Source organism: Scyliorhinus torazame, chromosome 21, assembly GCF_047496885.1.
Source record: "Scyliorhinus torazame isolate Kashiwa2021f chromosome 21, sScyTor2.1, whole genome shotgun sequence".
Lineage (NCBI taxonomy): Eukaryota > Metazoa > Chordata > Chondrichthyes > Carcharhiniformes > Scyliorhinidae > Scyliorhinus > Scyliorhinus torazame.
In genome coordinates this window covers 21453374-21597552 of record NC_092727.1, presented here as the reverse complement: position 1 = coordinate 21597552, position 144179 = coordinate 21453374, and the positions used below count along the sequence as shown (strand labels likewise).

Genomic DNA, 144179 nt, shown 5'->3' with positions numbered 1-144179 from the left:
ATCGATTGTCCCTTTGTTTTAGGAAATGGCCCAAGACATTCGTATTAGCATATCATTGCGTACACCTTGCTCTGCACTGGCTCTTGGAAAGAGCACCCTACCCAAGGTCCACTCCTCCACCCTAGCCCCATAACCCAGTAACCCCACCCAACACTAAGGGCAATTTTGGACACTAAGGGCAATTTATCATGGCCAATCCACCTAACCTGCACATCTTTGGACTGTGGGAGGAAACCGGAGCACCCGGAGGAAACCCACGCACACACAGGGAGGATGTGCAGACTCCACACAGACAGTGACCCAAGCCAGAATCGAACCTGGGACCCTGGAGCTGTGAAGCAATTGTGCTATCCACAATGCTACCGTGCTCCCCTCTATCATCACACCTGCTCCCCCTTCTCCCTCCGCCCCTCCTCCTCCCTCCTCCTCTCCCCCATGCACTTTATTTCCCCCTCCCAGCTCTTCATTCCCCCTCCCCTCTTTATCTTCCGCCCCGCTTTTTATTACCCACTCCCCGCTCTTTTTTATCTTCCTCCCTGTTCTTTATAGCCCCTCCCCGTTCTTTATTACCCCCTCCCTGCTCTTTATTACCCCTATTCCCCTCTCCAGCTTTATCCCCCTCCACTCTTTATTACCCCCTTCCCCGCTATTTATTACCCCTTCCTACTTTTATTACTCCCTTCCTGCTCTTTATCCCCCCTCCTCTTTATCCCTTTTTCTCCTCCCCCTCTTTATCCCCTTTTCCCCCTCTTTATCCCTTTCCCCCCTCCCCACTATTCATTTGCCCCTCCCCTCTCTTTATTCCTTTACTCCCCCTCTTTATTCCTCCTCCCCTCTTTATTCCCCATTTTATTCTCCCCTCTCTTGATCCACCCCCTCGTTATCCCCTTTACCTGCGCTGCCTATCCACCTCCCCTCTTTCCCCTTCTCACACTCAAGTCAATCAAAGTGAATCATCACTAACGCCTTACGAATTCTACCTGCCTGAATTAAAGGCACAAGCTATTGCTTCTACTTGAGCTAAGGACACAGACTGCATTGAAATCACATGCCCATTACTCATCCATGGATCAAAATGGTAATAGCAGAAATTAAAGAAGGGAATTAAGTGAATAAACAGGAAAGGCCCTCACAGTAGTTTGTCTTCAGGCCTCTGTAGTTCTAGGAAAACAGCACCCAGAGGCTTTCTGGAGAGAGCCAGCTCTTACAATTGCCTTCTAGAAAGAGTAAGTTGGATATCTTCACCAGGCTGCCAGAATTGAAACTGAAACCTTGGACTTTGAAAAGCATTTCAGTGGGATCAGATTCAATAACCACCTATTACCAGGCAGACCAGTCTGTTGGGCTAATCCATTGGCCACCATCAAACCGAGTCCCAACCCATCTCTCTGCCACTAATGCTGGCCAGTCTGCAGATTCTGTTTAAACCAGCACAACCTTCCAGATTATTCCTGCTTGAATACAGTCTACTTGCCTTAAAAGCTGCATGTCCATTAATCATCCACGGATCAAAAATGTAATGACAAAATTAAAAGAATGGCTAAATAAGGGAATGAACAGGAAGGACGCTTACAATGGCAACGACAGTCAGAATAGACTTGCCACCCTTTCCTCACATGGTATATATTGTTGTTCCCGTTGAAATTTGGTATTCTTGTGAATGATGATGCAAGATGGGAAACTTCAACAGCATGTCTCTTTTCAGTAAGAGTTCTGTACTACCCGGCGACTATTAATATTCATTATTCCTAGACTACTCATTGAAATAACTTTTATTTTCAAAAGGCCGTAGAAAAGGTTATACACACGATCAGAACACAGGAGTAAAAACAAAAAATGCTGGGACACCCACCAGGTCAAGGAGCATCTGTGGAGGGAGAAACGGAGTTAACAATACAGGTCAAGGATCTTTCATCAGATGTGTTTCCAGCATAGTGCTCTACTTTTCAACTGGAGCACAGGAGTGGAGTATGAACATGGATAAAGTTTTGGTTAACAGACTGGAAGCAAAGTGTGAGGCTAGCTGGGGCACTTTCAAGTTGGCAGGCTATGCCGAGTGGAGTTCTGCAAGGATCACTGTTGGGCCTCAGCTATTTATCATCTATGTTAATGACTTAGGTGACAAGGCAGAGAGTAATGTATCGACACTTGTTCACAATACAAAGCAAATGTAAACTGTGAGGAGAACACAATGAGGCTGCAAAGAGATGTAAGCAGGTTAAATGAGTGGGCAACAAGGCAACAGATAAGAGTATCATATAGCAGTGTCAGGTTAGAGTATCATATAGAAGTGTCAGGTTATTCAGCTTGCTAGTATGAAAAGCAGAATATTTTTTTTAAATGGCATTCAACATAAGAACAAGGAGCAGGAGAACTATGGCCCCTCAAGCTTGCTCCACCATTCAATGAGATCATGGCTGATCTTTTGTGGACTCAGCTCCACTTTCCGGCCTGAACATCATAACCCTTAATCCCTTTATTCTTCAAAAAACTATTTATCTTTATCTTAAAAACATTTAATGAAGGAGCCTCTACTGCTTCACTGGGCAAGGAATTCTATCGATTCACAACCCTTTGGGTGAAGAAGTTCCTCCTAAACTCAGTCCTAAATCTACTTCCCCTTATTTTGAGGCTATGCCCCCTAGTTCTGCTTTCACCCGCCAGTGGAAACAACCTGCCCACATCTATCCTATCTATTGCCTTCATAATTTTATGTTTCTATAAGATTCCCCCCTCATCTTTCTAAATTCCAACGAGTACAGTCCCAGTCTACTCAACCTCTCCTCATAATCCAACCCCTTCAACTCTGGGATTAACCTAGTGAATCTCCTCTACACACCCTCCAGTGCCAGTATGTTCTTTCTCAAGTAAGGAGACCAAAACTGAACACAATACTCCAGGTGTGGCCTCACTAATACCTTATACAATTGCAGCATAAACTCCCTAGTCTTAAACTCCTTCCCTCTAGCAATGAAGGACAAAATTCCATTTGCCTTCTTAATCACCTGTTGCACCTGTAAACCAACGTTTTGCGACTCATGCACTAGTGCACCCAGGTCTCTCTGCACAGCAGCATGTTTTAATATTTTATCATTTAAATAATAATCCTTTTTGCTGTTATTCCTACCAAAATGGGTAACTTCACATTTGTCAACATTGTACTCCATCTGCCAGACCCTAGCCCATTCACTTAACCTATCCAAATCCCTCTGCAGACTTCCAGTATTCTCTGCACTTTTTGCTTTACCGCTCATCTTATTGTAGTCTGCAAACTTGGACACATTACCCTTGGTCCCCAACCCCAAATCATCTATGTAAATTGTGAACAATTGTGGGCCCAACGCTGATCCCTGAGGGACACCACTAGCTACTGATTGCCAACCAGAGAAACACCCATTAATCCCCTTTGCTTTCTATTAACCAATCGTCTATCCATGCTACTACTTTCCCCTTAACCCCATTATGAATGTTAATGTTCAGAGGAAAATGTAGCAAGTACTTAGGTAGGCAAATGAAACGTTGACCTTTATTGCAAGGGGATTGGAGGATACGAAGGACATTTTGCTACATTTGTACAAGGCTTTGAAATGAAATGAAAATCTCACAAGTAGGCTTCAATGAAGTTAGTGAAAAGCCCCTAGTCGCCACATTCCGGCGCCTGTTCGGGGAGGCTGGTACGGGAATCGAACCGTGCTGCTGGCCTGCCTTGGTCGGCTTTAAAAGCCAGCGATTTAGCAGAGTGTGCTAAACCAGCCCACACTGGTGAAAACACAACTGGACTATTTTGTCCAGCTTTGGTCTCCATATCTACGGAGGATGGCAAAGGTTCGCTAGTTTGGTTCCTGGTATGAGATGGTGGTCTTGTGATGAGAGGCTGAGTAAGTTGGGCCTCTAGTCCTTGCATCTAGTGTTGGCATTAGAGACTAATATCTGTATTCCACACATTTATATGGGTAATGGTAGACCTGATAAATAAAACTTTTAAATCAAAATCAACGAAGAATGGGCTGACTGTTTCCTTTGGCAGCTTGTTTCACTGTCGGATTGTCCTTGGGAAGAAAGATTGAGTCTTGGAAACAAATGGTCTTTGTTTGCTAATTTGTCATCATCAGAGGTCACCGGGTACTTGTTTCTGTCAATTCCCACCAGTCCATTTCATATTTTTGAAAACTGTTGTCAGTCTATTTTCATCCCTCCTTTGCTGTAATGACTTCCATTCCAAATCTTTGATCAAGGATGTGACACTGGTGTATTTCCCATACTGAATCATGCAGAATGTCTTTATATCTCTCACTGCATAGAGGAACCCACACACAACTTGGATGAACAAACGTTTGGGAAACTAGAACTGATCTTTTTGTTGCAGTACCAAAGATTCCTCCTCAGAAATCCAAGAACTCTGTTTGCTTTGAATGTTTTCCACTGAATATGGAATCCCTACTGAAGATTATTTTTAACCCAAAGTATGGTTGGTTTCTACATTTTTCATTACAGGACTTAAATCTATCCGTTGGTGGCTCCTTGTTAAATGTACATGATGTAGCATTTTTGGGGGATTGAATGCTGTCACCCACTGGTTTGGCATTTAGAAGAACGAGAAGTGATCTCATTGCAGCAGGCAAGATTCTGCAGTAACTCACCAAGGTTCCTTAGGCAGCTCCTTCCAAACCCATGATCACTACCATCTAGGACAAGAGCAAAAGAACCCAACCACCTAGAAGTTCCCCTCCAAATCATTCACCACTCAACTTGGAAATAGATCACCATTCCTTCAGTCATTGGATCCAAATCCATCCCCGACAGCACTATGGGTGTCCCTGTACTTTAGGGACAGCAGCGGTTCAAGGCAGCAGCTTACCACCATCTTTTGAAGGACAACTAGGGATGGGCAATAATTACTGGACTAGCCCATGCCACCCAGATCGCATAAATACATTTAAAAAGGCAAGATTCTGAGGCGCTAGGACTGTGGAGACAAGAAGTTGTTTCGCCCAGCTCGGGAATCCAGAACATTTGATGCACAACAGAGATGAAACATTTCTTTAAATATTTGGAATTCTCCACAGGGAGTTAGATACTCCATCAGTAAATATAAGAAAATTGAGTTGAAGCCAAAGATCAGCCATGATTGTATTAAATGGCAGTGAACGGGAACGCTTGATGGGCCACAAGGCAATTCAGCCCCGAACATGGCTGATCTCATCTCAGCCTCATCTCCTTTCCTGCCTGGTCTCCATAACCCTTCAACCCCAATTAAAAATTTACTCAATGTCCTGGCAGCCACTGCATTCTGGGGTCGTGAATTCCACAGATCCACGACCCTGCGAGAGAAGAAATTTCTTCTCCTGTTTTAAATGTTACCACTATGACCCCGTTGCCCCACAAGAAACACTGTTGTCAATATCTTTTATCATCTTATATTCCTCAATTAGATCTCCTCTCAGACTCATTTGGCACTCCTGTCACAGCTACCATTTGAAACAGCTCCTGAGCTCCATTTGACACTTTTCTAGCAACCTGGCTAAGATCAAGATTCTAGCAACCTGGCTAAGATCAAGAATGAGTTAACTATGGTATCATCTTGCAATGGTATCATCTTGCAATACACTAATTCAAAGTGCATCATCAGGATAGTGTAATCTTGATTAAACAGACTTCTAACTGTAAGCTACAGTCCTCCTGCCCATTATCCAAGCACTTGCAGTCAACAATATGAATGACAACTTGTATACAACTGTTGAGAATCCATAGAATCCCGACAGTGCAAAAGAAAGGCCATTTGGCCCACTGAGTTTGCACCGACACTTTGAAAAGAGCACACTACCTAGGTCCACTTCCCCTCAAGACCTATCTTCATAGGCCCACCTCACCACCTGCTCATCTTCGGTCTGTGGGAGGTACTGGAGCACCTGGAGGAAATCCACGCAGATACGGGGAGAATATGCATGCAGACAGTCACCCAAGACCGTAATTGAATCCAGGTCCCTGGTGCTGTGGGGCAGCAGTGCTAACCACTGTACTACATATGATGGGACACTCATGAACTGAGACTTGTGATAAATAAATACCTAGCTGTTCTTCCACGATTATGTGGCAGAAAATTACAAAGCAACAAACCGATAACTCAAAACTCAAAACCAAACATATGGTGTTACAAATTGATAATGTGCCCTAAGTGTGTTACATAAACTTCAGTTTACTTATATAACCAAATCAATTATTCACTGTTAGATTATTAAATTTATGCTTTCTTGACTTCTACATAACTTTTCATTGAGCATCCAGTTAAGACTTTTAGTTTTGGCATGCTCGGTGAAGAAAAGTTGAAGGAAGTTTCTAAAACTAAGCAGAAGTGAAAAGATCCTGTTTACTTTTAGGAAAGCAGTGTTACGTGTTTTATCAGATGACCTTCATTTAGTTCATGTTATTTGTACCAGAAGTCCTGAAACTGTAACTTTTGGAAATTGGCAATGATATGTATGCAGATATACAGAAATGTACATGAAATAGTGCAAAGATTTGCTCTCTAACCATCATTAGCACCGTCAATCAGTTCGAAATTGAAAGGGTAGAAAGATGAGTGATATGGAATTATGGTCAAAGGCACATGAAATACTGGCCGTGCCTTTTGTGATTTAGCCTTGAAATAAATTGTTGCAACGAGTCCACAAAGTATCAGAAGCAGCTGTTGTGCTTCCTCATCTCAAACAATCTGGTCAAAATCAGGAAGTCAGTGACTGAAAATCAAGTGCTGTTTATTTCCCTCCCCGCGCAGACCTCTGCTCAACTGTAAATCCACATCCTGGCATTCGGTTTTGCGAGGAGAGCAACAGGAGGCATTTAAAAATCAACAGTGCATACCTGACCGCATTAACTGGTGATCGATTGGCCAGGTGAAGCAGGATATGGTGATCTTGGGAGCCAGTATGCCCAACTTTATCCCAGCCTCATCTCAATATCAGCATATTTGTATGTTGAGAAATGAGTACTTACTGACCTCAAGGACACCCTCAAAAGGAAAAGACCATAAAAGACATGCAGAATTAGACCACTCAGCCCAACAGGTCTGCTCCGCCATTCAATCATGGCTGATATTTTTCTCCTCCCCTTTCCCAAAAGCTCATTCTTTATGAATCAAACCCTTTTCCATGTCTTAAAGACACAGATTTGGACTCCACAGCCTTCTGCGGCAATGAGTTCTAGATTCACTATCCTTTGGCTGAAGAAATTCCTCATCTGTTGTAAAGGATTGTCTCTTTAGTCTGAGATTCTGCCCTCAAGTTTTTCCTACAAGTGGAAACATTCTCTCCACGTACACTATCCCAACCTCGCACTATCCTGTTGAAGTTTCAATACGATCCCCCCCAATCCTTCTAAACTCCCAACGAGTGCAGACCCAGAGTCCAAAACATTTCCTCATACGGCAAGCTCTTCATTCTTGTGAACTTCCTCTGGATCAAGGCCAGCACATCCTTCCTCAGATACAGGGCCCACAACTGCTGACAATACTCCAAATGGGGTCGGACCAGAGCCGATACACCCTCAGAGCATTTCTGCTCGTCCTCTAGCCAGGAATGCCAACATTGCAGACTTGAACAGGTACGTTGAAGAGAATCTTTAACAAGGACTCCCAAGTCCCTTTTCAGAAATTAGTCTATGCCTCCTTCTAAGTGCATAACCTCACTTTTCCACATATGTATTCCATCTGCCACCACCTTTGCCCACTCTCCTAGCCGCTCCCCAAGTCCTTCTGCAGCCCCGCTTCCTCAATAGTACCTGTCCCTCTACAGGTAGTCTCTCCCAAGTCCTTCTGTAGCCCCCCCCCCCACTTCCTCAATAGTAACTGTCCCTCTGCATATCTTTGCATCATCTGCAAACTGAGCAAGTGCCTTCAGTTCCTTCTTCCGAATCGTTGATATGTTGTGAAAAGTTATGGTCCCACACCAACCAGAGGCACACTAGTCACCGACTGCCATACTGAAAAGACCCCTCTTTGCCTTCTGCCAGTCAGCCAATCCTCTATCTATGCCAGGATCTTACCCTGAACACCATGGACTCGTCTCTTCTGCAGCACCTTGTCAAAGGCCTTCTGGAAATCTAAGTAAATCACTTGCCAATGCCTGAAGTCAGGCTAACCAGCCTATGATTTCCCATCTTCTGCCTCCCTCACTTCTGCAAGCAGCAATGTTACATTAGCTACTTTCCAGTCCTCTGGGACTCTCCCTGCCTCCAGTGATTCCTGAAAAAGATCACCACCAACGCCCCCACAATCTCCTTCAGAACCCTGGGGTGGTTTACCACCGGGCTAAATCGCTGGCTTTGAAAGCAGACCAAGGCAGGCCAGCAGCACGGTTCAATTCCCATACCAGCCTCCCCGAACAGGCGCCGGAATGTGGCGACTAGGGGCTTTTCACAGTAACTTCATTGAAGCCTACTCGCGACAATAAGCGATTTTAATTTCATTTCATATTTATCCACTTTCCCCAGAACCTTCTCCTTAGTAATAAGTATCTTTATCAATCTGTCACAAGTAGGCTTACATTAACACAGCAATGAAGTCTGTGAAAGCCCCGAGTCGCCACATTCCGGCACCTGTCGAGTATGTCCAACTCACCCAACAGCACGTCTTGTGGGAGCAAACCGACAGACACGGAGAACAGACTCCGCACAGGCAGTGATCCAAACCGGGAATCGAACCTGGGACCCTGGTACTGTGAAGGAAAGTACTAATCACGGTGCGATTGTTCCACCCACACACCTGTGCCCCAATTCTCTGGCATCCCACCAGGAAAACTGATGCAAAGTAACTATTCAGTTCCACTGCCATTACTTCTCCAGGCTAATTTTCCCAATGGTCCAATGTCTACTTTTGTGCCTCTTACTGTAAATATTGAAAAAAAACTTCCCAGCTCATCAGCCTCGTCCTCCCCTTAGCACGTTTTCTACTCTGGATGAGTCTGAAGTGCCTCCAATATAACACCCAAAAACTCCTGCCATTGCTGCGCTAGTCTTTCTTGCTAGGCTCCTTTCCAAACTCTGGCCAGCTCCTCCCTCATTTAATTGTAATAGTTACATCCGATTCCAGCTCCACCCTCATAATTGCAGAGTAAATTTTATCACATTGTGAACACTGCTCCATCCCCTAATGAAGCCTGCCTCATCACACATCACCAAATCCAGAATTGCCTGGTCCCTAGTAGGCCATCAAGCTGCAACTTAGGCATTCCACAAATTCCTTGGGATGCACTAGTATCCAATTTTCCCAGTCCACCTACATAATGAAGTCCCCCATGACTATTGCCTTTTCTAGCTTCGGCTTTATTTCTGCCCCACATCCTGACTGCTAATAGGGACCTGAACATCAGTTGTTTTACAGTTGCAATTCCTCAACTCTTAATCCCATCACTCACTATAGATTTAACTCTTTACAGACAATGCAAACCCCACCCCCTCTGCCTGTCCTTTCGATACGACACATATCCTTGAATATTTAGATCCCAGCCCGGATTCCCTTGCAACCATGTCTTGCTGATGCCCACAACAGCAATTTCAATGTACGCAACAAGCTCATCTACCTTGTTCCGTACTAGGCGCATTAGGTCCAACACCCTCAGTCCTCCATGGACCACCTCCCTCGTCATACTGGACCCCTTTTTTGCTCTGCTGCCACCTGTTGGTCTGGAAACTTTACTAACCTTCCCCAAGCCCTTGGCTCCTTTCAAGGCTTCATCATACTTGCACTTCTACCTGCTCCTTGAACTTCGATTTCCTAATTCTCCATACAACTGGAAGAAGCTGAACCGGTTTCAATAGCAAGAGCCAGATGAAACGTCGACAGTGAAAAGAAAGCATGCACCCCACCTAGCTGCTCCTCCAACCACTTTCTGTCCCACCTGTGGCAGACTGCAGGTCATGCATTGGACTCCTCAGTTACCCAAGACTGCCTGGCAACTTTAAAAAAAATTTTTTTTATAAAGAAAGTAATCAATTCGCACAAAAACTGGTAATTCAGTCAGTTGTTCTTTTCTAATTTCAAAATGAGCCCCATGCTCATTTTGTCTCAACTATTTGTTGAGCAGGTTCGGTTTTCACTGTTCTATTGGTGACGTTCTCCTGAATTCCCCATGTATTTGTTAGCGAAATGTTATCTCCATATCATAATACTTAACTATTCCCAAATACCCGCAATAATTATGCAATGGGGTAGCATAGTGCTAATGCCCAGACTAGTGGGGTGCCAGGCTCAAGTCCAACACCACTTGGAAGGGCACAGAATGTACACGGCTTGGGGTTTGGTAGCATCAGTAGACCAAGCTCTAGAACATAGCTGCTAGACTGGTTGGTAAATATACTGCTAGACATGCATAAGAACTAGGAGCAGGAGTAGGCCATCTGGCCCCTCGAGCCTGCTCCACCATTCAATGAGATCATGGCTGATCTTTTGTGGACTCAGCTCCACTTTCCGGCCCGAACACCATAACCCGGAATCCCTTTATTCTTCAAAAAACTATCTTTACTTTTATCATGCTCTCATTAATCTACCATTCAGATTTGCCAGTGACAGCAACCACTGCACACAGTCCTTGTAGACAGTCCCATCTTCACATTGAGGGCACTCACCATTGTGTTGTGGATTATAGATTTCAAACATATCGAGCAACTATACACCGTGAGGCAGTGGGCCATCAGCAGCATGGTATACAACTACAAGATGCACTTCAGGAACTCACCAAGGTTCGAGGCAACACCTTCCAAACTCATGACTTACCATCTAGCAGGACTAGAGCAGCATACAAATGGGAACACCAATCGCCTGGAAGTTCCATTCCAAGTCACTCACCATCCAGACTTGGAAATATAGCACTGTTCCCGGTCCAAAATCTTGGAACTCTCCTCTGAACAGCAGTGTACGTATATAGACTGCAGCGGTTAAAGGCAACAGCGCACACACCACCCTAAAGGACACGAAAGCAGACTTGCATGCAAATATAGCAAGACCTGGGCAATATCCAGGCTTGGGTTGAAATTTCATTCACACCACACGAGTGGCAGGCAATGACCATCTCCAATAAAGGATACGAATTGCCCCTTGACATTACCATCACTGAATCCCCCCCACTGACCACAAACTGACCTGTCCTTATGAACACTGGCTACAAAAGCAGGTCAGATGTCAGGAATTGTGACTACTCAAAGCCTGTCCACCACTTACAAGTCAGGAGTGTAATGGAATACTCTCCACTTGCCTGGATGAATGCAGCTCCAACATCATCTGCAAGATGCACTGCAGGAACCCACCAAGGCTCCTTCGGGCAGCATCTTTTAAACCCACTACCACTTCAAGGATAAGCGTATCAGATATATGGGACCACAACATCCTGGCTTGGTCAACAAATGCTGGCGTAGCTCACATCGCATGCAAAAAGGGTCACCATCATTACTACCACTGGTCATAAAGACTAATCCAGAAATACCTTGGGGTAAAAAAAAATCTGCCTGGTCTATTTTTGAAAGAGGGGGTAGAAAAGAGCACACAGGGATAAACTTTGATAACTGCTATTTGCATCTTTAAAAAGGTCAGCTTCCACAAGAAAAAAGCAAACAAAGAAAGTTCTGGTCAAAAGGTTTTATTAAGACTGACAAGTATCTTGATGTTAATGTGCATCCAAAACTTTGGCACTTAAATTAAAATCAGTTCCTGGAGTCTATATTTTTTAAGTGCACTTATTAGCCAATCCTAGTCAAACACAAATGACCAAATAGAAATGCTGTTTACTTTTAATCAACCTCCTCAATTGTTGGACCAGAAGATGCACCTGCACCAGAAGGAGCACCGCCAGCACCAGGAAAGCCACCTGGAGGACCACCAGCACCTTGATATAGCTTGGTGATAATAGGATTGCAGATTTTCTCCAGCTCCTTCTGTTGGTGTTCATACTCATCCTTTTCAGCAGTCTAAGAAAGAAAAAAAAAAATACATACAATCAATACACTTGATTTGACAAGTCTCAACATTACTCTCAGAAAGGGACGCTCAGACATCCAAGGAAGATTTGCCATCATAACCCCTGACCAGGGCTCCAGTGGAAACTACGAATGGTAATAAGTCTACTTCATCACAGCGTAAAAGATTGCTCATTCTGAAATAATTTTGCCCTTGAATTTACCTGGTTCTTATCCAGCCAGCTGATAACTTCATTGCATTTGTCCAAAATCTTTTGCTTATCATCATCTCCAACTTTTCCTTTCAGCTTCTCGTCCTCAATTGTGGCCTTCATGTTAAAAGCATAAGATTCCAAAGCATTTTTGGCAGAAACTTTTTCCCGTTGTTGGTCATCTTCAGATTTGTACTTTTCAGCTTCTTGGACCATACGTTCAATATCTTCTTTGCTCAAGCGACCTAATTAACAAAAAGGCTACTATTAGTATAGCTCACAACAAGGTCTATAATTTCTACATAAAGTTAGGTAAAATCGCTCAGACATCCAAGGAAGGTGTTTTAGCCAACATGGATCTCCAGGACCTCTGGTGGAAACTACGAATGGTTTTTGGCATCTTTCATCACAGCGAGTGCAACTATAAATGGTGCATGCAGTGTGTGCAGAAATGTAATCACCTTTGTCATTTGTGATGGTGATCTTGTTTTCCTTTCCAGTGCTCTTATCCACTGCAGACACATTCAAGATACCATTGGCATCAATATCAAATGTCACCTCAATTTGAGGCACACCCCGTGGAGCAGGTGGAATTCCAGTCAGTTCAAACTTGCCCAGCAAGTTGTTATCCTTAGTCATGGCTCTTTCACCCTCGTACACCTAAATCAATACAAGGTATACACATTATAAACAAAAGCACACTTTAAATTAAAATCAACTTGGATCTTGCCAAGTACACACATTGTATTCTTAAAATAAAGTTCAATATTGTAAGTTATGGAATAAAAATAGTTTGCAAAAGTAGAACCATGCAGCAAGGCCTTACCTGAATCAGCACACCAGGCTGGTTATCAGAGTAGGTAGTAAAGGTCTGTGTCTGCTTTGTTGGAATTGTGGTGTTACGTTTGATTAACGTAGTCATTACACCGCCAGCAGTCTCAATACCGAGTGATAAAGGAGTAACATCCAACAACAGCAAGTCTTGCACAGCCTCAGATTTGTCACCAGCCAAGATGGCAGCCTGCACAGCTGAAAATACATATTACATTGCTTAGATCACAAGAACATTTGTTTCATGATTGGAACAAGTACAGGTAAACAACTTGCGATAAACCAGCCATAAGAGTACTGGAAACAGGACAAAAACAATTTAACGGAATTAAATTACCTGCACCATATGCAACAGCCTCATCAGGGTTGATGCTCTTGTTCAGCTCTTTGCCATTGAAGAAATCTTGCAGCAACTTCTGGATTTTGGGAATGCGGGTGGATCCACCAACCAGTACAATGTCATGGATTTGAGCCTTGTCAATCTTGGCATCTCGCAAGGATTTCTCAACAGGATCCAGTGTGCCTCGGAAAAGGTCAGCATTGAGCTCTTCAAATCGTGCCCTGGTGATGGAGGTGTAGAAATCAACACCCTCGTACAGAGAGTCGATTTCAATGCTAGCTTGCGTACTCGATGACAGGGTACGCTTGGCACGTTCACATGCGGTGCGGAGACGGCGAACAGCTCTCTTGTTGTCAGTAATATCTTTCTTGTATTTCCGTTTGAATTCAGCAATAAAATGGTTGACCATGCGGCTGTCAAAGTCCTCACCACCAAGATGGGTGTCACCAGCAGTAGACTTGACTTCAAATATACCATCCTCAATGGTCAAGATGGAGACATCAAAGGTGCCGCCACCCAGATCAAAAATCAGTACATTTCTTTCAGCACCAACCTGCAGCAAATAGCAACAGCAGTCAGGGCAACTCAGAAGCTACTTGTAATTGAATTGAAGACAATCATGACAGAACTGTGCAAAGCTTTATTCGCAGAAAAAAATCATACTGCTGCAAACTAAATTTGGTTTCACTGCTGTGCAAATAGTTGATCTTGCACTAGGAACCTTGAGACAGCAAATTCTAGAAGTACAAAAAACACAGCTGCTAGTGAAAGCGCATGAAACAAAGTCAAGGCATTTCGGGATCCAGTAATGATTCCTGACACATGCATCTGATCACACGGATGGGATTTTGACACCACAGGTGGAAAAACAAAGATATAGAAAACTAACAAACATGGAAATTGCACATTTACAGTGGATAGTTAATTCAATTGGTCAACTGCATACCTTCTTGTCCAAACCATAAGCAATGGCAGCTGCAGTTGGTTCGTTGATTATACGCAGCACATTGAGGCCAGAAATTGTGCCAGCATCCTTTGTAGCTTGTCGTTGAGAATCATTGAAGTAAGCTGGTACTGTGACGACTGCATTTGTAATAGTCTAGACAGTACAGAGAAAACAGCAATTAGCATCAACCTTTTCACATCGTAAAGCATTCAAATTAAGTAAAAATTCCACCATACCTTCCCAAGATAGGCTTCAGCAATCTCCTTCATTTTAGTCAACACCATGGACGACACTTCTTCTGGATAAAAGGATTTTTTTTCAGCTTTGTATTCAACTTCAACTTTGGGGCGGCCACTGTCATTGATGACACAGAATGGCCAGTGCTTCATGTCAGACTGAACGACAGAATCTTCAAACCTGCGGCCAATAAGGCGTTTGGCATCTGAAATGTAAAAAAAAAAATTCAAAACACTAAGTTGAAAGACAGTAGCATTGTGGATAGCACAATTGCTTCACAGCTCCAGGGTCCCAGGTTAGATTCCAGCTTGGGTCACTGTCTGTGCAGAGTCTGCACATCCTCCCAGCGAGAGCTTGGGTTTCCTCCGAGTGCTCCGGTTTCCTCCCACAGTCCAAAGATGTGCAGGTTAGGTGGATTGGCCATGCTAAATTGCCCTTAGTGTCCAAAATTGCCCTTGGTGTTGGGTGGGGTTACTGGGTTATGGGGAGGGGGTGGAGATGTTGACCTTGGGTAAGGTGCTCTTCCAAGAGCCGGTGCAGGCTCGATGGGCCGAATGGCCTCCTTCTGCACTGTAAATTCTATGATACAATGAACCCCCCCCTGTCAACTGTCATTTGCAAGCTATTCCAAGGTCTCTTCCTCAGGATTGCATCAATAAATTGGAATTATTAACTAGAAAACTCAACACACCTAGTTATTTAATTTCCATGAACAATAAACTCAACACTTCCTAAATGGGTTCAAAGACCAGCTTCTCAAATAAAGCTCCCCTTTGTTTCACATATCCCCTCCATGAAGCTAGTATAAAAAGGCAAGTAACAAACAGATTGCAAATAGGCAAAAAAACAAGAGCTTAGACTCACCAAAGACAGTGTTGGTTGGGTTCATTGCCACCTGGTTCTTGGCTGCATCACCAATGAGCCTTTCTGTATCAGTGAAGGCAACATAGCTTGGAGTGGTTCGGTTGCCTTGGTCATTGGCAATGATTTCAACTTTTCCATGCTGGAAGACACCTACACAGGAGTAGGTGGTCCCTAGATCGATACCAATTGCCGGCCCCTTGGACATTTTGTCTGAAATAGATTTACAGAGTTATTACGTACAAGTCCCTACTAACAATCAACCGACACTCCACATACCGGAGTACTATTTATTTGTTAACGGTAAACTGTATTTTATCTTCGCACCACATTCACCAAGTCACCCAGGTGAGCACACAAGTGACTTGAGTCACCCAAAATGTTTCACAACACGAGTTGATTTTTAAAATCATTGACAGCCACCCACCCAATTAGCACACAAGTGAGTGAGTCACCCAAAAATGCGGCTTTTAGAACGAGTCGATTTTTAAATCATTGCTCATGTTGCAACATGACTTAAACAGCCAACACCTCGCATGGCGTCACCCAGTTAAGCACGATAAAGACACAGAAATTTGTCTTTTACAACAGCTGATGGGTGACGATCTTAAGCCAACATTTGCAAGTTTTTTCCCGTCACCTTGCACTGCTAACTATGCACCGGGGGGGGGGGGGGGGGGGGGGGCAGAAAGAGCAAAACATATATCGCTAATGGTAGGAAATGCAAATAAAATAAACGGCCGGCACACTCAAAAAGATGGACGATCCTTCACCAGAAGCTCAGCACGACAAAAAAAAAAAAATCCAATTGATTTGCAGTAGAAGCAACTTCAATTGGACCCCATTGGAAACTGAAGCAGCATCCCCCTTCTCTTCTCCCCCCCCCCCCCCCAAAGCACATGCCTGGACACCACGTGGTCTGAGCAGAGGGCGTCGCATCCGGGAGAGCGCAGCCCCGGGGTGGGGGAGGAGTCAGCTCCCGGCGGCTCGCCCGGGAGGCGGAAGGCCTCGAACCTTACAGAAACATCTTAATCTTTCTCAGTCTCTCTGCGCCTTCCTTCCCTTATTTCTTTTTGGAAAATAAAAAATATCACCCGATACGAGACGGAGCCGTCGTTTCTTTTGTTAAAACGGGGCAGGTGAACGGTTTTCGAGACCGATCAGCGGAAGGGGTGTGGGAAAGAGTTAAATGTGTAACGATCGCACTAACTCTTCACCCGGAATAAACCAACTTTTCAGAAGCTAAAACGCAGAGGGAGAGGAAAGAAAGCGCCGAGCGGGCCAGGCAGGGGGAAGAAATCGACGTCCCGGGTTGAAGCCAGGCCTAATATTCGCCTCAGGTCAAATGGAAAGTAGGCGACCGGGTGTTGGTTCCGAGTAAAATTATTTTTAAAAATAATCTCAGTATAATTACCTGTTGTTTTGCTGTCTGGTTTAACGCTGAGAGCTGTTGGCGATGTCCGCAGCGCCGCAATGAGACTGAGCCCCGCCCGGCGCCGCCTTTTAAACCTCCACAGAAAGTTCGAGAAAGCGCATTGCGTCACTCCGCCCGCCCGCCAATCGGCGCCGCGCGCAGCCGGCTGCGTCAGCGGGAGTGGCGGGAAGCGAGGCGAGGGGCTGGCTGATATACCCGGGGGGGGGGGGGGGGTGGAGAGAGAAGAGAGAGTGAACAGTCCAGCACTCAGCACAAGTGCTACTGCCAGATCAAACGTTTGGTTGCATTTTTATTTCGAAGAACTATTTTCAGAAGGAGAGATCCATCTCCATCATTGTTTGGCAGACATTGTTCGGGGCTCATTTTCAAATCAAATAAATGGTCGCCCATTTAAGACTGAGATGAGGAGGAATTTCTTCTCTGAAGGTTGTGAGTCTTTGGAAGCCCTTGATACAAATGGGGCAGAGTCCTTGTGCATGCTTATGGCTGAGATGGATTATTGATCAATAAGGGAATCAAGGATTAAGGGGAAAGGGCAGAAAAGTGGACCTGAGGAATGTTGGATCATCCTACTGAATAGTGGGGCAGGCTCGAGGGCTCAAACGGCCCACTCCTGTTTCTATTATGTATGCATGCAGGACGATGCACCAAGCCCACTTGATTTGTCATCCCATTCACCACCTTAAAACACCACTCCCTCCCACCACTAACACAGTGGCAGCAGCGTGTGCCATCTATGAGGTGCACTGCAACAACTCACCAAGTCTCCTTCAATAGCACCTTCAAAATCACACGGTAGCACAGTGGTTAGCACTGTTGTTTCACAGCGCCAGGGTCCCAGGTTCGATTCCTGGCTTGGGTCACTGTGCAGAGACTGCACATTCTCCCTGTGTCTCAGTGGGTTTCCACCCGCAGGTCCTGAAAGATGTGCTTGTTAGGTGAATTGGACATTCTGAATTCTCCCTCTGTGTACCCGAACAGGTGCCGGAGTGTGGTGACTAGGGGATTTTCACAGTAACTTCATTGCAGTGTTAATGTAAGCCTACTTGTGACAATAATAGATTATTAAAATCCACAAAATCTACCATCCTGAAGGACAAGGAACACCACCATTACCTCTGCCACACAGCATCCTGACTTGGAGCTATATCGCTGTTCCTTAACTGTTGCTGAGTCAAAATCCAGGAACTCCCTAACAGGCCCAAAGTTGTTACTACACCATAGGGATTACACCAGTTCAAGAAGATGGCACATCGCCACCTTCTCAATGACAATTTAGAGATGGCCAATAAATGTTGGCCTCACCAGCAATACCCATATCCTGTAAAACAATAAAAAAGGAAAATAAAAATCCAAAGATGTGCACGTTAGGTCGATTGGCTATGCTAAATTGCACCTTATAGTATCCAAAAGTTGTGGGGTGAGGTGGGGTTACTGGGTGATGGGGTTCGGGTGAGGGCCTTGGTGGGGTGCTCTTTCAGAGGGTCGGTGCAGACTCAATGGGCCGAATGGTCTCTTTCTGCACTGTAGCGATTCTATGATTCATTAACTGCACAGAAGCTGACTGCTATCTTAATGCAAAGTTTTTCTCCATTATTCCAAATTCTTGACATGCTCACCGATTGAAGAGGAATTAAGTGTAAAGGATTGGGCCGCAGTAAATATGAGTATGGCTTTTATGAAAGATGTGGAAATTATTCTGAACTGAGGTGCAAAATTTTAAAAATAATATTGTCCTGAACTGTAAATGTTCAATAATTTAAAATGATCCTGTAATGCACTGATGGACTTTGTTGGCACATGGAGATGACTAGTGGTCATGAAAAGCATTTTATAATGTTGGTTAGGTCACAGCTAGAATTTTGTGTATAGTTCTGACCATCACAGGAAGGACATAATTGCTCTAGAGTACATAGGAGATTTAAAAGTGTCACCAGGACTTGAAAATTGCAGTAGGAGGAAAGACTGGTTAGGCTAGGATTGTTTTCCTTAGCACAGAGAAGGCAGGGGAGTGACCTATTTGAGATAAACAAAGTTACGAGGGGCCTGGATAAGGTAGACAGGGAATACCTGTTCCACTAGCAGCAGAAGGTAGAGAGATGCATGGCATTTGGTGGAAGGATTAGAGAGGACATGAGGAAAAACTTTTTCAAATATTTTATTTTACTCCCGGAGGACCGCGAGCACTTGGAATTCACTGCTCAAATTAGTGGTTTGAGGCGGACACGTTCAGCTCATTTATAAATGACCTTGATCTGCACCTGAAGTGCTGTAACCTGCAAGCAAGACCAGGTTCTAGAAAGTGGTATCCAAACAAGCCACTTGTTTCTTTTTATTTCCTTTTTTGTCTGGTGCAGACAGGATGGGCTGAATGGCTCTTCTGTGCCATTACTTTCTTATAGTGGCCACAAAAAAGTGTTTGTATACTCAGCATGTAACATGGTAATTCATTGCAGAACAGCAACAACCAATAGGATGCTTTATTGTTTAATCAGTACAGTGCAAGTCAGGGAATGTTATGCTGAAATTGTACAATGCTGTGGTCAGGTTACCTGCTTTTATTGCAACCATACTTGCTCACCAAAGCAAAACAAACGTGAAAGTTTTTGACACATCTCTGGATAAGGATTAAGTTATGACTGAGGAAAGGCTGGAGAAAAGTAAGCTTTTCAACCTTAATAGGTGAGAGAACCTTTTAGATATATATTAAGTTGTATAGAAATACATAAATTTGGTACGATACTTCAGAGTAAATTATGACGAACAACTTGGTGCCAGGTTTAGTGTGAAGCAGTGCATGGCCCTACAGTCTCCACAAGGTTAGAAGAAGCTTTGTTGATGGGGAACACAGAATTATATGCAGTATAAAACCAAATTTGTTATTCTAATTATCGATTTTAATCTGCATGGACATCCCATTTCACTTTAATATTGGCACCCTCTTGCAACTGTTTGTGGGATAGCCTTTGCATTGCTTTACACAAAACAGAAGGGATTCTTGGGGACGAATTTTGAACACAGTAATCAACTCAAGAATAAGATTCCCAGACAGGACAATGAATGCACAAAGCTTAGAATTATTTCAAATGAGGGCAGCACGGTAGCAGTGGTTAGCACTGATGCCTTAACGGCACAGAGGACCCAGGTTCGATGCCTCACGGCACAGAGGACCCGGGTTCGATCCCCGCCCCAGGTCACTGACTGTGTCTCCCCGTGTCTGCATGGGTCTCACCCCCACAACCCAAAAGATGTGAATTGGTCACGCTAAATTGCCCTTAATTGGAAAAAAATGGAGTACTCTAAAATTTTATTTTATTAAAGGAATTATTTCAGACAGTTAGATGCTATGCTGAGGATTGTAGATTTTTCTAGATGGGTGAAAATAATAATAAATAACTGGTTCTAATTTTGCAAAGTTGATCCCATTATAGTGCCACCCATTACCATCTTGTCTTTTTCTCCCCCAATCGCTGCACTTTCACTATTGAAATTCCCCTGCCTGTAATAGGGGGTGCATTTAAGCTCTAACTGTTAAAGTTCAAGCTGTGGGTTTAAGGTAACTCACAACTATGCCTCTTGGTTTCATCAGTGGGTGATGGAACTTTGTTCAAATTCTGCCATCAGGACTCTGCAACTCCACTGCAAGACACAGCTGCTGTTACTGAGCTTCTATTTAGTTGCTCAAGTTTTACGGTAACTTCCTCTCGCCTACATACTCGCTCACCTTTGCTGTATCCTGCTGAGCTTATAACCATCCTACTAGTTTTTCAGCTTTACTTTGCTAGTGTTGTTTTGCCACATCTGATCAGATTCTGACCAGTTGTCACCAGAGAAACGTCTGCATTATTTTCTCTACTCACCTCATATCATTACCTCTGGATTCTCCAAGTATCTATCCTTGGCCCTCAGGAAGCTCACCCAAAAATATGATGCCAGGGTCCACATGTACACTGAATAGCCAGTTGTACCTCACTCAACAATCCAGTCTCTATTTGTATTGCTGCATGTTCAGCATCCAGTTTTGGACACGTAAAATTTTCTTCCAACCAAATTTTGGGCAGATCAAAATAATTATCTTCAGCTCCTGGCTTTCTTCCTGTGTCACCATCTGAGTCTATTCTCACCTTTGATGCCAAGGTGAGCTTCCACGAACGACCTATCTGCTGCATCACCAAGATTGCCTTCCTCCACCTCTGATAACATTGTGCAACTCTACTCCACTCCTTCAGCTCCTCTGGTGCAGAAACCCTTATCCATGACTTGGTTACCTCTAGACTTGCCTATCCTGATGCACTTTTGACCTCATGTTCCAGCCTTCACAAACTCACACCAAGTTTGGTTCACTCATCACTGTGCTGACATTGGATCCTGGTCTAGCAAAGTCTTAATTTTAAAATGCTCATCCCAGTTTTCAAGTCCCGTTATGGCTTCACTCTTCCCTGCATCTGCAAACTCTTCCAGTTCTACAGCCCTGAGGCAATTGTGCTTCTTTAATTTTGCTCATCCCTCCACCATTGGTAGGTATGCCTTCAGCTACCCGAGAGCCCTGGGTTCTGGAATTCCATCCATAAATTTCTCCACTCTAGCTCTCTTTCCTTTTAGGTGCTCCTTAATATCTACCTTTGGTCAAACTTTAGGTACCTGTCCTAATATTATCTTATCCATGGCTTGATGTCAAATTTTGTTTGATGCTGTTCCTGTGAAGTACTATGCTCAAGGCATTATAAAAAAATGTAACTTTTCTAGGATACGTTGCTGATAGGCCGGGCATTTCTTGCCCACCCCTAGTTAGCCTGAGCAGGTAGATATGGGTCTTTTTCTTGAACCTAGCTAGCTAGACTGCTTCAGAGTGAAAGAGTAGCCCACATTGATGTGGAACTGGAATCACAGCCCACACCAGGTAAAGAAAGAATGTTTTCTTCCCCAAAGTACATTAATGAACAAGTTGGGCTTTTAGGACCATCTGGCAGCTTCAATCACTTTTACTAATACCAGTTATTTCTTTCCAAATATTTTCAGTTATGGTGAGATTTGAATTTTTGCATTGTCTGAATTATCAGAAATATCTAGATTAGTTATCCAGTTACAACTACTAATCGAAGTTTGACAAATATTACCCAGGATCATAAACAAGGTATTTTATACAAGTCTGACTAAGTTAGCACACTGAAAAACTACATGTCGCAAAATAATTATGATTCACTGTTGACCAGGTTCACCACATTCCATATGCAAGGTAGCTAAAATTAATAACCATTCATTTTATAAAGAAAGCGGATTACAGTTCTTTCATACTTGTAGTCCTAGTAGTTCACCACATACTAATATGGCACAAAAGGAAGCCATTAGTATTGTATTGACCACTTAGTACATCTACCCAAGTAGTCCCACATTCCCAATCTTCCCCATGGCATGCAAATCTGTCCTCAAGTATTTATCAAATTGTTTTGAAAATTTATTGAACCGGCTTCCACTACCTTTTCAGTGCATTCCAGATCTCAACAACTTATCAGAAAAAGCAGTGTGAAGCTTTTTATACAATTACCTTAAAATATGTCTGCTGTTTACTGACCCTTCTGCAGCTGGAAGTAAATTTTCCCCTTAAGTTATCAAACCATTCACAATTTCGAACATCATACCTACTTTTGAACTTTTGCTCTATGTCCTACTCAAGGGTTGCGATTCATTGGGACCTTTTGCTTGGGGGTGTTTGCTGCAAAAAAAGCCTACTGTAGCCAAACTTTAAGGCAGGACAACATCAGCAAGTCCATCATGATGACTAAATGAAACATTTCCTCCTCTCCCACACCCCCCTCCCCAGTAGATAAAAGCAATAAATTAAGGCGGCAGATGATGTTAGCATCTATGGAATGGGGGTTGCAGTGCTATAGCAAACAATTTTTTCTGCAATAAGGGCTTTGGCAAGATAAAATCTGGAGTACCATATACAGTTTTGGTCTTACCCAAAGAAAGCTATAGTTGCCTTGGGGGGGGCGGGGAGAAGAGGAGAAGGCAGGGGGAAGACGGGGACATTGTAGGTGCATTAGATTCATTCCTGGCATGAAAGGGCTGTACTATGAGATTGAGGTAAACAGACCTTTGTTCCAGAGTTTGGAAGCTTGGATAGGTCTCATGAAATGCATTTATTTTTCATAAGGCTTTACAAGGTGAAGTGGCTGTTTCCTAGCCTAGAAAGACACAAATGCATGCAGTGATCACCAAGACACGCAATAGCTTTCAGAGGGCCCTCCGCTGAATTTTATCAGGGGGCAGTCTTCAATCCAATGGTGTGCCTTTGATTGGAGTGCACAACAGCTGCAGTCTGAGTTTCCTGCAAAACCCCACTTTGTGCCAATTTGCTGCACAAAGGGCTATGGCCAGTGCAGAAGAGTGCCCAATGTTGGCATGGCAATTTAGTGGAAACAGCAGGATATAACTTGCATTCAAAGTAAGTTTTCCAATCTCAGGACGGCCCAAAGCGATTTACAACCAATTAAATATTTAGTTAAAAAAAAAATCTGTACTCCTAGGGTAATGTGATAATGATCAGATTTTTCTTTTTAAGCAATGTTGGTTAATGGAACAAGCTTGAGCACAAGGGAAGTGGGAAGACATTGACATGGATTTGGGTGCAAGAGGGGCAACCTGGGTTAGGAATGGTCATCTTTGCAGACATTGCAAGGAAACAATGCAGGTAATTAAAAGTCGGAGTACTTGGTCATCAAGGCTAGGAGTGAAGGAAAACAACTTTTGATATATGTATTGCTCTTTTATTAGAAGATGAGAATTTTTCAACTAGAATTTAAATTAACAAGATGCTTTTCAGTTTCATTAACTTTTACACCATATTTAATTACAGGGCAATAGTACAGTTTGGATTATCCTTAAATCACAGTACACAAACATTCAGTTTCCTATTCTCACTGATTCTTACTGTACATTAATGTTTTTAGTCAACTTCTTCAATAGTTGGTCCAGAAGATCCTCCTCCAGGAGCAGCTCCAGTACCAGGAAAGCCTTCTGGCATCCCACCAGGCATCCCACCAGCACCCTGATACAATTTGCTAATAACTGGATTGCAGATCTTCTCTATTTCCTTCAGCTGATGTTCATATTCATCCTTTTCTGCAGTCTAAAAAAAAAGCATTTGGCAATCAGGTTACTACCATAGGTATAGATATTAACAAGTGTTTTATCTACCAATTACATTTGAACTGTAATTTTATCAGACTTCCTTAAAGGATCTGTCAAACTTGCGACTCCAGAATGAAAGAATCTCCAGACAACGTAAATAAATGTTTGTCTTTCTAACAAGAAAGTGTGACTTTTGTGCCTCAGGTCCTTGCCTCATTAAAATACTAATTTCTTCCTTTTTCCCATGAACTAAGCAGAAGTCAAAACTCTTTATTCGATGCCTTTTTGGAAAGAAAACCAGGTTACAAATTGCTGCAGGTCACACAGCTTACCATCTGTTCTCCGAAGAATAGGTTATTCAACTCAGTTTGCTGCAACAGATCAGTTCAAGGCAGATATGTACCTAAACTCCACTAACCTGACCTTCCCCCATGTTGCGATCACCCCACCAAACAACAATTCTAAATTGAACTCCCCTAAATGGCTTACATGCAATTATATTCTTATTCAGAATTCTCCCAGTGATAGTTTCTCTATCTATAATCTTGTCTTATCAACTTAATCACTTCAATTTCAAACACACACAAGGAAATAAAAGTCAAATTTATGCAGCTAGTACTGGAGTTGGAGGTGGCGGCATAGCAGTATTGTCACTAGACTAGTAGTCCAGTGACCCAAGGCAAGATCTGGGCACCTGGATTCCAAACAGCATGGCAGATGTTGAAATTAAAATTCAATACAATCTGGAATTAAAGTCTAGTGATGACCATGAAACCATGTTGATTGCTGTAAAACCCATCTGGTTCACTAATGTCCTTCAGGGAAGGAAATCTGCCATCCTTACCTTGTCTACATGTGACTCTTTAATAAAAGCCAACACTATTAGTTTGAGTATTTTGTACAAGTGCAGCAACTTCTAAAAAGTACCTAGATACCCAAATCACTTTGCTCTTTATGCAATTACTGAAGTTGCATTTCTTATTAGTCACTTCTTTGAGACAATGCCATTTTCCTAACTAGCCTACAAGTCAATGGCACAACACAAACATTGAGACTGTTCCAAGTTTGAGCCCATATGTAAATTAGCGCTTCAGTTGAATGATCTCATACTTGTGGGGGACAGGGGTGGTAAGGCCAGATGCATGCACTTCAAGCAAAGATGCATAGGTACTTCTTCCCAATCATTGTCAACACTTAGCATGTCAGAAAACAACAAAATTACTATGGGGCAGCCAATAAGAAAGTCATCACAATCAAATATTTTCTTGTTTTATATTAAGCATAGTTATGGAGGGTGAGATAGTGACAAGTCTACTCTAGATACAGGGGAGGTGCCAGAGCATTGGAGTGCCAAATGTTACACCCATATTTAACCAAAGTATGGGAGAGCATTCCTAGTAACTATAGGCGGTCAGGAGATATGATAGACAAAGAACCAAGACCCTCTTGATGTTTATGGGTCTGTGCCACACTGAATGGTGCAATTGATTTCTGGGCTGGCCCTTGTGCAAGGAGGGTCACAGATTTAAAGGTTGAGAGAAGTTTAGTACATAATTACAGCTAGTAATAATGTCCTGGAAATCACTATGAGGGAGAGGTGGGAGTAGAAGACTATGTTGAGTGATTTTAAAAATAAATTGGATGGATACTGGAGGGAAATAAACCTGTAGGGCTACATGGACAGCATTGAAATAGGACTGGCTGGATTGCTCCAGTAGAACCAGCAGACTAGATAGGACAAATGGCCCTCTGTGCTATAATAATTAATGTTGTGATTACAATAATCTGGTAACAGAATAACCTTAATTAATTACAATTTACCTGGTTCTTATCGAGCCAGCTGATAACTTCGTTACATTTGTCCAAAACCTTTTGCTTGTCATCATCACTTATTTTGCCCTTTAGCTTTTCATCCTCAATCGTAGCCTTCATGTTGAAAGCATAGGACTCAAGAGAGTTCTTTGATGAAACTTTGTCACGCTGTTGATCATCCTCTGATTTGTACTTTTCAGCTTCCTGGACCATACGCTCAATGTCTTCTTTGCTCAAGCGACCTGTTTATATAATTCAAATGCTATTTATGTCACTAGTTATAAAATAAATCAGTTTATGTAATCTCAATACAAACAGCGTAACAAATTTAAAATTCTGCAGGGCTTCAAGTTTCCAGAAAGAACTGTGGAACTTGGGAAAGTAATAAAGCAGTGGCCTTTTATCAGTGATCCTCAGAGTAGCATAGGCTAAATTTCTATGTTATATCAGGCTGATTACATTTTTAGCTACAATATATCAGTTCAATGATCAACCAAAGCCAATTCACATCAAAAAAACTAAAATATAATGAGCAAAGCTCTTGTAGTTCAATGCAAAAGTGTTCAGTGAATCATTCCATTAATTTCATCACAATGTGGGTGTGAGCTAAAAGTTCACCATCTAGATAAGTGATTCACCTTTGTCATTTGTGATGGTGATCTTGTTTTCCTTTCCAGTGCTCTTATCCACTGCAGACACATTCAAAATACCATTGGCATCAATATCAAATGTCACCTCAATTTGAGGCACACCCCGTGGAGCAGGTGGAATTCCAGTCAGTTCAAACTTGCCCAGCAAGTTGTTATCCTTAGTCATGGCTCTTTCACCCTCGTACACCTAAAATGAAATGAGACGGTTGCCTTAAAGTTAAATACATTATAGACACGCATACTTTATCAATCTCCGGATCCTGCTTGTACATAAAACTAAAGGAATATTTATACCTTTTAACAGTTAATAACAAGGTGTACAATTGTTGCTTGGCTCAGTCAAAAGTTACTGTTTATGCTTCACAAGGGAGAAAGTTGAAAACTAGTCCACAGTTGTTTGTCAATGTTGGAATATTCCTGAAAAAGGTGTTCCAGAACAGGAGTTAGCTTCTCCCAGTGGCCCACTCTAAGGCACCGGACATCTAGGTAAGCCATGCTCAGGTTCTCAGAAACTGAGGTTCACTTAGTCTGTACTGCATCAGAAATGTTAAATTTGGCTCTGGAGTAACCAGACTGCACACTCCATTGTCAGTAATCTCTCCTGGAAGTGAAAGCTGTGATTATTAGACAAGGAAACTCTGGTCAGTTGCAGTGTTACCATACCAACAGCAACTGTTTGTATTGTCAAGAAAGCATACAAAATGCTTGCCTTCATTGGATGGGGCATAGAGTATAAAAACTGGCAAGTCATGCTCCAGTTGTACAGAACCTTGGTACAGCCACACTTGGAATACTGCGCACAATTCTGGTCACCACACTACCAGAAGGATGTGGAGGCTTTGGAGAGGGTGCAAAGGATGTTCACCAGGATGTTGCCTGGTCTGGAGAGTGTTAGCCATGTGGAGAGGCTAAATAGACTTGGATTGTTTTCATTAGAATGACAGAGGCTGAGGGGTGACCTGATCGAGGTCGACAGGATTGAGGGGCATGGAGAGAGTGGATGGGCAGGCACTCTTTACCAGGGTGGAGGGGTCAGCCACCAAGGGGCATACGTTTTAAGGTCCGTGGGGCAAATTTAGGAGATGTGCGAGGCAGGTTTTAAAAAAAAACGCAGAGGGAAGTGAGTGCCTGGAACATGTTGCCAGGGGAGGTTGTGGAAGCAGATACATTAACGACATTCAAAAGGCATCTTGACAAACACATGGATAGGATGGGTATAGAGGGATACGGCACAAGGAAGTGCTGAGGGTTTTTGGCAAAGGTTGGCATCATGACCAGTACAGCTTGGAGGGCCGAAGGGCCTGTTCCTGTGCTGTATTGTTCTTTGTAATGTCAAACTTCCTGGACTGTGACTATTATTAAATCTTTGCACATCCTTGGCTGTCATTCAATTTCAAGGTGAACTGAGCTCGGCCTCTGACCCATATCTTCACTTTGGCCAAAGAAAAGCCCATCTCCATCTTTGTTGAATCAACTGGCTCTACCACCTGCTAATAAAACAACATATTTGTCATATCAGGTCTTTGTCACCATCACATCCATATTTTGCTGCTTATATCCAGTTCTGCTTTCTCTGTAGTACATCTCGAAAACACCGATACACCTTGGAAAAAGTTTGTTCTGAAGTGCAAATTGTTCTAAGTGAGCAAGGTTATTTCATCCAAATGCCTCAAATATAAAATTCTCATCCCTCCTTGGGCTCTCCTCATTTTTCTGCAACTACCTGTAACCCAGAAATATCCCATTTCCTCACCCACATCGTCCAGACACTGTTCTCTTGTGCATTTATCCATCCCAACCACCTCCATTCACAGTCCCACACAGTCCCCAATTTCTTCTGCTTCACCAACCACCTTGTCAACTAAGCTTGGTCACTCTTCTCCATTTTCCCCTGAAATGTTCATCTTTTCCCCTCATCTTACTAATGCATCTTTTCTATATTCAAAGTACAGTGAAAGCATTTCTTGCACATTTATACACCCAAATATATTAGACAAAAGATAGTCACATGACCTTAAAGGCAAGCAAAGTAAGTTCTCACCTGGATGAGCACACCAGGCTGATTGTCAGAGTAGGTAGTGAAGGTCTGTGTTTGCTTTGTTGGAATGGTAGTATTACGTTTGATTAGGACAGTCATTACACCACCAGCTGTCTCAATACCCAGGGACAGTGGAGTAACATCCAATAATAGCAAATCCTGTACATTCTCTGACTTGTCACCAGCCAAGATAGCAGCCTGCACAGCTGAAAATACATCATATTACATTACCAAATTAATAGATGCTTCAAGACAAGAACATTTGTTTCATGATTGGAAATTTAAAAAAACATCAAATTATGAGCCAAAAGGGAGATGCATACATACTACTGCAACTGTCTATTGATACAAGCATCAAAATAATGGAAAAAGCATGAATAGTTCCTGAACCTGTTATTGCTGCAAGTGACTAATGCATGATCCTACATTTTCCACTCATACTAAATTGCAACATTTTGACACAGTCAACATTTTGAAACAGTCCTATTTAAACTGTAGTACGAGATTTTGCTTTCTGCAAAAATAAAGTTTGGTTACCTGCACCATATGCAACAGCCTCATCAGGGTTGATGCTCTTGTTCAGCTCTTTGCCATTGAAGAAATCTTGCAGCAACTTCTGGATTTTGGGAATGCGGGTGGATCCACCAACTAATACAATGTCATGGATTTGTGCCTTATCAAGTTTCGCATCTCGCAAGGACTTCTCAACAGGATCCAGCGTGCCTCGGAAGAGGTCAGCATTGAGCTCTTCAAATCGTGCCCTGGTGATGGAGGTGTAGAAATCAACACCCTCGTACAGAGAGTCGATTTCAATGCTCGCTTGCGTACTCGATGACAGGGTACGCTTAGCACGTTCACATGCGGTGCGGAGACGGCGAACAGCTCTCTTGTTGTCAGTAATGTCTTTCTTGTATTTCCGTTTGAATTCAGCAATAAAATGGTTGACCATGCGGCTGTCAAAGTCCTCACCACCAAGATGGGTGTCACCAGCAGTAGACTTGACTTCAAATATACCATCCTCAATGGTCAAGATGGAGACATCAAAGGTGCCACCACCCAGGTCAAAAATCAGTACATTTCTTTCAGCACCAACCTGCAAAAACACAATGTGTTTCAATGGCACTTTATCTGAAATATCCAATTAATTACTTGGAAATACAGTGCCTTGTATAACCAAGTCTCAGACATCTTTTATTCAAGTCCTCAACCAACACCGGCTTCTTAACCCTCAAACTTTCACCAGGTCCCACCCTATACTTCTCCCCGGTCTTGTATTCCCTCCCATCCATTTCAGTCTGATTTGGCCAATTAGAGCATCACTCTTCACGATAAAACATATCTTTCAGCTACCTCAGCCCTGATCTATATTTTTTGAAAATAAAAAAAGTTGTTGGCTTTGGCTTGTCTGAAGGATCACAATTCCAATACTGCAGCATTCCCCCATTGGGAGTGGGTAATGTAGATTATGCCCTCCTGTAGTATAAATGCAGTCACCAGTCAGCTAATAAGTGGTTTAAACCGGTCTATAGAAGGTTTCTTGTAAACTTGGCTATTCCCTGGAATCTTAATGTGTCAACCTCTGGTTGGATACCCAACGTGAAACAACATAAATTAGGAGAAAGAAAATGGCACCTTTTACAGCTACCAAATGTCTCAAAAGCTCTTTATAACCAATTAAGTCATTTGAAGTGTAGTCTCGGCTGTTAAGGAGGAAATGCAGCAGCTAATTTGCACACAGCAAGCTCCCACAAACAGCAATGTGATAATGATCACATTTTAAAATATCTGATGTTGTTTGAAGGATAACTAAATATTGGCCAAAACACAAGGTTCCTCCACTCTTCCTTGCAATTGTGCCGTGGAATTTTTCACATCCACCTATGAAGGCAGACTGACCCTCAAGACTTGCATTTCACCTGAAAGATGACATCTCCGACAGTGTAGCACTTCCACAGTCCTGCACAAGAACGATAAGTCTTGATTTTTATCTAGTCCTGTGTGAACAGCTTCTGATTAGAGTGGTGTACTACCAACTAAACTGTGACTCACACACAAGCTATGTTTAAAAAAAAAGTGATTGACTTATTAGCTACAACATTCAAAAGGAGGATTCCTGAAAACCTGTCATTAAGCATTATGTAAAATTGTATTTACATTTCTAATTTGAAGTCATAAATCATACCTTTTTATCCAAGCCATAAGCAATGGCAGCAGCTGTTGGTTCATTTATAATACGAAGGACATTAAGACCAGAAATAGTTCCAGCATCCTTAGTTGCTTGGCGTTGCGAATCATTGAAGTAAGCAGGTACTGTGACAACAGCATTTGTAATAGTCTACAAGGTAGAGAATATTTAAGTTTAACATTATTTTTAAGTATTAGCCCAACATAGTCAGCTGGTTTATAAGTGCAATCATTAAAATTACTTTTGGACCCAAATTAGTATGCATAAGGCAGCTGGTTTATACATGCACTCATTAAAATGATTTTTGGATCCAAATTCTACATTATCTCTCTTCCATTAAACCTCTCTTCCATTAAACCAACTGCCTTCTGAACTCAGCCCTCTTGAATCACTGTTCATGCCCTCTAATTCCAGTCATGCCCAACCTGCTGGCTACATTTCCCTACTGCCAAAGTACTGGATTACTGCATGACAAAATGTCTGTATTAACAAGTTAGACAACCTTCCTTTCAGAGGATGCCTTACCGGTTAAATATTCCATTGAACACTTAACTAGGATAGACACTTTGTATTCTTTCACGGGACAGGAGTGTTTGTGATGGAGAGGCGTCAGCAGCAGGGGTTCTGTGGGCAGCATAGTGGTTAGCACCACTGCCTCATGGTGCCAAGGACACAGGTTTGACCCCAGCCCCGGGTCACTGTCCGTGTAAAGTTTGCACATTCTCCCCGTGACTCCATACGTCTCACCCCCACAAACTCAAAGATGTACAAAGGTGGATTGGCCACACTAAATTGGGGAAAAAAATAATTGAGTACTAAAAAGGTGGCACGGGTTCAACTCCAGCTGAGGTTATTCATGAAGGCTCCACCTTCTCAACCTTGCCCCACGCCCAAGGTGGGGCAATCCTCAGGTTAAATCAGCATCAACTCTCTCCCTCAAAAGGGGAAAATGGCCTATGGCCATTGACAACATTTGTGCCACACATCAGCCCAAGCCGGTGTAGGTCATGCTGCATATGGGCACAGACTGCTTCAGTACAAGTTGCAAATGGTGCTTAACATGGACGCACAACCAGCAAACATGCCCAAATCCAACCTGATGTAGGGAAGGTTACTGATGAAGCAACTGAAGATAGTTGGGCCGCAAACCCCGAGGAACTGCTGCAGTGATGTCCTAGGACAGAGATGCAGGACCTGGTTAGGAATTCAATTTGTGTGTCCCTGGATGCTAAAATTAGCAGTCTGTGGAAATTGTAACAATTTCTACCTTGACCATAAAACCATGCTTTAATCACAAGATAGCAATGGCATTAGCGAAAACCCAAAGTCAACAACACTGGCTGATGTACCATATTGTGCAGTACTGACAAAAGTATGCCTCTAGTGAACTAGATTAAAAACTATATATTGTTATTGTCCTTCCTATTTATTCCTTATTTTTGATCTGTAGATTATTTTTGGAGATGTGTCTTTCAGGCAGTCTGTGTCTTTCATTCAAAGGATCCAGAAGGCTGTGCTGATCTAAATTGGTGATTGCAGACAGACTGGCACCAGTGACGACTCAGTTTGATTCATTTGCCCGGTGATCAATGGATTGGCCCTAAAAGGCTATGCTCTGCTGTGTAACAGGCAGTGATTGGATCTGATCGTTTGGAATGTTTCAGAGCTTCAAAGGTTAAGTTGTTAGTTTCAGTTTGACTCCTGACCTCTTAAGAGAAAGGACTCCTGTCCTCTCACCTCAGTCTTTCCAGTCTGTTTTCTGAACTAGCAGGTAACCTGGATGAATCTATGTACAGAAGAACCATTACAGGCTGTGCCAGCAGAGTCCAGAACCAATCAATTCTCTGCAGAGCAGACAAATGTAAACTGACCAATTCTCTCCAGGAAAGGCAGAGGCCTGGAAATAAATCACAACCACAAACTGAAAGGAGAGTTTGATGTGAAGCAAAAGTGCCTCTTCAGGCAAAGCGGTGAGTAATATATTTCTAAACTAGAGATGATCATTTTAGGCGACAAACCAAGGACTTAATCAGCAAACATGCTGATGAACCACCAATGGAAGCAAAGACTCTTTTGACCTTCATCCTTATTATTTTCACCCCTTCCACCCCCCCCCCCCCCCCAAGTGTTTGTGGGTAAGTGGTGGGACAGTAAAGGGGGGTAGTAGGTTAGCTTGTTATCCAGTTGTATTTACTGTATATATTATTATTGTTATAAATAAACAGTAATTGTGTTTCAGCTTATAAACCCAATGACTATGGGCAGCCAAGGGCCAAACACCTGGAATTTTTACAAAATTCTTTGGTCAATTCACTGGTGTTGAGACTCCAGAGCAGGTGGGGCTGGGATTGACCACACACTTGCCCAGGGTGACATAACAATATGTATTACACTCATGAGATTCAATTCAATCCACATTTTCAAATTCACACATCGTGTTAAGTTCACAAACTGCTTAAATCTATTCCGGGTCATCGGTCCACAGTTTAACCACATGAAATAGAAAAATAAAAATTTAAATTCAAAATTAAGCAGATATAGAAAGCAAAGGCCAACTAAAAATGTTTAAAATAATAAGGGCTTATCACAAGCAATTATGTGACACACCTTTCCAAGGTAAGCTTCTGCAATTTCCTTCATTTTTGTGAGCACCATTGAAGAAATTTCTTCAGGGTAAAAACACTTGTTTTCTCCTTTGTATTCCACCTTAACCTTGGGACGACCTCCATCATTTACTACATCGAAAGGCCAGTGCTTCAAATCAGCCTGAACTACAGTGTCTTCAAATCTGCGTCCAATGAGGCGCTTGGCATCTACAAAATTTTAGAATATTGAAGACAAGCAACAGAAAAATAATCTCATCTGCCACAAGACAAATGTGTACTAGAGTACAGTTCTATTAAATACAATAAATTTTTCCCCAATGTGAACTTTGACAGTGGTTCATACCAGCAAATTAATTATTGTGTGACATGGGGTAGCTGATTTCTATTCTCGGTCCTCAATCTCACCCAAATGCAAGAAAGTTCTCAGACTCCCAACCCGAGACACTGACATCAATTGCAGTGATTCTGCACTAGCTGCAGTGAATCAAATTATCTCAATTAAGGAATTGAAAGATGGGTGGAATGACCCAAAGCGGCATGGTTCAAATACCACAATGTTTACCCAGTAAGCTATAATAGTTTTGTTAGCACGCCTGTGTAAATTCACCATCGAATCCCTACAGTGCAGAAGGAGACAATTCAGCCTATCAAGTCTGCACCGACTCTGAAAGAGCAGCCTGCGGAGGTCCACTATTCCCATAACTCCACTCCTGCACATCTTTGGACTGGGAGGAAACCAGTGCATCTGAAAATTGCTTATTGTCACAAGTAGGCTTCAATGAAGTTACTGTGAAAAGCCCCTAGTCGCCACATTCAGGTGCCTGTTCGGAGAGGCTGGTGCGGGAATCGAACCGTGCTGCTGCCTTGGTCTGCTTTAAAAGCCAGCGATTTAGCCGAGTGTGCTAAACCAGCCCCATCTTTGGACTGGGAGGAAACCAGTGCACCTAGAGGAAACCCATGCAGACACAGGGAGAAGGTGAAAATTCCTTATGTTACAAGGACTTAAGTGCACACAAACTTTAAGAGGTGAGTTACTCGCTGTAGGATTCCTAGCCTTTGACCTGCCCTGGTAGCCACAGTATTAATGTGGCTAGTCCAGTTCAGTTTCTGATCAATGGTAACCTCCAGGATGGTGACTATGGGGGATTCAGCGATGGTATTTTAACTTTATCTGCACAACACCAAACTTAACTTAACTCACCAAAGACAGTGTTGGTTGGGTTCATTGCCACCTGGTTCTTGGCTGCATCACCAATGAGCCTTTCTGAATCTGTGAAGGCAACATAGCTTGGAGTGGTTCGGTTGCCTTGGTCATTGGCAATAATTTCAACCTTTCCATGCTGGAAGACACCTACACAGGAGTAAGTTGTCCCAAGATCAATACCAACAGCTGGTCCCTTAGACATTTTGCCTGCAATGAAAGAAAAACAAGTGTGAAAAATAGTTATTTGCAGTATCAAATGCAGTTTTCATTTTTCAGCTTATTCAAAAATCATGAGGGTCTGGACAGAATAGTAGGGAAAACTGTTCCCATTAGTGGAAGGATCATCGGCACAGCTACAAGATAATTTGCAAAAGTAATAATGGCAACAGGAGAATCTTTTCCAAACAGCATGTGATTAGTATCTGGAATGCACTGCCTTAAGACTGTCGTGAAGGCAGCTTCAAGGAGTGAAGGCAGATTCAATCTTGCATTCACAGAGGCAATTAGATCATCTGAAGAGGAAGAAGGTGAAAGAGTGATGCTAGGTGAATTGCTTCAGAGAACCAGCATGGCCACAATGGTCTCTTTCTACAGGATTGAAATTCTATTCATTAAACAGGTTGTAAGTGTGGTTTACAAGGTCATATTAATTTCCAATCAAGTAGCAATGTGTTAAAATTTAACAATGGTATGCCAAATAACTGCTCAGTATAACAAAAATAAAATTAAGTCTCAAGATATATTCATGTCAGCAGTCAGGATCCTCCTCCAGACATTGCCCAGCCAATAGGAATTTACAGGAGCAAACCAACAATGATCTCCATTGTTCAATACATTAGCAAAAACACCTCTGGTGGGCAATCCAGATGTCGAAATTGCATTTTAAAGAGACGAGCAACAGAAATGTCACTGGTTTTTCTTTTTTTATTTGTTGATTAAATGGCAAAACAAAGCAGAACAAGTGTGTATTCAACAGTAGGAGGATCTTCAACACTACCATTCAATGAGATAGTGGCTGAATAGGACTTTAAACAAAGAATACAGCACAGGAACAGGCCCATTGTACCAGTCATGATACCATGACTGGGCTCGTTTAGCACAGTGGGCTAAACAACTGGCTTATAATGCAGAACAATGCCAGCAGCGCGGGTTCAATTCCCGTACCGGCCTCCCCGAACAGACCCCAGAATGTGGCGACTAGGGGCTTTTCACAGCAACTTCATTGAAACCTACTTGTGACAATAAGCGATTATTACCACCCTTGGCCAAAACCTTTAGCACTTCAAAAAATTTGAATTCAATAAAAATCTGGAATTAAAAGCCTAGTGGTGACCATGAAACAATTGTAGATTGCTGTAAAAAACTATCTGGTTCACTAATGTCCTTTAGGGAAGGAAATCTGCCATCCTTACCTGGTCTGGCCTTCATGTGACTCCAGACCCACAACAGTGTGGTTGACTCTCAACTGCCCCCTTGAGGGCAATTAATGATGGGCAATAAATGCTGGCATAGCCTGCGACACTCACGTCCCATGAACACATTTTTAAAAACGTATCAAATCTCAGAAGTGTAAAAACAATAGGGTAATAGTCAGGGATTTCAACTTCCCCAATATTAATGGGGATAGTCAAGAGTGTGAAAGGCTTAGAGGAGACTGAATTCTTAAAGTACATCTATGATTATTGAATGGCGATGCTTAAATGTACATGTAATAGCTGAACATCACTGCAGACAATGGTTATGACTCCAGCTGATGTTACTACTGGATAAGTCATACCAGGACAGAACCTGGCTTGATTAATCCTAATTTTGTTTAGAGGCTTGATGAACAGTCAGGACTGCCGAAAAATGTTTTTCCAATTAAGGGGCAATTTAGTGGCCAATCCACACATATTTGGGTCGTGGGGGTGAGACCCATACAGACACAGGGTGAATGTGCAATCTCTACATGGACAGTGACCTGGGCCAGGGTCGAACTCAGCTCCTCGGTGTTATGAGGCAGCAGTGCTAACCAGTGCTGCCCTGCTGTCATTTATTGAACAAGATCAACTATAATACATTACTCTCTTACCCCACTAATGTTTAAAGTACAGTTGACGTAAATTAATAGGCAAAAATGTGTTGGTCAGACACACCACACTAGTTGCCACTGTAAACAATTTCTGCAGATTTCTCATCAAATCTGCTGTCCTGGCTGTTTCTGTGGAATGCTCCTTGCCTCTGGGTTACCTGGTTCCAAACTGAAATAAAGTGCTTCTCCTTTTCATTGTGGACCTCTGTTTTATAAGTGACAAAATCGTCCACCAGGGCAGCACCAGGGACCTGGGTTCAATTCCAGCCTTGGGCGAGTGTCTACGTGGAGTTTGCATGTTCTCCCAATGCCTGCGTGGGTTTCCGCCGGGTGCTCCAGTTTCCTCCCACCGTCCAAAGGTTTGCTTGGTAGGTAGACTGGCCATGCCAAGTTGTCCCCCAAGTGTCTAAAAAGGTTAGGTGGGGTTACTGGGATAGGGTGGGGGAGCGCTGCTCTTTCAGAGGGTCAGTGCAGACTCGACAGGCCGAATGGCCTCCTTCATGCACTGCAGAAATTTGGTGGTGAGAAATATAAATGACCTAAACACAAGGCACATTAGTGCATGCAGCTGATCAGCATTTTCTATTGTCCTGGGATGGACCAGAGAAAACAACATGGTCCAAAGTTTAGTGACACTTCAGATAATAATTCTTCAGAGCCACGCTATCATCCCAAGCTTTGTTAAAGGCATCAATTGCTGCCATCTCTTCAAGATATTAACTCTTCAGATACACTGAATTGCGAATTGAACTATTTCCCATCCTCAAGACATGACATACTCCTGCTGATGATTTAAGTTCGCATTAAAAGATGTTCTACAATTTGCCGCACCAAACTGGGGGGGGGGGGGGGGAAAGAGAGAAAGAGTGGCATCTGGGAACAAGACTCACCCAACCCAACAAATGAATGAGTCAAAATGACAATGATGGAGGGCGTTGCAGTTTCTTTTAATCCCAACTGATTGAAGCTTCTTAGACAAGGTCGATGAACTAACGGGACCAATTACACCCACAAGCTTAAACCTAGAGAATTAACATCCATTTGCTGCGTGATTAAAACCAGCTCAAGGCGAATTTAATACTTGCAGTGTGGGGTGGGGAGCATCCTAGTGAGGAGTCGACGACATTTTTGTCTGTCTGAGGGATGGAGAATAAAAAAAAAGGTGTCCGAGGTAAGGATTTCTCGACAGGAAAGTCACCTCCTCTCACCTTCACACGCCCGCAGCGGATGGAATTATTTAAATCCTCGCCGGCGAGATAAATCCGTTCTCCCCGATGATGAAGCGCAGGAGGACAAAGGGACGCTTCATTCAATGGGGCGGAAAGAAAAACTGCATGACAGCCGCACAGTGCTCATATATTTATATATCAATAAAACAGCACTTACTTTTCTATCTTACGAAATCAGGGTGGCAATGTAAGGACGATGATAACCTACGACGGGCTCTTTAAATGACAGAAGTGGGAGGAGAAAAAAAGAGATGAGGAAGAAGATCGCTTCCAGCCGCTGCTCCGCCGACTCGCACTGCGGCTCCGATCGCTTTTGCCAATCACCGCAGAAGCTTCTGGAAGGAGCTGGAAGCTTCCGGCCAATCGCGGGCGCGTCCTCTCGCGCTGCGTCACGCTGCCGCCCGCCCACAGGCGCCCGGGCGACCAATCGGGAGGAGCCGCCGCGTTGCCCCGCCCTCTCTCACCGCGTCACCCCGCCCAGTCCCCGCCGCGTCGCCCCGCCTCGTCCTCGGCTCGGGAGGCGGCCCTTTCAGCGGCTCGGGTGGAACAATCTGGAAAGATCTTCGACGTTTCTAGGTTAGCGTCGATTGAACGCCTTCTTCTTCCTCCTCATCTCCAAGGGCTGCGGCTGCGCCCTCATCCTGCAGTTTTTAAAAAAAATTAATTAACGCTTTGACAAAGGGTCATCTGGACTCGAAACGTTAGCTCTTTTCTCTCCCTGTAGATGCTGCCAGACCTGCTGAGATTTTCCAGCATTTTCTCTTTGGTTTCAGATTCCAGCATCCGCAGTAATTTGCTTTTATAGATTAATTAAGGTAACGATTTCCTTCCCCCACTGCCAAGAAAAAAAATCGCATTTTAAAATCAGAATGATTCTTCACCCCGAGCCTCCGAACGGTGAAATCGGCGCATTGTCTTGGGCGGGTTAGATTTTTCAGCTGTGTCTGAATAATGGGTCACCGTTCAAACCTTTCCCAGCTCCAGTCTGAAGTTTGGTTCCCCCCATCCCCATTTCCTAATTAACACCAGGCTGCTTCGCTCCTCTTGTGATCTCTGCAGTTGCGTTGCACCACCTTCTCGTTAAATTGCCTCTTAATTGGAAAAAAATTAAAATAATGAACAATGCCTCAGACCTGTCCCAAACCAGAATGAAATATGAGGTGGAACCATGGTTCAAGGTTAGGGTCAGGATATTCGTCCTGGGCACACGCATGACGTCGTTAGCCGGGATGAATTATTGGAGATTACCGTTGGGTTACGGTTTCAGAGCTTGTGAAGTGTGATTAGCCTTTGAAGCCCAAGATCCTGCTCTAGTGTGCAAACTATTCTCGCTCAGCCAGCCCACTTTGCAGCTGCAGGTGGATCATTCACGTTGACATGGAGACTAGAACAGAAATAGCACGTCGATGCAGTGGATGCCTGCATCACCAGCTAGACTAATCGGTGAACCGACATTGTGTGGATGTCCCTTCATCAGGCCACAAGGACTAAAACAAAATTGACATTTATTTGTCTTGGATTCTGAGAAGGCCAGTTGTCATTCGCCTCTTGCTGCAATGACAAAATGATCTTCGGCCATTAGGCAGCTGCAATGCTCCAGCATAAAGCTGGACTGTAAAATCTGTGATCTACCGCAATGTTATTTTTAATATTTTTTTTTCTTTGCTTCTATCAAGTTATTTTGCTTCCAGGGTGGCACAGTGGTTATCACTGCTGCCTCACAGCGCCATGGTCCCAGGTTCGATCCCGGCTCTGGGTCACTGTCCGTGTGGATTTTGCACATTCTCCCTGTGTTTGCATGGGTTTTGCCCCTACAACCCAAAAGATATGCAGGGTAGGTAGATTGGCCACGCTAAATTGCCCCTCAATTGGAAAAAATGAATTGGGTACTCTAAATAAAAAGAAAAAGTTATTTTGCTTCCAAAGAAATGTGCTAATTTAAGACGGGAATATGGATCCATCTGGGACCCCTCCACCCCACAAGTACCTAGAGTTTGGGATTGAGTCTACTTTCATTGGGACACGTTCTTGAAAGATGGGGCAGATATCACAGTTCAGCAATGCAGTGCTCATTCATGTCTTCATATGCTGTTATTTCTTTACATCTCAAAGCTGAAAAATTTATGGATTTTTCATGCATTCCCTCATTGTCTAAAATTTGAGTTTAGTGATGGCAGTCTACTTTTATGCTCAGTGGCCCTAACTCATGTGTTTCCTTGTAAAATAATGTAAAACCCAGAAGTCTAAAAACAACATCCATTTTATCACCTGAACTGCACATTGATGACTTTTGAATATATGCTTCTTGAACGTCAGAAGGTGGAGAGGAGACTAGGCATGATTGGCTCTATTGCTTTAATTCATAGAAGATTGAACACAAAGGGTCAGCTAATTTAATCAGTGCACCATTTTTTTTATGTAATAACACAAAATAAAGAACATGCCATGGGACGGCTTGGTGGCTCAGTGGTTAGCACTACTGCCTCATAACCTACCCTCAATAATCTTTCGCCCCCTTATCAAGATTCTATCCACCTTTGTCTTAAATATATTCAAAAACTCTGCTTCCACAATTACAGAGCCTAACAACCCTCTGAGAGAAAGAAATTCTCTTAATCTTGTCTTATAGAAGCAACCGTCTTAAACAGTGATCCCTCGTTCTAGATTCTCCCACAAGAGGGAACACCTCCAAATCCACCCTGGATCTCAAAGGCTTCTTGTCGTCTCTTACTCGGCTAATAAAAATAATAATCTTTCTTAGTGTCACAAGTAGGCTTACATTAACACTGCAATGAAGTTACTGTGAAAATCCCCTGGTCGCCACACTACGGCACATGTTCGGTTACACTGAGGGAGAATTCAGAATGTCCATTTCACCTAACAGCACGTAGTTCGGGACTTGTGGGAGAAAACCCATGCAGACAGAGGGAGAACGTGCAGACTCCACACAGACAGTGACCCAAGCCGAGAATTGAACCCGGGTCCTTGACGCTGTGAAGCAACAGTGCTAACCACTGTGCTACCTTGTCGCACTCCAGTGGATACAAGCCTAGCCTGTCCAACCTTCCCTCAAGACAACCCACCCATTCCTGGTAGAAGTGTAATGAACCTCTGAGCTGCTTCTTGCACACAGTGGGGAAATATTGAAACTGGGAAAATATTGAATCTTCAGAGTGACACATCAGCTTTTCAAAATCCAAAACGCAAATGTGACAATGCAACAATGTAAGTGCAGCCAGTAAGTTAAATGCAAGTGTAAATGCTTGGTATAACATGCTGATAGAAAATGCTGAGATGGAGCACCAATCAGGAGTCACAACTCAGGATTACTAAGCCAATGTCGAACAAAGAAAGGGTGTTCCCAAAAACATGCATGTAAGAAAGTGAAATGAAATGAAATGAAAATCGCTTACTATCACAAGTAGGCTTCAAATGAAGTTACTGAAAAGCCCCTAGTCGCCACATTCCGGCGCCTGTTCGGGGAGGCTGTTACGGGAAAAACAAAGTTTGACCCTTTGTGCGCATGGTTCTTTTCTTTGTTCTCTTTCTTTTGCTCCTTGTGCTTTTTTTAATATCTGAATTTGTACTAACTAAGTTTTGCAATAAGCTCAATCTAAACCTACCACTGGACTTCGACTCTTATTAGAAAAAAAAAGATCCTACAAACATTTACATATTTCCTTAAATATGGAGACAAATACCGTACTCACTATTCCAGATGTGGTCTCACCTGTGCCCTGTACATCTGAAGCATAACCTACCTACTTTGGTATTCAGTTCTACTCGCAATCAATGTTAACATTCAGTTCGCTTTCCTAATTTCTTGCTGTACCAGCACACTAACCTTTTGCGATTCATCCACAAAGATACCTAGATTCCTCTGAATTTCAGAGCTCTGCAATTTCTCACCATTTAGATAATATTTTTCCTGCCAAAATGGACAACTTCCCATATTATATTCCAAAGAATTACATAGAAACATAGGAGTTAGGAGCAGAAATTGGCGATTCTGCCCTTCGAGCCTGCTCCACCATTCAATCAGATCATGGCTGATTCCTGGTCTCAAAGCCACCTCCCTAATTGCAGAACTTAAAAGAATAAATGGATTTCAGACAATAGGTTAACATCAGAAGCATTTAATGATGATGTAACATCACATGAATGAAATGTGGGCAGCACAGTAGCATCGTGGTTAGCACGATGATTTCACAGCGCCAGGGTCCCAGGTTCCATTCCCAGCTTGGGTCACTGACTCTGTGGTCTGCACGTTTTCCCCGTGTCTACGTGGGTTTCCTCCAGGTGCTCAGGTTTCCTCCCACAAGTCCTGAAAAATGTGCTGTTTGGTGAATTGGACATTCTGAATTCTCCCTCTGTGTACCCGAACAGGCACTGGAGTGTGGCGACGAGGGGCTTTTCACAGTAACTTCATTGCAGTGTTAATGTAAGCCTACTTGTGACAATAAAGATTATTATTATTTGCCAGTTCTTTGTCCACTCTCTAATCCAGTATGTGGGCACGATCCATCGGCCATGCTAAGCCAGAAAAGCAGCTCGCCACAGCACTGTGTGCCTGATGAAAACCAGGACACCCCACTCCCGGGATCTACTCGGCTCGCAACCTCGTGAAATGTTGCAATGTGAGTCCCGCCCACAATGAGCGGGAGCAGCTTTTGGCAAATCTGCATATTAGAGCGAGTCAGTAAGCCTCACTAATGTGCAGATTCCTGAGGTACTTGAGGCTTTGGGATTCAACCCCTTCGCCTCAGAGATATCGGGCGAGCGTTGTTCTGCACTAGTCCCCACAAACGGGGACCAGATGGAATGGCACTCCTGGGGTCTCCCACGGGTTTGGAGGCCCCCAGCTACATGCCCTTTGGGCAGAGTGAAGCCCTGGCACTGCTGCTGCCACCTGTTTCTTATTAGCTAGTTAACCTTTTATCCACACCAACATGTTAGCCCCTATACCATGAGCTTATATTTTCCACAATAACCTTTGATGTGGCACCATATCAAATGCCCTCTAGAAATCTAAGTACAGTACATCCACTGGTTCTCCTTTATTCAGGTACATGTGACTCCTACAAAGAATGCAATAAATTGGTTAAAAGTGATTTTCCTTTCACAAAACCATGTTGATTCTGCCTGATTGCCTTGAATTTTTCGAAGTGCCCTTCCATAACATCTTTAATATAGCTTCCAAACTTTTCCCCATTACAGATGTTAAGCTAACTAGCCTAGAAACTTGATAAAACTTCTTGTTCTTTTGTCTCTGTTTTTTAACCCCTTTTTGATCATGGCTAGCAAAGGCTTTCCAACTTGCATGGGTATTATGTGTTTTAATTCCCAAGATATATGAAAAAATTACATATTATTTATTATCCATTGTCATTGAGCCATTGCGCTTGTTCCAAAATTCAGTTACATCATGACTGATCTGTATCTCAAGACCATTTAACCGCTTTGCTCAAGAACACAAAGCTATCTTTTTGGCACCTTAATGGTTTCATGTTTCAGATCCTCTTAATTTTCATAGGCTATACAGCATAGCTATGAACCTTTCAGCCCCACTGGTCCATGCTGCCTTTTATGCTGTACTCATTTTTCCTGATCTAAATCTATCACTGCAACTGTTACGGTGTGCACGAAGGACACGGGGGATCGTCTATAAATCTCCCCATGGGTTTTGTGGAATATGAATTCACCTATTAAGTGGGCAGTAGCTTGCCCAATAGGAGATGTGCGTCAGGAGCTTAAAATCCGTTGCTCCAACCTGCACCGGTATCTCTCTAGGTCCTCGGGCTTAGACGCGTATATTGCAAGCTGTGGCAGCAGTGGGTGGGGGGGGGCTGCTGCCAGCTGCACTCAGGAAAAACAGACTTTCATACAATCAAATTGGCGATGCTTAAAGAAACCATTAGGCCACAAACAACATGTTGAGTTATATATACTTGAACATCAAGCTGGAAAGGAAAATGAACTTGCAATACATGCGTCCAACCTCTGGTAGTCCCAAAGCCTTTGAAGCCTGAAAGCCCTAAGGAAGTGTTTTGGTGAAGTGTAATCATTGCTGTAATTTAGGAACACACCATCCAATTTGCATGCATCAAGCTGCCTCAAACAATGAGACAATGACAGGATAATCTATTTTGGTAATGTTGGTTCATGGATGAATATTGGCGAGGACACTGGGGAAAACACCCTGATCTTCTTTAAAATAGGGCCACATGGTGGTTTGCATTTATGCAAGAGGTTAGACAGAGTCTGAGCTTGACATTACATCTGAAAGACAGCAGCACCAACACCACCTCTGTACTGCACTAGAGTGTCAACTTAGGTTTTGTGCTCTTGAGTGGGACTTGAACCTACCACCTTCTCAAGAGGTGAAAGTGCTACACTGAGTCATAGGTGACATGAGAGCTGATGGAAGGATGAGTGCTCCACCTAATCCTTCCAATCCGATCTTTCCTTTTCTCAGTCGTCTACTTCACTTATCTTTTTTTAATTTAAAGTGTCCAATTTTTCTTCCCAATTAAGTGGCAATTTAGCATGGCTAATCCACCTACAATACACATTTTTGGATTGTGGGGGTGAGACCCACGCAGACATGGAGAGAATGTGCAAACTCCACACAGACAGTGACCCGGGGCCAGGAGTGAACCCGGATCCTTCACTTATCTGAAGGCCACTGCAATATCATGACACGGTAGCATGGTGAGCACTGTTGCTTCACAGCTCCAGGGTCCAAGGTTTGATTCCGGCTTGGGTCACTGTGCAGAGTCTGCACATTCTCTCCGTGTCTGCGTGGGTTTCCCAGTCCAAAGATGTGCAGGTTAGGTGGATTGGCCATGCTAAATTGCCCTTAGCTTCCAAAACGGTTAGGTGGGGTTACGGGAATAGGGTTGAGGTGTAGGTTTAAGTAGGGTGCTCTTTCCAAGGGCTGGTGCAGACCGAAGGGCCGGATAACCTCCTCCTGCACTGTAAATTCTGTGTAAATTGGCTCAGTCTTCAATCATGCAAGCTGCCAGTTTCTCTCTCTTGTTCACTGGCTCAATATAAATTGTACAATAAAAGGAGACCCTGCGGTCTGATGCCTAATATTGATAGGTGCTTTTATCTCACTATTCATGTGTAAGGATTGTTACCTGCATCCCATATATCCAGAAATGTCCAATAGGAATAAACAGCTCGGAGCAGTGTTCTTATTTCCCAGTTGTCGTGGTATGTATTAGGGGTATTACGGTTACCTGGGATGCCGAGAGGCTATTGGTAGATAGACACTGGATCCCAATTGGATCAGCCGCCTGCTGGCTCCACCCAGCAAGGCGGAGTATAAGAGCCCGGGTTCTCCCAGCAGCCACATTCTGTAACTGCGCTGCTGGGGAACAAGTCTGCGTAATAAAGCCATCGTTCGACTCGTCTCGTCTCGTCTTGTCTCGTCTCGTCTCGTCTCGTCTCGTCTCGTCTCGTCTCGTCTCGTCTCGTCTCGTCTCGTCTCGTCTCGTCTCGTCTCGTCTCGTCTCGTCTCGTCTCGTCTCGTCCCGTCCCGTCTCGTGAGTGATTGATTGTGCTACACCAGTTTTTACTGTTTTCCATTCTGGGAACCTAATTTGGAGGCCATGATGTAGATATGCTTTTATTTTCACTAAAGAAGCAGCCCTGAATATGATAGGATATTCTCCCATTAGCACCACTCCTGGATGCTGATGTGCCCTTAAAATTCTTGCAAGAACCAGGAACCATTAACCCAGATGCAGGAGTCCTTTCCACCAGCAGGAGCACAGAGGCAAAGTATCCTGCTCCCATCCACTCGTTCCAGCAGTGAGGTAGCAATTGTCCAAAAGGTAGAGTAAATTCATACCAATGAAGAGTAGAGGTAATGTGACAGGTCAGGTAGCACTGAGGAAAAAGGAGGCAACAGATGATAATGCTTTGCTGGGTAATTTGCTGGAAGAGCTGAGAATGACACTTTAGTGGTGAGAGAGATAGGAAGCATGAACTGAAATACAATGAACAGGGAGAATACCAGCATGAACAAGAAGTGGAAGGCGCTAGCATAAACTTGGTGTAGTGATCCAACTTCCTAATTATCTGGTAAAGAACCAAGAATGTATCCCATTTCCCACACACAAATGAGAATAAAAATCAAAATAAATGTATTTTAAAAAGTAAAAAAATTGTATTTAATGTGCAAATAGCAATAAATATAGGTGCAATGGTTACATATGATAAAACACTTAAACACATTCACATTTTACAGTCTGGAAATAAACATTGAAAGAAGATTCATTCCTGATTCACATTCAATCAACTGTTGCATTAACCTTTTCATAAATTAACTTTCCCCAACATATATTTTGAAATATGTGCAATAAAGGCAATTATTTAGAAAAATGCTTCAAAATTTTTACAAAAGAGACATTTTGTATTAAAACCTCGTGCAAATATAAGTTGCTGTGATAACAATAACTTATACTGTGCTCTCCTTATCCAATGTATTTATTTCATCTTCAGTGATGTTGTTAGTATATTCAGCGATGTTGTTAATATATTCAGTGATGTTGTTAGTATACTGCTTCATTTGTTCTTCTGAATGTATTTGAATTGTGTAATGCGTGCCAAAATTGGGATCTGTACAGGAGAAAAAAGAAAACAGTTTTAACTTGACATTTCAAAAACTTAACCCACATTTAACAGTAATGACAATTCTAGCATTCATTACTGTTATCGAGCATTTCTAATTATACAATTGCAATTTAGCAAATTTAATGCAGCGCTTTTACAAATCCTATTGAGAATATTAATATCAAAAGACTGAGGAAAAAGCCCCATTTAGGCAAACAGGCTTTAATTCTCTGTACTTATGATAATTTTAATTCATTATCTGATCTTGGTCCCATCACTATCGCTACCAGTGGCTGATTTGACTTTGGTGGTACACAAGATGCTGCCTCCAGAAAAAAGCCAAGTTTATATCAGCAGTGCAAGCAGGTTTCACAAACCAGGGCCGGGATTCTCCCCTACCCGGCGGAGCTGGGGGTCCCGGCGGGATGGAGTGGTGGGAACCATTCCGGTGTCGGGCCGCCCCAAAGGTGCGGATTTCTCTGCACCTTTAGGGGCAAAGCCATCACCGTGAGGGGCTAGGCCCGCTCCGGAGTGGTTTCCGCTCCATCGGCTGGCGTGGAAGGCCTTTGGCGCCATGCCAGCCGGGGCCGAAAGGACTTCACCGGCCGGCGGAAATCCGCACATGCGCGGGAGCGTCAGTGGCTGCTGACGTCATCCCCGCGCATGCGCGGGGGGGGGGGTGTCTCTTACGCGTCGGCTCCATCTGACCCGTGGGGCCAGATCGCCCCCCGCCCGCCCCCCCCCCCCCCAGGACCCCGGAGCCCGCCCGCGCCGCCTAGTCCCGCTGGTAAGAGAGGTGGTTTGATTCTCGCCGGCGGGATAGGCATTCCAGCAGCGGCACCTCGGCCCATCGCGGGCCGGAGAATCGCCGGGGGTGGCCTGCCGACCGGCATGGCGCGATTCCCGCCCCCGCCTAATATCCGGTGCCGGAGAATTCGCCAACTGACAGGGGCGGGATTCACTCCAGCCCCCGGCGGGGGTCGGAGAATCCCGCCCCAGCTATTAAGCTTTGTTGGAATATTGTTCAGTCCTGAACAGGGAAATAGGATGGTAATCAATAGTTTAGAAAATTCATATTGAGGTGCATTGTTGAAGGTGATCTGAAGTCCTATAATTTAACCTAAGGAAGGAAGTGTTAAATTTTCACTTGTGCTTCAGTGTCATTAGTAAAGATAATTGTAAAAAAAAAATTGTAATAATAATAATCTTTATTATTGTCACAAGTAATGAAGTTACTGTGAAAATCCCCTTGTCACCATACAGGGGCTTGTTTAGCACATGGCTAAATAGCTGGCAGACCAAGGTAGGCCAGCATCGCGGGTTCAATTCCCATACCAGCCTCCCCGAACAGGCGCCGGAATGTGCGACTAAGGGTTTTTCACAGTAACTTCATTGAAGTCTACTTGTGACAATAAGCGATTTTCATTTCATTTCATTCAGAAGTAGCTTTTCTGAAATTGTTTATTCGACCTAAGTACTTAGAATACCAACGCACTAAAAGTATTCACATTTACAAAATTCATTGCCTAACAATTTTAGAGACTGAATTATTTTCACCTTACTTCATAAAATTAAAGTTGATATTATTTTCTTTCAGAGTTTGAAATGTATGAAAATTAATTTGCTCAACCATAAAAGGATGTTGTAATCAGTGTTGTATATGCTTACAAATGGACTGTCAGATCTATTTAAATGCTTTGAGGGTACAAAGCTTGTTATCTGTGAGGCAATCTCTCTCATCAGTACTTTCCAACCCACCCCTTCCCTCTCTCATCTCCTTTCCCTCCCTTTCTTCCTTTGTCTATAATACCAGTATTAAATTTATAGAAATTCAGGCCATTCTTTCCTTTCTCTAATATATCAGCCACTGAAAGGGCAGCACGGTAGCATAGTGGTTAACACAGTTGCTTCACAGCTCCAGGGTCCCAGGTTCGGTTCCCGGTTTGGATCATTGTCTGTGTGGAGTCTGCACGTTCTCCCCGTGTGTGCGTGGGTTTCGTCTGGGTGCTCCGGTTTCCTTCCACAGTCCAAAGATGTGCAGGTTAGGTGGATTGGCCATGCCAAATTGCCCTTACTGTGTCCAAAAAGGTTAGGTGGGGTTACTGGGTTATGGGGATAGAGTGGAGGCGTGGGCTTAAGTAGGGTGCTCTTTCCAAGGGCTGGTGCAGACTCGATGGGTTGAATGGCCTCCTTCTGCACTGTAAATTCTATGATTCTATGAAATCAAAATTTATCATCACTAAGACATTGATCATTGCTTTGCTGTCTCTGTGCACTGTAACCTTTTTCAATCTTGGTGATGTTTCGTACTATGGATCTTGGTTTATCGCCTGTGAATTTAATAAATCTAATTTTCACGAACTTTTAAGAATTTCAAAGTAGAATTGATCATTTGGAACAGTAGAGTCAATTCATAATGTTCATGGAATACATTCTACACGATGTTACATTTGAAATGCTACAAATGTGCGCAGGAGATAATCTTCCCTATCTTACCTCGATTATTGTTTTCAGGTCGGACATTTTCTTCATTACTTGATCTGTTTGATCTGTTACTTTCCACTGTTAAATCAGAGTCATCTTTTTCTGAAATAAGTGAAAGCAAATTGTAAGCAATGACAAAGTCTTCAAGATTCTTTTTATTCTGCCATGCATTAGCCCCTGTAGAGTAAATTAACCTATTCAATGTTCTGAGTGGGGGCCACATTTGAAAAAAGCAGAGGTGTGGAACAAAGCCGCAATAGTGCTGAATTAGACTCCTGCATTGGCAGTGCAGGATCTGGAATTAATCTACTCATAATAATTGTATTGAGCTTTGGCTGTGATAGTCAAACAGCTGTCCAGTCTGCCAACCATCACTGTCGAAGTTCACAACTGCATAATTGGCACTAGGGTGAGGTATTGGAGGACCACTACAGGTGGAACTGCTTTTCAATAAAGGAGATAGCATTTATCGTGGAGGCGGGGATAGCTGAACATTTTCAAAGTTAAAAAATTGAAAGTAAACTTACGTTTCCTCCACTTTAAATGCTCCTTCCTGATTTTGAGCACAAACAGTTGGAACACAATAAGTAAAGCACAGATCAGGAAAGCTACAAGTATCAGTAAGAGGGCACTACTGCGTTTCATTTGTTGTTTCCTTGGTATTTCTTTCTTGCTCACTGTAAAGGATAGAAACATGGTTAATAATGACTGCCTGCAAGTAGAAAACATAGATAAATCCTTTTTTACCTGGTATTTATATTACAGACAATTACAGAAAATAATCCAATAATTCCACATGGTTTTTAAAATATATATACAGTATGTCCCTCCATGAGTATAAATGCAATGTACCTGGATTTGGGCACTGCATCTATGGCTGTATGAAATTATTTTTAAAAAATTCTGGGGCGTCATTCTCCGCCGGCGGGAGTCTCCGTTTTGCCGGCGCCCGGGGGTTTCCCGACGGCGTGGGGCTGCCCCACAATGGGAAACCCCATTGACCGGCTGGTGTTACGGAGACTCCCGCCGGCCGGTCAGGGCAGAAATGTGGCGGGGCGGGTAGGAGAATTTCGCCCCAGATCACTGTGCGTTCCAAAAACAATGGTTGGATTGATTAACATATTTTAAAATATTTCTTCAGATTTTTTTTACAGGTGAGGCAGTAGCTTAGTGGTATTGTCGCTGAATTCGTAATCCAAAGACTCAATGGGAATGCTCTGGGAATCCGGGTTCGAATCCCATTACGGCAAATGGTGAAATTTTAAATTAAAAGTCTAATTGTTGATTGACGTAAAAACCCATCTGGTTCATTAATTTCCCTTTCGGGAAGGAAATCTGCCATCCTGAACTGGTCTGGCCGACAGGTGACTCCAGATCCACAGCAATGTGACTGTCTCCTAAAATGCCCTCTGAAATGGCCAAGCAAGCCATTCAGTTGAAAGGCAATGAGAGGAATAAGTGCTTGCCACGCCAGTGCCTTCCACATCCCATGAATCAATGAAAATCAATTGATTTTGTTTAGAACCACGCTTAACTAAGTTGCCAAATAGTTATGAACATGTTTATGCATTGTACAGATTAAAAAAACACTCAAGTGCTGACGGTAAAGCAGGATACACAGCTGGACTATTATCATTCACCCTTTTTTCAAACTCTGCTAGGAAATTCCTTAACTTTCAGTTTTCAGTTCTGATCGTGGGTTTTCCTGAAACATCCATCTGAGTTTTACCAGTTTTATCAGTATTGGAGTTAGTGGAATTGAATATCGGCAGGGCACAAAATGGGTGACCGATGTCCTTTGTGCTGTAAACTTGCTGCTAATTCTATTAATACTAAAAATATTGGTGGCAGATTTTTTTAAATGCTGGTCAAGACTCCCACCAATTTTCTTTCCCTAACTCCTCAAGAGAACTTTCTCCATTGTGAAAGGCAGCAAGTTCTTGTTCACATAAAGTGTGATCAACATGTGAAATGGAATTCTCATAAGGTATGGAAGGCAATGCAAAAGCTACTGCCGACAGCTAGTTAAGTCAGACACACATGTCGGGCAAAGCATTTTTTTTCCCAATTAAGGGGCAATTTAGCGTGGCCAATCCACCTGACATGCACATCTTTGGGTTGTGGGGGTGAAACCCACTCCGACATGGGGAGAATGTGCAAACTCCACATGGACAGTGACCCAGTGCCAGGATTCAAACCTGGGTCCTCAGCGCCGCAGTCCCAGTGCTAACCACTGCGCCACATGCCGCCCTTGGGCGAGGCATTTTTAGCACTTCATCAAACCCAATAGAAAAGCAGCTAAAGCTGCAGTTGAACACTTTTAGGAGAAGATTAGCTCTGAAGGATAAGTTGCAATGTGTGAAAGGCTTTCCCTGCACACATTTATCCAGTGATCTTGTGAATGCTGTTAAAGCTTTGCCAAGCAGCCTGCATGGGCAGTGCTGAAACGGATCCATTCAGAGTAGCGATAATGGGGATAAAATTGGTCATGGGTGATAGCAGGTAGGCTGCATGTCTTTTACACTGATTTTGTTGAAGTTAATGGAAAAGAAAATTGGATTTCTGTACATCAGTCTGCTGATACGCTATTGAACTTTTTAATGCCATCGACCAAGACAAGTGCCACACTCAATGTTACTTAAGCATACTACTGGGATGGAACTCACATCCATTGTTAGATACACTGAGCTTTTCTAGGTATCACTCATTACAATGAATAGTTATTTCTTGACTATTATCTTACAATGTATTTTTGCTGATTTCACACTTACAATTGTGGATTTTTTATTTGCATAAAAATTAGTTTTCAGACTGACTTACTGATTTGATTGTTTTCACATTTTGCTGTGGGAATTGGAATTTGTTGTTCTAATGATGAACTGTTAGTTAAACTAATGGCAGTTGTAGAGTTTATGGTCTTTTCTGAAAAATAAACATAGAATTGCATTTTCATTATCACGCAGAATGAAGTAAAGTAATGCTTGATTAACGTATCCTTAAAATTAATATAAAGATAATGTTCTAAGTAAGCAGTGTTTGTGTTATGCCGAATCATGACCTGGCATGCAAGGCTAAACTCTGTCACTCCATGGAACCATTTTCATAAGATGCAAAGGGTTTAATTTTCTGTGTGTTTGTAGTTAGAGCCCAAGCTAGGTATGTTAAAGTAATTTTTGCTTTTAATTTTTGTTAATTATCCACTAGTTTGAATTGGACATTTTCATAACACAGCACAGGAGACATTTTTTGCACAATTTCTTTTTAAGTGATCGATATATTGAATGAATTTTTGAGGAGTGAGCTTTAATATGTTACATGGGATTGTCAGGTAGAATCAATGAGGTTTGTTTGCTATATGATATGTGATGACCTTTTATGCAAGACTGCGATTCGCCATTGCAGATTTCCAGGTTGTTGCCAGATAACTGAGTAAATTGTATTCAACATTTAAAGTTGAAGAGTTTTCTGAAACTGATCAGTTCCCTGAATACAATTCAGTGCAACTTTATTAAATATTTTATTTGTGGTACTTTAAATAATCAATATATTCAAAAGCAAATACAATCAAAATGTTTTTCAAACTTGCCTGCATGAAAATATTGACATATTCCCAAAGAGCACAGGTCCTAATTTCTGAAAGATAATCTCAGCTACTCAAAGAAAGACAGTAATATTGCTGAAAAGCTGCCAATGTTAGTAAGTCCACTTGATTATCATAGAATTTACAGTGCAGAAGGAGGCCATTCGGCCCATCGAGTCTGCACCGGCTCTTGGAAAGAGCTCCCTACCCAAGGTCAACACCTCCACCCTATCCCAATAACCCAGCAACCCCACCCGACACGAAGGGCAATTTTGGACACTAAGGGTAATTTATCATGGCCAATCCACCTACCTGCATATCTTTGGACTGTGGGAGGAAACCGGAGCACCCGGAGGAAACCCACGCACACACGGGGAGGATGTGCAGACTCCGCACAGACAGTGGCCCAAGCTGGAATCGAACCTGGGACCCTGGAGCTGTGAAGCAATTGTGCTATCCACAATGCTACCGTGCTGATGTAATACAATTACAATTTGCATGTTTATTCAAAAGCACTTCAGAGTTCTAATCAGATGAAAATGGATGCAGAAACATCGAGATTAGGAGGGGTTTGGTCCAAGAAGTGGGTTTTAAAGAAGGCCTTGAAAGAAACTAGACAGGTAGGAACTAAGGAAGGGAGTTCCACAGAGTCTAGATGGTTGAAGCAGTGTCAGTGTTCGGGGCAAAAGGAAGGAAGAATGCACAAAAGATTTGGAAGGGGGATGAGGTGGGGTGCAAGGACATAATGGATTATAAGCACCAAGATAACATTTTTATATCTGAGGTGTTTGGTGGTGGTGCAGCATTGGGAAACGGTAACCATTGTAGGTTGGCAACAACAGGAATGATGGGTGTGCGGGTCATAGTGTGAGAAAAGATACAAGCAGCAGAGTGGAAAATGGAAGGTCAACCAGGAAAACATTAAAATAGTTGAATTTTATTATACCCTGAATAGAAAGATCTGGTTGAGGGGGGTCTGGGCAAAAGAGCATCTGGCCACTGCCCCGTGGATCTGGAGGGGGCAGATTTGGTGCTGATTTTTTATTAAAGCATTAGAAGGAGATTGGAAAAAAATCAAGACTGATATATTATATATATATATATATATATATGTGTATGCATATAAACACAACAGGTACATATTTCATTCTCCCTTTTAAGTTCATGCTTATCCATGTAGCTGTTAATTTTCTCTTGGATTATTGTTTATGAAAGGTTCCCCATCTCCAGCATTAAACTGGTTGATCTGTTGCCAGGTTTAACCTTCTCCTCTTTTTTAAAACAAAGGTGCACCATTTATAATTCCTCACTCCTCTGGCTTGATGCATATACCCAAGGAAGATTGGAAGATTGCGGTTAGCACCTCTGCAATTTCTACTCTAACCTCCCTTAGCAACACAGTACACACCCTATCCAGACCATTTGACTAATCCACTTGAAATATTAGCAGCCTCTCTAATACATACTCTTTATCTATTTTTATCTCATCCGCTATTCCTACAACCTTCCTATTTGCTGTAACCCTGTCAATGTCCTCCTTCCTTAACAAACACTGATGCAAAGTTCTCATTTTGTATCTCAGTCAGCCACATCCCAGCTGGAGTACTGTATCCAATTCTGAGCACCACCTTTTAGAAAGAATGTGAAGGCTTTGGAGAGGATATGAAAGAGACTCACTAGGATGGATTCCAGGGATAGGGAATTAAAGTCACTTCGACAGCTTTCCTGAGAGCAGAGAAGGTTGGATGTGCTTACAAGCATGAACGGTTTAGTTTAGTGTAAATATGGAAGAACTGTTTCTAGTGACGAAGAGTTGATAACTGGGGCAACAGATTTAAGATGATTGACAAAAAGAAGAACAGGTGATGGATGGTCTTTTAAAACACAATGAGTGGCTATGATTTAAAATACACTGCTTGATAGGGTGGCAGATAAATATTCACTCGTAGATTTCTAAAGGGAATTGTTAAACATTTGAACCAGCAAAAATGAAGGGATATGGAGAAAGAGCAGGGAGTGGGACTAACAAGATTGTTTTTTGAAAGAGTTGGCATAAAACTAATGGACTAAATGGCCTCCTGCAATATACTATTGTATGAAATAGAGAAGAGCAGAAACTTGGGAGGCACATCAGGAATAATATTGAGATTTAGAGAGGTGGATGTAATCCATATAAAACATATTTAGAAGGAAGACACATCATTCTCATCTGCCTGAATTGATTGGTTACTCATTGTTCAGAGTGTATAAGTGGATGTTAATGAGATAGTGACCTGTGCTGAAAATTTCTCATCAGTCACTATTAAGAATATTGAGGAAATATATTTGTATCAACATACCATTTGTCTCTGTGTTGTTTTCAGTTGAATTGTGGGGATTGCTGTAACTTGCTGAAAAATTAGAAAATCGGGTTACGATATCACGGCCATAAAAATTATACTTTTTGCAAGAAAATATTTTTGTTTTCTAAACAGCTAACTTACAAGTGAATGAGTCTGCTTTATTCCGGGAGGTGCTTTGTTGAATCTCTGTGACAGGTAACTCCATGCTGGGTGTTGAGTTTACACTTGATTCTGTCTCGCTTACTGCTGGTGGGAGAAAAAATATCAGAATTCAACCCAAAAAGAAGTGGCAAATGATTTTGAGCAAATAATTTCTTCCTCAAATAAACATATATAAATGTTAGTTTGGGTCAGTTGGTAACACCGACATTCAGGGATTAATAGTTGTGGATTCATACCCAATACCAGGTTTAAGATCATAATATTAGCTGCCATTTCAGTGTTTTACTGGGGGTGTTCTGCATTGCCAAATGTACCATCTTTTAGATGTTGAACCAAACTTCCATTCTTTCAGATGGACTTAGGCCCTATTGCACTTTTCCAAAGAAGACCTGACTAACATTAATCTCTTGGCTAACACTGTTTAAAGCATAATAGCAAAATACTATGAATGCTGGAAATCTGAAATAAAACCAGAAAATATTGGAAAAACTCAACAGTTCTGGCAGAATCTGTGGGGAGAGAAACTAAGAGATAATGTTTTGAGTCCTTACGACTCGTTGGCATAGTGCCGGCACAGTGACTCAAGTAGCACTGCTGCCTCACAGCGCCAGGGTTCCGGATTCGAGTCCGTATGACTCTTCAGCACGGCACCGGCATGGTGGCACAGTTAGCACTGCTGCCTCACAGCACCAGGGACCCGGATTCGATTCTGACCTTGGGTGACCGACTGTGTGGAGTTTGTACGTTCTCCCCGTGTCTGCGTGGATTTCCTCCGGATGCTACGGTTTCCTCCCAAGTCTAATATTGTGCAAGTTAGGTGGGTTAGCCATGTTAAATTGCCCCTTAGTATCCAAAGGTCAGGTGGGGTTACAAGGTTACGGGTTAAGGGTGAGGAGTGGGCCTAGGTTTGCGTGCTATTTCAGAGGATCGGTGCAGATTAAGTGGGCAGAATGACCTCCTACTGCACTGTAGAGATTCTATAACCTTTCAGAGGTTAAAGCAGAATATTAGTTTCATTTTTATGTGGGATTTTGCTTGGCACAAATTAGCTGTGTGTTGTCTATGTGCCAACAGCAATTACATTTCTGAAAGTAATTAATTGGCCATGGAATACTTCAAAACGTCTTAAAAATGCAGAGGTGTTGTATAAATACAAGCTTTTCTTGCCTAAATTGAGGATGATACTTTAATGCAATGCTGAAGGAATACTGCATTGTTGGAACTACTGTTCTTTGGTCCAGATAACTGCCTCACTCAGGTGAGTGCTAAGATCTCATTGGCCTATTCAAAACAAAGCAGAGAATTTTCTCAGCATTTATCCTTCAATCAACAGCATCAAAAGGACAGATTTATTGAGAGATTATTGTATTAATATTCATGAATCATCCTTATGAGGATTGGCTGCCTTGTGTGCCTAATGTAACAACAGTTACCACTTTTTAAGTGGTAATTGATTTGAGATGTTAAGCGGAAATACAAATATTGTCATTGAATATATTGAACTGTTTCTCCCCCTTGTTTCGGCTACAGCTGCAGTACTGTGAAAAGAGGCCGTCCCAAACACTGTTAACTGGAACACTTCATCAATATTTCATTATTCTGACAGTAGAAGTGACAATGCATTGAACGCGTAAATACAACACAGCATAACAACTGCAACTAAACCCAAAATATGACCATCACATGATAAATAGACAACTTTCTTCTAACCAATAGCTTCAACTTCAAATCAATGAATTCCTATATTAATGAAAAATGGCAGGATATTTTTTTAAAAACAGAGAATAGAACATTTCTGCTCATCTCACAAAAAATAGCCATTTAAAATTGGAAATGTGTACAGTTTTGAAAAGTGCAATTTCTTTTGAGCCATTGATTACAGACAAAAATGCAGGAATTCTGCTGTTCGGCATTAAACAAGTAACACCACACCTCGAGTCTTTAATTTTATATCTACAGACAGGCCATTGTAATGTATGCATTACTTAACATGTGTGTTTCAGAAATGCAAACAATAACCATTATGCATTTGCAAGCTTAAGAGAACTCCAGCTTCAATATGACAACTACACTCCGACATGAATAAAAACATTACAGTCGGCAGATGGTATTCTATAACAACAGCATCTAAAATGTCACACTGATCTGATATTTCTAGGGTACTGCAGTCTTGTGCATATGTTAGAGGACTAATAATTCAGAACCCTGGCCTAATGAACTGCAGACATGAGCTCAAATCCCACCTCTACAGTTGGAGGTTTCAATTCAGTTAATTAAATAAATCTGGGATAAAAAAAACAGTAATAATAATGGTCCATCCGGTTCCTAGTGTCCTCGAAGGAAGGAAATCTGTCACCTGTTCCGATGAGGAACGTGGTTGACTCTCATCTGCCCTTTGAAATGGTCGAGCAAGCTACTCAGTTGTATCAAATCATTTTAAAACACCTCACGGATTGCAACGCCTCAAGAAGGCAGTCCACCGTTGCCTTCTCCAAGGCAATTAGGGATGGGCAATAAATGCTGGCATTGTCAGTGAAACCCATAACCTCTGACTGAATAAAGCACTTAATTTGTTCTACAACATAGTTTGTTCCTGATTGAACGGACTTAAAAACATAAGGGCGCGATTCTCCACTCCCGCGCCGGTTGGGAGAATCGCCTGGGTCGCCAAAATTTCCCGGGATGCCGGTCCGACGCCCTCCCGCGATTCTCCCAAGCGGCAGGAACGGCCCGGTCGAGTTTCGCGGGCCGCAGGCCGGAGAATCGCCGGAGACACCCAAAATGGCGATTCTCCGGCACCCCCGCTATTCTCAGGCCCGGATGGGCCGAGCGGCCAGGCCAAAACGGCGGGTTCCCCCCGGCGCCGTGGACACCTGGTCGCTGCCGTCGTGAACGGTGCGTGAACGCTGGGGGGGCGGCCTGCGGCGGGGGGCGAGGGGGGATCCTGCACCAGGGGGCACCTCAAATGTGGGGTGGCCCACGATCGGTGCCCACCGATCGTCGGGCCGTCCTCTCTGAAGGAGGACCTCCTTCCTTCCGCGGCCCCGCAAGATCCGTCAGACATCCTCTTGCGGGGCGGACTTAGAGAGGACGGCAACCACGTATGCGCGGGTTGGCACCGGCCAACCCGCGCATGCGCGGGTGACGCCCGTTATGCGGCGCCGGCCGCGTCATCTGTGCGGCGCCGCCTTTACGCGGGCGACAAGGCCTGGCGCGTGTAGATGACGCAGCCCCGATCCTGGCCCATTGTCAGGGCCTGAATCGGTCGGGATCGGGGCCGTTTCGTGCCGTCGTGAATCTCGACGGCGTTCACGACGGCGCGGCCACTTCGGCGCGGGAGTGGAGAATCCCGCCCTTTTGTGTCTAAAAACAGTTTATTCCAGACCCGAATGAAAAACAATACTCTGCATGAACAAATCTTGTGTCCTTTTGATTGTTGTACACACAGGTGAAATGATGATATGTCTGATATTGACACTGACACTCTGGAGATGTCTGGTTTCTGTATGGCTGATGCCTTCATTTTTTTGTTTCCGTTTATTTTCACATATTTTTATATCAGTCAGGATCATCTGATAGCTGCATCACTTTAAGTAAACTTTCCACTGCAGGTCGAATTCAATCCACACATATACTTTATCATTCATGAGAGATTGAGGATGCAATTTCAGATCATCAAAACTGTCTGTCTTAAAATTATTATCAGGTGGTACGATACCACATGCTGTTGAAATGCCATTGTGAAATGGCATCAAGTCAGAGAGCATGGCCTCAACCTTATTATTTTTCACATGGTAAGTGGCTTGCAGTCAAAAAGAGGCAATGGGGATCTGTCGCCAGCCACAGTAAAAATGGAAAATAAACAGAGGCTAGAGCACCAGAGCTGGCTCTTGCACCACCTAGTGGCCAGTTATTGAGTAACCATATCGAATGGCAACAGATTGCTGTTTCTAACAGGAATGGGACAGAAAAATACAAAATTATTTAAACACTAAGGGGGCAGAGGCACCATAGATACAAAATCGGCTACTAGACAGAAAATAGACAGTATTGGTAAACAGTTATCATTAAGTACACTGTGGTGCCCCTGAGGGAGGCACCATGGGAACATTGCTCTTTTTGATCTATATTATACAGGGCATAATTTTGAAGTTTGCAGATGACACAAAGCTTGAAAATGTAGTAAACAATGAGGAGGATAATTGCAAATGTTAAGATGGCGAGGGATGGATTCAATGGGAAATCCTATTGACAGCGGCGGGACCAAAGATCCCACCGCCGGCCAACAGCAGGCTGCCCACCGCCGCCAAGAAACACGCCGCGGGGATGAGGGGAAATTCCCCTCCAATATATCTTTTAAAAGTTTGCTTGTGATATTTGATTTCAAAGATGTATGACATTCTTATCCTCATGGAATATAAAATTTGTTTTTCAAGTTCCAGGATGGTTTCTCTGTTTCACTTCATTCAACAATAAAGTGGTACTGGAGATCTGTTTTTCTTGATGCTAGTGAGGTGCTTTTATATTAGGGTGGGACAGGCGATGGGAGATGAGCAGATGGACTTTGTAATGGAGAGGGCCCCACACTTGGTGAACTGACAGTATTGACAGCCCATGGACACCTATGGATGTGCCATCAGATTGAGCTTGCTCGTCCATTGCACTTTCACCGGTACAGCAACTAGGTTCTTATATTGCTGAAGAACCCAGCATGACCAAAATCTGTCCTTAACATATAAAGTGAAGAGAGTAACACGTGCAGATCACTCTTTCCAGAAGGATACAGTCAAGCCAAATAAAATTGGTCTGTCTGCTCTGCAGCACTTGAAAAATAGTAATAGTCTCAGACAAGTGCATATAATAAAACAACAGCTCAATAGAAGTGGGTGAACATAATGGTTGCTTGTATAAATAATGTATTGGTACACATTAGCTGAATATATAAGTAGATGTTAAACAAACTTGTTGTTACCCATATGCTAGATATTGCATAGCATGCTGTTTAAAAGTTGCATTAACATTGGCTGCCTTGCATTTTTAAAAATTGAGAGAGCACGTTTGGTTAACATGATGATCAAAACAATTACTATCTGACTCTGTGGTACCTTCAGTCAAATTGTGGGCATGATTTTTATTAACTGAAAGTTAAGAAAATCAGATTAGGGAAATCACAAGGCAGCAAGATGATTGCACTTCTTTCTAAATTAAATATTTTCACTTACAACTGGATGAATCTTCTGTAATCTGGAAGGTGCTTTGCTCTGTCTCTGTTGTAGGTATTTGTGTTCTGGATGTTGAGTTTAGACTGGATTCCGTTTCACTTTCTGTTGGTGGAGAAAAATCAGTTATTAGAAGTTAATTGAAGGATCTTGCATTCTTTGAACAAAGAATAACTTTATTTTGTATAAACCTTTACCTATTGACTTACTTTGTCACATTCTTGCCTCTGATCTGAAAGTTATAGTTTGAAGCTCACAACCTAGCCTAACAATCCTGTGCTCGAATCAAAGGCGTGCTTCATTGTTAGAGGTGCTAATCTCTGAATTAATGACTTTTAGCGGCTCTCCAAATTCTACCGCCCCCAACACCTCCCCCGCAACGATGCCCACTGCTGAGCTTGGCAGTGCAAGAAATGATGTTAGTGCTGCCTTGGCGTGGCGTTCCTCATTGAGGGCAAAGATACAAGCAAAGTGCTGGTGTCTTTCGCCGTCGAGAAGCATCCAGCTAAACATGCCCAAAACACGTTGTTAAATCGCACCCATTGTTTTTGAACTATGGGAACAGGGGTAAACCATTTTGCCCCTTGAGCTGGTACTGCCCACTGTTCAATGAGATCACAATATAATGAGGCATCAGTAGCTGAAACTGGTTGGAGTCCTTATTTTACCTGGAATCATCAGAGCTTTTTAAATCGGTAAATACAAAGTAAGTATTTATTTAATTGCCCAAAATGTGCTTAATACATAAAATTACATAGAATTGTACAGATGCCATTCATCTCCTTGGATCTATGACAGTGTTTATGCTCCACAAGAGCCTCCTGTCACCTTACTTCATCCCATCCTGTCAGCATACCCTTCTTTTATTTTCTCCTTCATGTATGTATCTAGCTCATGGTAGCAGGTTCCAGATTCTTACCACTCTTTGTATAAAGAGGTTTCTGTTGAATTTCTTATTCAGTGCATTGATTACTATCTTTTCCTTATGACCCTGTGATTTGGATTGTTCCATGTTACAAGTGGGGTCTTTTTGGTTGACTCTTATGCTAATTGCTGGCACCATAAATATGTTTTTTGTTCCTTTTCCGAACAAGGAAAACACTCACTATTGATACCCAGGGTGCTATTCTCCACCGCGTCTGCTTCAGGTTGCTCGCCGTCAGCTGCTGACTCTGGGATGAAAGTTGTGGCAATGTCTGATCATAAAAGAAAAATGATTAAAGGTTGAGGAGAACAATAAGAGTAAAACAGGAGGATAGTGATCAGAAAGAAAATTAAGCAACAGGTCCATCAGTTTCATCCTGAAACATCTGCCAATGGCCCATAAAAAACATCAGTGGCAGAGAGGCTTTTCACATTTCCCCATCGTGAAATGATAGAAGGACCTCAAGATTTTGGGGTAAAGAGCGACACCGAAATGTTTTAAAAATTACTTATTTTAAAGTGAAAATATAAATATATATCCTGGAGATTATGGTTTGGTAATTAATAGGCAGATTATGGATAGTTCCGTTCTATTGCTACTGTGATGATGTTGATGAATTCTGTTTAACTATCATGTGGAGCCTTTTAGGAGAAGGGATAGTCTCAGTTCAAGAAAATGTTGCTTAAGTGGGCTGAGGAAAAAACATCTTGGCTGGTGGTAGTAGGCCTACTTGTTTTGCCTGCGTTTCCCTTGCAGCCAGTAATCATTCCCGAGTCAGACGACTGATATTGAAATGAGAGCACAGGGCAGATTAACTATGTCCCCACACATATGGACAGCGCTATTTGCAATTCAGCCACATTGACAGAAAGGGAAACAAAAGTTATTTAAAAAAATAAAGTAATTTTAAGAATTCACTTGGTCCAAAGGAATTGTCTACACCAGAACTCATATGTTGTGAATACATGAAGGCTGAAGAGCCAACTTTCCATTTGATGATATTTGAAAATTAGGGTTAGGGTTAGTTCACGTGTGATAGAGGTGATGCTTTCCACCACCTGCATCATTTCTAGGGCTGTGCAAATGTCTGAGAGAAGAGGTGACAATATGAGACATATTGAAATAGATTGAATCTGACCTCCCATTGCTTTTATTGAGCATCAAATAGTATTGAATTTCTTTTCCCTCAGCCATTAGGTGGAATATCTGAGGTAAATGTCCCAATTCAGATAACACAGCAACTAAGAGAAGCTGCAATCCTGTGGACGCTGAAAGCCAGAATAGAGTTTGCCATTCTCTGAGCTCAAAAGAGGATGATCCAACAGGTTTTGCTGTCATGATGGAACATTTTCTACAATTGTTTTCTGCACTATTTCTAACATTGTGTCGAAATCTTCCATCTTCGTCCGTGGCTGGGATTTCCCAGTGCCGCTGAAAGTGAATGGAGCTTTGGCTGGAATGCCAAATTTCCATTCTCGCCCGCAACAGGTCCCCGCCAAGGACGAGACTGGAGAATTTTGCCAATACCTTTGGTAGGAGTAGATTAAATTGTACAGGTAAATAACTGGATTTCAGATCACTGTACCTCCACGTCCTATTTTGATGTAGTACAGAGAAAAGTGTCAGTATTCATTCACTATCAGTCATTTCAAATGAGACAGTGGGCACGGTATTCTGGCCATGCTGCGTGGGCTACGTGCAGCCTCGGCCATGCATTCGCAGTTTAGGCCCCTTATTCAATGCGAGTTGCGTTGAATAGCCATGTGTTTCTCAGCACTGCGAGCGCCGGGAAACATGCGGCTAAACACGCTCGCTCGGGGACTTTGTCCCTTTTGGGAAGATCGTGCCCAATGAATTCACTTGCGTGGACATTTAAAAAAAATCATGTCCCTTTTTATTTTCATACTACTTGTGAATTTTATGTGGCATTGAGAAATGGGACACTTTCCATTTTGTTACTCTGCATCAGTTTCCAGCATTTTGAGGTCAAGCGGAGAAGTGAAATGGAAGTAACATTTTTGAGCAAGATTGTCAGGTTAGTGCAAATTAGGGAGTAGACCCAATCTCCACTTGGAACAAAAGTGAGTTTATGCAAACAAATTTGATTTGCTAAATGGTAAACTCACAATTGACTGTAGGTACATCTTCTGTGCTGTTTTCCTGAGTGACTGATTCAAATAATTCACTGGTGCTTCCTGATTCTGGCACGGAGGTTGTGTTCATTTCTGATCAAAAAAGCAAAATGGGTGGTTCAGTAATTAATGTATAGTTGCCTGGAACTAATATTAGGTGTTATCAGAAAATAAAGCCTGCAGAATGAAAATGCACCAACATAATAATCACTTCTTTAACTGTAACTTAAAAAAATGGTAGTTAAACTCTTGGGATTACAGAATATCCTGTATATATGTAGATATATATATTCTGCTTCCCCTTTATAGCAACAGAAGTGCAGTAGGTTTGAACTTTGACCTGCCAATGGGATAGGCTCACCTGTCGAAGGGCAGCAGAAGTCTATCTCTTAACCATCAGCTGGGATTGTTTCCTTTTCTTTTCATTGAAGGAACCTTTGTTAAAACCCCACAATTGGATTTATATCTGCTCTCTGATAAGATCTGATAGCCTAGTGGTTAGGATGTAGTAATAGCAAGTCAAAGGTTGAACTCAGATTGCACCTAACCCTATGTCGTAACAACACTGTATTGAAATAAATCTCTTCTCTTCTTTTGTTGTTCTCATTATCTTACATGTGTACTTTCTACTTCCAAACCAGTGAACATAGTTTTTCCCTATTTACCTTATCAGAAACTTCTTCCCTCTCCCCCTTCACATGCACCAGCCTTTTCACTCCCTGATCCATATTTTTGATATCTTCCCTGATCTCCCCCATCTCACTCTTTCCCCCTTTCCTTCCTTCTATTTCCTTCACTGATTCCTCCCCTGTCTTGATTTCCATTCTCTCCCCATCGTACACTGCCTCTTAAATCTCACTCCTCTTACCCCTCCCACCACAGTCTGGGCCCAGTTATCCTTGGCAAGCTCTGAAGTACACTTGGTCTTAATCATGAGATCCCATGAGATCATCTAGTATTTTTTAAAAAGTTATATTTCCAACCCCGCCTCCCAGTGCATGTATGAAGACTTTTTAAAAAGTCTGTGGGTGTTGCAAGGATTGAACATAGGGGTGGATTGTCTCACTTGACATTTCCCCTGCGTCACTCTTGCAGCCTGTGCCTCTGAGCGACTGAGCTCAGAGTGGGCTAGATGCAGTGAAGAGGGTTGCAGACATATATCTTCTTGATCTGCACCCACATTACCACAGGTGGAAGAGGAGGAGGTGGTGTGCAAATCAGTCACATTGAAGGGTGGGGGATGGTGGGGGACAGAGTCATTTTGCTAAAAGTTTTGTATCTTTATCATTCAATTTGAAACAAAAACTCACCATTTGCGGTTTGAGTATATGACTCGGTTAGTCCAGGGGAATTGTCTGTTAGAAACAAAAATAGTAATTGTATACAGGTTAGGGTTAGAGTTATCCAATGATTAAAAAATAAAATTATGGCGGGTCCCCATGTGCTTCTTAGCAGTGCGCCGTTCGCTGGCGAAGGATTCTCTCTTGTCAATAGGATTTCCCATTGAAGTCACCCCACGCCACCGGGAAACCCATGGGCGGAGGTGCACTGCTGGCGGGAACAGAGAATACCAACGGCCGGAGAATTCCGACCCATATTTGGTAAATATTTAAGTCGCAAGCTACAGAGCTGATGACTACATTGGTGTTGGTCTCTGACATTTGAAACATTTTTTTTGAATTTCACAATGCTTTTGCTAGTTGAGCCCATTATACAAGTTGGTGCATATGTCGTTATGAGAGAAGATATGTCAACACGGCCCAGAGTGAATCCGGTTTCTCACTAATTGCTGCGCTTATTCTGCATCAAGTGGTCATAATCACCTACTTTATATAAATCTTGTTAATATAATTATGATGACGAAGATTCCACTCACAGTTGTTTTCAAATTTATGGGTTGCTGTAAGAACCTTGTTCAGACTTTCATGACGAACCAGACAGTCAATTCTGGATTCCTGATCATGGGCTTTGATTTTCAACATACTGATTGTTGTAAACTTTACCCCATTGTTTTCTGGAATATATTCTGTGTGTCCTATATTTGAAAAGAAAAGGTTTATTGGAATTACAAAACACGGAGAGATATTAAGATGGTGTCTAACCCTTAAATGCTACACCTAGACTCTACTCATTTGCAACAGTTGTGTTGGACTGAAAGCACCCCCCCTTCTGTAATATTCTTTATAGTTATTCTTTATTTGATCAACTGGAATTAGTGGGTAACATCAGTAGGAAAACGAAAGTATCGCGTAGACATAAAAATCAACAGAAGCTTTTAAAGTTTACACATGTTTCCAAGTAGTCAAAAATAGGCCTGCACAAAGATTATGGGCTGGAATTTATGGATCCCTGCAGAGTGTTTTTCGCTAGGGGTGGTGGGGTGTCATGTAAAATATCACTAACCCACCAACTCCCCTATGATCCCCAATTATATACGACCGGCAGGTTGGCACTGAAATTGGCAGCAAGGCCGCCATTTTTAAATAAATGATTAACATGCACTGAAACTTGCCAACAAAGCAGTTGACCTGAATATGATGCTGCCCATGCCACAAAATGGTTGGCATGGGCAGGGGAGCGAGATTCAGAAGCCATTTTTGAAATAACTGGAAAACACAGGAACAGGGTGCATTTTATACGGGGGGTGGTTCCCGTGCACATCAAGATGTTACTCCACCCTTTGTTCCTCCCTGTCTGGCATTGAAAACCCACACCCTCTCTTCCCTGCTTGGGCTCCCCGATTCCTTCCCGGTCTAAAGGCCCAGGACTTATCTTAGTCTGGAATCCATCGATATTCGGCGTGGGCCTACCCAGCAGTCCCAGTGGCACCTGCTATTGAACTCTTGTGTTGCTGGAGCCACCGGCCAATGGTTCTCGAGGACTTCTGCCCACTGAGGGGAGGATGTCCAACCCTTACCTTCTTCAGGCCACCGCAGCTTGTTATTGACAATCGATCGGTGCAGTCCCAACTTTCCTTCTGGGCGGAGGTGTGATTGACCATCATGCCCCCCCCCCCACTTCCCCATAAAATTCAGCTCCCTATCATTTAAACTCTTTAAAAATATATTTATTCCAATTATTCTAACAACTGAAGTTGAGTTACCATCCTGGATTCAGTGACCACATTCTTTTGTCTGAGTCAGAAGTCCAAAGATGTGTAGGTAGGATGGATTGACTATGCTAAATTGCACCTTAGTGTCCAGGGATGTGCAAGTTAGGTTACAGGGTTACGGGGTAGGGCGGGGAGAGTGGATATAGATAGGGTGCTCTTTCGGAGAGTCGGTGCAGTCTTGATGGGGCAAATGACCTTCTTTTGCACTGTAGCGATTCGATGATTCTATGAACTATCAGAAAATATTGAGCACTCTCGCATCCCTTTTCTGGATAAGAGAAAACCTGGTGGAAGTCTTTTAAACTGATGGAGTGGATGTAGAAAACGTGCTTCTACTTCTGGATGAATTTCCTTACAGCTGCTGACTGAGTCGCATATTTCAACGTTTTACCCGATTTTTATTTCGGATTTCCTGCATTTTTAAGGATTTGACTTAGTTCATGGATAGCTGCCTAAATTGTGTCACTGTGGGGAAGACACAGAATATACAGCTGTAGTGGAGTCTGCCACCTCATCACTGCACCGCTGATGGGAGGACGATGTGTGCAAGCGAGATAGGATTGGGAAAGAAAAAAGTGAGAACACAGAAAGAAAACTAGATATATAAATAAAAAGGGTTTAAATGCCTGACTCAATAAAACGTTCCTTACCATGCAACTCCAATCTGTTATTTAAGAGCCAGGTTATTTGGGCCTTTGGCTTGCTGCCAGTGGTGATGCAACTGATCACCTTTTCCTCTCTTCCCTTCTGGAAATGTGTGGTGATGTTCAGGACAGGAGAAGATGGTTGTGCTAGGGAGGTAAAAGGTTAACAATTGCTTTGAAAGGCTCTATTCCAAATTAAATGTCCTCTAAAATGAAATGAAAAACTGCAAAATAATTCATGTTTTCCTCAAAACCGGCTGATACTACTTTCAATCAAATGACTGAATAATATTACCGCGTTTCTATTCTTCGAACATACATACCTAAGACAGTGAGGCACACCTGTTTGGTTACTACTTGGTGGTCATAATATAAACAGGTATACACGCCGTCATCTTGCACTGTGGTATTGAGCAGAGTGACAATTAATTTTGAGCTTGAGTAATGCACTAATTTGTATCTGCTGTCCCTTAACCCTGTTGGAAAAAATAATTTCTTCGTAATCTTTGTTTTTAATATCCAAACATGCATACATATATCTGAGAATAAGAACGACATGTCTCCATTGAAAGATGGAAATTGAACGTTGTGAAGTGGGAGAAATTTATTTCTATTTAATATTTGATTACTTTTGAAAGATATCTGTTCATCTTGTTCCTTGAGGGATCAATGTAAGTGAAAATGATATATTTAAAAATATTCAATTTCATTCCCTGTGACATTTTCAAGCATCTGGGTTTGCTGAGAAGCAAAAAGCTTTGAACTGCATTGGTTACAATCAATTTCACGGTGCATTACCTTTTACAAGCCTCTTGGCTGCCAGGTCCAGACTATTTCAAAGGAGAGATTCACTTTGTTTTTATAGCTTTTCACAGTCCATTAATTCTGAAGGGCTTCCTCTTTTGAGCAGGTGTTGTCTCTAACTGCAGTTTATTCATAAAGGCTTTTTGTTGGTGCTGGAGTCCTTAATTTTTAATATCTGGGCGAGATCCTGATCACGCCAAATGAAGTAGGATGGGAGAATGGGAAATTGATTTGCGGCCATGCCAATCCCGTTTCGGGGCTCTCCTTCAATTATCCCGATGTAGCGGGATATGCGCCAGACGCAACACGGCCAGAGAATCGTCCACATTGTTGTAACAAAAATGTGAAGTCCTGTGGATGTTGGAAATCTGAGAAAAAACATGTAAATGCTAGAAACACTCAGCAGCTCAGCCAGAATCATTAGAGGGAAAAGATCTCTCAGATGTGGACCCTGCTTCAGAAGGATGAAGGATCCACATCTGAAACATGAACCTGCCTGCTCCCTCCAAAAATGTTGGGTGACCTGTTATGTGTTTCCATAATTTTCTGTTTTTGTTGTCATCATTCTAGATAAGGGCTTAGAACGACAGTACTTCAAAATTCATTAACAATGTTTCATAAAAATGCCACTCAAACAGAAGTAGCATTATCAAATAGAACATGGAACATACAGTGCAGAAGGAGGCCATTCGGCCCATCTAGTCTGCACTGACCCACTTAAGCCCTCTCTTCCACCCTATCCCCGTAACCCAATAAGCCCTCATAACCTTTTTGGACACTAAGGACAATTTAGCACGGCCAATCCACATAACCAGCACGTCTTTGGACTGTGGGAGGAAACCGGAGCACCCGGAGGAAAACCACACAGACACGGGGAGAACGTGCAGACTCCGCACAGAAGTGACCCAGCGGGGAATCGAACCTGGGACCCTGGCGCTGTGAAGCCACAGTGCTAGCCACTTGTGCTACCGTGCTGCCCGAGGAAGGGATATGATGTACATTTCTGTAATGATGCTTTCAAGAAAAAGAAACAATGTTTATAGATTAATGTCATTTTAGTGAGCAAGTGACTTCTCGGAAGACAACTAGTGGTTTTTGTTTGGTGGGGTAACGATGTGAATTCAAGCCCCCCACTTTATTTCACTGGACCACAAGAATCAGCTGGAGAGAAGAGAAGAGAAATTCAGAAAGCAGTAGAATCGCATTGGTCGCATGGATCTAGGTTCTGACTGGTGTTACTTTATAAAAATAAGCAATTTTGAGGTACATTACATTTAAGAACATATCTCACTTGATTTCCAGCTCACATTTATGCCTCTTGCTAAACTTAAGTTTCAGTGCTGACATTTTCTTGCTATTATTAGGTAGCACATTTGATTTGTAGAGGAGGGGGGCACTGTTAACAAATGGAGAGGAAATGGCGAATTTAGTGTAAAAGATAAAGTCAAGCACATTTAGCTATATCTACAGTAAGCTATGTTGTGTCAGACCGTAACAAAGTCTGTACAGCTCGGACATTAGTTTCACAGTTTGACAGGAAAAACATAAGTTAAAGGCTGCATTAGATCAAAGGGAGTGATTTATAAGGTTGCTCGATAAAGTAGTAAGCCCGAAGAGTGGGAGAAATTGAGTCCAGCAAAAGAGGACTAAGGAACTGTGAAAGAAAGGGGAAAATGAATATGAATGCCAACTAGTGAAAAACATGAAGGCGGACTGTTAAAGCTTCTTCAGGTAGGTGAAAAGGAATAGCAAGGACAAATGTGACCCCATTACAAGGACAGGACAGGAGAATTTATAATAGTGAATAGGGAAATGGCAGAGAAACTAAACAGTTCATGCCTCCCTTTCAAGGAGGGTGAAACAGAAAACTCCCAGAAATACTAGGGAACCAAGCGGCTTGTGAAAATAAGGAACTGAAACAAATTATTATTAACAAAGAGGTAGTACTTGAACAATTAATTGGATTGGATTGTGTGTTGGTAAATCCCATGGGTTTGATGAGCTGCATCCCAGAGTGTTGAAGGAGGTGGCTTTGGAGATCGTGGATATTTGTATTTATATTTAAAAATACTGTTACCAGAATTTTATGATCCCGCATGACAAGTTCTGAGATGGGGGCAGTGGGGGGGTTTCATGGGAAGCATATCATTTTGTGGAATCTCGCCCACCCTGATCCAGATGCGATTTTACAGTGGGCCAGGCAGGGTATTGGGTGGGAAGACCACCCACGCTGCTATTAAAGCCCTTAAGTGGCCACTTAATGGCACAGCCCCAATTTTCAGGCTGGCCAGTGCCCAATGACTGAGGATGGGAACCTGAAATTTTTTTCACTGTCGATCATGGGTGGGAAGGGGTGAGTTGGAGGGGGGAAGGGGGGACATTAAACCAGAAGGTCCCCTCAGACTGGGGGGGGGGGGGCGGGGGTGTCCCTCCCCTCACTCCCTCCCTTCACTTCCTCCCTCTCTCCTCACTCTTCAGGGCGTCTGTCCTCCTCCCCATAAAGAGTTCTGACTGTTCTGATACCCTGAAGACTGCTGCTTTCGGGCATGGCTCCACCCTCATCCCCACAACATTGAACAAAGCCTAGAAGGAGGTTGTGCAGAACCCGACAAGTCTGGCCCATGACAAGAACATGTGGTTGGCCGGGCTTCCCTGGTACCGTTCGCACTTGTCCTCCACCTCCGGGAAGAACCTGCTTATTTGGGTTCTGGTTAAATGTGCTCTGTGTACCGGGTACCACAACGATTAGTGCTGGGGTACAGTTATTCACAATATACATTTGGATGTGGGGAGAAAATGTAGTGGGCGCGATTCTCCGAGGCCGCGCCAGTTGGGAGAATCTTTCAAGAAGCAATGACCCAAATAAATAGTGGAATAGGTTTGAGGGGCCGAAAGGCCTACTTCTGGTACTATGAACAATAATATTCTTGCTTACCTCGAATATTGTTAAAATATGTAACTTGCCACCGTGGATTTGTCCACTCAATAAATGTCTTCTCACTTTGATCCATCGAACAATTGAGAACGACTGATTGCCCCTCGATCACGGTGATGTTTTCTCTTGGCAGGGTGGCTGAGTTTGCTGAAAGTACAGAAGATTTTTTTTTGAAACCAGCACTTGAATTATGTACATTTCATTGCAAATGTGACTCCTTACAATCGTACTGTGTGAAGAATCAAGCTCTTTGACAAATCCCAATTGATTATTCCAAAGTCCTTTATAAAAGCTTGAAAGCCGAAGATTTATTCAACAGCAAAACAAGATATTTCAAGTGTCAATGTGCAAGCAAGCTGGATTGTTGCTCTTTGAAAACTTTCAAAAATATTGAGTGTCATTTTATTGAATTCAATGTAAGAGGAGGATCTTAATGGATGGTTGATTTGATATTGTGCATTTTACACTGTATATTGTATTATGCCAGAAGATAACATTTTCCCTCTGCATTAATCACTGTTTGTGAGTTAATCAGCATTCCAATAATTTCTGGCTTTCAAGATCGACCCCCTTAACAATAGTCCCAATCGTGAAAAGCAGCTATTTTTGATTTTATAATACATACAGAAGATGATAAACAACCACATTTTTTTCCTGCACATCCTCTTCAATGAAACTTCCTTCAACATTCAGCAATTCCTCACATCCTGAAGAATTTTAGTACGGTTCAGAATTTCATTCTTTACAGATCTGAGGTTGTTCTGAATATTGCTTTGTTATCAATTGCAGTACAAATCACCTTTGTTCCTTTAACAACTTGAACTCGATTGCCAAAGAGGTCATGATAAACATCTTACACTGTCTAGCGAAGAGAAACATGGAGGCACTTTACAATCAGGGTAACAATCTCATAGAATCATAGAATTTACAGTGCAGAAAGAGCTATTCGGCCCATCGAGTCTGCATCGGCCCTTGGAAAGAGCGCCCTCCCCAGGCCCACGCATCCACCCTATCCCCGTTACCCAGTAACCCCACCTAACCTTTTTGGACCTATCCTTTTTGGATACTAAGGACAATTTATCATGGCCAATCCACCTAACCTGCACATCTTTGGACTATGGGAGGAAACCCAAGCACCTGGAGGAAACCCACGCACACTCGGGGAGAACGTGCAGACTCCGCACAGACAGTGACCCAAGCTGGGACCCTGGAGCTGTGAAGCAACTGTGCTAACCACTGTGCTACCGTGCTGCCCAAACTATTAGAGATAGACTCTTCAACAACCTTATGCCATTTGGAGATGCAGGGTAACAAATACACACTGTATTTGCATGAGTATTGTTTATCAACCTTTGCACAACCAATAAATCTTTTCTTCTCCTCACGCCAACCCAGTAATTTGTGCTACGTGCAACATGGTTCCCTCGTGGCCATTCTCCACGTGTGACACTCCGGTATGTATAAATATCTTGTTGGTTTAGCAGTTGAGCCTCACTTATTAATTCAGTGCACACAGGAAATTGAACATATGAACCTTGCTTTGTGCAATTAAACCATTGGTAAAGTAACACAACTACTTTATCTGTAATTCTTTGCATCAATGTTTTGAAACAAAGCCTCTTGGAATCCAGAAATTGGTAGCAGACAGCGCTAGGATCTGATTGGTGTGGTGGCTCATCTTATTAAAAGGTTGAATAGGCTACAAAGGTTATTATGAGTTTGAAACATACCACACCAATAAATAATTCAAGATGATGTGCACAGTCCTGTCTCTTCTGTACCTGTCTAAAGACTCTGCTTGGAATTGGATTTGCTGGGAAAATGTGGCTTTTTCATTTCCTTCTCAATCACCTGTGCTTTAGTCAACCACCGTGTTAGCAAAAGGTGCTCTGTGATGTCCACAACAGTGACATCAAGTGGGTTAAGTAGCCAACTAATAAGAATTTTCTGACAGCAAACCAAAAAAGTATCAGGCTCCAATTTTCTTTGCTTAATAATTTTCAGAATAAAATAAAGGTTGGAACCGGCATGGTTTATAAAAATATTTGTTCATGGAATGTGGGTGTTACTGGCTCGGACAGCATTTGTTGCCCATCTCTGATTTCCCTTGAGAAGGTGAAGGTGAGCCAGCTTCTGGAAATGCTGCGATCCATCTGGTGTAAGAGCAGCCAAGGTGCTGTTAGGGAAGGCATTCCAGGATTCTGACACAGCTACAATGAAGGGATGGTGATATATTTCCAAGGCGGGATGGTATGTGGCTTCAAGGCTAACATGGTGGTGTTCCCGCGCATCTGTTGCCCTTGTTCTTGTAGGTAGCAGAGATCGTGAATTTGTAAGGTGCTTCTGAAGTATCCTTTGAGTTGCTGCAGGGCATCTTGTGATGCTACACACGGCTATCATTGTGCGTTGGTGGTAAGGGGATTACATCAGTAATAGCAACCAAGACTAATGAGTGGCCCTGCACATGCCCACGGACCGCATGAGTGAAATTAAGCATTTGCATTAACCAAGACCCCATACATAAGATGAAATACATTTAATAGTTGCCAAATATTTCATAGCCAGTTACAGAAGATGCTTAATTAAACATTTATATATTAATAGAACTATCATGAACTTCAAATGGCAAAAACAAATCAAATATTTAGGCTGACATTATTAATGTGACTTCTTGTTTGATCGGTCCTCCACGTGTTTTCTTAGATTAGGACATAGCAGTGTTTCTGCGTGGGTTTCCTTCAGGTGCTCCTGTTTCCTCCCACAGTCCAAAGATGTGCAAGTTAGGTGGATTGGCCATGCTAAATTGCCCCTTAGTGTCCAAAGATATGCAGGTTAGGTGGGGTTGCAGGGATAGGACAGGGAGTGGACCAAGGTAGGGTGCTCTTTCAGAGGGTCGATGCAGACTCAGTGGGCTGAATGGCCTCCTTCTGCACTGTAGGAATTCGATGGTTCTTAGGGAAGAAACAAATTGCACATTTTTGGGGAAGAATTAATATTGATGTATTTCTGTGTGTTATATATATAAACCCATAATTGTGAGAAGCCATTTGAAGACAATTCTTGGGGAATTTTTGAATTCCCAAACTGTGTTTTCTAAACTTTATATCGAGTACCAAAATTCTGGGAATTTAGTAGATCACAAGAATTCCAATTTGACAACTAAAATCTGAACTGTGCAGCATGATGAGAGGAAGTGAGAGACAAAAAAAAAAACCAGACTGCCCATGGTCATACAGAAGTTAGGGAAGATCACATTGGAAAGTTTGTAAAACAACCCTTGTGCAAAATGTGACTTTCCAACAGTCATCTTGGCTGCAGAACCAAAAGAGAAAGGCATTTAAAAATAATTTTTGTGTGTAAAGCTCTAATTGGCATAACAAAATGTGAAAAGGACGACCAAATGTGAGATAATTCAAAGATTCCTATGCTTAATGCTTTAATGTTTTCTTTAAAAAAGTTGTGATATGTAACTTTCCTTAGGGCAGCACGGTAGCATTGTGGATAGCACAATTGCTTCACAGCTTCAGGGTCCCAGGTTCGATTCCGGCTTGGGTCACTGTCTGTGCGGAGTCTGCACGTTCTCCCCGTGTGTGCGTGGGTTTCCTCCGGGTGCTCCGGTTTCCTCCCACAGTCCAAAGATGTGCAGGTTAGGTGGATTGGCCATGATAAATTGTCCTTAGTGTCCAAAATTGCCCTTAGTGTTGGGTGGGGTTACTGGGTTATGGGGAATGGGTGGAGGTGTTGACCTTGGGTAGGGTGCTCTTTCCAAGAGCCGGTGCAGACTCGATGGGCTGAATGGCCTCCTTCTGTACTGTAAATTCTATGGTAATCTTCCACCACTCCTGCCCCCTCAACCCCCTCACCGCCCTATTCTTCAGACTCGTGGAGGTCTTTCTGGTGCGAAGGCGACTACAAGAGTTAACACTTTTAAAAAAGCCTCTGGAAAATTAATTAGATGTTACTTTACGAGTTTGTCAAAGTCACATCAGCTATATCCCTTGCATTATTCACATTTCAATTTTAAACACATTAGGAGGCAGACCATTTTCATTTTGCAATTATTCACCCGAGTTAAAGACAAATGTGTCAATGATACAGCTTTAACCACAAGCCATACTGTAACTTCATGGAGTAAGCCAGCGCCAAGTATAACTCGGGTTACTCATTCTCAGTTTCTCCAAATTTATATTTGTTGCTCTTTACATACTTTAGTGGTACTATCAGTTCGTCACATGGGATATCCCAAACAATGCCAGCAAGGACTGTCATAGAATCATAGAATTTACAGTGCAGAAGGAGGCCATTCGGCCCATCGAGTCTGAACCAGCCCTTACAAAGAGCACTGAAGCCCAAGTATCTACCCTATCCTCGTAACCCAGTAACCCCCACTTAACATTTTTTGGACACTGAGGGCAATTTGGCATGTCCAATCCACCTAACCTGCACATCATTGGACTGTGGGAGGAAACCGGAGCACCCGGAGGAAACCCACGCAGACACAGGGAGAACGTGCAGACTCCGCACAGTCAGTGACCAAAGCTGGAATCGAACCTGGAACCCTGGAGCTGTGAAGCAACAGTGCTAACCACTATGCTACCGTGCTGCCCACTATACCTGTTAAATAAAAACTTTTGTTGGCTTCCTCAGATGATGGGAAATTGGAATCATGAGATCTTATGGAACCCTGATTCAATTCTTCACCTACCACTGACAACACTCCACTTGACCTGAAAAACAGAACATGACAAAAGCCAACTGACCACTAATATCATTGCCCCCCCTAAGTGGACCAGCTGACATCTGTAAATGCAGTCACATGAAAATGATCTAGAGAACAGTTTCAAGGGATGACAACTGGGAGGAAATTACTGGCCAATGACTAATTGAAAATATTACACAACACAATTGCTTCTCAACATAGCTCCTGTACTCGAATCCCTCAATACCAGTTGCATGCAGGAGGACCCTGAAGGAGTTGTTGGGTTTGTCCGTGTTTTCTGGACAGATTCAACTGCACAGAAACAGAATCAAGGCCATCATTAAAATATCGGTTAAGTATTTAAGATTCACCAAGACCATGACATCATGAAGAAGACTAAAATGATTTTGGATTGATGTCTGGAGCAATGCTGAGCAATGGAACCTGCCAAGAGCGTTTTTTTCCTATTTCAACATAATTTTATCAATCGATAACAAAATGCACCTGTTGGTAGTACAAATGCTGTATTTGTAATTTATAGTTGAGGTCCATTTACTAGTATAATTGATGCAAATAAAATTAATATTTCTATTAATCAAAATCAACTATACCGGTGATTAGACTGATTTTTTAATGGTGTTATTATATTTCCAATTGTTCTCATGGGAAGGAAACTTAAATTAATTGATTTTAATACTGTGCAAGATGTAACTGCAGCACGCTTTTGAACCAGATTTAATACCAGCAGCACCACAGATTATTTGGTTCTTCCATCTATTTCTGCTTGTAGCAGCTTGTGTACCCATTGGTTGCCTTAACAAACACCGCATTTCAGGGTTAATTCATTATTTGGGAAATGCTTGAGATGGAGTGAGTTTGTTCATCACAAAACCAACCAAGCTGCCTTCTCAGAATTCGACTGGTTCACCCTATAGAGTTCAACACTGGCTTCCTGTACAATGATCACTTTAACCCTGCAGCCATGAATAGCTTATTGCATTAGACTGTGGGCAGCGGCATTTGCATTTGGCACAATAAACTTGAGGGAAAATGCTACTAAAATAATTTTACAATGTGGAAATTTGGTATTTGTATCTCGCAGGATTGATAATTGAGCAGGAGAAAGTGGGCAAGTTAAAAGGTGAGGCGACATTGATTTCCTGTTACACGAATTGAGATGAAAATAACTGTCTGCTGTAGCCACTCTTCCTGTCACGCTGTAGTAATGTGAATAGGCATAGTAAAACATGAATTGTCAAAAGATAAGAATCAAAATCAAGATATGAGAAATCCTGCAACAAATAATTTTGAATAGGCTAGATTTATTATAATTCATGATAGATAATTTGTCACCGTTTGGTACAAAGCTGTAGTCTCGTCCTGAAATTTGAATGACTTACATAAATGATTTCAGTTCATGTCCGCATCTAAACTCTTTAATGATGTTAAAAGCTTTATAGCGTAACTTTAATTATCATTAATTTGTAGTAAATAAACCACAGGCATAGGAATAACGTGCTGTGGTAAATGTGTTTGCATATTTAAGTTATTTTTACATTAAAAATATAGCACTGAGCAACAGTGCTAATGACGGTGTTAAATTCTCATGGCCATGAAAGGATAAGGGACATACTGAAGAGTTAATAAGATCTCAGTAAATAACTTCACCAGTCCCACACTCCCATGCGTGAAGGGAGCATGAGTTGAAAATAGAGCTATAATATTGTCGCAGCATCATAAAACATGTTCATTTTGAGTTCCTCATATTTCCAATGAAATTATAAATGTTATAATATGCCATGATTTAGCTGAAAATAAATTATTCGCAGACATATTTACAGTATTATTACACATTCACTGATGGAATTTTATCCCAATATTTCTAGTTGGCTGCTGTGTGCATTTTTTGGATAATTTGTCTCACAATTCTATCTGCCTCAGTTAGGGTGAACTCTTGTCAATTCCTATCCAAGCTTCAAAATGAACCCTCAGTAGAAACAAAATTGAATTCAAGAGGAAGGGAGAAAAAGCCAATACTTGTCCATTTCGCCACACACAAGATAATTCCGAACTTGTGCATATGTTGAATGAATAATATATAAAAATATGTTATGGATTTGCAACCTTCAGTCGTTTCAACAAAATCTCCAAATTTAATTTCAAATATGCCAACTATATTTTCAATGTAAAATATAACGGGAAAATTAGTGTTAAAAAGCTTTTCTGACCAGGGAGTCTTCACACCCAAGCCTTAATAGATAATTCAGCAACAGAAATCAAAGTCATGATTTTAATACTGTCTTTGTGTCTGTTTCACTTTGGGCACAGTCGATTGAGCCAGCAAGGAATGGCAGTTCAAGTCTGTAACCTATACAGGGTAAATTTTGAAGCTCGTTTTCCTCATTCCAAATTTAACATTTTCACTATAATAATCCATCTTACAATTGAACAAAATATCAATAAACTTTATTTCACGATTTTAAGGTAGATAACGTGGGCTGCTGTTTCTGATATAAATAATGGGTAAGGGAGGAAGACCTTTGCCACTCATACATTATAGTGCTGACTTTCCAATCAGTAGAATAAACTGGAAAAAACATATTAGGCTTCTTCGCTATTTGTTTACTGTTACAATTTGAAATACCAGGGGCTGGATTGTCCCAACACAACATTTTATTTAATCTATGTCCAGATGATCCATTTTAATGAAAGAAAGAGGATTAATTCAAGGGGTTCTAACGTTAATTTTTTAATTCATTACAATTATATTTACTCATGCAAATTGTACTATTTATAAATTCCCATACTGGTGCTGAGGTTATCCATGAAGGCCTTCTCAACCTTGCCCGAGGTGTGGTGATCCTCAGGTTAAATCACCACCAGTCAGCTCTTTCTCAAAAGGAGAGAGCAGGCTATGGTCCTGGTGGACAATCTTACATTCACTATTTTAAAAAATTGCCTCAATTGTGCTTGTAAACCCAATGCACCATTGTATTTTTCATTCTTTATGCAATTTATAGACCCGTTCATTTCCAGTTCATGTATTTCCAACAACTGTTCAGCAGATCAGTATTGGTCACCTCTGTAAAGGGGCTTTAGGTACAATTCAACTGTGCATAAAACATGAGGTAGGTAGCAAATTGGACATCTATTAAACAGCCTGTCTGATTTGCCTTTTTTTTCCAGTTTGCTACTGTCTGGTTTGCTTCCCCCCCCCCTGAAGCTGATTTTCACCTGTTTAACATTTTAGCCAGATAGAAAACCATCGGTATTTTAACTCTCTGTGTCAGCAATGTCGCAGTGGTTGTCCCTCTCACAAAATTGTGAATACAAGCTCCGCTCCAGAGATATGAGCACAAGATCTGCCACCTCAATGCATTACTGATGCAGGAAGAAAAAGATTGGAGGTGCGATCTTCCAGATTAGATGTCCAGATTCCAAGCCCGGTCTTGGCAGGTGGTCACAAAGGTTCCCATGCCACAATTCAAAGAAGAACAGGGGAATTATCCCAGGTTTTCTGGCCAACATTTGTGCTTCAGTCCACATTACTGAAAGAGATTACAATGGCCATTTATCTCATTGCTGTTTCTGGGACCCTGCTGAGCACCAACTGGCTGGCAGATTTCCTGTATTATAACAGAACATCACAAGTACTTCAAAGGCAGTAAAACGTTTTGGAATCTAATGTTTACTTGTTGAGTCACTGCTTCACATGCATTGGGTGTCCTCAGATACCATGAGCAAATGGCCGTCATTCCAGGGTGAACTTTGACGAGTGTCAAAAGGCTGTTTCAATGACAACTCACCCATCACAGGTGACAACTTTCTTGAGGCACTGCAGAACGGTAATCAAGAAGAAAGCCATATGATCGTTTCATCCCAACCCAATAGTGCTGAGCCCAATTATAGTGTCCCTACCAATTAAGCTAAATTAACACAGGTAAGGAATCAAACCTGACTGCGCTGCTCTGTAGGACCCAGCTACGCAGTGGATAAACTCAACTGAATATCATGAGGGGCGCCTGTTTCAATCTTTTAAATATGCTCTCATGCTCAGTTGGACGAGTATATTGGAGAAAATATGAAGAAAAAGATGCCGCAGAGGCAACTGTTTAGTGGCAGCAATTGCAAAACATACAAGACTTTTAACATAGATTACTATTACTATAATTTGAAAAATACAGTAATTAAAATAACTGCAGTGAAACATAAATCATTGCCTCAATTTAAAAAAAAGTCATCAAATAGATTCTCCCGTGTTCTCTCAGCTTTCTGACTATAACGATAATGGCAATGTTACAAATGTTTCCACAACACAAGAGTGCATATTCAGGTAAATTCCCATCACTGAAGAAAAACAAGGTTTGTTTGTTCCTGCAGCGTTACAGCTGAGCTTGAGCTTGGCTGGTCTGGACACTTGCAGTGGGCTTCACACACTGGCAATTGGGAGCGAGACCCCTTGCTGATCTTTCTCTGCCCTAACTTGGGCTTGAACACCAATTAAAGCACCACTAATGTTGCTCTGGCTGACATGAACTAAATATTGAACTTCCTGGTGCATATGGGTGATTTGCTGTAAAAACCCATGGTGCTGCCTGAGAGAGCTCATAACTAATTTGTACTCTTCTGAGGGGAGCTTTGTCAACATAAGATGTCGTACAAATAATTTGGCTGTTATAATCAGGGTGAATACATCACTTTCAATTATCAATAAATATATTTGATATGAAAATGCAATTAATAAAATGCCAATATAACCATTTAACACTTTCAAAGATAAGTGCCCATACCTCCAAAACCACTTTCTGTATTCAAAACCAAATATTAATTTTCATTAAAAAAGCTGAATACAAAAGTTTTACAAACAGGATGCCAGCGAGCTATATCCACCCAGTGTCATCTTATTCATTGCGCTGTGTAAGTTAAAAATAAAATAGTTGTTGAGAAGTAAAGTAAAGCTTTGATTTACCTTGCAGCACTAAAAATGCTAGAAAATACAGCATTGAACAAGTAGCCATGGTATCCCTTCACAAACCGTACACTCTCTGGTCTCTTCCTCTACTGCTGTATTTAGTAAAGCACCCTGGTACAATACAGGACGTGGGTTCCCGTGACATCACAAAGCCATAAGTGGTAATGGACTTTCCACCCAGTTTTAAATCTATGTATAGCGCAGACATCAGGCTGGGTAAACATTACAAAGTTTTGATGCTGTTTTTCTTCTTCAAGAAAGAATGTTACATTTTTCATTCCCAAAAAGCTTTGGAGATAGCTGCTAACCGCCTCATATTGCACCAATTTCCTCAATGGAGATCGAGGAAATTTGGGTGTAAATAATTTAAACCCGTTCTTACACTGACACCCAAGTTTCCTCCATCTTCAGCAGAACCTGAATAGGATGGGAATAAAGGTATACGGACCCCGGAAATGTAGAAGATTTTAGTTTAGACGGGCAGCATGGGCGGTGTAGGCTTGGAGGGCCGAAGGGCCTGTTCCTGTGCTGTACTTTTCTTTGTTCTTTGTTCTAACCTTGAATTCAGCCCTCTGCTATTATAGGAACATTGGACTTAGGAGTAGGAATAGGCCATTCAGTCTGTTCTGCTATTCATTAAGATCATGGATAATCTGAACTCCACTCTCCTGACTGCCCCCCCGCATAATCTTTGACTCCCTTCTATCTATCCAACTCAGCCTTGAATACATTGAATGACTCAGCCTCCACTGCTTTGTGGTTAAGGAGAATTCCACATACCAACGACCCTCTGAGAGAAAGAATTTCTTCTCATCTCCATCTAAAAAGGGAGACCATCTTATTTTTAAAATGTCTAGTCTCCCCCACATGAAGAAACATCCTCCCGGTATCAACCCTATCAAGTCCACCCAGGATCTTACATCTTTCAATCAGATCGCCCTTCATTCTTCTAAACTCCAATATGTATAGGCCCAATCTGTTCAACCTTTCTTCATGGGATAAGCCGTTCATCTCAGGAATAAGTCAACCCTTCTCTGAGTTGCTTCCAATGCAATTACATCTTTTTGCAAATAAGGAGACCAAAACTTTACACAGTATTCCAGATGTGGTCTCCCAACACTTTGTACAGCTGCAGTAAAACATCCCTACTTTTATATTCCATGCCCCTTGCAATAAACACCATCATTCCATTTGTCTTCCTTTCTTCACTTTCTGTACCAGCATTCTAACTTTTGTGATTCACGGCCCAGGATACCCATATTTGCAGTACCAGCAAATTCCGCAATCTCTCTCCATTTTTAGAACAAAGCTGGCATTCAGAGATTGGGGTGTCATTTTTAAAGGGCGCCTCAATTTCAAAGTGAAGTTCAAGGCCCCCCCATTGCGCACCAGACATCTGGATACCCGGCATAAAACGGGATCACCCCCAACCCTCCAACACAGAAGGCCAACCACCCCCCCCCAACATTCAATGGTCAGGTCACCGCAGCCCCCCCCCCCCCCACCCCCCCAAGCCCCCACCACACCACGCAGGCATCAAGGTGGCCCTACCTCTCCTCCCTACTCTCCATGGCATCGGGGAACCCCCCAATCTAAATGTCCATGCCCGTCACTGCCATACACCCACCGTTCCACCCTCCACCATTGCCTCACCCCATGATGGGAACCCCCCCCCAATGGAGTTCCCAGAGACCCCACACCTGGCCCTGCCCCCTGGTTCCACCGCAGTGCCAATGTGGCAATGCCAACCTGGCCACGCCAGGGGCTGGAAGCATCAGTGGCTGTGCCAGGGCACTGCCTGCCCATGTCGCTCACAGGGCGATAGTAACCCGGTATGGTCATCATGACTGGTTTCCATTTTTGGAAACCAGTCCTGATATCAAGTTGGTGGAGGGAATATACAGCAAATCCAGAAGGTAAGGCATATTAAATCTATTTAAATTGCTAATTATCAGGTTTACGCCCTTGCTGGGTGTGAACCTGATTACGCCGCAGGCGGGAGTGCAGGGATAATTTCATTCTGAGATCTCCCTGCCTGAAATCCCGTTATGGTCCTCTTGCTGCGAAAGTTGATAGCCATAAAGGAATTTGTGTCTGTGGCGAATGGAACCAGAAAATTGTCCCCTTTACTTCCTCGTGACAACTTACTTTTCTATCCTATCGATGCCATAGCCGTGCCCCAACACAACAGATGTACAAGTTCTAAATAGGCTGTAAATGTACAACTGAAATTTTAGGTGGAGCAGGATCCAAAGTCATATTTCTAATATCTTATTATGATTTTTAAAAAGTTCTTTTAAATTTTGCCTCACTGAATCCCACACGAATTATGTCTTCTGTTTCTATAACTTTAGAATGACCAGCAATTGAAACTTCTTGTACCTAATTTGGGCAATCAGGATGACAGGGTGACACAGTGGTTAGCACTGCTGCCTCACAGTGCCAGGGACCCAGGGTTCAATTCTAACCTAGGATAACTGTCTGTGTCGAGTTTTCACATCCTCCCCGTGTCTGTGTGGGTTTCCTCCGGGTGCTCTGGTTTCCTCCCACAGTCCAAAGATGTGCAGGTTAGGTGGATTGGCCACTCTAAAATTGTCCCTTCATTTCCAAAGGTTAGGTGGGGTTATGAAGTCACAGGGAGAGGCCGAGTGAGTGGGCCTAGGTAGGGTGCTCTTTCGAAGGGTCAGTATAGAATCGTTAGGCTGAATGGCCTTCAATTGTCCTTCAGAAGGTGGTGGTGTGTTGCCTTCTTGAATCACCGTACTGTTGGAGAGGGAGTTCCAGGATGTTGCCCCAGCGACAGTGAAGGAGCGGCAATATAATTCCAAGCCAGGGTGGTGAGTGACTTGGAGGGTAACCTCCAGGTGGTGGGGTTTCCAGGTATCTGCTGCTCTTGTCCTTCTAGATGGTAGTGTTTGTGAGTTTGGAAGGTGTTAGCTAAGGATACTTGGTGAGTTACCGCAGTGCATCTTGTAGATGGTGCACCTGGCTGCCACTGTTCGTCAGTGCTAATGCCATTGAATGTCAAGGGGCAGTGGTTAGATCCTCTCTTGTAGGAGATGGTCAATGCCTGGCACTTGTGTGGTGCGAATGTAACTTGCCACTTGTCAGCCTAAGCCTGGGTATTGTCCAGGTCTTGTTGCATTTTAATATGGACTGCTTCATTATCTGAGGGGTCGTGAATGGTGCTGAACATTGTGCAGTCATCCGCAAATATCCCCACTTCTGACATTATGATGGAAGACAGGTCATTGAAGAAGCAGCTGAAGATGGTTGGGCCTAGGACACTACTGTTATTGACCAAGTTCTGTTTCTAGCAATTTCCTTGATAGCTGTTTCATTTACCAGTTTTCACGTTCCAGCACATGCCAAATGATGCTGTTCTGACCCGTTTTCCGGCATGCCTTGCCACCATAAGACCATAAGACCATAAGACATAGGAGCGGAAGTAAGGCCATTCAGCCCATCGAGTCCACTCCACCATTCAATCATGGCTGATTTCAACTCCATTTACCCGCTCTCTCTCCATAGCCCTTAATTCCTCGAGAAATCAAGAATTTATCAACTTCTGTCTTAAAGACACTCAACGTCCCGGCCTCCACCGCCCTCTGTGGCAATGAATTCCACAGACCCACCACGCTCTGGCTGAAGAAATTTCTCCTCATCTCTGTTCTAAAGTGACTCCCTTTTATTCTAAGGCTGTGCCCCTGGGTCCTAGTCTCCCCTGCTAATGGAAACAACTTCCCTACATCCACCCTATCTAAGCCATTCATTATCTTGTAAGTTTCTATTAGATCTCCCCTCAACCTCCTAAACTCCAATGAATATAATCCCAGCTAGCTGTGAGATAATCCCACCGCTAGCAGTGAGAATTTCCGTTCTGTAGTCGGCCTATGGGGTTTCCCATTGTGTCCACCCCGTGCCGTCAGGAAACCTGAGGGCATGGGTGCGTTGCCGGCAAAGTGGAGGATCCCGCCGAAGGAGAATCCCGGAGAATGTTGTTAAATTTACTGCTCCCTCTTGGTTTGCATCTTACCATTTTACTGACATACACCAGGCACCACTGTTATTTTCACATACCAATGGGTGGAGTTGGTACTTGTCATAGAGTAGCCAAACAAGCAGTACTCAAAGATCCCTGGAAAAGAATACTGTTGGGTATGGGAAATGCAATCCTGTACTGCCTGACTAACTGACTTGCCATAGCCATGTGACCATGCCATGAGACTCTGCCTCTGGAGGCAGACATTGTTCGGCCAGTTGAGTAAAGCCTCTCACAGAAACACACACTAATGAAGACTGCCGCCTTATAGTTGCAACAAATACTCGTCCTGGCCCCAGACAAATCGTCAGATCCGCTGGAGGTCTTTGCAATGCCACCTCAAAGAGTCCCTACCCTTCTTCCACCTGAACTCACTGAAGGAACACTGGATTTTGCACTCTCTGGATCAGTGGACTGCTTCATAAGAGCATAAGAAATGGGAGGGGACTATACCATGTGGTCCATCAAGCCTGCTCTGCCATTCCATACGATGATAGCTGATCTTGAATTTCAATTTAACTTTCTCGCCCGCTCCCCATATCCTTTGACTCCCCGTGGGACCAATCATTTGTCTATCCCAGTCTTAAATGTATTCAATGATGGAGAACCCACAACCCTGTGGGATAGAAGAATTCCAAAGATCCACAACCCTTTGAATGAAGTAACATTTCCTCATCTTTGTCCTAAATGATCTGCCCCTTATCCTGAGATGCGCCCCTCGTATTTTAGAGTCCCGACCAGTGGAAACAATCTCCCAACACTTACCCTATCAAGCTCCTTTCGGGGATCTCCTTTCTAAGAGTGCCATTTTAAGAATTCTGCATGCTTGGTCCACTGGTGGTGCAGTGAATCCTGCTATGGGCATTGATTCTTGACTTTTCAATGTCTGAAACAAAGCAGGAAATATAATTATTGTCAGGCTAAGTAAAATTAGCGGCTATTTGTCGAATGGAAACTGGACTGAAGAGAATTGCACACACTCTACTTAGATCGTTGCTGTGGTCTGGAAAAAACAGAAAAAGTAACAGCCCGTGCAGAATGATTTCGAAACTCATGTATGTGTTGGCTGCGAGAACCACTGTCCATCAGTGACCTTAAGTTGTGCCCACGAGCAAAGGAGTCAGAGTTGCGTCGTTACAGTTTATAATCAAGAGTGGAATAAAGCTTCACACCCCCCCACTGTTTCTCACTGTAAGATCTTCTAACCCACAAGGAAAAAAATACACAACCAAGTAGCCACAGGGTTACTCATGAGTGGGGCAACTTCCCCAGAACAGACAACTTCCTGTTCTGCAGTTCGATTCTACATAAAATATACTTGTTTGGTTTTAAAGAAATATGTGCACAATGAATACTTTCCAAAAAGATGGCAGTCAGTTTGATTATTTAATGATTGGCTGATTTGATTGGTATTATTTAATTATAAGTCTGATTGTCGGTAATTTTTACCTATGTTTTATTTCATTGTTTTGAGCTATGGGAAATCCACACCTAGAGGATTTTGTCAGCAGTTTTGGTCTCCGTTTCTAAGGAAGAATATATTGGCCAAAGAGGAAATGCAAGAAAGGCTCGCCAGACTGATTTCTGGGATGGTGGAGTTGTTTTCTGAGGAGATGTTGAAGAGAATGGGCCTGTATTTTCTGGAGTGTAGAAGAATGAGAGGTAATCTCATTGAAGTGTACATGGCTCGACAGGGTGGGTGCATGAAGGATGTTTCCCCTAGCTTGGAGAGGGGGCGGGGGAGGGTGGCATCTGGAACCAGGGGGACACAGTCTCAGAATAAGGGGTAGGCCATTTAGGACCGAGATGATGAGGAATTTCTTCACTCAGAATATGGTAAATCATTGGAATTCCCCATGCTAGAGGGCTGTGCAGGCTCAGTCATTGAATATGTTCAATAGATTTCTAGATACAAATGACATTAAGGGATACAGCTATCGTGCAGAAAGATGACATTGAGGTTGAAGATCAACCATGATCTAGTCAAATGGTGGAGTCTTCTTGGTGGGGGGAGGGGGGGGCGGGGGAAAATGGCCTACTCCTGCACCCTTGTCCCTATGTATGTGACATGTTTGGTTATCTTTCTCCATGCCTACAGTTAATCATAGTTTTTGGTCAAAATTGGTCAAGACTAAGTAGTCAATTTTTCACAGACTTATACAAAGGCTATCTGGTAACTCTGAAATGAGATATTACGGGAAGGTGTCCAATGCAAAGAGATGAGGCAACTGAGGAAATGAAAAGGAAGTGGAGAAGTGAAAAGGGGATAAATGACCTATGGAAGAGACAGAGAAAAAGAGAGAAGAGAAGCTGAGGGACATAGGGTATATGGAGAGAGAAGGCAAAGGGTGAAGATCAGTTAAAAGAGGAGGCAGTGAGCTGTGTCGTGTTGGGTGCTCTGCTACACAGATGAACCAACACGGTTGCAGATGGTACAACCCTGTTTTATTACTATCAATAACAACATCTGTAAACTTGTAACTGTGGTTTGTTCATTACCCTTTAACCTGTGGACCCAGCCCTAACACTATCTTGGAGAGGCACTCAGCACATGGTGAATGTCTGAGTGGCTTGCTGAGAGCTCTGTGCCCTGAGCTGTCTCCTGCTGGAATGAGCAGGAACTGTGGTGTTCCCCGTTTTATAGTGCGTGTGCCCTTGCTTGTGATTGGCTGTGATGTTGCATGTGTGTTGATTGGTCCGTTGATCTGTCCATCAGTGTGTATGTGTGTTTGCACCATGATGTTTATCTGAATATCATGACATCCCTCCTTTTTTACAAAAATATGTGCCTATGTGTTAATAAATATAGATGTGTACTGAGCGCAGCTGAATGTGTGTGTGCAATATCTACAACATGTACATGAGGCTAAACTATATACATAGGAAGGTGTTAGGTGCAACATAGCAACGAGGTTGTACCATAAACAAAACAAGTGTAAACATCAAGCATCAAAACAAACTCCTGTAACGACAAAAAGAGAAACATATTAACATTGTGGCATAAAACTTTAGTGAGTCCAATGTTCAAACAGGCTCATAAGTCCAGCCTAGTAGGTGGGCGACGAATTTGGGCTGACCGTTAGGGTGGCACACCATTCATCACCCGGATTGACACTGTTCACTGGCATCGGCTGGTGGGTCCTGCTTGGGGACATCCGGTTCCTGTCAATGACCGCAACACGGAAGGCTTCCCGGTCATCTGTATCACTGGTCTGTATATCGTCAGGGTGTGACTCGGTGTATGGAGGCTGAATGGTCTGCACTTCCCTGCGAGGCTGGCGGAATTGGGGAGCATTGGCAGGTTGAGCTGCTCGACAGCAGGCAATGTAGTGGCCCATCTTGCCACAGCGGAGGCATTGTTGGTTCTTTGCTGGACATTGCCGCTTTAAATGTGCGGATCCACAATTGCCGCACGTCGTGACGTCATAGCATTCGTTGCGCCATCGTGCATGCGCAGTTCGGTCCTGCATAGAGCGCGCCTGCGCATCACGTCCCTCTGCGTCGACGTCTCTTTTGGCGCGTACAAGCGCGGGAGGCCACGGAAAGCGCACAAAATGGCCGCCCTCATCCGGGCCGTGGGCCGGGAGGGATTCGATCGCCTGGACCCGCTCGGCCTCGTAGGACCCCTGCCTTGCCGATTCGGCCACGTAGGATCCCTGCCGTGCCGATTCGGCCGCCTGGAATTGGGAGTAGCGGCTGGTCGTGTTTTCATGGAGGTCGCAGGCTTCGATGGCGGTGGCTAGGGTGAGGCTTTAATTTTGAGGAGCTGTTGGCGTAGGGTGCCTGAGGTGACCCCAAAACTATCTGGTTCCGAATCATGGAATCGGAGGTGGCCTCGTAACCGCAGGACTGCGTGAGGATACGGAGGTGTGTTAGGAAAGATTGAAAAGGCTCATCCTTACCCTGCAGGCGCTGCTGGAAGAGGTACCTCTCGAAGCTCTCATTTACCTCAACGCTGAAGTGTTGCTCGAGTTTAAGGAGGACCGTTTTGTACTTCGTCTTGTCCTCACCTTCCGCGAACACCAGAGTTTTAGATGTGGATGGCGTGTTGCCGTGACGTGGAGAGGAGGAGGGCAATTTTCCTGGTGTCCGAAGCATTCTCCCTTTCTGTGGCTTCTAGGAAGAACTGGAAGCGCTGTTTAAACAGCTTCCAGTTGACGCCGAGGTTTCCAGCGATTTGGAGCGGCTGCGGCGGGCTGATGGTGTCCATGGCGCAGGATGGCGGATTCCTGAAGATGTGTAGGTAGGTCTCACAGTTGCTGGGTTCCAATCCTGGTACTATGTCGTGTTGGGTGCTACACAGACGAACCAACACGGTTGCAGATGGTACAACTCTGTTTTATTACTATCAATAACAACTTCTGTAAACTTGTAACTGTGGTTCATTCATTACCCTTTAACCTGTGGATCCAGCCCTAACACTAGCTTGGAGAGGCACTCAGCACATGGTGAATGTCTGAGTGGCTTGCTGTGAGCTCTGTGCCCTGAGCTGTCTCCTGCTGGAATGAGCGGGAACTGTGGTGTTCCCCTTTTTATACTGCGTGCGCCCTTGCTTGTGATTGGCTGTGATGTTGCGTGTGTGTTGATTGATCCGTTGATCTGTCCATCAGTGTGTATGTGTGTTTGCACCATGATGTTTATCTGAATATCATGACAAGCTGTATATAGCCAACAAGGTAATTCAGCAGGGAAAGTGAAAGATCTGTCAGGTGACAACAACAAAGAAATAGATGGGAAGCATCAGGGGAAGACAACAGTAATAAAGATGCAAAAGAAGGGAAAAGTGAAAAAGGAAAGAAAAATAGTGCACAAACCGAAATTTGGCTTTGAACCTCGTTGACATTATCCAAATGTATTGCCAGTGCCCGTCACATCTCCAAAGGCAGCACTCCCGTGGCATATGAGTTGATTTGAGAAAAAATAGCCTTGCAATAGCCCAAAGGTAAAACCTTGGGGGGGAGGGGGGGGGAGATTGGTACGGGTACACATAAAATAAATTTGAGGGGTGGAAAGGTGACTCATGAGCTGGACGTAGGAGCACTATGGAGCTGTAAGGAGAAATCCTGATCCTCTGGTTTCATATGAAACCTAATAAAAATGTTTGTTTTCGATAAAAGCAAATTACTGCAGATGCTGGAATCTGAAACAACAACAGAAAATGCTGGACCATCTCAGCAGGTCTGGCAGCATCTGTGGAGAGAGAACGGAACTAACGTTTCAAGTCAGGGTGACTCTATGTCAAAGCTAGAGAAACTGGAAATACGGTGAGATTGATACTGTCGTTGGGGAGGGGGGGAGGGGTGTGCGTGGAGCAGCGGGGCTGGACAAAGGGCCAGCGATAGGTGGAGATTAATAAAGATGTCGTAGAGAAAAGGACAATGCTGGGGGAAAAAGGGATCAATGGAAGAAATTTAAATAAATGGATAGAAATACAAATGGGGTAAAAGTGGAGGAGAGACTTCACAGTCTGAAGTTGTTGTGCCTAGTCGGAAGATGAGGTGCTGTTCCTCCAGTTTGCGTTATGCTTCACTGGGACATTGCAGCAGGCCAAGGACGGACATGTGGACATGAGATGGTGATACTAGGATGCATCCATGTCTGGAATATCTGAGAGGAGGAGGCCTATGTTTCACGCAGTGAAGCTCAATTTTCATGAGGATCGTAAAACAGATGTTTCAGCCCTCAATAAATGTTTTCAACACCTAAGGCGGGATTCACCAGCTGCACCTTCCCGCCCGGCGACCGGAGAATTCCGCCTGAGGTCAATGGACTGTTCCCTGGTCCGCGTCCCACCCCTGTCGATCTTTCGGCGGAAGAATTCAGCCCCTAATTCCGTTAGTTATCTTTGATGCATTTTATCCCCATAAACTGGGCCGAGGTCCAGTTAAGACGCCATAGTGTCCCAATGCAATAAACCATGAAATTCCACCCATGAATGTATCAAATCTAATTCCGAATCATCTTTACAGTATTTTGACATGAAGAACTGAGTAGGAATGTATAAACTATCAATCTCTCGCTCATTCTCTCTATAAAACGTGTCAAGCACAGGTTGGAAATACACATTGGGGATGACTACTGCTCACAGTGTAATATCTCTTTGAAGTAGTCACACAGGGACTTTGTTTCTTCTCTGTTACTTTCCTGGCCTCTGTTGAGCACCTGCAGAGTAACCTGAGCCTGTTCTCCATGGGTGACAAAATAGAAGTCTGTGAAGAGCAAAGATCTCTAAAAAATAAAAATAAATCTCTGCAGATATCAATGTATGAATAAAAAGTATCAGCGCAACTGTTGGGAATTTCAATGATGTGTCAGTATTGCTATAAACTTGAAGGAAGTCGGTATGCTTGGGGGAAATCTGTTAAGCTAACCTTATGCAACTTGGGTGTGTGTGTTTTGGGGAAATATAGAGCCTTGTGATGTTAAATTCAATTTGAAACATGGAAAGGGGAAGCTTAAATATTAACCTGTAGCTAATGAGAAATAAGTAGATGTGTGGCAATTAAACATAATTTTACTTAATAATAATCGCTTATTGTCACAAGTAGGCTTCAATGAAGTTACTGTGAAAAGCCCCTCGTCACCACATTCCGGCGCCTTTTCGGGGAGGCCGGTACGGGAATTGAACCTGCGCTGCTGGCCTTGGTCTGCATTACAAGCCAGCTATTTAGCCCACTATGCTAAATCAGCCCCATATACTTGATTTGATTTGATCTGATTTATTGTCACATGTACCGACGTACAGTGAAAAGTATTTTTCTGCGGCCGAGGAACGTACACAGTACGTACATAGTAGACATAAGAATAATCAACAGGGAACATTGGCAAATGGTACATCGACAAAACAGTGATTGGTAACAGTGTGCAACAAGGGACCAGACAAAGCAAATACATGAGCAAGGACAGCATAAGGAAACGTGAATAGTGTTCTTACAGGGAACAGATCAGACCGAGGGGGAGTCGTTGAGGAGTCTTGTAGCTGTGGGGAAGAAGCTGTTCCTATGCCTGGATGTGCGAGTCTTCAGACTTCTGTACCTTCTGCCTGATAGAAGGGTCTGGAAGAAGGCAATGCCTAGGTGGGAGGGGTCTTGATAATGCTGTCTGCCTTCCTGAGGCAGCGGAAGGTGTATACAGAATCAATGAGGGGGTGGCAAGTTGGTCGGATTTGTCAAAGTGAGGTCGGGGAATGGAGCGGTAGGCTCCTTTGATGCTCGTGTAGCAGTGGTCCAGGGTGTTTGCACCTCTGGTGGAGCAGGAGATTTATTGATAGAGTTTGGGTAGGACCTTCCTGAGGTTGGACTGGTTGAAATCAACAGCCACGATTGTCAGGGCTTCGGGATGATTTGTTTCTTGGTAGTTGATGGTGGAATGTAGTTCATCAAGTGCTTTCTTCACCTCTGTCTGGGGTGGGATGTACTGCTGTGATGAGTATAGAGGTGAATTCACGTGGGAGATAGAAGGGGCGACATTTCACGGTTAGGTATTCTAGGTCTGGGGAGCAATGGCACGCTAGGGACACCACATCCGAGCAGCAGGAGGTGTTGATCAGGAGGCAAACACCCCCGCCCTTCGACTTGACTGAGGCCTTCATGCGATCCATTCGGTAGATTGAAAATCCTTCGGTTTGGATGGCACAGTCTGGTGTGGCTGGCGTGAGCCATGTCTCAGTGAAGCAGAACACACAGCAGTTTCTCACTTCACTCTGGGAGGTGAGTCTAGCGCTGAGGTCGTCCAGCTTGTTCTCAATGGCTTGGACGTTCGCAAGGAGTACGCTGGGGAGAGGAGTCTTGAAACCGCGTAATTTAAGTTTCACCTTCAGGCCGGCACGTTTTCCCCTCTTCCTGGGTCAGCTGGCAGGGCTGGGTTTCCGTAAGGTAGGTGATTGCGTTCGGAGGGGTCGTGGAATCTACCAGTGTCAGGGTCACTGGAGGGGGTTGTGCGTGGGCAGGTCTGGTCTCGTGGGGCGATGAGGTCGGGTTCATCTTCCAGTGGGGACGGGCGGGTACCTGTCGCTCCAGAGTTGGCTCGGGCTTTGCTGGCGAGGCCCTGCGCCCCCGCGGTCTAGTCACGCTGAGTTTGGCCTTGGTGGGGGTCTGGAAAGGACCCGTCTTTTAGCTTTTCTTCCTCCAGGTGCTACAGGATGATGGACAGGCTGAACACCACGTGGTTGGGTCAGGTCACATGGTCGGAGTCTGGAGGGAACGGCCACGTGGTCGGACTCCGGTGTGGGCCTTGTCAGGCCTTCGCTGGGGAAAGGATGCAGCAGTTCTGGGCCAGGTAAGTTAAAGAGTTTTTGCTGGGGCCTTGGGTGTTTGCTGGGCGGGGGGCTCCCCACATTATTCTATTATTGCATTATACAACGGATGGATATTGAGTTTGAAGTATTTTGGACTGAAGAGTTAATTATCTGGGAGTTTACCTCTGTAGAATAATCTGAAAATTTAAATAAAGTAAATAAATTACACTGTTCTTCATTAATTCACAAAGGCACCTCTTCCCAACAATTAGAATCTTACCATCAATTAGAAGCTGTACTTCAGAAGAAAGAGTCTAAAATTTGGGGGATTGTTGTCACATTAATCAAGGTTTTGAGTTAATTGAGATTTTCAAAATTATGAAATGATGAATTCGGGAAAGATCATTCCTACTGTGTTGGCAAATCAATAACAAGCAGCATATGTCTATCATTAACACTAAACAGGTGAAGGGGCAAGTAAGATTGTTTCCCAGAAGTTTATTGGGACATAGGGCAGAATTTCACCCTTGATGGGCAAGCTCACATTCAATTTGAACTCGCGATATTACACTGGCTGCCACTTATGCCTATCGCGAACTTCAAAAGCGGCCGCCACAAGTCGCAGAAGACAGTAACAGGAGGTCACAGCAAGGGGAATAGAAGTTCGGGTCGCCAGCAAGCGCCCTGTATCCTGGATGAATTCCACCGAGCCCTGACCCCCATATGACCTGATGTGGAGATGCAGGCGTTGGACTGGGGTGAGCACAGTAAGAAGTCCAGGTTAAAGTCCAACAGGTTTGTTTCAAACAACAGCTTTCAGAGCACTGCTCCTTCCTCAGGTGAATGAAGAGATATGTTCCAGAAACATATTTTCCGACAAAGTCAAAGATGCAAGACAATGCTTAGAATGCGAGCATTTGCAGTTAATTAAGTCTTTACAGATCCAGAGAGAGGGGTAACCCCAGGTTAAAGAGGTGTGAATTGTCTCAAGCCAGGACAGTTGGTCGGATTTCGCAAGCCCAGGCCAGATGGTGGGGGATGAATGTAATGTGATATGAATCCAAGGTCCCGGTTGAGGCCGTACTCATGTGTGTGGAACTTGGCTATAAGTTTCTGCTCGGCGATTCTGCGTTGTCGCGCGTCCTGAAGGCTGCCTTGGAGGATGCTTACCCGGAGATCAGAGGCTGAATGCCCTTGACTGCTGATGTGTTCCCCGACTGGAAGGGAACATTCCTGCCTGGCGATTGCTGTACGTTGTCCGTTCATCCGTTGTCGCAGCATCTTCATGGTCTCGCCAAGGTTCCACGCTTCAGGACATCCTTTCCTGCAGCGTATGAGGTAGACAACGTTGGCCGAGTCACACGAGTATGTACCGCGTACCTGGTCATTGGTGTTCTCAGGTGTAATGGCAGTACCCAGGTCGATGATCTGGCACGTCTTGCAGAGATTGCCTTGGCAGCGTTGTGTGGTGTTGTGGTCACTGTTCTGAAGGCTGGGTAGTTTGCTGCAAACAATGGTTTGTTTGAGGTTGCGCGGTTGTTTGAAGGCAAGTAGTGGGGGTGTGGGGATGACCTTGGCAAGATATTCATCTTCATCAATGACGTGTTGAAGGCTGTGAAGAAGATGTTGTAGTTTCTCTGCTCCGAGGAAGTACTGGACGACAAAGGATACTCTGTCGGTTGTGTCCCGTGTTTGTCTTCTGAGGAGGTCGGTGCGGTTTTTTGCTGTGGCGCGTTGGAACTGTCGATCGATGAGTCGAGCGCCATGTCCCGTTTGTACGAGGGCATCGTTCAGCGTCTGTAGATGTCTGTTATGCTTCTCTTCGTCTGAGCAGATCCTGTGTATACAATACCAATATTCAGTTAGAATTGCAGTAGAAGCCAGATGATGTCATGGATTTTGATATTGGTCAATTGTTCTGCATTTGATTATGTAAGTCTAGTAAGTGATCTACTCTCACTGTGCTAGATTGGTTAAGCCTGGTTGTGGACTCAGAGAAAAGCTGTAGAAAGAGCTGAAAGCCAGAGCTGGCCACGTGGCACAGACATTTTAAAACAGTGTAAATAAAATCTGTTACACACATAGAGACTAATGTCAACTCTGCATGGATCCATAAGACCATAAGGTTAGGAACAGAAGTAGGCCATTCAGCCCATTAAGTCTGCCCCACCATGCAACAAGATCATGACTGATCTGATGTAATCCTCAACTCCACTATCCTGCCATATCCCCGTAACCCGTAATTCCCTTACTGATTAAAAACTTGTTTATCTCAACCTTGAACATACTTAATGACCCAGACTCTACAGCCCCCCGCAGTAAAGAATTCCACAGATTCACTATCATCTGAGAGAAGAAATTTCTCCTCATCTCTGTCTGAAATGGGTGACACTTTACTCTGAATCTTTGCCCTCTGGTCTTAGACTCTCTCACAATTGGCAACAACTTCTCAGCTTCTATCCTGCCAAGCCCCCTGAGAATCCTATATGTCTCAATAAGGTTACCTCTCATTCTTGTAAACTCCAATGAGTACAGGCCCAACCTACTTAAATTCTCTTCATAAGAAAATCCCTCCATGCCCGGGATCAACCTCATGAACCTTCTCTGGACTGCCTCCAATGCCAATATATCTTTCCTTAGATAAGGGGACCAAAACTGTTGACAGTATTCCAGTTGTGGCCTAACTAGTGCCTTGTATGGTTTTAGCAAGACTTCCTTATTTTTATATTCCATTCCCTTTGAAATCAAGGCCACCATTCCATTTGCCTTCCCAATTACCCGCTGAACTTGCATGCTAACCTTTTGTGATTTATGCACTAGGACTCTCAAATCCCTCTGTGCCGCAGTTTTTGGCAGTCTTTCTCCATTTAAATAATATCAAAATACATGACTTCATATCTTCCTACATCATGTTCCATCTGTCAATTTTTTGCCCACTCACCTAACCTGTCTGTGGCTGGGATTCACTGTTCTGGAGACTCGGTGTTCTCGTGTCAGCCGAGTATCAGGCCTAGTGCTTTCTGCTGTGAAAAAGGGAAAGTCAAAGCACTTAGCTGCTTTTGATGTGGTGAGGAGCTGTCAATTATAGCAAGAGTGTTTATAAACATTGTGGTTGGCATCAAAGCAGGGTACTTTACATGCATTCAAGCGTGAAGGGAAAGATAGATAAACAATCTACCAAGCACCTGTCTCTGGAATAATAAAACTGTCAATCACTGGTTAGTGCAATGTATTGCTGTATGAAATTGAATGGTAGTTTTGCATTTCAAAGTCTGTCAGGGGATTTGAAGCCCATTCAAGTGTACTTGTCTTTCGAGGAAGCCTCTGACACTTATAACAGCTGCTGCTTTAAATACTTTTGTCTGAGGCTGAAGATGTTAGGCAAGATAAGTGAAAATGAAGTGATCTTTCACTGTACTGCCTTGACTGCTCTTCAGCATTCAAGCAGGAGTCTATGATGGGGGTCTCTGATGAGCGCTGATGCCCTTGCTTTTGCTTCCTTAATCGCACGCCTGAGAATCCTGCTCGGCTGGCGATCAGCAGCATCACCCACAGCTGCAGACTGGCTGGCAGACCTGGCGGAATTTCTCCAGCTGGAGAATATCAAATGCATAATCCGAGGGTCAGACAAGGGCTTCCACAACGCACAGGGGCCATTCATCAGCCTGTTCCAAGACCTGTTTGAGGCCAATAGCGGATAGGAAGGGAAGGGGGCAGGGAGGACAATGAGGGCAGACATGAAGACATGACCACACAGAGCAGTTAGGAACAAAGGAGGGGGGTGGAAGGGGGCAGCAAGGAAGGAACCCAGGGAAACATCAGGAGCGGATACGGGAAAAGACCAAGGAGGGGGCCAGAGGGCCCCACGCTCCCACCAAAGCCATAAGGTCAACAGTATCAAATACAAAACAAAAGAGAGCCTACAGCATCTACAAGAAAGGACCCAAGGTGGAGCCTGAACAACAACAATGTTTGGGGGGAAAGGGGGGCAAGGGAGGGGGAGGAAGGCCAACAAAAGGGGTACATGTAAATTGTACATACAAACCATCTCACTCACCTGTTGTATAGTGTACAAATGTAACAACTCAATAAAGATATTTTGAAAGAAATAATAAAGGGGCAAAAGGGCAAGTTTGCCCAAGCGTGACATTGATGCGATGAAACCCGAAGTGGGCACATGGTCAGTGCTTAACTGAGGTGCCCCCCAAAGTCTATCAGAGGACCCCCTCCCCCCCACAATGCAAGACTTGCCCCCCCCCCCTGTGTAGTTCTGACTGGTTTGAAACCCCAAAGACTTCCACTCTCAAACACAGTTCCATCCTCACCCCCACAACTTTGACATTGCTTTGAAGAAGGCTGTCTGGAACCTGACAAGTCTGGGGCAGGTCCAAAACATGTGGGCGTGGTTGGCCGGGCCTCCCTGGCACTATTCACACTTGTCCTCCACTTTCGGGAAGAACCTGTTCATTCGGGTTCTGGTTAGGTGCACTCTGTGTATGACTTTGAACTACATGAGGTTTAGCCTTGCGCAGGAGGAGGTGTAGTTGGCACACTTCAGGGCTTCGCTCCAAGGTCCCCACATTACTTCTGTCCCTAAATCGTCCTCCCATTTCTGTCTTGCTCCATCTAGTGGTGTCCTTGCCGTTTCTAACAGACGTCCGTAAATGTCCCCACAGTTTCCCTTCTGCATACTGTCCACATCCAGCAGTTCCTCAGCATTGTGCCCCTTGATTATTTAGTATTTTTGGAATGTTGTTAGTGTCTTCCACCATGAAGATTGATGTGAGATATTTGTTTCACTCTTCTGCCATTTCCTAGTTCCCCATTATTTCCCCAGTCTCCTTCTTTAAGGTGCCTATGTTCATTTTAGTCTCTCTCTTTTTGTATATTTAAATACGCTCTTGCTTGAGTGTTTTTTATATTACTTGCTAGTTTACCCTCATAGTTTATCTTTTCCCTCTTTATTTTTTTGGGGTCACCTTTTGTTGTTTTTTAAAACTTTTCAAATCCCCTGGTTTATCACTAATCATTGTCACATTATATGTTTTTTCTTTTAGTTTAGTACTATCCTTAAATTCCTTGGTTAACCATGGTTGATTTATCCCCTTCCTAGAATTCTTCTTTCTGGCTGGGATATATCTTTGTTACGAATCATGACATATTTTCATAAATGTCTGTCATTGCTGATCAACCGTATTTCCTGCTAAACATCTTTCCCAGTCCACTCTAGCCAACTCTGTCCCCATTCCTTCATAATTATCCTTAGTTAATTGTAGCACAGTTGTTTCTGACCCAAGTTTTTCATTCTCAAACTGAATGCTAACTTCTACCATGTTATGGTCACTGTTTCCTAAGGGATCTTTTACTCTGAGATTGTGTATTAAACTTGCTTCATTACACATGATCTCTCGTTGGATCTGCAACATATTGTTCTAGGAAACTGTCCCAACAACACTCTATGAATTCTTCCTCAAAGCTACCTCTGACAATGTGATTTTCCCAATCTACTTCAAAATTAAAGTCACCCATGCTGAATAAACTGCCTTTTTCACATGTCTTAATTATCTCCAGATTTATTTTCCATCCTACAATATAGCTACAGGGGTAATTTAGACTACTCCCACCAGTGTCATTTTCCCCATGTTATTTCTTACCTCCACCCATATGGATACTACGGGCGGGATTCTCTGCCCTGCTCTGCCACATTTTTACCCCAGCCATTCCATTACGCCGGCCGGTCAATGGGGTTTCCCATTGTGGGGCAGCCCCATGCCCTCGGGAAACCCCCGGGCGCCGGCATAATGGAGAATCACGCCAGCGGAGAGTCCCGGCCCTCATCTTCCAATCGAAGATCATTTCTTGCTATCGGACTTATTCCATCTAGTACTAACAACGCTACCCCACCACCCTTTTCTTCCTGTCCTTACAAAAAGTCACATCCCCCTGAATATTTAGTTCCCAGTTTTGATCCCCTTGTAACCTCGGCTGGGATTCTCCGAGCCGAAATCGCACTCGGCGCGGGGGCGGAGAATGGGGCGTCGGACCCGTGATAGGGCCCGACGCCAGGACGCCGGCGACCGGAGAATAGGCTCCAGTCGCACGCACACGGTTGATGCGGCTCCGGTTGGGGGCCATTTAAAGAGGCCCCCGCGGTGATTCTCCACAGTCGACCGGCCAAGTTCCCGCCGGCGTGGTTCCAGTATGGTTTCACCCGGTGGGAGCGCGACGTCGCGGCTGCAGTGGCTGTCCTGGTGGGGGGGGGGGGGGGGGGCCGTGGGGACCAGTCTCCAGGCCAGGCACGTGATCGGGGGCCACCGATCGGCAGGCACGCGTGATCTGGGGGGGGGGGGGGGGGCTACCTTCATCCGCGCCGGCGTGCTGGGTGGCCCCCGCCATGTTGCGCGGCGCTGGCGCAGAAGCGGCCGCCGTGCGCATGCGCGGACCCACCACGCGTATTGGCGGCTGGAGCAGCACGGAGCATTCCGGCGCCATGCTGGCCCCTGTGGGCCACGGAATCGCTGGGCCAAGAGGCCCATTGACGCCTGCATGAAACACTCCGGTGTTTATGCCGGCCTGAACACATAGCCGCGTGTTTGGAGAATCCCATCCCACGTCTCTGTAATTGCCATAAGATCAGATCTATTGACCTCAATTTGTGCCATCAATTATTTTATTTTGTGGTAGATACCACTTTCCAAACCAGAAGATTCTATCCTAAGGGGTGTGACCGCCTTCTGAATCAAAGTATCAGGTAACTCAGTCCCTCTCTTATGTGTTGCAGTGTCCGTAGCAGCTCGGTCTCCAGCTTAATGACTGAGCTGAAGCTCCTCGAGACGCAGAAATTTACTGCTGATGTACTTGCCTTGGATAAGACCAGTATCCATGAGATCCCACCTGCAGCCTTGCCACACCACCTGTTCTGCCATATGATCTTTAACTAGTTATTTAATCATTTTATCCCATTATTTATTTTATTTTAGATATTAATTAATCTTCTTATAAACTGGAAGACAAATTTAAACCTTCAGAAAATAGACCTTGACCACTCACTGGATATCTACCAGATATTTACCAACAGCTCACCTCCTCCCTTGTCGAATGGCAGAAACCAATTATGATAATAATAATAATATTTATTATTGTCACAAGTAGGCTTACATTAACACTGCCATGAAGTTACTGTGAAAATCTCCTCGTCGCCACATTCCGGCGCCTGTTCGGGTACACTGAGGGAGAATTCAGAATGTCCAAATCACCTAACAGTACGTCCTTTGGGACTTGTGAGAGGAAACCTACGCAGACACGGGGAGAACATGCAGACTCCCCCCAGACTCCACACACTACAGGGTGAAAAGGCTAGAAAAGAATGGAGCACCGATCTTCCCTCCTCACCAAACTCCCTCTTCTCACTGAACTCCGGGTGCTCTGGTTTCCTCCCACAGTCCAATGAGGTGGAGGTTAAGTGGGGGGACCGGGATGGGACAGGGGAATGGCCTGGGTGGGGTGCTCTTTCAGAGGGCCGGTGCAGACTTGATGTGCCAAATGGCCTCCTTCACCACTGTCGGGTTGCTAATCTATGGAACTCTTTGTTCTATGCATCTTTAATTCACTTTATCACGTCATACCTTAACTGCTTGGGCTCTAAATTCTGGCATTCCCTCCCCTCTCTCTTTAGAACCTACCTCTCTGTTACTTTTATGGGTGAACTATCCTAATATATTCTTGTGTTGAATTTCATCCTTCTGTGAGGCAGTTTAGGATGTCTTATTATGCTAAAGATGCTATATAAATGAATATTGTTGTTGTATGCAGTGAGATATTAGTATTTTGAAAACTGTGATACACAACATCAGCAACATTGGACCAGATTCTCAGTTTCTGGGGCTAAGTGTGGAGGACATGTGGCGTTTTACGTAGAACAAAATCGGCGGTGCCCCCTCACCGATCCTGCGACCACTGAAGGGCTAGCAGCCACAGCACGTAAAACTCCCGGCCTCCACAAAATAAACAGACAGAGAATGGCCGGGTCAGTGGCCATGCAAGCGCACGCTGACTACTTGCTGTGGTCGCGCTGTGCAGGGACCCGACCTGCCAGATAGTGTCCCCCCTGGTCAACCCCTGGCAACCCCCCACCAGCACCCCCCCCAGCCATCGCAGAAGCCCAACCCCCCCCCCCCCCCCCCCCCCCACCCCGGCTGGCAGCACGGCTCCCGCCCAACTGTGGCGGCGCTGAACACAGTCTGCAGCTGCCACGTCGGGTTCCCGCACGGCTGAGACCATAAGTGAACCGTCCCGTTAGGAAATCATCCCATCTGGGGTGGAGCATCGGGGGGAGGGCCTTCAGGTGAGGCGCTGAGGCTGTTCCAACGGCGTGCGGTGCCCACCGCGATTACGCCGTTTCGGACGGGACGGAGCAGACAAAACCTGCGTCGAAAAGGTGCCGCCCACGATTTCGGCATCAAATGGGATTCTCCGCCCGATCGCCGATCACAAAATTGGTGTTGGGGACTGGATAATCCCACCCATTAAGTTTTAGGTTGAAACGTGGACTTTTGTGACACTTCTTCCTCACTACTTCTTTGGAAATCCCCAATAGGACAATGTTTAGTTTCTATAAGGAAGAAGTTATAATTAGCTGGTGTGAACATGTGGCGAGGATGCCTAAAACTGAACCTAACAGAGGGAAATAGCTAATGCAGAAGAGTATATAATTCTCCATTCTCACTGGTTCCCACAAGAATGATCATAAAGTTAATGTTTTGTGATAAAAAGCGATTAACTGAGAGATAATCTATATTTTATATCAGTTTATTTTCTGTTTTACATTTTTACACTGAGCTTTATGCTCACCAAGGGGATTGGTACTGTGCTGTGTCATGAATACATATCTTCAGGAACAAATATGTTTTTTTTAAAATGGAAGGGCATTGAATTATTTGGACACTTTCTTGGTAATTGACCTGGGGATTTTATTTGAAAGATTTGGACAGTGGGCAAACTCCTTTTTCCAAGAAGTCACATGACTTTCAGCTAAATGACCAACAAGGCACCTGAGGAGATAAGAACTACTTTTAATAAATAAAAGCAGAAAATGCTGGATAAATTCAGCAGGTCCAGCAGCATTTATGGAACAGAGTTAATGGGTGGAATTCGCCAAGCCGCCCTGAGAATCGCGCCATTGGGGCTGGCGTGGTCGGCGTGGCGCCGGTCAGGGTATGTGACCACTCTCCGGCCCGAGTCCTGCCGGTGCCGTACTAACATCTTCTGAGCCGGCTGGACCTCGGCGTTGAAGGGGCCGGGGGCGGCCTGTGGGGGGGGGGGGGGGGGTGTCCGAGCCCAGGGGGAGGCCTCCGTAGTGGCCTGGCCCACGATCGGGGCCCACCGATCAGCGGGCCGGCCTCTCTGCCTCCCGGCCTCCTTTCCTCCGTGCTGCCTCCTGTAGCCCTGCGCCATTTGGCGTTGGGGCCGGCGCGGGGAGGAAGGCCACTGCGCATGCCGGACCCCGCGGCGCCAGGTTCAGGCTCCAGCGAGAAATCGTCATCTCAGCATAACCCATCCACATTTGGAAACCTTAGAAGCTGAGCGGGGGGGGGGGGGCGGGGGGGGCGGGGGGGGGGGGGGGCGGGGGCGGGGGGGGGCGGCACGTGGCAAAGTGGTTAGCACTGGGACAACGGCGCTGAGGACTTGGGTTCGAATCCCGGCCCTGGGTCACTGTCAGTGTGGAGTTTGCACATTCTCCCTGAGTCTGCGTGGGTTTCACCCCCACAACCCAAAGATGTGCAGGTTACGTGGATTGGCCACGCTAAATTGCCCTTAATTGGAAAAAAAAACCCAATTGGGTACTCTAAATTTATTTTTTAAAATGTGTGTGTGTGTGTTGGGATTTAAATGAATGTATGGTTATCCTTCCAGATTACAAATTGTATATTAGCCAATGCTTGCAACTTGTTTCTGAAAAAAATAAGTGTTATTTCATGATAAATCGGTCATTCTAATTTTATTAAAAGAAGTTTGGTTAAAGTATCTTTTATTCTGGGACTAACGGTAGAGAAAGTAAACAATTGACTATTTTGGTGAGTGAATTGAACATTTATACTTATGGCGCAACTTGTGGAGTAGTGGGGCTAGGGAAACTGTGCACCTCTTCTGTCCAGGTCATAATTGTAACCTTGGGTGGGATTCTCCCCTATCCGGCGGGGCGGGCCATACCGGCGGCGAGGAGTGGCGTGGACCACCCCGGCGTCGGGTCGCCCGGAAGATGTGGAATCCTCTGCAGCTTCAGGGGCTAGGCTGGCGCCGGCGGGGAAGGGCTTGGCGCCGCGCCAACCGGCGCCGAAGAGCCTCGGCCGGCCGGCGCGAGTTGGCGCATGCGCAGGAGCGCCAGCGTGTGCTGGCGTCATCCTAGCGCATTCGCAGCGGGGTTCTCCTCCGCGCCGGCCATGGCGGACCATTACACCGGCCGGCGCGGAGGGAAAGAGTGCCCCCACGGCAAAGGCCTGCCCGCGGATCGGTGGGCCCCGATCACGGGCCAGGCCACCGTGGGGGCCCCCCTGGGGGCCAGATCCCCCCGCGCCCCCCCGAGGACTCCGCAGGCCGCACGCAGAGCCAGGTCCCACCGGTACGGACCTGGTGTATTTTACGCCGGCGGGATCCGCCGAAAACGGGCGGCCACTCGGCCCATCGCGGGCCTGAGAATCGCCGGGGGCGGTGGGACACACACACACACACACTGCCATTGGCCTCCGACTGGCACGCCGCGATTCCTGCCCCCGCCTAAAATCCGGCACCGGAGAATCCGGCAGCCGGTGTCGGGGTGGTGGGGTGGGATTCACGCCGCCCCCTGGCAATTCTCCGGCCCGGCTGGGGTCAGAGAATCCCGCCCCTCATCTTCCTCTGAATTATAAAGGCTCCTTATATGTTCGGAACTTATTTGTGGATTAATGCCCACTCAAAATATATAATTCATTTCACTTGGCACCCCTACAGTCAATTCCCATACCGGCCTACCCGAACAGGCACCGGAATGTCGCGACTAGGGGCTTTTCACAGTAACTTCAGTGAAGCCTACTTGTGACAATAAGCTATTATTATTATTTATCTTTCAATTTGACTCTTTTAGTTTTAGTTGTACAACGAGGGCCAAAATTACTTAAATCGCTGAATAAATCAAGTCCAGTCAGCTGATACTTGTGTCCACTGCTTTGGGAAGGTGCTAACCTCGTTAAATATTTCACTGGGGAGGGAGCCCTTAATGGGGAAAAGAGTAGAATTAAGTAATTTTTCTATCTCCACCAAGACAAGTGTGCATTCTGATGTACTCCTGGCCAGCCCTCCACCTGACATTCTCCATAAGTTAATTTGAAACTCTGCTGCTTGTATCTGAAGTCGCACCAGTCCCATTTACCCTTCACACCTGTGCTTACTGACTTCTATTGGTTCCTGGTCTGGCAACACCTTGATGTTTAAAGTTTCATCTTACTTGCAAAACCTCAAATAGTCTTGGCTTCCCTATCCCTGGAGGAGGAGCTGTGGACGTAGAGGTAATGACACTGGACTGTCATCTGCGGGCCAGGTTTATTCTGTTATAATATGGCTGCTCTTTGCTGCCACTGTATGCTGTATTATGAATTCTTTAAATGTTCCAATGAGGAAATCTTGAGACTTGCAAATTTAAACATGAACCATTTGTTGCTAGTGTTTAACTATTCACAGAGCCCAGGTTACAGCTGTGCATGGTGCTGCTCCACACAGGCAGGCTATTTATTTACAGAGGCTCTCTCTCGTGCCAATTCTGCCCAATTCTCAGATACTTCGACCAGTATTTTAATCAAAGTTTTACCCAGATGTATTTATTAGCAAGGAGGACAAAGGAGAACACGAGTGTAAAATCAAACCAACTTTATTGAACAACAAAAATATTTACCCTTAAATTAACCCAATAATATTTACTCAAGATTCCCAAGATTCATTATACTACCCATAAAAGATGACTTTGCGGCAGCACGGTGGCCCAGTGGCTTAGCGCTGCTGCCTCATGGCACCGAGGTCCCAGGTTCGATCCCGGCTCTGGGTCGCTGCCATGTGGAGTTTGCACATTCTCCATGTGTTCACGTGGGTTTCGCCCCCACAACCCAAAGATGTGCAGGGGAGGTGGATTGGCCATGTTAAATTGCCCCTTAATTGGAAAAAAATGAATTGGGTACTCTAAATTTAACAAAAAAAAATGACTTTGCGTCTGATTCTCCGAGTCTTTCAGGCCGGTCATTGTGAGGGTGGATCTCGCATGCTGCTTCCTTCCACCTCTAGTCAGATGTCTCGATTGCCTCTACATGGAGTCTTCGCTGCTAATGGGCAACGGGTGCCTATTTTTATCACCCTCCCTTCATGCCCTTTTGCCTCTGGCTTTCTGCCAATGAGGCCTTGGGAGGGGGTCTCAGCATCCAGTGGTCCGGCTGATGATTGGTTTGACAGGATATCTGAGCCGGTCCCAGGTGTACATCTCTGGTAGAGTGCATTCACATACACTGTTGCCATATACGATGATGGCAGGAACTCTGGCTGCCCGAGAGTCTGGTTCGTTCTGGGTTACTTACCGGTGCATGTGAATAGGGTGCGAAGATCTCCTGGTGGGTGATTGACGGGTGTGCTCCCGACATGTTCCTGGCAGTTGGTCTGTGGGTTATGTATTGTGTCTTTTAAGCACAAATTCCCATCAGCCTGCTTGAGCTTTGGACTGTAATCTAATTTAAAGTGTTCAATTCTTTAATTTAGGATATCCAATTTAATCGGGCTCAAAACTAGGCTCTGTCAGGTTACTACACTAGACTGTTCTCCCAGAGTCTCTTACCATGTGGCTCTGTACATCATACCATAGGTTGTGCTAATCTCCAGATCAACGTTAACCTTTGCCATGCCAAGCACCTTTGCATTACAATGGCATGTAGGCAATATCACAACACCCCTTTTTCTTCTCTAAAGAAAACATTTCCCCCCGCCATGGAGTATTACAAAACAGTTGGTGACTGGTAAGTAGTTTTTCTTTTATTTTCCCTCAGGTGTTATCGTGCAGGGCGCAGAGGTTGCTGAGTGAGTGCTTGCTGAGAAGGGGAGTGAATAACAGGTAAGCTCTTTCTTTCTTTTTCTTTTTTTATCTAGAGGGGATGGCAGGGAAGGTAGTGCAATGTTCCTCCTGCAGAATTTTTGAGGTGAGGGTCAGTGTCCCTGCTGATTTCATCTGTGGAAAGTGCACCCATCTCCAGCTCCTCAGAAACCGCGTTAGGGAACTGGAGCTGAAGCTGGATGAACTTCGAATCATTCGGGAGGCTGAGGTGGTCATAGATAGAAGCTACAGGGCTGTAGTTACTCCGAAGAATAAAGATAGATGGGTGATGGTGAGAGGGGCTGGGAGGAAGCAGTCAGTACAGGGATCCCCTGCGGTTGTTCCCCTTAGTAACAAGTATACCGCTTTGGATACTGTTGGGGGGGATGACATACCAGGGGTAAGCCATGGGGTACAGGTCTCTGGCACAGAGTCTGCCCCTGTTGCTCAGAAGGGAAGGGGGGAGAGGAGTAGAGCATTAGCCATTGGAGACTCCATAGTTGCCAGGAGCATCTGGAATAAGGTGGGTGAACCTGCGGCATGGGTTGGTACTTGGGACTTCGATGTTGTGGCCATTTCGGAGACATGGATAGAGCAGGGACAGGAATGGTTGTTGCAGGTGCCGGGGTTTAGATATTTCAGTAAGCTCAGGGAAGGTGGTAAAAGAGGGTGAGGGGTGGCATTGTTATCAAGGACAGTATTACGGTGGCAGAAAGGACGTTTGATGAGGACTCGTCTACTGAGGTAGTATGGGCTGAGGTTAGAAACAGGAAAGGAGAGGTCACCCTGTTAGGGGTTTTCTATAGGCCTCCGAAAAGTTCCAGAGATGTAGAGGAAAGGATTGCAAAGATGATTCTGGTTAGGAGCGAAAGCAACAGGGTAGTTGTTATGGGGGACTTTAACTTTCCAAATATTGACTGGAAACGCTATAGTTTGAGTACTTTAGATGGGTCCGTTTTTGTCCAATGTGTGCAGGAGGGTTTCCTGACACAGTATGTAGACAGGCCAACGGGAAGCGAGGCCATATTGGATTTGGTACTGGGTAATGAACCAGGACAGGTGTTAGATTTGGAGGTAGGTGAGCACTTTGGTGATAGTGACCACAATTCGATTACGTTTACTTTAGTGATGGAAAGGGATAGGTATATAGGGCAAGAGTTATATCTGGGGGAAAGGCAATTATGATGCGATGAAGCAAGACTTAGGATGCATCGGATGGAGAGGAAAACTGCAGAGGATGGGCACAATGGAAATGTGGAGCTTATTCAAGGAACAGCTACTGCGTGTCCTTGATAAGTATGTACCTGTCAGGCAGGGAGGAAGTGGTCGAGCAAGGGAACCGTGGTTTACTAAAGCAGTCGAAACATTTGTCAAGAGGAAGAAGGAGGTTTATGTAAAGATGAGACATGAAGGTTCAGTTAGGGCGCTCGAGAGTTACAAGTTAGCTAGGAAGGACCTAATAGAGAGAGCTAAGAAGAGCCAGGAGGGGACATGAGAAGTCTTTGGCAGGTAGGATCAAGGATAACCCTAAAGCTTTCTACAGATATGTCAGGAATAAAAGAATGACTAGGGTAAGAGTAGGGCCAGTCAAGGACAGTAGTGGGAAGTTGTGTGTGGAGTCCAAGGAGATAGGAGAGGTGCTAAATGAATATTTTTCGTCAGTATTCACACAGGAAAAAGACAATGTTGTCGAGGAGCATACTGAAATTCAGGCTACTAGGCTAGAAGGGCTTGAGGTTCATCAGGAGGAGGTGTTAGCAATTGTGGAAAGTGTGAAAATAGATAAGTCCCCTGGGCCGGATGGGATTTAATCCTAGGATTCTCTGGGAAGCTCGGGAGGAGATTGCTGAGCCTTTGGCTTTGATCTTTAAGTCATCTTTGTCTACAGGAATAGTGCCAGAAGACTGGAGGATAGCAAATGTTGTCCCCTTGTTCAAGAAGGGGAGTAGAGACAACCCCGGTAACTATAGACCAGTGAGCCTTACTTCTTTTGTGGGCAAAATCTTGGAAAGGTTTATAAGAGATAGGATGTACAATCATCTGGAAAGGATTAATTTTATTAGAGATAGTCAACATGGTTTTGTGAAGGGTAGGTCGTGCCTCACAAACCTTATTGAGTTCTTTGAGAAGGTGACCAAACAGGTGGATGAGGGTAAAGAAGTTGGTGTGGTGTATATGGATTTCAGTAAAGTGTTTGATAAGGTTCCCCATGGTAGGCTACTGCAGAAAATATGGAGGCATGGGATTCAGGCTGATTTGGCAGTTTGGATCAGAAATTGGCTAGCTGGAAGAAGACAAAGGGTGCTGGTTGATGGGAAATGTTCAGCCTGGAGTCCAGTTACTAGTGGTGTACCAGACGGATCTGTTTTGGGGCCCCTGCTGTTTGTCATTTTTATAAATGACCTGGAGGAGGGCATAGAAGGATGGGTGAGTAAATTTGCAGATGACACTAAAGTCGGTGGAGTTGTGGACAGTGCGGAAGGATGTTACAAGTTACAGAGGGACATAGATAAGCTGCAGCGCTGGGCTGAGAGGTGGCAAATGGAGTTTAATGCAGAAAAGTGTGAGGTGATTCATTTTGGAAGGAATAACAGGAAGACAGAGTACTGGGCTAATGGTAAGATTCTTGGTAGTGTGGATGAGCAGAGAGATCTCGGTGTCCATGTACATAGATCACTGAAAGTTGCCACCCAGGTTGAGAGGGTTGTTATGAAGGCGTACGGTGTGTTAGCTTTTATTGGTAGAGGGATTGAGTTTCGGATCCATGAGGTCATGTTGCAGCTGCACAAAACTCTGGTGCGGCCGCATTTGGAGTATTGCGTGCAATTCTGGTCGCCGCATTATAGGAAGGATGTGGAAGCATTGGAAAGGGTGCAGAGGAGATTTACCAGAATGTTGCTTGGTATGGAGGGAAGATCTTATGAGGAAAGGCTGAGGGACTTGAGGCTGTTTTCGTTAGAGAGAAGAAGATTAAGAGGTCACTTAATTGAAGCATACAAGATGATCAGAGGATTGGATAGGGTGTACAGTGAGAGCCTTTTACCTCGGATGGTGGTGTATAGCACGAGAGGACATAGCTTTAAATTGAGGGGAGATAGATATAAGACAGATGTCAGAGGTAGGTTCTTTACTCAGACAGTAGTAAGGGCGTGGAATGCCCTGCCTGCAACAGTAGTGGACTCGCCAACACTAAAGCATTCAAATGGTCATTGGATAGACATATGGACGATAAGGGAATAGTGTAGATGGACTTTAGAGTGGTTTCACAGGTCGGCGCAACATCGAGGGCCAAAGGGCCTGTACTGCGCTGTAATGTTCTATGTTCTATGTTCTAGTTTTTAGTTGGTACCCCTACTCCCCAGTCTCAAGTCTCTGAATTCATAACTTCAGATGGTCTTATAGAATCACAGAATCATAGAATTTACAGTGCAGAAGGAGGCCATTCGACCCATCGAGTCTGCACCGGGTCTTGGAAAGAGCACCCTACTTAACCCCACACACCACCCTATCCCCGTAACCCTGCAACCCCAACTAACCTAAGGGCAAAGTTATGTTGCAGATAGAGAAAAAGAGGCAGAAATTGTGACAGCTAACAGCTCATCCACATCTTAGTCTGTCATGTTTGGAGGAATGGTAGTTGTATTCTTTGGTTCCGGTACTTGGCTAGCTCCATTTGATTCACTTTTTTCGCTCCTTTGAATTCCACATCTTTCTTTACAACTCAAAGCTTTTTGCGGACACTGCGAGTTTATCCTGTTCCTTCCAGGGGTGAATGTGCATTCCTCTCATTACTGGACTGAACTCAAAAGTTTCCTTTGACAAAGAGTCATCCAAACTCAACGTTAGCTTCATTCTCTCTCCACAGATGCTATCAGATCTACTGAGATTGTCTCGCATTTTCTGCTTTTGTGTCAGTTTCCTTTTCCGTGGTGTCTGCATATTCTTGCTGGACATTTGTGTTGCAAAAATGGAACATTCATTTCTACCTGTTTCACAATTTCAGCCAAACCTTTGTTTGCTGTTGTTTTTTCAAGTCTCTTTGCAAGCTTGTGAAACATTTCATTTCGTAGTTTTCAATGTGCGTAAGACATCCAGAACTTTTCCTTCTTCTGGTGCCTTGCGTTTCAGTGTCAGGTTTACATTTTCCGATCTCATTTCTGTGGCGTCCTTTGTGATTCTGTTATCAGGATGGATGTTGTAGTGTTCACAAAGACCACAGAAGCTAAGTTCAATAACAAAGCTTTTATTTACACTACTTAGTAAAGCTCGACCACTTACTGCTATCGTAAACAATAATCTAGTAATCTACATCCTTTTTAAAAAAAAATGTATTTTATTACAAACATGTATCAAAACAGGTTACAGCAAATAAACACCCCGGGAAACATTCTTCCCAGCAATTAACTATACCATCTTTCCAGATTTTCCCCCTTTTTCACCTCCCCCCCCCCCCCCCCCCCCCCCCCCCCCCCCCCATCCCCCGCGACGAACAGCTTCTCAAACATGGTCATAAACATCCCCAAACTTTTCTCAAACCCCTCTGCAAAGCTCCTTAACTCATACTTTATCTTCTCCAACCACAGGAAGTCATACAGGTCACCCAACCATGCTGCTACCCCCAGTAGAGATGCCGACCGCCACTCCAGCAAAATTCGCCGCCGTGCAATCAGAGAGGCGGAGGCCACAACATCAGCCTTCCTCACCTCCATGAGCTCTGCCTTTTCTGAAACCCCAAATATTGCCACCAAAGGGTCTGGTCCAGGTCCTCCTCCACTATCCTGGCTAAGACCGCGAACACTCCCGACCAGAATGATTCCAATTTTTCGCAATCCCGAAACATGTGCACATGATTCACTGGCCCCCACCCACACCTCTCACATTCATCTGCTCCCCCCTGAAAGAACCCACTCATTCTCACCTGAGTCATATGCACCCTGTGCACCACCTTAACCTATATCAGCCTCATCCTTGCACAAGAGGAGGTCCCATTTACCCTACGCAGTGCTTTACTCCATACTCGCCAATTGATTTAGTAATCTACAATCTACACTCTACTCACACTAGTTTCTACAATCTATCTATAATTGTACACTATACTCTCACACTGCTCCTCTCCTGCCTTCTTGCAGCCTGTGAGTCAGTGCTTTATATAGTTCTGCATCTAGCTCCATCTAGTGGTTAATTATGATATTACACTGACCCTTTGTATTCTGAACATTTCAAATAATGTCACAATTTCTGTCTCTTTTTCTCTGTCTTCAACATAACTTTGCCCTTGTCTTTCATTTTGGATGCACAGTTGGCCAGATCTGTCTCCAGCAAAGCATTTTAGTTCTGTAATCGTGCTACTCATGGCTTCATTACCTACTCGCAGCCTCAAAAGTTCCACAGTTTTTCCTTTCAACTGCTTTTTCCTCTCTTTAGTCTATTCTTTGTAGCTTTCAGTTTCTTCTTGGAATATTGAACATTGCCGAGATTTCTCTGCCAACTGGTTGCTGAAGCCAATCTTCATTTCTTCATGTAGCTGCATGGTCACATGTTCATTTTGCATTTGATTTGAAGGACAATCAACTGTTCTTTCAACTGTTTAGTTTCTTATTGTCCTCCCACCTGGGGTCTTTTGTTTCCTTTGGTAGAGTTGCCCTCTCTCTGGCATCTCTTGTTGCCCTTCATGCATTACTGGGACCACTTGTGTGTCATAGAACATAGAAAAATACAGCACAGAACAGGCCCTTCGGCCCACGATGTTGTGCCGAACCTTTGTCCTAGATTAATCATAGATTATCATTGAATTTACAGTGCAGAAGGAGGCCATTCGGCCCATTGAGTCTGCACCGGCTCTTGGAAAGAGCACCCTACCCATAGTCAACACCTCCACCCAACACTAAGGGCAATTTTGGACACTAAGGGCAATTTATCATGGCCAATCCACCTAACCTGCACATCTTTGGACTGTGGAAGGAAACCGGAGCACCCGCAGGAAACTCACGCACCCACGGGGAGGATGTGCAGACTCCGCACAGACAGTGACCCAAGCCGGAATCGAACCTGGGACCCTGGAGCTGTGAAGCAATTGTGCTATCCACAATGCTACCGTGCTGCCCACGTTGATTGGGTTACAGTGTTATGGGGATAGGGCGAGGGAATGGGCCTGGGTAGGGTGCCCTTTCGGAGGGTCAGTACAGATCCAATGGGCTGAATGGCCGCCTTCTGCACTGTAGGGATTCTCTGGTTCTGTGAGCTGGTTATAATTGTTAAAATGGAAAAAAGCCTCGTCGGATACAAGCTTTCAGCTGTCTCTGTACTTGACATTTTCATTTCTTTCTGCAGGCAAAACAGGCCCATAAGCCCAGGAGCAGCCGCTAACTTGAGGGGGGCTGGCATATCACTCCCTTAAACTTGTTCCTTTTTAAGTTGTTATGTGCAGCGACCACCGACTTGATGTAAAATGTGCTTTGAAACTTAGGATGGAGGTGCGGCCAGAGCAACCTCTGGAGCTTCGCTGGCACCTCGTGTATCCAGCCTTGGAGGCCTGATCTCATCTTAACCAGGGTCTCAATGCTCTTGCCATGGAGTCATGTTCCTCTGTGACTGTGTCACATCACTCAGTGACCATGCCAGGTCCCTATATGACTGGCACAGGTCAGCCAGTGCCAGGCCAATGCTCTCGACACCCGCAGCCATGGCCCATCGTGACTGGTCACGCTCTGGAGCATCGCAGCAATGTCCATGTGGTCCTGGTACATAGCTGCCTGTGACATGGCTGCCCTGTCCTGGGCCTCAGCGACTGCCCGCATACTGTCCCAGGCCTTGGACACACTGACCGTGACCCTCATACCCAAGGCCTCCACCCCAACTGTTGGCCGAGGTGACACGCATTGTTGGCAGTGCCTCCTGCTCCAGCAGGTGGTTGGATTCCTTCAACTGTAACCACAGGTGCTGGATAGTTGCTGACACACCCTTCTGTAGGACCCGGCTCTGCACCTGCATCTCCAACATTGATGGGACCACCATTTCCAGAAGGGTCAGACGTGTCCTGACAGCAGCTAGTCCCTGGCGTTTGGTCGCCTTCCGACCATTCCTACCTCCACTTGATGCACCGCTGCATGTGTGTCGTGCGCATCAGGAGCCTCTTCACTAAAGTACCTAATCGGTGATAGCAGTGACGAGATGTCGGTGTTGTCCCCGGACATGTGCTCTGGGCTGTTGCGGCTGGGGGCGAGGGACCCCGGGCGTTCTCACCTCGCCGCCAGGTGAGTCGCAGTTTTGCGGCTGGGGGTGAAAGACCCTGGACAGGCCTGCCCCATCGGGAGGTGGCTCTGCAAGACACAAGACAAGATGCATGGTGAGATGATGGGTGGGCATGATGTGGAGGGAAGGGGTGACTCACGTGTCGTAGGGACATCGCAATGCATTGGGGACTCACTTGGTTATAGATATATAGAAATTACAGTGCAGGAGGAGGCCATTCGGCCCATCGCATCTGCACCGGCTCTTGGAAACAGCACCCTACCCAAGGTCAAGACCTCCACACTATCCCCATAACCCAGTAACCCCACCCAACACGAAGGGCTAATTTGGACACTAAGGGCAATTTATCACGGCCAATCCACCAAACCTGCACATCTTTGGACTGGGGAGGAAACCGGAGCACCCGGAGGAAACCCGCGCACACACGGGGAGGATGTGCAGACTCCGCACAGACAGTGACCCAAGCCGGAATCGAACCTGGGACCCTGGAGCTGTGAAGCAATTGTGCTATGCACAATGCTACTGTGCTGCCCCGTGGTTGACCCATGCTGACCTCTGCCTCTGCGACTGCCCATTCTTCCACTGTGCCAACCAGGTCATCGCCCTCTTCGCCACGACTCTGAAGGGCCGCAGGTCTGGCGGGCCCCCTCCAGTCTCCTCCCATTCCTGGCGGTTGTGGGTTGCCTTCTCATGGGGGTCAGATAATGCGCAGCATGAGCCACTCAGACGCGGGCAGCATAGGGGGCCGCAGCTAGTGGCTGTGTGTGCCGGGCACCCGGCCATGACAGGCGGTATGGGAGTTCACATGTGGTGCAGGGTGGGGTGCAAGTGGACTGCCAGTGAGTGTGGTTCGGTCACCCTCTAGGAGGAGGGTATGGGTTGCTGGAGTGTGGGACGTGGGTGTTATCGGAGACGTGGTGGCGGTGACTCCCCTGGCTGGCCTGGGGGATTACCCATCCTCACCCAACACCACCTACCAGTCCACCTGGTACGGGCTTAATTGGGGGGGGGGGTGCAGGGAATGATAGATGTGGGGAGTGTGGGATGGGGTGGTGCCAGGGGCATGGAGCTGGTGACTCACCCAGACTGCCCTGAGGAGGTTGTGCATCTTCGTTTTGTACTGGTGTCCGGCCCTTGCAGCGGGGCCCGCTGCATTCACGCCTCTGTCACGGCCGCCCAGGCCAGGTTGACGCCGCTGGGTTGCAGCCTCCTTCCCACCCCGGGGAACAGCGTGTCCTGCCTCTCCTCCATGGCATCCAGCAGTACCTCGAGCTGTGCATCTGCGAACCTCGGGGCCGCTCTCCGCGGTGCCATCTTCTTGACTGGAATGAGAGCATGTGGGGAACGGTGTGCTTATATGTGGCTGCACTTGTCAGGCCCTCGAATACCATTCCCGGCCTCAGCCGGTGTGCTTTGGAATTGCACTAGTTCCACATTGCGTGAGTGCTGGACCAGTAACATGTCCTGAATGACTCCACCAGTCGCACCCCTATTGGGAAGCACCTGCCATTCAGTCTCAGCATCAGTCTCAAACAGAGGGTTCTACCCTAAGTGTTCCCGCCGGGACTGAAGAGCGTGCTTTGTATGCTCTGTAGGGCGGCACGGTGGCACATGGTTTGCATTCCTGCCTCACAGCGTCAGGGACCCGGGTTCAATTCCAGCCTATGGTCACTGTCTGTGTGGAGTTTTCACGTTCTCCTTGTGTCTGCGTGAGTTTCCTCTGGGTGCTCCAGTTTGCTCTCACAATCCAATGATATGCAGGTTAGGTGGATTGCCCTTGCTAAATTGCCCTTTAGTGTCCAAAGATGTGCGGGTTAAGTGAGGGTACCGGGATAGGGTGGAGGAGTTGGCCTGGGTGGGGTGCTTTTTCAGAGCATCAGTGCAGGCTTGATGGGCCGAATGGCCTCCGTTTGCTGTATAGTGGTTCTATGATATATTTGCCTTTAACTGCCATTAATTCTAATTCTACTCTGTTACTATTATTTCAACATTTAACTGGCTGCTCCCAATTTGGGTCCAAACTGTATTTTAATGTCTTTACTTTTATATATTAAAGTTGTTAAGATTAATGCGTTTCGACTATCTTTTTGTGGTCACGCTACCATAACTCCAAACCCACTCTATCCATTATAGTTCCTCTAATGGAATTAACATCCACATGCTAAACCAAAGTTGAAAAAAAATTCTTTCTTTCACTTTCTGTGACTGCAAATCCACTTTATACATTAAAGTACTTTTTAATGGAATTATCAGCCTCTTAACAAACCAAAGTAAAGAAAATATCTTTCTTTCACTTTATAATATTTATAAATATTATTATAAAAGATTAACCAACCTAAAAAATCCTTTTCGATGTCTCTTGGCTCTGCTCACTGATTCTGGCTTGGAAACCAAAATGCAGATAAACAAGTATAAATACTTACCTGACATTGGGTCAAGCAGACCAAGTTAGCGCTGTCCCGCGATTTCACATTCAGCTGCTTCAGTGCAGCGTTTTAATTTTTAAAAATTATTGTCACAAGTAGGCTTACATTAACACTGCCATGAGGTTACTGTGAAAAGCCCCTAGTCGCCACATTCCGGCACCTGTTCGGGTACTCTGAGGGCGAATTCAGAATGTCCAATTCACCTACCACGCACGACTTTTGGGGCTTGAAGGAGGAAACCGGAGCACCCGGAGGAAACCCACACAGGTACGGGGAGAAAGTGCAGACTCCGCACAGTGACCCAAGCTGGGAATCGAACCTGGGACCCTGGCGCTGTGAAGCAACAGTGCTAACCACTGTGCTACCGTGCCTTGCAGCAAAGGACTTCAAAAACACAGGAACGGAAGGTTAAACCTGGCGCATTTTGAGTGTGCATGTCCATGGGTTGGGACTTCCACAGTGTCCTGACGCGCATGTGCTGCATACAATCTCCGTATGTCAGCACGAAACAAGGAAGTTATGTTGCAGAGATGTCTCAGTGAGGGGATGATGAGATTTATATATTTAGACATGAACCGTTTATTGCTCATACTTAACTACTCGCAGATCCCAGGTTACAATCATGCATGGTGCTGCTCCATACAGGTAGGCTGCTTACTTACAGGGGTTTCTCTCTAGACTGTTCTCCCAGAGTCTCTTACTATGGGCTGGATTCTCCGATTTTGATGTCCGGAGCATGTGTTTAGTATTACGACCAAAAGGTCAGCGCAGCACCAGCACTGATGCTCCACCTGGTGGGGGGTTGGCAACCGCGCCACGTAACCCCCCCAGCTTTGCCTGCAGATACGGTTGGAGAATTGCCTGATCCGTGGCCGCGTATGCGCAAGGCGGCGACCTGTGGCAGTCGCGCCATACAACATGGCGCCGACCGCGCGTGGACCCAGCCTGCCAGGTAATGCCAATCTTGTAATTCCTATCGCCACCCCTGAACCACCGCCCATCATTCCGCCCAGCCCCCGCCGACGCACCCCCGGCAGCCGCCACGCGAGATTGACGAAACCATAAGTGATTCACGCTGTCAGAATGTCGGCTGATTGGGGCGGAGCATTGGGGGAGGGCCTTCCAGTGCTGTCCTGAGGCCGTCCCGATGGTGTGCCGTTTTGGAGGGGGAAGAGCATCCGGAAACACGCGCCGCCTCCGATTTCAGCATCAAAGCGGATTCTCTGACCTTATCGCCGAATGCGATTTTGGAGTCGGCAATCAGAGAATCCAGCCGTATGTGCCTTTATGCATCATACCATGGGTGGTGCTATTCTCCAGTATCCCCGTTAACCCTTGCTCTGCTGAACACCTTTACATTACGATGGCATTCAGGCAATTTCGCAACAGACAGGGGTTCAAATCCCACCATGGCAGCTGGTGGAATTTGAATTCAATTAATAGATCTGGAATTAAGAACTAGTCTAATGGTCACCATGAAATCATTGTTGATTGTTGTAAAAACCCATCTGGTTCATTAATGTCCTTTAGGGAAGGAAATCGGCAATTCTTTCCAGGTTTGGCCTACTTAAGTCTCCAGATCTACAGCAATGTGGTTTACTCTTAACTGCCGTCTGAAATGGTCCAGCAAGCTACTCAGTTCAGGGTAAATTAGGAATGAGCAACAAATGCTGGCCTTGCCAGTGACACCCACATGCCACAACGGAATAAAGAATTATCTCTGTAATTGTATCCAGCCCCACAACTCCCCAAATTATATTGTGCGCTCCTCCAACTCTGGCATCTTGCTCATCCCTGATTTGAATTACTATCAGTGCTGGCTGTGCCTTCAGCCGTCTAGGTCCTAAACTCTGAAATCACCTCGCTAAATATCTTTAGCTCTCTCTTCTACTTTAAGATAATCCTTAAAACCCACTGATTTGTTATGTTCTCGGTGTAACATAAGCAGCTTCCTTGTGGTGCACTTGGCAAAGGAAGGTTCAGACGTGGAGATAACTTCAACACGTTTATTAAACTATTTACACTTCTATTACTCGGGTTCGACACTACTGCAAATCCTACTATAGCTACCCAGACTGACTAACCAGCTGCTGCAATCCACGTGGTGGGTGTAATATTGAATCAACCCTGTGTCTCTACTCACTGACTGTCTCCATTGGAAAGAGGCCGATCATGTGTGAGTGTACTTTATATATGGGTTGGTGTAATGCCCCTCTGTGGACGTGTCACCTCCTTGTGTATCGAGAATGTCTATTGGTTGTGTCCTATCTACTTGATCTATTGGTTGAGTGTGTGTGTGTGGTGTTTCTGGTGCTCCATCTAGTGTCTAGCTAGCCTACATGCATTTACATTGATGCACATCACCACATCCCCCTTTTTTCATATGTTACATATTTTCTGCACACTTTGAGAAAATTGAACAAAGAACAGGTAGATAAGGTATGGTCAATACTAGACTACTAGTATTTACTAGTATCTACTAGTATCAGACTACTAAACTAGAAGGGCTTGAGGTTCATAAGGAGGAGGTGCTAACAATTCTGGAAAGTGTGAAAATAGATAAGTCCCCTGGGCCGGATGGGATTTATCCTAGGATTCTCTGGGAAGCTAGGAAGGAGATTGCTGAGCCTTTGGCTTTGATCTTTAAGTCATCTTTGTCTACAGGAATAGTGCCAGAAGACTGGAGGATAGCAAATGTTGTCCCCTTGTTCAAGAAGGTGAGTAGAGACAACCCCGGTAACTATAGACCAGTGAGCCTTACTTCTGTTGTGGGCAAAATCTTGGAAAGGTTTATAAGAGATAGGATGTATAATCATCTGGAAAGGAATAATTTGATTAGAGATAGTCAACACGGTTTTGTGAAGGGGAGGCCGTGCCTCACAAACCTTATTGAGTTCTTAGAGGTGACCAAACAAGTGGATGAGGGTAAAGCAGTTGATGTGGTGTATATGGATTCCAGTAAAGCGTTTTATAAGGTTCCCCACGGTAGGTTACTGCAGAAAATAGGGAAGCATGGGATTCAGGGAGATTTAGCAGATTGGATCAGAAATTGGCTAGCTGGAAGAAGACAAAGGGTGGTGGTTGATGGGAAGTGTTCGGACTGGAGTCCAGTTACTAGTGGTGTACCACAAGGATCTGTCTTGGGGCCACTGCTGTTTGTCATTTTTATAAATGACCTGGAGGAGGGCGTAGAAGGATGGGTGAGTAAGTTTGCAGATGACACTAAAGTCGGTGGGGTTGTGGACAGTGCGGAAGGATGTTACAAGTTACAGAGGGACATAGATAAGCTGCAGCGCTGGGCTGAGAGGTGGCAAATGGAGTTTAATGCAGAAAAGTGTGAGGTGATTCATTTTGGAAGGAATAACAGGAAGACAGAGAACTGGGGTAATGGTAAGATTCTTGGCAGTGTGGATGAGCAGAGAGATCTCGGTGTCCATGTACATAGATCTCTGAAAGTTGCCACTGAGATTGAGAGGGTTGTTAAGAAGGCGTACGGTGTGTTAGCTTTTATTGGTAGAAGGATTGAGTTTCGGAGCCATGAGGTCACGTTGCAGCTGTACAAAACTCTGGTGCGGCCGCATTTGGAGTATTGCGTGCAATTCTGGTCGCCGCATTATAGGAAGGATGTGGAAGCATTGGAAAGGGTGCATAGGAGATTTACCAGAATGTTGCCTGGTATGGAGGGAAGATCTTATGAGGAAAGGCTGAGGGACCTGAGGCTGTTTTCGTTAGAGAGAAGAAGGTTAAGAGGTCACTTAATTGAGGCATACAAGAGGATCAGAGGATTGGATAGGGTGGACAGTGAGAGCCTTTTTCCTCGGATGGTGATGTCTAGCACGAGGGGACATAGCTTTTAATTGAGGGGAGATAGATATAAGACAGATGTCAGAGGTAGGTTCTTTACTCAGAGAGTAGTAAGGGCGTGGAATGCTCTGTCTGCAACAGTAGAGGACTCGCCAACACTAAGGGCATTCAAATGGTCATTGGATAGACATATGGACGATAAGGGAATCGTGTAGATGGGCTTTAGAGTGGTTTCACAGGTCGGCGCAACATCGAGGGCCGAAGGGCCTGTACTGCGCTGTAATGTTCTATGTTCTATGTTCTAAATACAAGTCATGGGAACAATGATTAAACAATAAGTCCAAATCATTCGTGTGAGTCCAAAAACCATCAATAATCATGGTCAAATGTCTCTCTTGGTTATGAACGCCATCAACGTCCCTGTGCCACAGGAACCAAGAAGTGGTCAAATCACTTCGCTGTCTGATTTGGAGTCCCTTTCTTTTTTCGATGTTTGTGATGGTGCTGTCGGGTGGCATCTTGTAGCTGATAAGGTGTCGACGTTGAAGAGGTACCATCAACAGTATCATTCGAGGTTATGGATGTGCCATATGTTGAAGTTGGATAAGACTGTACATATTGGTTCTGGCCACGTGCTGTGCAGGAAGGGTGATCCTGCTGAGAACCGTTGAAGCTTGTCGACTTGGAAACAGAATTGCTGCTCGCATAAATACCTGGTGATGGTGTGAAACTAGAACCTTGCATCTGATAGGAATATGCCATCTGGCCAGGCTGGGGTACAGCAAATCCTGGGCAGTAACTAAGGCATCCAGTCTGTAGTGCAGATTGCGCTTGCGGTGGTCCTCCTTCGGTCTTAATTCCATTAGTGGGCAATTCGTAGTGCTGGCTTTTTTGAGAATAAGCTGCATAAACTGCTGGCTGCTGCATGCCTGAATACTGGGTTTGTCCAGCATGAGCTGTCATTGGCTGCACTGCTGGTGTGGAAAAAAATGTGTGGACATAGCTGTGGTGAGTATTGGTGTATTCCTCTTGGACTGTAGCCGCTGCTTGTTATTACTGACCCAGTGTATTTGTTAAGTGATCCATCTCCTGTCATTGTGGCATCTACTGTCACCCTGAGCGTGCCATCACTGAGGTTGAGGCACACCCTGTCTGGAGTAAAGCCCGGCTTACGTGAATCAGAGTCAGCGTTTGGTTGCTCCCCATCTGGAGTCTGGTTTGTTTTAACTGAGTCAGTGTTAGTTTGTTGATGCTCCCCGTCCGGAGTCTTAGCAGGTTCACTGGCGTTAGCTGAGATTTCTTGAAGCTGCACGTCTGGAGTCAGAACATGCAGGAATGCATTGACTTATGGAGAGGTTCGAGCGAATGAGGGTGGAAGTATCATGGTGTCACCGGAGTCACCAGTGGTCTCACAGTGATCGGCAAGTGCCTCTGTACACACTAGCTGAGGTCTGTCACTTTGCACATCTTGCATGGGAAGTGAGATGCTGTTGTCACTCGTCTCACGTGCCGTGGGTAGAGCCTCAGCAGCTGCTTGTTGTTCACTTGGGTTGGGTAAATTGTCAGAGTCTTCATCTGATGGTGCAAACAATGTGGGTGGACTGTCATTGTCTTGCTGTTGTCCTTCATTTGGGCTTGGACTGTCATTGTCGCTTTGTTCTTCGCTGTAGCATGATAGACCGTCATGGTCGTCCTGCTGTGCACTGGAGCGTGGTAGACTGTTATAGTCTTCTTGCTGTTTACTTGAGCATGGCAGACTTGCATCGCCTGCCGCTAGTTGGTCAGAGGAGGTTGCTAGACCCTCATGGTCTTGTTCCTGCAAGGACTGCGCGTCGAAGTCTTGCGTTGCTTCTATCGTGGAAGCTGTCCACGAGCTCGCTGCGGAGGCTTGTGACACTGGAGTCACGTCTTGTGTGTGCAAGGCCTGTGCTCTGGAGTCTTGCATTTCTTCTATCGTGGAGTCTGTCCACGAGCTCGCTGTGGAGGCTTGTGACACTGGAGTCATTTCTTGTTCGTGCAAGTACTGTGCTCTGGAGTCTTGCGTTTCTGCAATTGTGGAGTCTGTCCACGAGCTCGCTATGGAAGCTTGTGACACTGGAGTCACTTCTTGTTCATGCAAGGACTGCAGTGTGGAGTCTTGCGTGTCTTCTTTTGTAGAGTCAGGAACTCAGAGCGGTGCGTAGACCCCGCTCTGTGTGGCAGCAGGCCGCTCTCTGTGGGCTTGTACCGCTCTCTGTCTCTTGGTTTCAGGCTGCAGCATCATCCTGCACTCACGAGTCGGGATGTCGTATATGTTGGACTGAAGATCCTCAAATCCGAAGAACAAATCCGCGTCTGCTTCGGATTCAGCACAGGGGTCGCCAATGTGCAACACGTCTAGCTGTGGTTCGGATTTGGTACTGGGGTAGCCTCCCAAGGTGAAAGGTTTGCCCGAGTCGTAGTCTTCTAGGACTATATCATCACTGCTGCGTCGTAGCTGGCATTGGGCTCGCGAGGTCCAGAGAAAATGTAAAGGTCGGGATCAAAGTATTCAAGGTCGGAATCCTCGGTTTGGGCATAGGTAACTGCTTGTTGCAGGGTTCTCCAGAGGTTAATTTCATTTCCTGGTTAAATGTGACGTATTGTGCTGTCATTCCAGGTGAAGGAAGGTTGTTTTACGGCTTTAAAAGATTTTTTCTTTGATTTGAAATGAAATGAAATGAAAACCGCTTATTGTCACAAGTAGGCTTCAAATGAAGTTACTGTGAAAAGCCCCTAGTCGCCAGATTCCAGAGCCTGTTCGGGGAGGCTGGTACGGGAATTGAACCGTGCTGCTGGCCTGCCTTGGTCTGCTTTCAAAGCCAGCGATTTAACCCAGTGTGCTAAACCAGCCCCGGGACGTTTCCCCTTTAAATGTGCGTGGTCCGGGGCCTCTGACATCATGACGCGCGTGACGTAGCGCGTAGGAAGCGATTGCGAATGCGCAGATCGCTGTTCCTTTACTTTGGGCCTTTTTCGTGATTGCGCATGCGCGGCGTCTCGCGCATGCGCAAACGGACCTTCCCATTCTGTGCGCTTCTCGCACAACTGTGCAAGTGCAGTCCCTTTAGAAAGATGGCCGCCGATCACAATTGTTCTCTGCTCCGGGATCTCGGCCTCGTGGTGAGTACTGGTGCTTCTCTTACCTTTTCTTGGAGTGTGTTTTCCTCACAGTATTTGCCGAATTTGTCCAGGACTGCCTGGAAGTTGCTCCTGTTTTGCCCCTTGGAGAACTTGAATTTTAAAAAAGATTTCTTCTGCTCTGGCACCGGCGATGGTGAGGAGAAGCTCTGTCTTTTCAGCTTCGGCCACTTCTTCTAGTTCGGCCTCTACCAGGACGATTTCAAACAGTTGCCGGATACCCTCCATTTTTCGTGGAGATCGCCGTGGCACTGGAGCTGCTGCGGAACCCGGATCTCAAACATCTTGCCTGGGTATTGTTGCTGGTTGCCACTGTATGCTGAAGTATGGCTATATGGATTGAAACAGTTCAGTTCTGGTACCATGATTTGTTATGTTGTAGGTGTCACGTAAGCGGCTTCCTTCTGATGCATTTGACAAAGGAAGGTTCAGACGTGGAGATAACTTCAACACCTTTATTAAACTATTTACACTTCTATTACCCGGGTTCGACACTACTGCTAATCCTACTATAGCTACCCAGACTGACTAACCAGTTGCTGCAATCCACGTGGTGGGTGTAATATTGAATCAACCCTGTGTCTCTACAAACTGACTGTTTCCACTGGAAAGAGGCAGATCATGTGTGTGGTGTCCTTTATATATGGGTTGGTGTAATGCCCCCCTGTGTGGTCGTGTCACCTCCTTGTATATCGTGAATGTCTATTGGTCGTGTCCCATCTACTTGATCTATTGGTTGAGTGTGTGCCTGTGTGATGTTTCTGGTGCTCCATCTAATGTCTAGCTAGCCTACATGCATTTACATTGATGCACATCACCACACCCACCTCGTTAACCAGATGTTTGGCCATCTGTCCTAACAACCCCTTCTGTGGCTTGGTGTCAAATTTTGTTTGATAATTGCCCCCGTGAAGTGGCTTACTATGTTAAAGGCGCTTATAAATACAGGCTGTAATTGTTGTATTTGATCCCTTTGAGGTTGATTCCTACGATAACAGGAGTTAAATTCAGTGAGGCTGCATGGCGAAGGAAAAGTGTATGCAAGCAGCTGACACTACGTAAGTGAGTGTTCATCCATCAATGACAAACCTTTTACACTATCAGATTGAAAACAGGAAATCACACTACGATAGCTCAAAAGAATAGTAATGTCACATCACTTCCTCAGGTGCTTTACTTGCCAAACCTCATGTGTTCTTGCACAAGGCAAATGTTGAAAATATAAAAGCAGTTATCACTTATGCATCACTAGACCCAGCAGTACTTACATATAATTATTGCTCTCTCGGGTGCAAGTGTGTCTTTCTGGATGCAATTCAACCGATAGTTTTGAGAGGAAAGATATGTTGGGAGTATAATTTGCTCCACGCTGTCATCAGATAATTGTGGTCCAGATGTCACATTTTGTCTTTTAGTGTCTTCGGTGGGTATTACACACTCTTTGTCTACAAGTGATAATTTGCTAAGCGCAAATAGTTGAGTTGCAGTAGTTTGATTATATGTATTCGTACATGTGGAAATTAAAAGGAATAATGATTCCTGCGCAGCAACAGAATTTAAGGCTCGTGATTTTGCGTTCCTGGCGCAATCCTCTATTTCGAATTTGTGGAGACTGATAAACCCATTGCTTAAATGTGACAGTAAGAAGTCTTACAACACCAGGTTAAAGTCCAACAGGTTTGTTTTGAATGACTAGCATTCGGAGCGCAGCTCCTTCATCAGGTGATTCATCTGAGGAAGGAGCAGTGCTCCGAAAGCTAGTGATTTGAAACAAAACCTTTGGACTTTAACCTGGTGTTGTAAGACTTCTTACTGTGCTCACCCCAGTCCAACGCCAGCATCTCCACATCGTGGCTTAAATGTGACACACACAGCGATGCCATTGCATTAAACCCAAGTGAAAATGGGAGCTTCAGGAGTGATGTGGGACACAAAGATGAGGTACTTTCCTTTGCCGATGAATTCGCTTGTGGGCCTGAAAATCAAATGCGTCCAGAATTTTGGCTCTTTTTCCTAAACAGTTCTTGATGTGTTCAGGATCAATCCATCTGCACAAGGTCATTTCACTTTCCTTCCTGTCACAATTCTCCACCCTGAAGAAAAGTTTCATCAAACTAAACAAAATAAAAACAAAATACTGTGGATGCTGGAAATCTGAGATTGAAACATTTCCCAGTGGCAATTGAACCTCTGGCCATGGCGTTGAGAGACTCCAGGAAATGGAGAGGGGTGATTAGAGGGGGAGAAGAACACCGAGTCTCGTTATACGCGGATGACCTATTGTTATACGTGTCGGACCCAGCGGGGTGGGATGATAGAGGTTATGTGAATTTTGAGGGGGTTCGGGATTTCTCGGGGTATAGGCTAAACATGGGGAAGAGTGAATTATTTGTGATACATCCAGGGGACCAGAGTAGAGAGAGAGAAGGCTTGCCTCTAAGGAAAGTGGAAAGAAACTTCCGATACCTGGGGATTCAAATCGTTAGGAGCTGGGGAACCTTGCACAGACTTAATCTGACACGGTTGGTAGAACAAATGGAGGAGGACTTCAAGAGGTGGGACATGCAGCCTCTATCGCTGGCGGGCAGGGTGCAAGCAATTAAGATGATGGTCCTCCCGAGGTTCTTATTTGTATTTCAATGTCTCCCTATACTAATCACCAAGACCTTTTTTAATAAAATAGACAGGAGCATCACGAGCTTCGTGTGGGCAGGGAAAGTTCCGAGAGTAAGGAGGGGGTTCCTTCAGCGTAGTAGGGACAGAGGAGGATTGGCACTACCGAACTTGGGCGATTACTATTGGGCCGCCAATGTGGCAATGATATGTAAATGGATGATGGAGGGTGAGGGAGCGGCGTGGAAAAGACTGGAGAGAAAGTCCTGTAAAGGGACGAGTTTAGAGGCGCTGGTGACGGCGCCGCTACCAATCTCACCTAAAAAGTTTACCACAAACCCGGTGGTGGCGGCAACATTGAATATCTGGGGACAGTGGAGGTGACAGAGAGGGGTGCGGGGAGCCCTGGTGGGGTCCCCAATCAGGAACAACCATAGGTTCGCCCCAGGAAGAATGGATGGAGGATTTCAGAGCTGGTACCAGTTGGGAATTAGGAGGGTGGGAGATTTATTTATAGATGGGACTTTTGCGAGCTTGGGAGCATTGGAGGAAAAGTGGCCCCGGGGAAATTTCTTGAGATATATGCAGGTGAGGGCGTTTACTAGACAACAGGTGAGGGAATTTCCGTTGCTCCCGACACAGGGGATACAGGACAGGGTGCTTTCAGGGGTGTGGGTCGGAGAGGGCAAGGTGTCAGAGATATACCGAGAGATGAGGGAAGAGGGGGAGGAGTCGGTGGGCGAACTAAAAGGAAAGTGGGAAGAAGAACTAGGGGAGGAGATAGAGGAGGGTATGTGGGCTGATGCCCTAAGCAGGGTAAATTCCTCTTCCTCATGCGCCAGGCTTAGTCTGATTCAATTTAAGGTGCTACATAGAGCACACATAACGGGAGCAAGATTGAGCAGGTTCTTTGGAGTGGAGGACAAATGTGGGAGGTGTGGCGGAAGCCCGGCAAACCACGCACATATGTTTTGGGCGTGCCCGGCACTGGAAGGGTATTGGAAGGGAGTGACGGGAGTGATTTCGCGGGTGGTGAAGGCCCGGGTCAAACCAGGCTGGGGGTTAGCTCTATTTGGAGTTGCGGAAGAGCCGGGAGTGCAGGAGGCGAAAGAGGCCGACGTTGTGGCCTTTGCGTCCCTAGTAGCCCGGCGCAGGATCCGACTCATGTGGAAGGAGGCGAAACCCCCCGGACTGGAGGCCTGGGTGAATGATATGGCGGGGTTCATTAAACTGGAGCAGATAAAGTTTGCCCTGAGAGGATCGGCTCAAGGGTTCACCAGGCGGAGGCAGCTATTTCTCGACTACCTAGGGGAACGTTAGAGGGAAGACAGATGACCAGCAGCAACCCAGGGGGAGGGGGGGGGGAGGGGGGAGGGGGGGAGGGGGGGGGTTAGTTTAGTTTAGGTCAAAGATAAAGGGGTTTTGTTACTTGTGTAGCGTTAAAAATTTCTGTATTGTTATTGTTGCGTTTGCTTTGTAAGAGGGGAAAAATTGTTGTTTGGGAAAAAAATTTCAATAAAACATATTTAAAAAAAAAGAAACATTTCCCAGCATTTCAAATTCAATATGACCTCTTCAAAGATGAAGAGGGGCTGGAATGTGATAGGGTTTATGCTGCAACACACAAACTACGAGAGTGATAATGATAGTATTAAAGACTTGCTCTCATGCTCACACTTCTTCCTGAGTTGGCCTGCTACAAAGTTCCAATGAAGCTGAAGGCAAACCGGAACAGCACCTCATCTTCCGATTAGGCACTTTATACCCTTTTGGGCTTAGCATTGAGTTCAACAGCTTAAACCATGGACTATGTCCTCTATTTTGATTTGCTTTTATCTGTGACATCTTTTGTCATTTAATCTCTCCTGATCTCCAACCTGTCCCTGACCTGCTATTTTGCTCCATCTGCTTCACCACTCCTCCCCCTTTTCAACAGCATAAAAAACCCATCACATTTGCACCTCTCCTTAATACTGAAGAAGAGCCATGCAGACTCAAAACACATTAACACCTGTCCCAATTGAAAGTTGGCTGCGAGAGGATATCTAATAACCAACGGAGGAATACTTTGAAGAAAGGTGTGAGCGTTAGTCCGCCAGCAAGGGCGCGTTCAGTGAGGAGTGATGTGGGAGGAAAGATGGTGGAGGATGGCTCTCCGGGTGGGACTGCTTCAGTAATGATGGATATTCTGGTGGAGATGATGGCGGCTGAGTTTGAGAAGCAGTTCGGTAAACATTTTGAGCGACATGGGAGGGAGATGCTGTAGAATTTTAAGCAATCGGTGGAGGACACGTTGGCCCCGATAAGGAAGGCAGTTGGAAGGATGTCGGAGACGGTGCGGGAGCATGGTGAGGCGTTGAAGGTGGTGGAAGCGGTGCTGTCGAGCGCAGTGACCAGCTCGCCTCTCTGGAGCCTGAACTGTTGAAGGTGGAGGGCAGTAATAAGGGCCTGAGAGTAAAGGTCGAGCATCTCGAAAACAGGTCCGGTGGCTGAATTTGCAGATCGTCGGGCTGCATGAGGGTGTGGAAGCCCCTAGGCCAATGGAGTACTTTCAACAATGTTTGGGAAGCTGTTGTGGGAGGGGGATGAAGCCTTCCCCTTCAAGGTGGATAGGGCACATCGGTCTCTCCGGCCGAAGACAAGGTCTAATGACCCATGTAGAGCTGTGATAGTCTGCTTTCACAGCTACCAGATGAAGGAGACCGTGCTGCAATGGGCTAAGCAGAATGGTGAGATGAGGTGAGAAGGCAGTGGTATTCGGATATACCAGGATGTCAAGGTGGAGCTGGCGAGAAGGCGGGCTACCTTCAATAGGGCAAAGGCAGATCTCTACAAAAACGGAGTGCAATTTGGAGTGGTCAACCCAGCAAAGGTGAGGGTCAAGCACAACTATAGGGATCACCTCTTTGAGACGGAGGCAGAGGCATTCGTGAAAACAGAGGGACTTGGACTGAATTGAGAATGGTGGAAGTCGGACTTTGTTTAAAAAGTAGGGTGCTGGCAGTCTATGTGAGTTGTATTTTTTTTGTTTTATTTGGGTTTTGTTATTCTTTTTGTATTGTGGTATTGTGAATTGTTAAATGAAAAGTGTTTTGAGAGTGTTTGCAGAAAGGGGTCGCTTCTCTCCTTTCTCTCTTGTAGTTTTAGGGCTTGGTATAGGTGTATGGAAATGGAGAGGGTGGTGAGGGTGGTGCAGAATGGGGAAAGGGTTTTTTAAGGTATTCAGGTGGGTATGGAGGCTCCTTGGGTCTGTTGTTTGTTGGTTATTAGGTGAGGGGGACTCTGGTGGGGGGATTCCTTTATTATGGGGAGGTCTCTGTTGCCGGGGGTTCGGGGAACGGAATATTCTGCTATTGTTATTTCAGATCATGCCCCTCACCTGGTAGATGTGGCACTGGAGTGGGGTTTGCCCCAATGGCTGGCCTGGAGTTTAGATGTAGGGTTATGAGCAGATCTGCGGTTTTGTGTGAGGGTAGCAAGGGCAATTGATGAGGTTTAACAAAATGGGGAGGTCCTGCCCTCGGTGCTATTGGAGTGTTGATGGTGGTGGTCCGAGAAGAGATAATTGCATATAAGATGCAGGCTGATAGGGAGGCCAGGGAGGAGCACCAGCGACTGGTGGTTGAAATTTTGGAGGTGGATGGTAAATATGCAGAGGGCCCCACCCACGAACTATTACCAAGTAGGAAGAAACTGCAGACGCAGTTTAATCTGGTGGCCTTGGATAAGGAGGTGTGTAAACTGTGGAGGGCCAGTGCAATGTACATAAATTCAGCACCATGCCGACAATTCTACAGATGGATTTGGTGCCCAATCCTCAGGTGGCCATAATTGGGGTGCCGGAGCTGCAGATGGGTGCGGGGGCAGACGTCTTAGCCTTCGCCTCGCTGATGCTTGCAGGCGGGTGCTGTTGGAGTGGAGTGGAGGTCAGCTTCTCCACTCAATGCCTCAGAATGACTGGGGGATCTTATGGAGTTTTTGCACCTTGAGAAAATTAAGTATATGCTAAGGGGCGCAATTGAGGGGTTTTATAAAAGATGCCGTCCTATCATTCTGTTTTTTAAAGAGCTAGTCACCGTCAGCTGTTAGGAGAGAGTGGGTGGTTTGCTGTTTTGTCTGAGGGCGTGTTTTGTTTTATTTTATAGTGTTCTGTATTCATTAAAAATGTTCAATTAAAATATTTTTCAAAAAAGCATAATTTCCAGGATTCAGCATATTTCTGGCTTCCCCAGAAACGTGGGAAAACGCGTTCTATATTCATATTTAATCCTGTCAGTAATTATCTGAGGTTCGTGTTTCAGTCAACTTGACTTGTTATGTTAAGACTGGCTTCAGTGGTTTCATGAAGTGCCCAACAATGATATTTACTTTGATTACTGGCCTAATCAGAATGACTGTTTTCTCTTCCTGTATATAGACAGACACAGATACCTACAGATCGATAGAATGGGAACAATTGAATGTTGGATGAAATGAAAGGAAGTTGATATGCAACATCATTTCAGATCATGGGCAGGGTACCTATTCTTTTCCTGTACCTTCCTCTCTTTCACTTTAGGTAGAATACGTGTCTTTGAAACAACATTAACTGCAAATGCTGGAAATGAGACGAGAAACAAAAGAAATCAAAGAAGTTTGAAAAGGAGAAAGACAGGTAACACTGGACTTGAGTAGACAAGGAGAAATTTAGCAGAACAGCACTCCCTGTAAGGAGTTGCAGATACAGCGACTGGGAACTGGCTGGTGGTGCAGCGAAACGCCACATATTATATGCATCCTCTTAGAATGGCTCCTCACTGGGAGAATGAGATTGTTTACCTTGCCATTCAATCTAGGTCAGCACTCCAGTGCTGAGAAAGAGCTGCATTATTTGAATGAAATTTAAGCTATCTGCCTGTTCCAGTGGTTCAAATGGATGTTAACTTGTCACTACTGGCATTGTGCTCATGGGAACCTGCTGCGCAAATCTTGGTCTCCATATTTGCCAAATTAACAAGTGACAGCATTTCAATGCATTGCATGCAAAATGCTATGTGATGTGGCAATACCTTAATTCTTCTTTGCAAACCCCTACATGACCTTGTCCCCTATCTCTTTAACCCTATACAACCCTCTGAGATATCTGCAGTTCTCCAGTACTGGCCCATTGAGCACACCCAATTTAAATTGCTTTCACATTGGTGGCTGTGCTTTCTGCTGCCTAGGTCCGAAGGTCTGAAATGTACACTCTAAAGTTCTAAGTCTCTCAAACTTTATTCCCTTCTTCAAGATGCTTATTAAAGCCCACAGCACTTCATTGACTAAGCTTTTGTTCATCTGTCTTGATATCTCCTGACAAGTCATAAAAACGTCTTTATTGATAATGCTCATTAAGGTCCTGTGGTAAACCACTGTGTTCCTATATTAAGGGTTGTACGGTAGAACCTGCACTACAGGTTCACCTGGGCCCCTGCATGCTAGCTCCGCCCAGGAGCCGGGTTATAAATATGCGTGGCCTTCAGCTCGCAGCCATTTCGTCAGCTGCTGTGGGAGGCCACACTTCAGAGACTAATAAAGCCTCAGTTTGAATTCAACTTCGTCTCCAGCCAAATTGATCGTACCTCAGGTCCTTGGGACAATTACTGCTTCAAAGGTACGAACAAAATGCAAACTATTGTTGTAGCTGCTGCTGCAAGTTTTTATACGATGTAATATGAATGGGCCTACCATTAACGTTTTTACAGAATTGATTATGAGGTTCTCTGCCGATATTTAGATGTCAGTGCATGCTCTTTTTTTGAGACAAAAATCAATGAATTGAACAAATTGAAGAGGGGTGACTGTCCCTCCTGGGGCACTGTAACTAAAACAAAACTCAAAACGAAATTTAATTAACTGAACTAAAAAATTATTCCTGGTGGTGATGATGCGCCCCAGCCCCTGCGGTACCCACTGGTCATGGTAGGCCTGAAGCGTGCTGGTGGACACTTCGTCCTCCCTCTCCACAGCTATCGGCCATGAATGCAGCCACAGTAGAGGGGCAGAGCCCCTCAGCCGCCCACTATCTGGACCTGTTATTGGTCAACTTGGAGCAGGCTTATGAGAAGGACCTGCTCCCTCTCCGCCCCCTCTGCATTGGGCGACTGGAGATTAGGAGCGTGGGGGCTGAAGTATGACCAAACATTGAGGAGCAGCCCCTTCAAATGACCAAAAAGAGTCTGCAACCTTGCACAATATACGTAAAGGTGAAACATGGACTCCCCTTGGCTGCGAAAAATGCATTCGGCCTGGGAGGGGAGTCTGTGAACCATCTTAATCTACAATTCCATTCCTCAGCTGCGTGCAACTCTCCACTCCAGGTCCTCAATAGAAAAAAGGTGGACTCCCATGTAGAGAGCCCACCACCAGGGTCCAGATATCAGTGTATATTGGAACAGTCCAATTAGCCTTTCTGGATATTTCTATTGTCAAATCTAAAGATGCAAACAACCTTCCAAGACTTTCATTTCTGAAAAATTGTAGGCATTTTTGTGACTTATATTTACAAAATTGTGCTATCTGAATTAATCAGAAAATCGATCTCTCTTGCCCTCTAGTGTTTACATGTTGATAATCCCTCATCCAATAGAAGATACTTCAGTCTGGTCTGATTACCATCAGCTATTTGGGAGCCTCTTTATGGGTAAATTAAAAGTGACATCAGCTATTCTCCAGTTTAAATGTACATCGATGCTTGAATATTAATTTGAGGCTGACAATGGCAATACAAGTTACTTTGCATGGTAAAGTGAAGCCCATGAGAATCAGTATTATTAGAACTAATATGTTTGTGAATTTTCTCCATATTGTATTTGTAATAACCTGCACAGGACTCATCCACCTGGGGATGATTGTTCCCTGTGTTCAATTGGACTGAGTTAACCCAGCACTATTATAAAAGGCAGGCAGCTGTAGAGCCAGCTAAAAAGGATTGAGGACCCGGTAAAAGGGTACCGGGCCCTGTGCATGGATGATGCTGTTGCTGAAATAAAGGACTTTTAAGACGCTCGTTGGACTCCCCTGGCTTTATCACATTGGCGATGATGATGAATTGGAGCTGTCGGCGTGCTGCTTGTTTGGCTGAGCTACCTCCCGGGAATTTTTTTTGAAAAAGAGTGGACTACGGTACCGAGTTTGTTTCTGTGATTTTTTTAGAGCCTCTAATGTCATGGAAGGCCAGAGCCGGGTCGAGTGTTTTTTTTTTGCTGCCGGCGTGTGAAGTGTGTCCGCTGGGAGTGATCTGGAGTCTGATGTGTCCGGCAGCACCAGATGCGGTATCATCCTGGTGTGGGTCGCGTAGCGTTTCGTTCATCTCTGTCTGCTGTTGTTTCCTGATGCTGGCAGAGCGGTCCACCGGGGAGTCCGTTCTTGAGTTGCCGCCGCCGTTTTGGAACGTCATTCTGGTCGTGAGTGCAGCGTTGTGTTTGGAAGACTGTTCTGCGGCAGCTTGGACTGTGGGATTTGCAACAGTGATGTTTTGCCTGCGACCTGACAGTTATTGTACGACTGCAGGTTTTGTGCCTGGAGACTCTGGTGTGGAGTTGACTGGACATTCCATATGTGACTTCTGGTCCTGTGGAATCTTGCATGGAACCCTGCTGTTTTTTTAAAATTTGCGCTTGTGTGTTTATTTGCCTGTGCACTGTAAGAATCATAGAATTTACAGTGCAGAAGGAGGCCATTTGGCCCATCGAGTCTGCACCGGCTCTTGGAAAGAGCACCCTACCCAAGGTCAACACCTCCACCCTATCCCCATAACTCAGTAACCCCACCCAACACTAAGGGCAATTTTGGACACTAAGGGCATTTTACTATGGCTAAAAGAATGTCGTGGCGACAGCTCCCTGGGCATTTTGGTAGGTGTTTTATTTTTTTGGGTAGAATTTAAGAGTGCCCAATATTAAAAATTTAAGGGGTGTTTTGGAGTTGTGGGACATTGAGGTGGACGTTGTCTGATGTCGTCCCCCCCCCCCTCCCCCTGTTCCCTCTGTGGCTGGAAGGCATGCCACGCCGATTGGGCCTTGGGTTGATGGGTCCGATGCTGTGGCGCGTGCCGTCCCCGGGTTTGGCTGTTGGCAGCTTCGCCCCATGTGTGACTGGTGAGGGTGTTGGGCCGGACGTTCTGCTTAGTGGAGTACACTCCTGCCCGTCCTGCTTCCCCGTTCGGTGGAGCCTTATCCGAACAAATTCTTTTTAGATTTGTTGTCTGGTCACTGTGGGGTTTGCACCCATTTGGTCCTCTCCTATCCACTCCTCCTAAATGGCCATCCTTATGAGGGGATTCGGGCTTTGGGGGGGGGGGGTGGGGGAGGGGTGTAATAACCTGCACAGGACTCATCCTCCTGGGGATGATTGTTCCCTGTGTTCAATTGGACTGAGTTAACCTAGCACTAGCTTAAAAGGCAGGCAGCTGTAGAGCCAGCTAAAAAGGAATGAGGACCCGGTGAAAGGGAACTGGGCCCTGTGCATGTATGATGCTGTTGCTGAAATAAAGGACTTTTAAGAAGCTCGTTGGACTCCCCTGGCTTTATCACAGTATTATAACTCATTATGCCTCTGTTTCAAATTGCGACATACTCAAACCTCGACGTGCCCTAATTTCAGAACATATGCTAAAGCGATTTGGAACTTGTAAAATGTATGCAACGTAATAACTTTTATTTGAGAATTGATCTTCTTTTCCAAGTATCATCCTTGGTTGTTCAAGAATTGCTGAACTGAGGTTTGTGCTGTGATTTTACTATGGGCTAGGGCCACGCTTCAACTTTAGTTCACCTGGAATTTGGATCAAACCCTATATGCTATTGCTGTTATTCTGAACCACATGCTAGCTGTCGAGCCAACTAACCTACCTGTCCCCCCCCCCCCCCCCCCCCCGCATACCACCACCCCTCCCCCACGCTTCAGGATAAAACCCTGAAAAAGAAAAAAAAAGGGTACTAATAAAGTAAAATTGGATAACTTTGAATCCATAGAATAGAAGTCATAGAATCCCGACAGTACAGAAGGAGGCCATTCGGCCCATTGAGTCAGTACCGGCACTCTACACAGGCCCACTCACCTGCCCTATCCCCGTACCTCTGTGCAGTGATCATGGTCAATCCATTCGACCTCCACATCTTTGGACGGTAAGGGACAATTTAGCATGGACAATCCACCCAACTGTACACCTATGGACTGAATCATTGGTGAAAAACCTCTTCAGAAGGTCAATGCAGGTATACAATACCTATGAGGTTCTATATAAGGAAATGGGGTTCAAAGTTGAACTAAGTTTCAGTGTCTCTAATTGGTTAAAATGCAGTGATTTATATTAGATGTCCAAATGACATTTTACTTTACATATTTTATCAAACTCACTTTGTAATTTCTACTTGTCTCTTCCAATTCCATTGCTCCATCTAGTTTAGTATCATTTGCAACTTGGACCATTTTACACAAGTATTTGATTTCAAGTCAATGTACTAGTTCAGAGGCCAAGGGTGGGAATCCCCGACCCCCCCCCCCCCCCCCGCCGGGTCGGAGAATGGTCGGGGGTGGTGTGAATCCCGCACCCGCCGGCTGCCGAATTCTCCGGGGTTTGGGCGGGAATCGCGGTGCGCCGGTCAGTGGCTGCTGGCAGCGCCCCCCCCCCCCCCCCAACGATTCTCTGGCCCACGATGGGCCGAGTGGCCGTCCGTTTTCGGCGGGTCCCGCCGGCATAAATCACAACAGGTCCTTACCGGCAGGACCTGGTTCCACGGGTGACCTGCAGAGTTCTCGGGGGGGATCTGGCCCTGGGTGGTGCCCCCACGGTGGCCTGGCCCGCGATCGGCCGCTGTCAACCTCCACCTTGGCCGGTGCGGAGAAGAACCCCCCCCCCCCCCTGTGCATGCGCTGGGATTACGCCAGCATACGCTGGTGCTCCTGCGCATGCACCAGTCGGCGGGGCCCTTCGGTGCCGTTTGGAGTGGTGCCAAGTGCTGGAGCGCCGGATGGCGCGGCGCCAAACATTCCGGCGCGGGCCTAGCCTCTGAAGATGTGGAGGATTCCACACCTTCGGGGCGGCCCGACGCCCGAGTGGTCCACGCTACTCCTCGGCGCCGGAGTGGCCCATTCCCACAGTCCTCTCTGGTGATGTAATGAGGTTCGCACCAAGAAAGGGCAGGAACCTCATTTAAATACATTTTAGTGTAATTACCGAGACCCCTGCCACATGATCTCCCCCCCCCCCCCCCCCCACTAAATATTCATACTTCGTCAATGAGACTACACGTCCACAGGTTTTACGGCAGGCTTTGAAAAACTTGAATCTGTTAAGTGGACCCCCCCCCCCTCCTCCAGGTGCAAAGGTAGCTATAAACCCTGGGGGGAGAGGGTCATGCCTGGGCATTATGCTGGTACTTTCCCCTGGCAGAAGTGGGCACTGCCAACTTGCCTGGCAGTGACAACCTGTGCTAGGGGGCAGTGCCAGGGCAGACTCTCTGGGCAGCTAACTGTGGGGCGGGGCTCTCATGATGATGCTTGTGCGGGGGCGAGAGCTCTGATTTTCTATGGTGGTGGGTGAGGGTCCTGATGCTGCTGCTTGTGGTGGTGGTGGGGGGGGGGGGGGGTGCAGTGAGAGCCCCAATGCTGATGCTTGTGTTGGGGGGGAGGGTAAGAGCCCCAATGCTGATAGTGGTTGGGGACTGGGACTGGGACGGAGGGAGGAGAGGGGAGCGGGGGGGGGGGGGGGGGAGGGGGGGAGGGGGGGAGAAAGAGTGGGAGCCCCTGATGCTTCTGGGGGAGGAGGGCTCCGATTCAATTGGGATAGGCCTTGAGGGGCGGGGGGGGGGGTTCTTTCTGTGCTGATTGGGGCGCCTTTTATAAAGCCCCTTGAATTTGATATTCTGAGTGGATCAAAATATGGCCTAAAACCTCCGCTGTGCAGTTGGAGAGCTGCACGTCGGGTTTCAGATGGAGCCTGATGCTCTGAAAATATATGGGAAGCTTCCGCCCACGGTCTTTCATAAGAAACTTTGTCAAATGTCTTTTATAAGGCTGGATGTACCATGTCAGAGGGCACACTGCAAACCAAATTGGAATGTCACTTCCTCAAAATATTTGAGGAAGTTAGTCATGAAGTTCAGGGTGACTGCAGTGTGGCAGGTAATTATTGTACAGATATTTCTGAAGTGTATTCCTAATAACCGATTCCAGTGTTTTACACGAGTAGAAGCAAAATGAATAGGCTGCCTGCATCGGTGTTGGCACCCAACGTGTTTCAATTTGGGGCAATCAATTTAGCATTTGTCCAGTCTATTTGTACTTTAACAGTGTCCAGTGTACCTTTCATAATGATTGATAATGGCTTAAAAATTGAGTTCTAACACTCCAGGGATTGATTTAGCTTGAGCCTGTCTAGTCTGTATCAAATTAATTGATTCTAGTTTGATGAAAATATTCAGGTATTGGTCTTTGTTGGCATTTTTGACCAGCTTGATTTATCCTTTTCTCTTGTTCTGCCTTCGATTAATCCCTTAATTTAATTGTTAACTGCCTTGTCAGATATATGCTGGCCTCTGTTTTTTAAAAAGCGGAGATCGTGACCGAAGCGTGCTTTTGATAAAACATAGTTAACTGAAATGTCTGAATGTTTGCATCAGCCAAAAGCTCAAATCTCTTACACAATGGTGGCAATCAACACTGGAATTGGAAGTACTTTACCAACTAAAGTTTCATTCGACTGGATTCAATGATAAGCTGTAATCATGATTAAAATTTGTGAGATGGTGTTTACTAGCCATCACAAATTAGGTAATCTTGGCAGCCCAAACTCCCTTCACGTTCATTTATTAAAGCAGCAATTTTTCATGAAGTGCTTGGTGAACCTTTGCTTATAATTTTACAATCATGGCATGAATTAAATTGAATTGCATCGCTGTGCACAGTCTTTCACACCCTGAAAAAGGAGCTAGGCCGGCATTTTATTTCATGAGGGTGGATGCATCCTGTAATGTTACAGTTACAGCTATACTGACGCCGCATTATAATTCAGCATTCTGATTCCGACCTGCCAGTATGATAACGATGCTTCTGTGGAGAAGATAATCTCACGCTGCAGAACTTCACTTGAGCGTCGAGCCAAACTGAGTGCACAAAGTGTTTGTGGACCGTTGGCACCGTTAAAACCTATACAGAACATAGGACAACATATTAAAGGTTCCCCTCTATGCTCTTAATACTTTTAAAAATTGAATGAACTGAGGTGCAGCTTAGTACACGAGTGCAGAGCTCATGTTTGCATTTGATATTCCAAATTTAGTGAAGTTGCATTGCTGCGTGAAAATGGGCACTATAGCTGCCAGTCCGAAATTAATAGTTGCAGTACCTTAAGTTATAAAAGAGATGTTTGAACTTTGTGTTCAAAATGTACCCTATTTTTATGAATTATTATTCTTGTTGTGGAGCTTCATTGGGAGCAAATATGTAATTTACATTTGTGATTTCCCTCCCCCTGTGATTGTCAATCCGACACAGTTAATAGTGGTGTACACTTGTAAAATTTACAGGGATAAGTGGAACTGTGATCGGGAAGTAGCATAAGCTGCTTCCTTGATGTGCACTCTGACAAAGGAAGGTTCAGACTTGGAGATAGCTTTAACATGTTTATTTAACTATCAACAATTCTCCTACTTGTATTCGACACTACTGTTAATCCTGCTATAGCTACTCAGACTGGTGTGTGTGTGTGCGTGTGTGCGTGCGTGCGTGCGATGTCTCTGGTGTTCCCTCTAGTGTCTAGCTAGGTGTAGTGTATGTACACTAACACTTTGCGTACTTACAGTGATGTATATCACCACCTCCCCCCCCCCCCCCCCCCCTTTTATCATGGTACATATCTTCTGTACAGTGTTAAAGAAAATTGAACAAACTAGGTAGATGAGTGATGCTATGTACAAGTTATGATGACTGTACAATAGAGACCAAATAACAGTTGCGGAGACTTTGAGGATAAGACAATACAAAATAAAAGTTGAGTCCAAAGTTCATGAATTTATATGGTCTGGTGTAGAAGTGTCAATGATGACGTTGTCATTCCCTTGTGAACGCCGTCAGTGTCCTGGTGTTTGGTCATCAGGAGGTGTTCAAATCACTGATTTGGAGTCTGTTTCTTTTTTTTTCAATGCTTATGGTAGCAATTGACAATGGCATCTGTCCTGAAAGCCAGGTTGCCTGTTGGTAGTGTAGCAAACATGAATTGGTAAGATGCATCGTCCTGCCATGGTATGTCATTGTACTGAGCTGAGCAGTGACAGTGTCCCTCATGGGCAGAGTTGTACCATGTCGTACCAGTCGTAGTTCCATTGGTGTTGTCTTTGTCGTGCTTGTTGTCGCGTTGTTGCCTTTGGTACGCTTCTTGCTATTGTCCTTGATGTTGTTGTGTTTGTTGGTTTTGTTATTGTGTTTGCTGCGCTCAAGGACCACACTCTGGATAATACGAGTCCTTCACATAGTTACTCATGTCAGCGTGCTTTGTGGCATCTGCTGTTTTCTTGAGCGTGCCGTCACTGAGTTTGTGGCGCTCCCCGTCACGTCCGGCTTACTTGAATCAGCTTTGGCTTGTCGATTCTCCATATCTTGAGACTGGTCTGTTTCACCTGAGTTTGTTTTGGCTTGTCGATTGTCCCCGTCTGGAGCCCTTTCTGGTTCACCTGAATCAGCTTTGGTTTCTTGCCACTCCCTGTCCGGAGTCATTGCAGGTTCACTTGCATCTACTGAGGTTTCTTGATGCTCCACGTCCGGAGTCAAAACGTTAAGGAATGCATTTGCTTGTGGAGAGGCTCGAGCGAATGAGGTTTGACGTAACGTGATGTCACCGGAGTCACCAGTAGTCTCACTGTGATTGTCGAGTGCCTCTGTACATTCTAGCTGAGGTCTGTCACGTTGCACATCTGGCATAGGCAGTGGGATGCCGTCGTCACTTATCTCGCATACAGTGGGTAGAGCCTCAGTCTTCTTGTCGTTCACTTGAGCTGGGTAGACAGTTAGTGTCTTCTTCTGGTGGCTCAAAAAACCTGGGTGGACTGTCATAGTCTGCTTGCTGTACACTTGAGCGTGGCAGACTGTCATAGTCTTTCTGTTGTTCACTTGAGCGTGGCACACTTGCATTGTCTGCTGCTGGTTGCTCAGAGGAGGTTGCCAGACCCTCATGGTCTTCTTCATGCAAGGACGGCGCTTTGGAGTCTTGCGTTGCTTCTATCGTGGAGGCTGTCCACGAGCTCGCTGTGGAGGCTTGTGTCACTCGAATCACTTGTGTGGAGACGTGCAGTTGTCTCACTGTGGAGTCTTTCATCGCTTTCTGTGTAGAGGCTGGGACCCTTTGTGGTGCGCGGACCACTCTCTGTCTCTTGGTGTCAGGCCGCAGCATAATCCTGCACTCACGAGTCGGGATGTCATATATGCTGGGCTGAAGATCCTCAAATCCGAAGAACACATCCGCGCCTGTGTCGGATTCTTCACTGAGATGTGTTCTACAGTGAAGAATCTGACACAGGCTCGGATGTGTTCTTCGGATTCTTCACTGCGTTTTCATAGAATTTACAGAGCAGAAGGAGGCCATTCAGCCCATCGAGTCTGCACCGGCTCTTGGAAAGAGCACCCTACCCAAGGCCAACACCGCCACCCTATCCCCATAACCCAGTAACCACACCCAAACTAAGGGCAATTTTGGACACTAAGGGCAATTTATCATGGCCAATCCACCTAACCTGCACATCTTTGGACTGTGGGAGGAAACCGGAGCACCCGGAGGAAACCCACGCACACACGGGGAGGATGTGCAGACTCCGCACAGACAGTGACCCAAGCCGGAATCGAACTTGGGACCCTGGAGCTGTGAAGCAATTGTGTTATCCACAAGGCTACCGTGCTGCCCCCTGTAGAATACATCTCGTTGTGGTTCGGATTTGGTACTGGGGTCGCCATTGCCAATGATTAATTCATCATCTGAGTTGTAGTCTTTGCGGACATTTTGTGTCGGAGCTGGCATTGGGCTCGATGTCCAAAGAAGAATTCAAGGTCTGAGTCACAGTCTTCAAGGACTATATCATCTCTTTGGGCGGTGCTAACTGCTTGTTGCAGGGTTCTGCGGAGGTTACTTTCAGCTACTTGTCGAATTTCAGGCATTGTGCTGTCGTTCCACGCGAAAGAAATCTGGTTTTGAGGCTTAACATTTTTTGGGGGGACATTTCCCCTTTAAGTGGGTGTGGTCCGGGGCCTCTGATGTCACGAAGCATGTGACATAGCGCGTAGGAAGTGTTTGCGCATGCGCATATCGCTATTCCTTTACTTTGCGCATTTCTCTCAACTGCACAATGTGCGGTACCTTTTCCAAGATGGCCACCGATCAAAATTGTCGGCTGTTGCTCTGTTGCCTCGTGGTGAGTATTGGCACCTCTCTCTTTTTCTGTTGGTTTGTTTTGTGTTTTCCTCGCAGTATTTTTTTGAATTTGTCCAGGACTGCCTGTTTGCCCGTTGGAGAACGTTGAAGATTTCTTCTGCTCTGGCACCCGTGATGGTGAGCAGAAGCTCTGTCTTTTCAGCACCGGCCACATCTTGTAGGTGGGCTGCTACCAGGAAGATCTCAAACCTTTGCCTGAATGCATTGCAGTTTGCACTGAGATTGCCGTGGCACCTGAGCCGTTGTGGAACCGGAATCTCGATCATCTTGCCTGGGTGTTGTTGCTGGTTGTCACTGTTTGTTGAGTTGTAACTATATGGATTTAAACAGTTACTCACTGGTACCATGTTTTGTTATGCTCTTGACATAGCATAAGCTGCTTCCTTGATGTACACTCTGACAAAGGAAGGTTCAGGCTTGGAGATAGCTTTAACGCGTTTATTAAACTATCAACAATTCTCCTACGTGGATTCAACTCTACTGTTAATCCTTCTATAGCTACTCAGACTGGCGAACCAGTCTGCTACAATCCACGTGGTGGGTGTGTTGTTCAATCAACCCTGTGTCTGTACTCACTGAGTGTCTCCACGGGAAAGAGGAAGATCATGTGTGCTGTGTCCTTTTATATAGGTTGGTGTAATGCCCTCCTGTGGTAGTGTCACCTCTGTGTGTAATTTGACTGCCCATTGGTCGTGTCCTATCTTACTGACCTATTGGTTGACTGCCTGTGTGTCATGTCTCTGGTGTTCCCTCTAGTGTCTAGCTAGGTGTAGTGTATGTACATTAATCCTTTGTGTTCTTACAGTGATGTATATCACCACAGAGACTATGCAAATAGTCATATTAAATAGAAGAAGAATGAGGAAAGCAGTCCAGTGCCGAATCTTGATCCCTGTACCTCTGCACTACGAGAAGGTTGGTGCAATGCTTTCAACTGTACGTACATTGAAAAATGAATCACAGGTGACTTTTATCTGGGTAATGGTACTACAGCGCATTCCAGGTAGTGCAGAGCATTTATCGGGAAGTGATGAAGGATAGTTGAAATTACACCACATGGAAAGAAATTGATTAGAATATTTCTGAATTAACCATTAGGTATACTGACTGTTATTGTGCCATTAAAGGTGTATTTATTTTTCTATTATTTTAGGGGGGAAAAGCGTGCAATTCAAAAATTAACCCATCTTTCCCCTTCCCCTTCTAGCCTCAGGCCATTCCTCATCACTGTCCAATGTGGAAGAATGGAACTCGTGGAGATTTTGACATCTGTTGCGTTTGCATTTGATCGAGTGACTTCAACAGCACAAAATAAAGACTGGCAGTGGTCCCTATTTTCACAACCTCTGCCCGGATATCAGCGGACTACACCAGAAATTAACTTGGCTTCAACGCTGTGACTGAGAATTTGTAATTTGCCAGAATTACACGCAGTTTAATTCACTGTGCACTTCAAACATTTCAATCATTCTAATGGGAAAGAATAACGAGACTCCAAAGCTGATTTTGTGGGTGGGAAGGAGCATTTTCCAAATGGCCTCCTGGATTTTATCCCAGATGGCAGTGGCTACAGCAGAAGTGCAAGCTGGGCAGTAAGTGACCACACACTGTTTTCACACCCCGACTGCCCTGCTTAATCTCCTTTTTAAAAATTAGTTCACGGGATGTGGGTGTCGCTGGCTAGGCCAGCACTTTTTCCCATCTTTAATTGTCCTTCAGAAGGCGGTGGTGAGCTGCCCTATTGAACTGCTGAAGTGTAGGTACACCCACAGTGCTGTTAGGAGAGAGTACCAGGATTTTGACTCGACCAGAGATTTGATCTGATGGGGAGAGTTGAAATCGGTCCTCCGGAGATTGTTCCCCATCTGGAAAACTATGGCAAAACTGTGGGGACTTTCCACATTTCTTGTAGTAAAATTCCAGGCTACTGGGGAATTATATGGCTACTTTTTTATGCTGGAGCTCACTATCAAATAGTTGCAAAATTCAACATTATTTGCTAGAAGATGCTGATTTCATGAAACGCTTGCAAATAAGCTGCACCCTCTAGGCAGAGAGAATCCCAGAGATTTCTATTACACTTTGAATGGAAGAAATGTATACTGATTTCAATCCCGAATGACGCACCTCTAATTTCAAAATGATATCCTCTCATTCTTGATTTCCCCCCCGCACTCCCCTCAGAAAAAGTTTAAAAAAAATTTTTTTTTTTTTTTAACTGCATCTACTGTCATAATATACACCAGTATATCATGGTGCAGACACATACTGATGGGGACACAGTGGGACCAATCAACATACACAACACCGCAGCCAATCACCAGTGAGAGCACACGCACTATACAGACAGGGGGCATCAGAGTTCCCGCTCATTCGAGTAGCAGCTAGCTAGGAGTACAAAGCTCACAGCCTGCAACACAGACATTCACCATGTGCTGAGTACATCAACTGGTTTGGACAAGGCAAAGGTCTTTCGTTAAAGCTAGTATCGTATTTACCCCACAGTTCAAGTATGTTTAAATAGTAATAGTGTTGCACTACTTCAAGTGTTGGTGACCTGAATGTGATCCAGAACACCCAACACATCATCTACCTGATTGAATCCTTCTGACGTTTTGATCCGCTCTTTTTCACATTTGAAACACTTTGGTCAGATCACCCCACAATCTATACTCAATGCAATACCATCGCGTTCATGCAACTGATCCTCACAATTTAACCCTCTAAGCTCTGGAGTCAGGGGTGACAGTGAGATGCAGATTAGGGATGGAGGGCAATAATTTTTGATTTTCTTGCGAATCAGAAGTCTAAATTTGGACTTGGCTGTGGAGGCAATCGGATCGGCCAGCAATTTCCTACTATTAACTGGTGTGTCGATTGTTTGGAATGTTTCTGCCTCTGGGCCATTTTGAAGCAGAGTGCTTCTTTGGAGTGGGGGGGGGGGGGGTGCTGATAGCTACCTGTTTGGAAGTGGCGACCCCTTTAGCCAATTCAAGGAACAATTAAGGCCACTCCCCTGATGCCGAATGGAGTTTTTCCAGTCCGCATGAGGGCCTCCTGATAAGGCTGCAATCCACATCCCAGTGGAGGGGTTCCCTCTGTCCAATGATGCACTGGCAGTTGTGGCCAATTTATACTTGAACATTTTGAAGATTTTTCAGGAGACGCCAAGGTGTTCTCGAAACATAGAAAATAGGCAAAAGCCATTTGGCCCATCGAGCCTGCTTCACCCTTCAATGTGCCCATGCCTTAGCCTCTATTTCAAAGCCATACTCCTGCTCTCTTCCCAAACACTTTGACGCTTTTAGTGTCGAGAGATCTAATTATTTCTTCTACACATTCAGTGATTTGGCCTCCCCACCCTTGTGTGGTAGAGAATTCCATAGGTTCACCATCCTCTGAGTGAAGAAATTTCTCTGATCTCAGTCCTAAATGGACTATATCCTGAGACGCATATCCTGAGGGCCACCCCTGCCCGCGGGTTTCCCATTGGCGTGGGATGGCCACAATGGGAAAGCTCATTGTCCGGCTGCGGGAACAGAGAATCCCAATGCCAGCGCTGGCGCGCTGCCGAGGAACACGTGGTTTGGGAGGCCGGGGATTCACCACATCAACTTTTTCCCCAGGCGACATCTACTACTCACATCTCTGATGTTGGGGCTCCTGATCATTTAGTGATGGGAGGCCCATTATTATCCTTGCAGCTTCAGGAGCCTGCCTCTGTCCTTCAGAGGTGACAATTAA

At 44.8% G+C, this 144179-nt stretch overlaps 3 protein-coding genes and 1 non-coding gene across 7 annotated transcripts; all 4 read right to left on the bottom strand.

Moving 5' to 3' along the window:
- Positions 1 to 11611: 11611 nt before the first annotated feature.
- Positions 11612 to 16906, bottom strand: LOC140398215 (heat shock cognate 71 kDa protein-like). The gene is made up of 9 exons (XM_072486605.1): positions 16785 to 16906; positions 15374 to 15583; positions 14509 to 14714; positions 14273 to 14425; positions 13324 to 13879; positions 12982 to 13184; positions 12617 to 12815; positions 12168 to 12400; positions 11612 to 11955 (listed from the first exon to the last, which is right to left on the bottom strand). Exons 2-9 carry the CDS (start codon positions 15576 to 15578, stop codon positions 11779 to 11781), a joined length of 1932 nt encoding a protein of 643 aa, XP_072342706.1. The 5' UTR covers positions 15579 to 15583; positions 16785 to 16906; the 3' UTR covers positions 11612 to 11778.
- LOC140398773 (small nucleolar RNA SNORD14) lies at positions 12474 to 12570 on the bottom strand. The gene has a single exon (XR_011937553.1). It is a non-coding gene; the product is annotated as a small nucleolar RNA SNORD14 (small nucleolar RNA).
- Positions 16907 to 23553: 6647 nt separating the features above from the next.
- Positions 23554 to 38068, bottom strand: LOC140398214 (heat shock cognate 71 kDa protein). Its single transcript, XM_072486604.1, has 9 exons — positions 37892 to 38068; positions 34432 to 34641; positions 33232 to 33437; positions 30622 to 30774; positions 28977 to 29532; positions 28443 to 28645; positions 26390 to 26588; positions 25761 to 25993; positions 23554 to 23937 (listed from the first exon to the last, which is right to left on the bottom strand). Exons 2-9 carry the CDS (start codon positions 34634 to 34636, stop codon positions 23755 to 23757), a joined length of 1938 nt encoding a protein of 645 aa, XP_072342705.1. The 5' UTR covers positions 34637 to 34641; positions 37892 to 38068; the 3' UTR covers positions 23554 to 23754.
- Positions 38069 to 45944: 7876 nt separating this feature from the next.
- LOC140397959 (uncharacterized) lies at positions 45945 to 85264 on the bottom strand. 4 transcript variants are annotated; one of them, XM_072486216.1, is made up of 15 exons: positions 85174 to 85264; positions 70696 to 70842; positions 67280 to 67432; positions 66963 to 67103; positions 65077 to 65235; positions 64511 to 64555; positions 63195 to 63293; positions 61250 to 61339; positions 60147 to 60248; positions 54904 to 55008; positions 54760 to 54810; positions 51661 to 51762; positions 49368 to 49517; positions 48853 to 48942; positions 45945 to 46362 (listed from the first exon to the last, which is right to left on the bottom strand). In XM_072486216.1, exons 2-15 carry the CDS (start codon positions 70769 to 70771, stop codon positions 46202 to 46204), a joined length of 1524 nt encoding a protein of 507 aa, XP_072342317.1. In that variant the 5' UTR covers positions 70772 to 70842; positions 85174 to 85264; the 3' UTR covers positions 45945 to 46201. The 4 variants fall into 4 exon arrangements, with proteins under 4 accessions (XP_072342317.1, XP_072342313.1, XP_072342314.1 ...); XM_072486212.1 differs by lacking the exon at positions 85174 to 85264 and adding an exon at positions 80364 to 80431; XM_072486213.1 differs by lacking the exon at positions 85174 to 85264 and adding an exon at positions 80364 to 80431 and having other exon boundaries at positions 54904 to 55005.
- Between the last annotated feature and the right edge of the window lie 58915 nt (positions 85265 to 144179).

What these genes read in the sequence shown, in the direction of transcription:
- LOC140397959 (XM_072486212.1), bottom strand. Translation starts at nt 80,412, where the DNA reads ATGGCTACTTGTTCAATGCTGTATTTTCTAGCATTTTTAGTGCTGCAA. An exon ending in GGTGTGCCTCACTGTCTTAG is followed by an intron (nt 67,104 to 67,279) that starts GTATGTATGTTC and finishes TTACCTCCCTAG; the next exon opens with CACAACCATCTTCTCCTGTC. An exon ending in AAACAACACAGAGACAAATG is followed by an intron (nt 51,763 to 54,759) that starts GTATGTTGATAC and finishes TTTATTTTTCAG; the next exon opens with AAAAGACCATAAACTCTACA.
- LOC140398215 (XM_072486605.1), bottom strand. Translation starts at nt 15,578, where the DNA reads ATGTCCAAGGGGCCGGCAATTGGTATCGATCTAGGGACCACCTACTCC. An exon ending in CTGAAGCCTATCTTGGGAAG is followed by an intron (nt 14,426 to 14,508) that starts GTATGGTGGAAT and finishes TGTACTGTCTAG; the next exon opens with ACTATTACAAATGCAGTCGT. An exon ending in CTTATGGTTTGGACAAGAAG is followed by an intron (nt 13,880 to 14,272) that starts GTATGCAGTTGA and finishes TATTTGCTGCAG; the next exon opens with GTTGGTGCTGAAAGAAATGT.
- LOC140398214 (XM_072486604.1), bottom strand. Translation starts at nt 34,636, where the DNA reads ATGTCTAAGGGACCAGCTGTTGGTATTGATCTTGGGACAACTTACTCC. An exon ending in AGCCTGGTGTGCTCATCCAG is followed by an intron (nt 26,589 to 28,442) that starts GTGAGAACTTAC and finishes ATTTCATTTTAG; the next exon opens with GTGTACGAGGGTGAAAGAGC. An exon ending in CACCATCACAAATGACAAAG is followed by an intron (nt 25,994 to 26,389) that starts GTGAATCACTTA and finishes TTATATAAACAG; the next exon opens with GTCGCTTGAGCAAAGAAGAC.